Source organism: Sceloporus occidentalis, unplaced genomic scaffold (assembly GCF_023333645.1).
Source record: "Sceloporus occidentalis isolate IW3139 unplaced genomic scaffold, rSceOcc1.0.p SCAF_43, whole genome shotgun sequence".
NCBI classification, from domain to species: domain Eukaryota; kingdom Metazoa; phylum Chordata; class Lepidosauria; order Squamata; family Phrynosomatidae; genus Sceloporus; species Sceloporus occidentalis.
This window is the reverse complement of record NW_028317023.1, coordinates 4,601,315-4,745,493: the sequence shown is the minus strand read 5'-3', so window position 1 is coordinate 4,745,493 and position 144,179 is coordinate 4,601,315. Positions and strand designations below refer to the sequence as shown.

Genomic DNA, 144,179 nt, shown 5'->3' with positions numbered 1-144,179 from the left:
CAATATCCATACTAACCTAACCACATTCACATTTACATTCGCATACAGACATTCACATTAACACATAGACACTTACACTAACACAGAAACACTAAAATATCCAGACACACAGACACCCACACTAACACACACCTGGACATTCACACTAACACACCCACCCAGACACTCACACTTACACAACCAGACACTTAACAGTAACACACATAGTGACACAGACACTCACACTAACATGCACATGCAGACACACAAACAGGCTCAGATACTAGACATGTGCAAACGGGCCAAACATGATTTGGACACATTTTGTAGTTTGTTTTGGCCCATTCGTTTTCAGGCAACACATTTTGTTCCCTGCCCAATTGGTTCAACCAGAAATTAGCCTTTTAAATTCGGGAACAAAATTTGTTGCCCAGTGCCCGCATTCACTCTCATTCACTCTCTCACATTCTCACTCTCTCAGACGCTCATTCTCGTTCACTTCGCTCGATTGGAAGATCGGAGTGAGGATGTCACCGGATGCATCGCCATATTCACAGAAGTTGCTGCCAGGTTATGTCCAAATTTGGATGAAGGTTGACGATTGAGGATAGCAGATTGAAGATACAAGCGAGAAGAAAAAGGAGAAAATAAAAGATAGAAGATGCGGAAGCTGAAATGGTCAGACGAAGCGTAAGTGGTTGGCAGAGAAGGTAGGGAACGAGAGTGTGAGAGAGTGAGTGAGTGAGTGAGTGAGTGAGTGAATGAGTGAGTGAGAGAGAGAGAGAGAGAGAGAGAGAGAGAGAGAAAGTGTGTGTGAGAAAGAGGGCCCATCTTCAATCTGCTATCCTCAATCGTCAACCTTCATCCACATTTGGACATAACCTGGCAGCAACTTCTGTGAAAATGGCGATGCATCCGGTGACATCCTTACTCCGATCTTCCAACCGAGCGAAGTGAACGAGAATGAGTGTCTGCGAGAGTGAGAATGTGAGAGAGTGAATGAGAGTTTTCATACAATTTGTGTATGGGGGGGTTGGCCTCGTTTTTGTGGCTTCCTACGAATAACCTTATTTACCAAAATTCTGTTAATTTGCAATTTGTAAGAATCCGAATGCATGTTTGCTAGATGCACATATGGCCACACATATTAACATACACACTAACACACTCAAATACGCTGACATATTCACACACACTAACAAACCCAAACATACACAGACACACCAGACACACAATAACAAACACACAAACTAACGTACTTAGAGACACACTAGCATACCTAGAGAAACACACACATACCCAGACACACACACTAACAATACCCAGCTACACACATAGTCACCAAACTATAATACCCAGACACACCTCAGTTCTCATTGTGAAGCCTCAGCCTGTCCCTAATGCCACTCTACTACAACGAGATGTGACCCTGCACAACGCATCCTCCTCCTTGAGATCTGGATTTATCTCTTTATGCCTATGACCTCAGTGTGGGCAATTGCTCCATTTCCCCCCTGGATCCACCAATGATTTCCTTTAATGCATAAACCAGAAAAAAAACACAATATTAGAATATAGTGATTATAAACTTGTACCAATATATTACAAAGTGTTCAAATACCTCTTTAACAAGATAAATCCTTATAAGTTGTATTTTACAGCTGGAACGATATGATCAAAATGAAATAGCTTTTATGCTTTTTTTCCCATCTAATATTTAAATATATGCACTGCCACATGACTTCATCCCTATGAATGTAAAAGAACAAGACAGATTCCTGCGTTAAGTAGTGACAGATGTTCCACTGAACACCTAAGAGTTTGCTTGTGGCATAAATCCCACGCACTTGCTAATTGTTCCAAACAGTAAACAAGAAGTATGCACATATTCTCACTGGTACAGTTTCTTATTTAATAAGACCACAATGAAATAAAGCAATCAGTATACCTGCCTTATGTACATTGACTGTGCAGTAATTAAGTGTACAATAATCTGCAAAACTGCATTATATTTTAATGCACTAATATATAATACATGTGGTGTAGCATAGCATTAAGTTTGATTTATTAACATTGCTTTATGTAAAATATGTATTAAAGAGACTGTACGCTTTTAATCCTCAGAACACTACTAAGAAAACATTGAGATGCTTGACTTCTCTCTGTCCCAATAGACACAGCTGGTTGTTGACTGTAGAGGCACCAGCAGAGGACCCAACAGCGACCATTTGCTAATATTTCACACAGTTAGGAAAAACTGACTTTCGGAAACTGGACATATTGCTCATTTAGTAGATTCTCTCTGTGAAAAATAAAAAAATCATATAAGGCCTTACTTGCATATCTATCACTCTTCCAAAATCCTCTATACTAAATAAAACCTATATAACAGTGATGGCGAACGCGTGGCACGCGTGCCGCTGTTGGCATGCCGAGCCGTCTCTGTGGGCACGCCGTGACTACAGTCATACACTGTAGTCACGGCGTCGGCTCCCGCGGACTACATCTCCCACAGTTCTCTGGGGAGAACCCTCCCCGGAGAACACTGAAGCCACGCCCCCCGCTCTCAAACATCTGACGCACCTGCGTGGGATATCACCTGACACAAGGACATCACAGGAGCGACTGGGGACTGACCCCACACTGAATCCAGCAAATCAAGTAAGTTTTATAACCAATTTAAAAAAATACATGCACGTGTACAGTTGTTGTTTGTTTTTTTTGTTTTTTTCAATAAAAATAATGTTTAATGGAAAGCTCTGTTATTGTGTTTTTCTTTTTAAACAAAAGCTGTTAATTAGTTTGAAAAACTGTACGAATTGTTTTTTCTAAACTAAAACCTCGTTATTCAGGTTTAATTGCAGTGTTGGCATTTTGAAAAAAATAAGTCGTTTTGGTTTGCAGTTTGGGCACTTGGGCTCAAAAAGGTTTGCCATCACTGCTATATAATATTGTATCTAGTTTAAACTAAGCAATATAAACAAACCACCAGGGAGAAACAGCCATCTTAGCTTCATATTCTCACAAACCAAATTAATGTTTTTCCCCATAAAGGTATCTTCCTTCCATTGTCAAGTTGATTATCATTCTTGATTGGTTCAGACAGGCTTTGTTCAGGGTGAAAATAGCACCTTAGGAATAGCCTCTCCGGGGATAGCCTCATAACTGATTAAAAATCAACATAAATCCATAATTCTCCAAATGTCAGAGCTAACAATACCTCGTTATGTTGCAATAGTGATGACACAAAAAGCATCTGACTCAATCCACTCTTCTAAAGGTCTGTTCACTAATGTCATGTAGCTTGTGGTCTCCTCTTACCCTTGTCCACAGTAAAAGAAAAGGAGATAGTCACCTCAGTCTGGGCTGTCGGTGATTTAGTGTTATTAGTGTAATGGGTCCCTGTTACCGCATTTTGTATAAGTCATCAAGTTCCTTATAACAACACTGATGTCCCATGCCCCTTTAGGATGGACACAGATTTCTTGCAAACATAGTTATGTTTTTTCAGTTGTAAACCTTTTCCTGGAAAGATCTGGATCATCAACGCTGTTTATGAAATGGATGCCAAAAATATATCCACGTTAGATCATGTAGTTTGTTCGGAATGCCAAATGAAAATATTAGTCACATAAAACCTTTATATAATAGTACTTGCAATTACATGATATTTGGGGACTTTAAAGCTAAAACTTGTCACCCCATGTCTAGTGGTCATTATTTCCTAGAACATATATATATATATATATATATATATCTTTAATTGTATACAGTTTTAAATTGTGTAACAGACAATTTGCAAGTTTAACGATAATCTTTTTAAATGAAGAATAACTAAATATGTTTTCTCCATCAAGTTGTTTTTGCATTTGTTTTTTATAAGTCTTATTTTGTCTTTGGAATGACCCCTTTCCTTTTACAGGTTGTACCCTATATACTAGAAATTAATAAGTGCTGTATGTTGATTCATATATCCTTAAAATGCACTTTAAAGAGTGAATATGTAAGCTACAAATTACCAGTATACTGTATTTATTGTGCAAATAAATTATGCACAGTTATTATGAAAGGAACAATTAATAAGACAATTTATGTTTGAGGATTATGAATTTATAGAAACCCCACCTTTAGACACACGCACTGTAAGAAACCTTATGTTCTCCTAGTGATGGCTGACATCATGAAATATAAATATCACGCTTAGATTATTTTTTATTTTCCTATAATGAAATAGTTATAGGATAGAAAATGGACTCTATGAATTGCTCTTCAATATTTTGGTACCTTGTGATGGCGGTTCATTTACTTAAGATAATATAATAAATATACTGTATATATATACATTTTTTTGAAAAAAAAATAAATATTAAGGCTGTAGTTTTAAACTGGAGTGGAAGACTGAAATCATTTTACGGCAGTGTTCGGAAATTCTGTACTTGATTAAACTGCACATTAATTAGGCAATTTTTTTCTTGGCATTGTGATTAAGTTGCATCATGTCTTGATACAACTGGCTAATGTTGTTAATGTATCTGTGTCTTTCGGTGATTTATTAGGACACTTAAAACTCATTTGCAAAGCATTGATGAGCAAGATTCAAAATCCTGATATATAAATATTTTAGAAGTAACCTTTCCTCTCGTTTTCTTGGCATTAACTATTTGAAAATACATTGTCAACATACAGAAGATCAGAGTCTACTTTTTTAACAGAATATTCCCTGCATTGCAAAAAAGCAAACTTTTTAATAATAGACAAAATTTCAACAATTCAATATATTTTTTTATTAATCACTCAAGCACGTTTACAGCGAACATCAAAATAAGCCATTAGTAATGATATTACCTCAATCTATGTTTCTTATTCAACCACAGTCAAGGGTTCCTATAAGTCCCTTCCCCTATATAGAACATTTCTAGTACAATGACCCAAAACTGTTACTAGAATTGACTATTAATAACAAGGGTTCTGTCTAGGTTAAATAATTGTTCATCTGCCACCTACTAGGTTTTTTAAAAATTCCATGACTTGCTCCCTGCTGATCACCTGCTACTTTAGGTAACAGTTGCATAACCCCATGCTTTGTCTACAAAGAGCCGTAATCAACATGCTGAGTGAGTCCAAAATTGTGCTTTTAGTACAATGCTGTATAAAGTAGCTAAAATAAAAAAAGTTTATATATACTGTATTGGCTCGAATATAGGCCGCACGCCCCCCCCCCACTTTAAGTCTTTAAAGTGGGGGTGCAGCCTATATTCGGGGTCTAGCGCCCGACGCCCGGGACATGCAGTTACGGGCCCCGGGCAGGCAGCAGGGTTAGGATACAGATCCCCCGCAGCGGTGCAGGGGACCTGCATCCTACTCTCTGAAATGCTGAGACACCCTCCCCTGCCAGCACTTTCCACGGGGGGAGTGCCGGCACTGGAGGTTGTCTAAGCGCATCATGCAGACGTTCAGCAGCGATGCGCATAAACAGCCTCCGCTGCCGGCACGTCTGCACGATGTGCTTTAACAATCTCCCTTGCTTTAACAAACTCCCACGGGAATTAAAGGCCTCCGCAAGACACCTGGGAGCAGGCCCGGACTGGGACAAAAAATAGGCCCGGGCATTTAAGCCTGAGCAGCCCATATTTATTTATTTATTTATTGTTAAAGCCCACCCTTCATGTACCATCTTTGCATTTAATCATTCACACAAATCATTAACACATTCATTAATGCAGTCTCACAAATCATTCAAGCAATTCATCCACACATGAATTCATTAATTGTCATACGCATTCACACAATTCATCCACACATTTATTCATTCATTCTCATACGCATTCACACTACCCCCTCTCATCATCTTATCTGCCCCTTCTCACTATGTTCCCCCTTTTCACTATGTAACCCCCTTCCCCACTTCTCAATATGTACCGCCTCTATCTATCCCCTCTCCCCCTTTCTCACTACCTAACCCCCCTCTGCCCCTTCTCACTGCAGCCCCTTCCCTCACCCTATTTACCTTGTTGCCAGAGCAAGCAGCAACTGCGACTGCGCCTGTGGCAGGGCAGGATTGACTTAGGGGCTGATGGAGCTGCAGCTCCAGGCTCCTACCTTAAAATAGGCCCAGTCAGGACCGGATTAAGGCAAAGCCCCTTAAGCCCGCCGCAACTGCAACCGGGTCCGCCACTCTAAGGCAGAGCCGGCCTTAGGTGTTCTGGCGCCCTGTGCGGACTACTCCTCTGGTGCCCCCCCATCCCAAAAAAAGAAAGGAATAAAAACTTGTAACAAAACTCCCCTTTCTCACTATCTATCCCCCTGTATCACTATCTACCACCTCTGCCTCTTCTCACTGTTATCATTATATACTGAGGCAGACATTGACGGTGGTACAGCATAATACTTATCACTATATACTGAGGCAGAAATTGACGGTGGTACAGCATAACACCTACCACTATATACTGAGGCAGACAATGACGGTGGTACAGCATAACACCTATCACTATATACTGAGGCACACATTGACAGTGGTACAGCGTAATCCCTATCACTATACATTGAGCCAGACATTGACAATAGTGCAGCATAACCCCAATCACTATATACTACGCCAAACATTGTTGTGGTGTAGGCCTACCACTTCATTGTCTGGCTTAGTAGTAGGGATGCACCGAAACGAATTCTGGACTGAAACCGAAAATGCAGCATTTACCTGTCCGAAACCGAATATGACCTCCCCACACCATAAAAAAAAAAACCTTTTATTTAAAGTAAGTAACACACCAAAATAGGACAAAACAATTAAAAAACAATATTATATGTATATATATATGATTGTTAACAGCAATCACATTCCTATCATGCCCAGGCATACCCAGTTTCCAGGATGTACTCACAGACTTGGCATGATAGGAGTATGATTGCCCTATCTACCCCTTCTCACTCCCTTCTGCCCCATCTACCCCTTCTCACTCCCTTCTCCCCTATCTACCCCCTTTCCCCCTATCTACCCCCTTTCCCCCGTCTCACGCCCTTCTCCCTATCTACCCCCTCCTAACTATCTACCCTCTCCCTCTTTGAAGTTCACTTACCTTTCAGGAGTCCTGCGGTGAGGGTGCAAGGCCTCTGCCTCCCAGCTCTGCCACTGTATGGAACAGTATAGAGTGATGGGAGTTATGATGTACTTTTAGAGCATAATTAGATCATGAAAAAGACATTGGAAATGGTACAGCATAACACCCATCACTCTCACACACTTACCAATCCACACATATATACCAATCCACACATATATACCAATCCACACCTATACCAATCCACACCTATATACCAATCCACACGTATATACCAATCCACACGTATATACCAATCCACACGTATATACCAATGCACACGTATATACCAATCCACACGTATATACCAATCCACACGTATATACCAATCCACACATATATACCAATCCACACATATATATACACCAATCCACACATATATACCAATCCACACATATATACCAATCCACACATATATACCAATCCACACATATATACTAATCCACTCTCACTGAATATTTTCCTACCTTTCCTCTTTTCTCCTTACAGCTCCTTTTCCTCCTCTTCTTCAGTTCTTCTGTCTTCTCTGTCTTCTTCCGGTTCAGAGGGCACGGACAGCGGTGGGCGCGGCTTCAGTGTTGTGCGCCGGGATCTAACAACAAACCCCGGCGCACAGCAGCTGTTGCCGCGCGGATCACAAGGGAGCGGTATCGGAGGTCTTTAGCAGACCTCCGGCTCCCTTGAGTGATTTTAAGCCGGGTTGAACCCGGCTTAAAATCACTCAAGGGAACCGGAGGTCTGTTAAAGACCTCCGATACCGCTCCCTTGCGAGCCTGCTCCTCCAGCGGTGGACATTACTGTCCGTCTCTGGAGGGGTGCCGGGTGCCGCAAGTTGGCACCCCCTGATGAGCGGCACCCGGTGCGGATCGCCCCCTAGAGTGTGACGCCCTGTGCGGTCGCACACCCCAAAGGCCGGTCCTGCTCTAAGGGGCCGGGAAGCCCCCACCAGGGCCGGCCTTAGGGGTTTGCAGCCGCACAGGGTTTAAATTAAAACATCGGGGGTTTTTTTCAACTTTATTTAACATCCTCCATGTTAAATAAAGTTAAAAAAAACTTTATTTAACATGGAGGATGTTAAATAAAGTTAAAAAAACCCCCGATGTTTTAATTTAAACCCTGTGCGGCCGCAGACCCGTAAGGCCGGCCTTGGTGGGGACTTCCCGGCCCCTTAGAGTGGCGGACCCGGTCGCAGTTGCGGCGGGCTTAAGGGGCAGGTGCCCCTTATGCCCTGCGTTAATGCGGCCGTAGGTAGGGTAGGGGCCTGGAGCTGCAGCTCCATCAGCCCCTAAGTCAATGCGGCCCTGCCGTGGCCCGGCCCACCGGGCAAACGCCCGGTGTGCCCGATGGCCAGTCCGGGCCTGCCTGGGAGTCTGCTCTGGTAAGTGGGGGGGGGCAGAGTGGCAGCATATCTCGGCGGGGGAGGAGGAGGAGGAGGACAGTGGCAGCATATCTCGGGGGAGGGAGGACAGTGGCAGCATATCTCGGGGGGCAGAGTGGCAGCATATCTCGGGGGGGAGGACAGTGGCAGCATATCTCGGGGGAGGGAGGACAGTGGCAGCATATCTCGGGGGGGGCAGAGTGGCAGCATGTCTATTAAAAAAACTTTTTCTTTAAAAAAAGCACCAAACTTTTAGGGGGCGGCCTATATACGGGGGCGGCCTATATCCGAGCCAATACGGTATATCTTGATATACATATAAGGTCTGTTTTAATAAAACTGTAAAATGTAAGATTTGAGATCAGTTTAAACCCCCCCAGGACAATTTCATTATTTCCTCCAAAAGCGACATAGATATTTGTATTAATATTCCCAGTATGTTATGAGATTATGTATGTTATTTTTTTATTTTCTCTCTAAGTTTAATTGATGTACATAATGATTTTTCAATTACAAAAATGGCATATGCAATGCTCCAATGTCTAATGATGATATTGTATTTTGTTGTCGTTGAGATGCTTTTAACTGATTACTGTCTATGTCCTTGACTGCTTAGGTTGGTTGATTTTTTTCAAGGATCAGCCTTTTTTAGTAGCTGACATAAGGGTTATCATCTGTCCTTCCCCATCCGTCTTCCTTCGTTTCCAGCTATACTAAAAGTTGTACCACCTGGGAATATTGAATTATCTACAAAATTAAATAATTCTTCAGACACACCTGGAAGATTTAGGCCTGTTTGCTAAATTTATGTTTACATCTGAATGATAAGGGCCCTCTACAATTAATTAATATGGAGTATGCAAAAACAAACAACAAGCTACTCTAACTGAAGAGAAGTCCTTTTTAAAATATAATGTTAGATACAATATTATATGGTAGCTCTGAGGTTTTGTCTATTCTTTTTCAATAGACTTTATCTGTAGATTCGGAGGTTCTTACTGTGGGCCATCATATAATATTTAGTTACATGCCAAACTCACTAAGCTGATTGGTTACGGTAATACTAATTAAGTTTTGCTAATGCTATCTATGCGCCTTAGAAGACATTAATTATCAGAGGGTCCCTCTGGGTAAAGAAGACTGAACCATTCTATTGGCTTGAAGTGTGTATATTATGTTTTAATATTATGTTTATGTTTACTTTTTTAATTTACGTATATAAATATATCCACCTCCCTCCTGCAAACAGATGTGAGCCACCATAGATCCTTGGTTTAGGCAAAATATTGTCAATATGGATAGATATAATGATATAGACAGTAGACTTGCGCACGGCAAGCAAAACTGATTTGGACAAATGTTTTATTTCGTTTTGCTACATTAATTTTTGGGAAATGGATTTTGTTTCCCAGCTATTCAGCTCTTTTATATTTAGATACAATATTCGAGGGGTTCCAATACCTTCTGGACTCAGCTGCAGCAGCACCTTCCCAAGGTTAAGGAAGAGTTCCACACTGCGGGTCTACCACCAGCAACAGAAGCACTGCACCAGTTGATACACACATCCAGCAGGTGTGGGACTCAATTTCTCCTAAAATTGGACCAGTTTAATTAATCGATTCCTTTAGAGTAAGGAAGGCAATATGGCAGCAGCAGCGCTATTGGCAGGGCACTGGGAGTAGATATACACTGACACATATCCAGCTCCACTAGAAAGGACATTGAATTTCCCCCAAAATTGTAAAAATATTTTTCCCTCAGACTAAGAAAGGAAATTGAGCTGCAGCACCAAATGAAGAACAGGGCACAGGGCAGACACTGGCAGACAGACCGAACCCCATCCCTTTTAGAAAGAAGAACAAGACGACTAGCAGTCGCATCCAGCCCCAAGACCAACCCCCCCCCAAAAAAAATAAATTTCCGCAATATTATAGATTTTTATTTTTTTTTAAGAGTAAGGATGGTGAAAGAGAAACAGCAGTAGTAGAAGGGCACTGGGCCTGGGCAGATACAGCCCCTTGGAGCAGGACTACATTTATATATATTATAATGCCTGGTTTTGTCACCAATATTTATTTATCAATTATATATATATATATATATCTTATAGGAAAAAAAACTTGTCCATAAATTAGAGGATTGGTTGGTAGCGTAACTGAAAGACAGTCACACTGTGAGCAATGCCAATAGAATGCCTAGTTTTTTCACCAATAATTTTCAATAAAGATGAAGAATAAAAAAGTTAAAAAAGTAAGATAATACAAAATATTTTGTGTTGTCCACGAGTGGACTGGTAGCATAAATTGGCAATAAACAACTAAAACACACTGTTTGCAAGCACAGTCAAATGCATAATTTTTGTCACAAATATTTTGTGATATATTGTGAAAAAAAAGTCTGATGCAGTCCCTGTAAGTGGTATATACAGTATAAATGATATACATACACTACATAAATACACTATGTTTCTTCAATCCACCCCACACCCATACATTTTCTGCACTAAAATAAACTAGTATTACTTTATTAATTGCAGCAGGGACATCGCTGGGGGGGGGGTGCTACTGGGGCTGAAGCCCTGAATCTCAACTTCATAGCCCCAAATGGAAACTCTGGGGCTGAAATATGCTTTAGCCAGTGAGTGAGAGAAGGAAGGGAAGGGGAAGGAGAAAGGAAGAAGGGAAGTGGGGAAGGAGTGAAAATGTATTTGTGAGCATGGATATATACGTCTGTGTGAGCATGGATATGCATGTGTGTGTGTGAGCATGAATATAAATGTGTATGTGTAAGGATGTGTGGGAATCAATGTGTATGTGAAAGCCAGTGTTTTTGTGTGTTGGAGAGAGTGTGATGGGTATGTTTGTGTACGCATGGGTTTGTAAATGTTTGTGTGTGAGCATGGGTGTGTAAATGTTTGTGTGTGAGCATAGATGTGTATGTGTAAGGGTGTGTGAACATGTATGTGTAAGCGTGTGAGCATTAGTAAGTATGTGTGTTGGCCTGAGTTTGTAAGTCTGTGCAAATGTGAGAATGTATGTAAAAAATGTGTGCCAGTGCATTTGTGAGTTATGGGATGCCAAATATAATAATGGACATGAGGAGAGATAGGGAGAAAGGAGAGAGATTGAGATAAAGTGGAGGAGAGTGATAATGAGAGATGAGAAGAAATGAGGGAAATGAGGAGAAATGGGAGAGATAATGAGAAGTGGAGAGGATAAGGAGACAAGAGAGATAAAGTGAAATATGAGGAGAGATAAAGAGAAATGGAAGAGATAAATAAAAAAAGTGGAGATATAATGAGAAAGTGGGGCTCAAAGAAAAAAGGAGATATAAAAGAGAGATGGTGAGAAAAGGAAGAGAGAAAGAGGAGGGGATAAATTAAAAAAGTGAGGTAAAGAGAAAGAGGAGGAATGATAAAGAGAAAGGGGATAAAGAAAGAGGATGAGCGATAAAGATAAAGGTTGGAAAATAAAGAAAACAAAGAGACAAAAATAAAGGGAATAGATAAACAGAAACTGGAGAGATAGAAAGAAGAGATAAAAAGAAAGTGGAGGAGAGATAAGGGGTATCAAAGAGAAAGGGGGTAGATAAAGAGAAAGAAGAGAGATAAAATGGGAGGAATAAATAAAACATGGAGACAGAGAGAAAATGGAGATAAAAAGAGAGCAGGGGAGATAAAGGGCAAAGGGACAGCTGAAATACAGAGAATGTAAGAGATAATGAGAAGTGGTATCCAAGGGAAGGGGAAGAAATAAAGAGAAAGAAGAGAGATAAACAAAAGGGAGAGATACATAGAAAATAGAGAGATAGAGAAAAATGGAGGGATAAAAGAAAGATAAAGAGCTAAGGGAGAGCTGAAATTAAAAAGATAATGAGAAAAGGGGATCAAAGAGAAGAGAACAGATAACTAGAAAGGGGATAGATAAATGGGAGTAATGAGAGGGGAGAGATGGGTGGGAATGGGAGAGATAATGAGGGAGAGGAGAGATCATGAAGTAAGTGAGAAATTATGAGAAATGGGAGAGAAAATGCGTGTTTGTATATTGAATGTATTTGTATGTTAGAGCAAGCAAGTGTGTACATGCAAGAGCAGTATGTGTATATTGAGCAGTATTTGATGTTTCTGGCCTAAAGGGTACAGAATGAAAAAAGCCAGACTGAGAGGAGACCTAAGACTCTGAGAGGAGACCTCTGTGGGTGCAAACTGGGTGCAGGACAAGTCTTGTGGATGGAATCTGGACAAGTCCTGTGGATACCATCTGGGCAAGTCCTGTTGATACAATTTGGGCAAGTCCTGTGGGTGCAATCTGGGTGGTTGGACACTTCTTTATGTACATATAGAATTAAAATGGGATGTTCCGTAAAGCAGATAGACTTGGTTGCATATTTCACATGGATTGCTAGAAATAAGTAAATCAGAGTTTTATTAATTTATAAATGGTTTTGCAAATAGGTGTGTATTTGTATATATGCAGCCATCTTTAATTGATTGGACCCTGGGCAAGCATTTGTGTGGACACCATCTTCCCCTCACACCATCCTTATTAAGAAACCACCTTAAATACATGCCCTCTACTCCAACACACACACACACACACAAAAAAAATACTTCCCACAGTTACTATACAGATTAGGAGGGGGCTGTCAGAGTCAGTGCGGTCTTCCCTCCCCACCACACATGCATGGAAGAGGAGCACAATACTGTACAGGTCGCACAGCAAATGTGGGTCTAGGGAGTAACCTAAAACAAAGTGTGAGTTGTGATTAGGCCGGCATCAGGTGGTGCCCCCCCAGTCATCACCCCCAAAGTCTTTTTGTCCCCTCCTTCACTGTGTTGCACCTCTCTCTTTCTCCCTCGTGTAGTTCAGGTATAAATCAACTAAATACATGGAAACACACCATTGCAGTTGTAGATCAACTGAAAAAGACATATAAACCCTGTATTTGCAGTTATTAATAAATAACACATGCAACTTGGCAATGAAGGTATAGATCAAAAAAATTATGCATGGAAATCCTAAATTGCACAAATAGATCACAGTTTGCCCAGGCACCCAGATTGCACACATAGGACTCGTCCCAGCACTGGATTGCATCAACAGGACCTACCCAGCACCAGACATCTTTTCCCTGAACAGTCTGCCTGTGTCATCTTTACCCCAAACAGCCTGCCTCTGCCATATTTGTCCCAATCAGCCTCCCTGAGGAATCCAGGTGAATCAATCTTTTTCATTCAGACCGGTGCTATATAAGAAACCACCTTAAATACACAACTCGCAATCAGTTTCTTTAATAGCACAGATGGTGGTTTCATTGGAAGATGCACATAAAACCTGCACTGTTGGGGCATTTGAGGATCATAGTTGTGAATCCTTATATTTTGACTCTATGTTTTTTCTGTGCTATAGGTTTGTTTAATGTACGATGGTTCTAATTGCCAAGGGATGACAGAAACAGATTAACAATCAATTCATACAGGAGCTCAAAAAAACGATCTCAGTCTAGACTCTATTCTTGTTGAATACTGAAAAGGAAAGGTAATGAAAATACATTTTGCTGAATATATCTACTATAAGCTAATTAAATTAATAAACTGTTAAATAATCAAGGACGAGGGAGCTGACAAAACTAAGAGCAAACTGTTAATGCTCAATGCCTCATTACTTATGGTTGGTATGTGTTTATAAAGGTAGTAGTATACAAAGTTGATGTGTTAATTCATATTTGACCTTGGCAAAATATATAGGGCAAACATAAATCAGGAATACAATATAACGTCAAAAATCTATTTACTATAAGAAATTTGATTTTTGATGTATAATATTTTCTCATAAATCAATGTCACCTTGTATAATAATTATAGCTGTTCTTACAATAATGGCTATTTTCCAACATCAACATTTTAGTAAAAACCTTCTAGCAGTAACACAGTTAACGCGCTTGTTTTCCTGCAACTAATTCTATTATGTTGTATGATTTTGCGATTTGAGTTCCTGAGCCAAAGCAGTACACCTGCTGAGCTCAATTCGCCTTTTTGAACTTGAAATCAAGCAGAGAAAAAGATTAAGAAAATGCTAATGTCACTCTTCCTGACTTGGAGCATTGAACCTTTCAGAAAATAATCACAAGGACAGCACAGTGTATTCTGTCAGGATTCTAGCTGAAATGTCAATGTACTTTAACTCTGAAGTATATTTGTTGTTTTTATGTATTTGTCGGAATTGTAGAACCAATTAACCTCACTGTCTGAAATTGTCTTTACCTTTTGCAGTTCCTGAGCACAAAAAAATACAAGAAAAGGGGATTACAACTAAAGCATTTCATACATTATTACAAGATGAACCTTTAAAGTTACTGTTCCACTTAGACAAAACTTTAATTGCACGCTCTAGTATGTTAAAACAATAGACTTATTTACCATTGTATTCTTTCATTGAAGGTGTATATTTGCTTCACTTTCTTTACTCTCACCATAGCAGCACAGATAAAAATAGCATGAGGTGAGAACCAATCAACAAAGCCATAACTATATATAGCCCTTCTCTCCTCTTTCTGAGGCTGACAAACCAGTACTGGAACTAGATTGCGTGGAACGCAAACTCCAGGATTTCATCGAAACTATTTAACTAGAAGCAATGGAAACATGAACCGGGAGTACCTCTCCAAAAAGGAATCACCCTGCAAGAAAAAAATATACATTGTAAGGAAAAAACATAGGGGAAAGGGAAGAAGGGAAATATTCGCCCCCTGTCTTTATTAAAATTTCAGTTATTCGGTCACCCATGCTAGAAGCAGAGTGCAGGAGCTCAAGCAGAGTAAAGAATGAATGGCCTTCTTGATTCCTGAGATCTTTTGGGCTGAAAGGCAAAGAAGAGACAAAGCTATTTTGAATTCTAGGCATCATATCCTCTGCGTTGGAATCAACTCTGACTTGGGGAAATTGACTAAAAATCAAGCTGCTATGGTGAGAGTAAAGAAAGTGAAGCACATATGAGCCTCCTGTCTTGACTTAAAATTAGGAATAAGTCATGTCCATAGCATTGTCCCAAAAAGTCTTGGTATGCTGATAGGGACATACCAAGACAGTCACAGTTTGGGCAAGGTCCATAAAGACATGGTTGGATGACTTTGGCATAGAAGAACTTGAGTGACCCGCACAGAACCCTTACCTCAGCACCATTCAACACCTTTGGGATGAACTGGAATAGAGGCTATATGTCCTGGCAGAGTTGATCAAAAGCTTTCCAGCCCCCAAGAAAATTTGCATACTAACACAGGAAATAACTTTTTGGCAGTTCCCCTACCAACTTGGTGCTGTAGGAAGCCACCATGTATCTATACGCTTCTTCACACTTCAGGAGCTGGCCTGAGCCAGGCATTTGACTCACACCCAGCTCATATCCATGATGGCATGACCAGCTATAATACATTGATTGCAAAGTAACAGGGCAATCTATGAATGTGATTAATTTGCAGGTCTTCCAAATGATTTCCTGGGTTGCTATTTTCCTCTTTTGATCAGCTTATCCAGCTCTCAGTACTAGCGCAGTGGGCAATTTCAAGGAATGAATGAATTTCGTTACCTGGCCGTTCGGCTCGGACAACATTTGGGGACATTTTTTTAAGTTGGGAATTATATTCTGGGGTCATTCCCAAAAGGGGAGGTCCCTGACACCTTCTGGACTCACCTTTCACTTACTGCAGCACCATCCCAAGGTTTTGCTCTGAAGGACCACCTGCAAGAGCAGCACTGCACCAATGGATACACACATACAGCAGCATGCTACGGGACTCAAATTCTGTAAAATTGGACCAGTTTAATGAATTGATCCCTCAATGAAGGCAATATGGCAGCAGCAGTAGTAGTAGGGCACTGGGAGTAGGTTGACACTGGCACATATCCAGCCCCAGCGTACAGGACACTGAATTTCCCCCATAATTAGAAAATATTTATCCCTCAGAGTAGGGAAGGAAATTGAGCTGCAGCAGCAGAGGTAGGGCACAGGACAAACACTGGCAGACAGACTGAACCCCCCACCTCATATTAGAAACAAGAAAACAAGGAAGGGCACTGGAGCAAGACTGAATCTCCCAAATATTTTATATTATACATATTATAATGCCTGTTTTGTCAACAATATTTTTTAATCAATGAAAAATAATATATGATACAAAAGAAAGATAATAAAAAAATGAACTTGCTCACAAATTAGACGTTTGGCTGGTAGCGTAAATAGGGAACTGTGTTAAATTACACAGGAACAGATTTTACATTTTAAACAACTGAAAGACAGTCATACTGTGCGCAAGCCCAATATCATCACAATTTTTTATCAATGAGGATGAAGAAGAATGATAAGATAGAAAGATAATACAAAAAAAAAGTGTTTTGCCATAAATGAAATTACCAAAAAATGTGCCATACACTCCCTGTAATTGGGAACTTACATTAAAATAAACATTGGATAATTAGTCAGAGAGACAATTTACTAAACTGGGAGCCATGAACAAAGGCCTTTCATGAAGTTTATTTTTATTACCCTCTATTATATAGCTCCTCAGTCAGGGATATTCTTTTGGTTAGATAAAACAAGTTCTAAAGAATTATGTATTAATTGCATGGTTTAGCTACAAGTCCACTCCTACGCCTAGAGACCATACCACGTATATTTGGTGATATACTGTAAGACACCCCATTCTCTAATTACCGGTAATTCCTTTTGCAGTCCTATTTCACCCTTAAATTCATAAAATGAATTCATTCTTAAGGATAATATTGTAATCTGTTGTACTGCTGGGAACTAGGTTAAGGTTAAACTTTCAGATATCAAACCTTTTTTTATTGGAATTCACTGATACACACAGATCCTGTCATTAAATCTTCAGTCAGAATCCCTTATCTCCTTTAGGTAGCATTAAACTCTTGAAGAGCAATGGTATAAAATCCCTTCTCATCTGCTTGTCATTGTTATTAAGAGTTTTTACAACTTGGTTCAAGGGAGGTTTCCTACTATGAAAGTACAATGTAAATGTAGTAGCTTTTAGCCTTGCCATACCAGAAACACAATACACTTTAAAAAAATAAATAAGCACTTGAAGAAAAGTGGATTTTATTTCATTTTATCTTAGTAAATTTAACACCTGTAGGTCACCATTGCTGACGGTCATGATATTCTGATAAGGTTCCCTACACTGACTTGTTTATGCCGATGCTAACACAGTTGTATTGTATCTAATGAAGTTCCTTCATAGACAACAATGAGTCAGGTGGTCCCTCCGTGTGATTAAGACTGAGATATTCTATTTACTTACTGTATGGCCTTACAACAAAGATTTGTCTAGTAGATTGGGCTAAGATAACAGAGCTAGAACAAACACATGACAAACATGCAGTTGTCTAAAACGTATATTATGTGAAAACTAGAGTCTTTTTAAAACAGGCAACACCACTATCTTTTTAAGATGTATCTAAATTCTTTGGTTACTATAGTGACAAGTTCTATCTTTAAAACCGTACTTTATACGGTTATACGCTCTTTATACATACACCTTGTTTGTTAACTCTTGTTTCTTCAAACATTGGGGGTTTAATACAAGGAACAATTCTGCTGATAAATGTGGTGTAGTCGCCATAATAACTGGAAAAATATCTATAAATGAAATGTTAAATTAGGAAAGTTGGCACCTACACAATTACATATATTATAATTACAACATATTTACAATCAATTGGAATCAACATATGCCCTGCATGCATTTTTTATTATTGGTACAAGTTTATGTAATATTCTAGTACCATATATTTTTATGTGGTTATAGCAACCTCTATAATAGCTTTAACTTACTGTATCTCATTTCCAAGCAGTGCCGTAAAGCAATACTCTTTGTGTGTTGTGTGAAAAGGGGTGGACCCTAGTTAAGATAGTATACAATGTTATATTGTATAATTATATTATTCAATGGCTCCAGCAGATCATTTTAATTAATATAACAATATGAAGCAAAACACAAAGTTCATCAGTATTATTCTATATCACACAATAGCTAAAACTTAATGTTATTTGTAATGGGTAGTATGATTTATGAGAAATCTGAGACAACCCCATTTCTATACAATATATAATTTAAGATATCTATGATTTATAATCATACAAAATCATAGAACTAAAAATACTGTAACATAAGGTAATGTGTTTGAATTTATGTTTTATTGCAACACAATACTGTATGCACAACTATGGAGTATACACTTGAGAAAATCTATTTGTCCTTGAAAACAAGGTAGATGTCATAAACAGCTGGTATTTATAAACCTAGTAGCAGATTGTAATGGTCATAAAGAAGAATATGCTTGATATTTTATGGAAATTTCTTTTACAGTCAGAGCCGTCCTTGGAGACTGTTAATCTGCTCCTTTCAACATAGCCGGTTTGTTAACGTAAAATGCTTTCCAAAAGAGTGGCCCATTAAAGTCACTGTTAAAAGAGACAGCTATTCGTATAGTGTACAATTAAAAAGTAAAGCACTAATATTCATTGTATGTTTGATTTATACAAATGTCTTTTAGGTTCTACAAAGGTCAGTCTCAAGTCAAAGGCTAACATAAGGCAGATTTACATTTAGCAGGGCTACCCAAATTAAGTCTGATTGTTGACCAAGGAACTAAAACAGCCAACTATAGTAATCCCTCGAATTTGGTTGCGTTTCCATGTGGTGGGGATACAATAACATCTTCATACCTAAAGACTACATGTTTGATTGAGTAGCGCATTAAATAAATGGAAAAAAAACAGCAAACTTTGAGGTCACGTGTTTCCTTCAGACTCCCTCTATATATAACTACAACCAACAAAAAAATCTGACCAAAATCGGTGTGAGGAATATAGAGCAATGCAGAAAATCAGAAGGGAAAATGCTTTTTTTTTTACACTACTGTACATTTGGAATATATATAAAAAATTTAGCTTTGCTATGTTAAATTTAGTAACCTCCAATGCTTTGAGGGGTATTTCCATCCATAAACCTTCATATCTCCTCCAAAATATGCAAAAACACAGAGCAGCTCTCTTCAGAGTAAAAATTGTAAGTATTTATAAAACAATTGTTCCCTAATAGCTGCAGTATAATAAATAAAATATACCTTTTAATATAAATTTAGCCCATGTGAAAGCAATCACAAGTTGAGAATTAGTCAAGGTGAGCTTTTTCATGTATGTTCCTGGCAAATGTAGTTTGGGGTAGCCGTATTAGTCCAGTGTATAAGAATGCAAAAAACCAGAATGTTGCAGAATCTTGTAATACCTTTTTTATTGGACTAACAGTATTTAAAATAATAGACGAGCTTTCGGGAGTCCTCCCTTTATCAAGTCAAAAGCATTTCTGACCAAGCAAGTGAAAAACAGTTTAAAACTGACCAGTACATGTTCTGATACAGGGTTAAAACAGGGGTTAAAACAACATGGTAGAGAATTTGCAGACAAAAAACTAAGAGGGTCGTAAATAGTAAATAGTGGCATATACTGCACAGATAAGGCTAGAGGGGGAGCAGGGGTGAGCATGTAGGAGAGAGAGAAGAAGAGAGAAAAAAAAAAAAAAGCACAGGTTATAGGAAGTTTTGATAGTGTGCTAAGAAGCTCAAATCCACATTAAGTCCTCTGTTTTTACAATCATAAAAATGTATCATTTTGGCTTCAAATGTCTTTCTTTCTTGGGTGTTTTTGAAATGACCTCTCAGTGTTTTGATTTTAAGGTCATGTATGGAGTGACCGGTTTGGGTGAAGTGGTGCCCAACTGGAGTGCAAAGGTTTTCTTCATCATGATGATTGATGGAGTATCTGTGCAGATTCATCCTTTTATTGAGTTGCTGGCAGGTTTCACCGATGTAACACCCTATAGTACATTTGGTGCATTGAATCATGTATACAACATTTTGTGAAGTGCATGAGTATGATCCTGTAATCTTGTATGTCTTGTTGTTGTGGGTGGCTGTGTTGCTGGTACAGATGTGTTGGCAAAGTTTGCATCTGGCTTTGTTGCATGGTTTGCTTCCATTATCTGTGTGTGTAGTTTCAGTATGTAGTTTGCTACTCACCAGCTTTTGTTTGAGATTAGCTGGTTGTCTGAAGGCCAAGATGGGGGGTTCAGGGAAAATTTCTTTTAACACCACATCCTCCGCTAGCATTGGCTGCAGATCCTTGATGATTTTTCGGATTTCTTCTAGGGCAGGATTGTATGTGGCTACTAGAGGTATGCGTGAGGATGTTTGTTTGTCTGTGTATTGCAACAGGTGTTCACGTGGTGTTTGTAGAGCAGAGTTAATTTTCTTATTGATGATCCTAGGTTTGTATCCCTTTTGTTTGAGTATCTCAGACAGTGTTTTTAGATGCATGTCTCTGTCATCAGTGTTGGAGCAGATGCGGTGGTACCTGGTGGCTTGGCTATGGATGATGCCTTGCTTTGTGTGGGATGGATGGAAGCTGGATTTGTGCAGGTAGTTGGATCGGTCTGTGGGTTTTCTGTATAGGGATGTATGTAGTGTGTCCTTGTTTATTGTGACAGTTGTATCCAAGAAGTTTACACTTTCTGTGGAGAAGTCCATTTTGAGTTTGATAGATGGGTGAAATCTATTAAATGCGTTATGGAACTCTCTGAGGTTTTCTTTTCCGTCCGTCCAGACAATGAAAATATCATCAATGTAGCGATAATATTTGTAGGGTTTGTGAAGTTGTGTTTCCAAGAATCGTTGTTCCAGGTCAGCCATAAATAGATTGGCATATTGTGGTGCCATTCTCGTCCCCATGGCAGTGCCCATGGTTTGCAGATATATATTGTTGTTGAAACTGAAGTAGTTGTGTGTGAGGATGAATTCTATGAGTTTAGTAATGGTTTGAGGACTGTATTTCTGGTTATGAGTATGTTCTGAGAGGAACAGAGAGCAGGCCTCAATTCCATCTACGTGTGGGATGTTGGTGTATAGAGATTCCACATCCATGGTTACAAGTATAGAATTGGCAGGCAAGTTTGTAATTTGACTGAGTTTGTTAAGGAAGTCAGTGGTGTCTTGTATGAAGCTCCTAGTGTTTTTAACAAAGGGTTTTAAAATATTTTCCACTAAGCCTGAAATTGGTTCGGTTAGTGTGTCCATACCTGTTATTATAGGTCTGCCTGGGTTCCCTGGTTTGTGGATTTTCGGAAGCATGTAGAATGTCCCTATGTTGGGATTGGTGGGTATGAACGTTTCCAATCCTTTTTGCTGTTCCTCTGGGACAGATCTGATCAACTTCCTCAGTTTGGCAGTGTATTCCTTGGTGGGGTCTTTGATCAGTTTCTTATAGTATGTGCTGTCTGATAATTGTCTGTTTCCCTCTTCTATATAATTTTGGGTGTTCATAATAACGACTGCTCCTCCCTTGTCCGCTGGTTTGATTGTGATGGTTTGATTATTCCTTAAATCCTTGATTGCAGTCGTTATTATGAACACCCAAGATTATATAGAAGAGGGAAACAGACAATTATCAGACAGCACATACTATAAGAAACTGATCAAAGACCCCACCAAGGAATACACTGCCAAACTGAGGAAGTTGATCAGATCTGTCCCAGAGGAACAGCAAAAAGGATTGGAAACGTTCATACCCACCAATCCCAACATAGGGACATTCTACATGCTTCCGAAAATCCACAAACCAGGGAACCCAGGCAGACCTATAATAACAGGTATGGACACACTAACCGAACCAATTTCAGGCTTAGTGGAAAATATTTTAAAACCCTTTGTTAAAAACACTAGGAGCTTCATACAAGACACCACTGACTTCCTTAACAAACTCAGTCAAATTACAAACTTGCCTGCCAATTCTATACTTGTAACCATGGATGTGGAATCTCTATACACCAACATCCCACACGTAGATGGAATTGAGGCCTGCTCTCTGTTCCTCTCAGAACATACTCATAACCAGAAATACAGTCCTCAAACCATTACTAAACTCATAGAATTCATCCTCACACACAACTACTTCAGTTTCAACAACAATATATATCTGCAAACCATGGGCACTGCCATGGGGACGAGAATGGCACCACAATATGCCAATCTATTTATGGCTGACCTGGAACAACGATTCTTGGAAACACAACTTCACAAACCCTACAAATATTATCGCTACATTGATGATATTTTCATTGTCTGGACGGACGGAAAAGAAAACCTCAGAGAGTTCCATAACGCATTTAATAGATTTCACCCATCTATCAAACTCAAAATGGACTTCTCCACAGAAAGTGTAAACTTCTTGGATACAACTGTCACAATAAACAAGGACACACTACATACATCCCTATACAGAAAACCCACAGACCGATCCAACTACCTGCACAAATCCAGCTTCCATCCATCCCACACAAAGCAAGGCATCATCCATAGCCAAGCCACCAGGTACCACCGCATCTGCTCCAACACTGATGACAGAGACATGCATCTAAAAACACTGTCTGAGACACTCAAACAAAAGGGATACAAACCTAGGATCATCAATAAGAAAATTAACTCTGCTCTACAAACACCACGTGAACACCTGTTGCAATACACAGACAAACAAACATCCTCACGCATACCTCTAGTAGCCACATACAATCCTGCCCTAGAAGAAATCCGAAAAATCATCAAGGATCTGCAGCCAATGCTAGCGGAGGATGTGGTGTTAAAAGAAATTTTCCCTGAACCCCCCATCTTGGCCTTCAGACAACCAGCTAATCTCAAACAAAAGCTGGTGAGTAGCAAACTACATACTGAAACTACACACACAGATAATGGAAGCAAACCATGCAACAAAGCCAGATGCAAACTTTGCCAACACATCTGTACCAGCAACACAGCCACCCACAACAACAAGACATACAAGATTACAGGATCATACTCATGCACTTCACAAAATGTTGTATACATGATTCAATGCACCAAATGTACTATAGGGTGTTACATCGGTGAAACCTGCCAGCAACTCAATAAAAGGATGAATCTGCACAGATACTCCATCAATCATCATGATGAAGAAAACCTTTGCACTCCAGTTGGGCACCACTTCACCCAAACCGGTCACTCCATACATGACCTTAAAATCAAAACACTGAGAGGTCATTTCAAAAACACCCAAGAAAGAAAGACATTTGAAGCCAAAATGATACATTTTTATGATTGTAAAAACAGAGGACTTAATGTGGATTTGAGCTTCTTAGCACACTATCAAAACTTCCTATAACCTGTGCTTTTTTTTTTTTTTTCTCTCTTCTTCTCTCTCTCCTACATGCTCACCCCTGCTCCCCCTCTAGCCTTATCTGTGCAGTATATGCCACTATTTACTATTTACGACCCTCTTAGTTTTTTGTCTGCAAATTCTCTACCATGTTGTTTTAACCCCTGTTTTAACCCTGTATCAGAACATGTACTGGTCAGTTTTAAACTGTTTTTCACTTGCTTGGTCAGAAATGCTTTTGACTTGATAAAGGGAGGACTCCCGAAAGCTCGTCTATTATTTTAAATACTGTTAGTCCAATAAAAAAGGTATTACAAGATTCTGCAACATTCTGGTTTTTTGCATTCCTGGCAAATGTAAATTTTCGTAAAAAAGATTTGTATTGTAAGACCACTAAAATCAAAACTATCCACTTGAAGTGTTATAGTTGGTTGTTTTACTTAGATTTTGTCAACTACAAACTAATTTAACCTAAGGTATGCTTATCAGCCAAATTAGAAATGTCTATTGCCCTAGTCATTAACGCAGCATGTTGCCAAGTGGGAGAACTAATTTTGATACATTGCCTGTCTGACTCCTGTTTCTTTGGTTGATTGGGAACGATCGTGCTGTTCAGACAACACTTGCCGTGCTACTGTGAAACGATGGCAGGTACTGCTTTGTAATTCTGCCACTAAGCTTTCGGATAAAAAATATTTTACAATAAGCACACCTTGAGTTAATAGGTGGAATAAAAATGAAAAAAGAAAGACTTTTAAAGCTGCAGTTGTTGAGAACTACCTATTAACAAAATGTCACATAAAAAGCAATCTGATCTACATCACAGTCTTAAGTATAGACAAACACAATGTGCTTAATGCTAATAATACACAAACAATGATAATATTTCATGTCTTTATTAAACACACCCACTAAACATATTTGAACTGGTCTGATCTTCTTTGGCAGAAATAACCTTTACGCATGTACTTCCGGTAACCGCAGATCGGAATTACACAATGTTTAGACCATTCTTCCTTACAGAACTGTTTAATCTCAGCCATATTCTTGGGATGTTTGGTGTTAATGACTATCTTGAGGTCATTCAACAGCATTTCTAATGGGTTTAGGTATGGGCTCTGACTGGGCCACTCCAAAAGGCGGATTTTCTTTTTTTCTAAAACCATTCTGTAGTAGGTTTACTTTGATGTTTAAGGTCATTGTCCTGCTGCATTACAAAACCCTTCAGCTGGCAGACAGCAACCTTGACATTATCCTGTATGAAGTTCAGAATTCATTGTGATTAAATGATGGCATGCTGTCTGGACCCTAAATCATGATGTCCCCTCCACCATACTTCACCATTGGGATGATCTTTTTATGTGGGTATGCAGTGCCCTTTTTATGTCATACATAGTGCTGCATGTTCTTCTCAAACAATTCAATCTTAGGTTCATCAGTTTCATCAGTTATCAAAGGCTCTTTGATAAGCTTCAGCTGAACAGCGATGTTAAACTGGAGAGCATTGGCTTCCTCCATGATGTCCTGCAATGAACATCCTTGTGTAAATTATGAAGCACCTGGAGAAAGTCGATTGGCGCAACGCGTAATGTAAGCGTGCAAGCTGACGTCACTGGAGGAGGAGCTACTCACATGACCGGACGTCCTGGCACTTCTGCTGTGCCGGCAGTCACATCAAATTTTGGAGTTGGACAGGTCCTACGGCATCCTCCACAGATGAACTCAGCCCACTTTAGACAACGATTTCAATTGTAAGATTCTACTTTTTTGTTATAATTCTATAAAGTTTATTGTCTTAACTTTCATGTTCATCCCCTTCATTTCCTCCTGAGATCCAATTTATAACCCCTTCCTAGAGGGTTGATTTCCTGCTCCTGGATCCGTATGAAGGGGTGGTCTGTGCCTACAAATTTGAGCAGAAACTGCTCTATCGAATCTGAGTCTGAAATCCGAAAAAATACATATCGGGAAGTACCATGCTTTATTCCCTCACTTAAGATGTTTGCCACTCACATCCTTTAACAACTCACTTGTATTTGGACAACCTTGTGGAGTTTGAACCTCTGTCGGCAACGCTCACTTCAATTAAAACAAGTGATACAATAAAATTGACCTCACACAATTGTTATAAATATTTTTTTGCACTTATCAGCACCTGTTTTGTTTTTTATTTTGCTTTTGACAGGTACTGACCACTGCAGACTGGGAACACCCCACAAGAGCTGCAGTTTTAGAGATGCTCTGACCCAGTCGTCAAGCCATTACAAATTGCCCCTTGACAAAGTCGCTTAGATCCTTACACTTGTCCATTTTCCCTGCTTCTAACACATTGAGGATGAAATGTTCACTTGTTGCCTAATATATTCCACCCACTGACAAGTGCCATGATAACAAGGTTATCAGTGTTATTGACCCCACCTGTCAGTGGTCATAATGTTATGGATGGTTGATGTATATACACACTAAAACACACTGACAATATATACCGTATTGGCCCGAATATAGGCTGCACTTTTTCCCCCCACTTTAGGTCTTTAAAGTGGGGGTGCGCCCTATATTCGTGGTTTAGCGCAGGGATGCGCTGTTCATATCGCAGGGATGCCCAGGACATGCAGTTCCGGGCGATGTGCGGGTGTTTTCTTTTTTATTTGGTCCTGCTGCAGGTTAGTAGCAGGGTTAGCATCCTCCTCTCCGGCAGCCGTGGACGTCTGTGCGATGTCCGTAGACAACCTCTATAGAAGCCCCGGCGGAAGTGCCGGCAGCAGAGGTTGCCTACGCGTATAGCAAAGGCATAGTGTTGTGGCTTATTTTATGCTACAGTCCATGTGGTCACTGCTACATGTTTGCCTGACTGTGCATGTGCGTGTGACTCAAAAGCAGGCACTGATAGCTTGTTGTCATAGAAACAAAAAGGCTTCAAAAACATGTTGTGTTTTTTATGTGATTAAACCTCAAGGAAAATGTAAAATGACAGATCAAGGTTTAGTTGCTTAATGTGCTTGAGAATGTAATTAATATTTATAAGTAAAACAGTACCCTTAAGGTTTAGACAGGTTATTGAATCACCCTCTAATTACTCATCTTTCCCAGGAACATGTTAACCTATTAAAGGGAGACTCCAGCCATCATAGTTAGTTTAATGCATAGTTGAGTGCCACCATATATTATACATTTTTGCATTCTAAAGCATAGATGGATTTAACCCGCAGCTCTTTAGTTTGCTTTGACTAAACACATCTCATTCTTTCCAAGAGTGTGGTATACTCACTGCCAGCCAGCTCCGGCGCTGAGATCTCCAGGGAGTCTATCAAGATGTGCATAGACGCAAAAATTCTCACACTAATTTCAATTGATAAGCGGTTTGGGCGCAAAGATGGCGCAGACATGCAGTTAGGGCACAACAATGATGCAGACAAGCCGTTTGGGAGGACTAGGGTGCCCTCATTTTATTTCTGCCATTCAAGGACACAGTATGGAGCGGATGAGAATACACAAACAAGCTTATATTATATGTCTCACATACACACTGATTCACATATGCACACACACGCACACCGTATGATACACATAAGTTAACCATATCCATTACCAGACATGAGCAGTCTGAGACAATTAACCCCCTCCTTTTACCAGATGTGAGCAGTTTCAAACAATTAAACCCCTCTATTTTCAGATATTTTACACACAAAGTCATACAAACAGACACATACAGTTACATAAACACGTAGCACACAAAGTGGGTTTCTTACCTGGTTCTGGTTGCAGCTTTCTGTGGAGGGATTCAGCTAACCAGGAGAGTGGAGAAGTCTCTTCTGATTGGCTGAGACCTCCTTTACCCTAGTGAGGGCTCCTCCAGCCCCCCCTCTAATTAGTGGTCCAGTGCAGAGCTTTTTAAATTATTTTTCATACAGACTTTGTCTCCCTGAGTTGCCCCCCAAGACAGCAAGGCCCATTACAACTGTAATGGTTGTACCCCCTAATGGCAGCCCTTCCTGTGTCCAAGCTAAGGGCAGGGTAAAGATCCAACCTTTACAAAGACCTTGAAAACATTATTACAATTTGTAACCAAATTTTTGCACTCCCACCATTAAACTAACACCTAATACAAGTGGAATTGTAACATATATTAACCCTTAAATGGCAAGATGTCTTTGGTATTACTAGATAATTCTTATTATTCAAATTATTGTTTAATAGAAATTTATTGTTTCCATATTATGATCTGTATTGTTTGCATTATTATTATTTTTTTTTAATTTGTTGTCAAGTGATTGGTGTTTTTGTGTTTGGGATTTAATTTTGATGCTATCGCTTTTACGCAGTTTTATAGCACCGGCACACAGAGCATTCTTTTACATACCGTATTGGCTCGGATATAGGCCGCACTTTTTTCCCCCACTTTAAGTCTTTAAAGTGGGGGTGCGGCCTATATTCGTGGTCTAGCGCCCGACGCCCGGGACATGCAGTCCCGGGCGCCGGGCAGGCAGCGGGGTTAGGATACAGATCCCCCGCAGCGGTGCAGGGGACCTGCATCCTACTCCCCGATACGCTCAGACAGCCTCCCCTGACAGCACTTTCCACTGGGGGGGTGCCGGCACAGGAGGTTGTCTAAGCGCATCGTGCGGTTGTCTAACCGCACGATGCGTTTTACCTCTGGCCCCCCGCCTGACTTACCGGAGCAGACTCCCGGGTGTCTTGCGGGGCCGGCGGGGGACATCTACGCAATACGCGTATACAACTTCCGGTGCCGGCACATCCGGCACCGGAAGTTGTATACGCGTATTGCGTAGATGTCCCCCGCCGGCCTCGCAAGACACCCGGGAGTCAGCTCCGGTAAGTCGGGGGGCAGAGGAGGACAGTGGCAGCATATCTCGGGGGGCAGAGGAGGACAGTGGCAGCATATCTCGGGGAGGGAGGAGGACAGTGGCAGCATATCTCGGGGGGGGGACAGTGGTAGCATATCTCGGGGAGGGAGGACAGTGACAGCATATCTCGGGGGGGGGCAGAGTGGCAGCATGTTTTTTTTGGTGCTTTTTTAAAGAAAAAAACTTTTTCTTTAAAAAAGCACCAAACTTTTAGGGTGCGGCCTATATACGGGGGCGGCCTATATCCGAGCCAATACGGTATTTTCATTTTATTGTACATGGGTGTTTTGTAATGAAATGGTTATTTTTTCCTAATTTATAGCACATAAGCATATAAACTTCCGTTCTTTCATCATGTTCATTACTGCTTAAGTCTAATTATTTGAAATCTTAATCATCTATGCAAGGCATATAGCCCAGATATTGATCTGGTAAGGGAAGACAAATACAGCTTCTTGACTGATACTTTTCTTTTCAAATACTGTGTTGTCCAGAAAGTGTCTAGCATGAAAGATGAAACCACTTTTAGATAACTATAATTGTCTGAACAAAGATAAATGTTGCATTTACAAGAAGAAAATAATACAGTCATTCTTTTCAATGGAAGCAGACAAGAGACTGGCTGCAGTATTCAATCAACTTACATCACACTGAGATTAGTTTAGATCGCAATACAACATTTGCCGTTGCAACAACAAAAAAAAGATGCAATGGAATGGCTTAAATCACTCTAAATACTAACAAGATTTGTCTAGTCTGTTAGACAAACAGGTATGACTATATAATACAGAATTTAAGAAATTGCACCAGTAAACTACTTGAAATATATTGGAGATTAAGTTAGTAAACTATTAGTAGACCATGTCTAAAGCACTACACAGGGAAGATATATTGGCATGTAACATACTTTATTTTAAATAGGTTAAATCAGATACGAATACACTAAAACTGAAGCGCGCATGTCAAATTAACAGTGACAAAGTATGTAAGTGCCCTATGCAAATTCTGCATGTGCATCTGGACACTAACGGTCTAATGTCCAAAACTTGAATTGATGTGTTACGCACTTGCATCACATGGTAAAACAACATAAACAAATGACAATTTACACTTTTAGAAAAATTTTTGGATTAGGTAGCAAGGGATTTTACTAGCAAAACTATTTATCAATAGTTTCTCAAACTATCCAGCAAGACCAAGCTACAAGAACACACACACACATATATATATATATATATATATATATATATATATATATATATATATATGTGTGTATATATATATATATGTATATATCTTAATGTTAGATCTACCATTTATTTTTATGAAATTACAAACCTGACATACTAAAAACATAAATTGCCTCTTGCCATTTAGTTTTGCTCTTTCGAAGTGTATAATTCTTACAGAGGGTTCAGCTTGAAACATGCCACTGTGTCATTTTCTACTTCTTACCTTGTTATTTATCTGCTTGAGGTTACTTTGAAGACTGAAAGCTACAACTGTGTGCCCTTTAAAGACATTTAAATTGCATACCCCTAGATTTAGTGCTATTGCTGTAATCGTTAATGTGGCGAGAGTTTGAAATTGTTAAATATGTTTCACAGGTACTTGATAATGGCATATTATTTTATTATATATGCAGGGACATAACTAGAAACCAGTGGTGCGAAAAGTTGCCCTGGGCCCCCTAACTTCAACAGCTGGTCTGTGCCATCATTGCCCCACACAACTGGTCTGTGCCTTCTTTGGCCCTTGCTTCACCTTCCAACATACAACATCTGTAAACACACTTACACAAATTACACACACTTACTCATACTCTCTAACACACACTCCATCTCACCCCACTTACACAACTACACACCCATGCTCACACACACAATTACACATCCATGCTCACACACATGTACACATCCATACTCACACACTGTCACACACTGGGTAAGCAGGTTAGCGAGGGGCCTCGGTGCAGGGATAGCGTTGTCTGTTTGTACACTGCGATTCATGGTGCAAGGAAGACAGGCACACAGCAGACAGAAGTGCGGAACTGGAACTGGCAAGGCTGATGCTGAAATAGAAGCCCACCGGCAGGGCACACGACTGGAAGCTCACTGGCAGAGCAAAGGACTGGACATACTGCTGGAAGCCCTCAGGCTGGGCACACGACAGGAAGCCCACTCGCAGGGCACACGACAAGAAGCCCACTCGCAGGGCACACGACAAGAAGCCCACTCGCAGGGCTGAAGGCAGGAGCAATACAGATTCAGGTACAAAAGGAAGCCAGGAATAATTCAGGAACAGGACCAGGGCAAAATGGTCCTATTACTACAATGCCAAGGCCCAGTTTGCAGGAAGCTACAGCCCTTTATACTGCAGGGCAGCAGGTAACGAGGCCAGGTGACAACAAAAGGAGGAGAGCAGAAACATAGACAGAGTGGCCACTAGAGGCTGAACTAGGGACAGTCCAAAAACCTAAATTCACAATACAGGAGCCAGGAAACCAGGGCAGAATGTCACACACACGCGTACACATCCATGCTCACACACACACGTACACATCCATATACACACACACACGTACACATCCATATATATATATATATATATATATATATATACACACACACAAACACATATACATATATCCCACCTCCCGTCCCCGCTTACCTTTCACCGGTCCTGAGGCTTTCCCCCTGGCTGCTCGTGCCACTGCAGGTCACGTGACCCCGATACATTCCTGTCTCCCTGTGCCGGTTCAAATTAGTTTAGAAAGGGGCCTTCTGTCCTGGATCAGGGGGGTCCAGGTAGGAAGGGCCCTTTCTAAACAATTTTGAACCAGCACAGGGAGATAGGAAGAAGGGGTCACACCGGGCACCCTAGAGGCACAGGCCCTGTAGTTACGCTAGTGTATATATGTGTTTGTTATTATAGAAACAACAGGTTTCCACATAAGGTTTTTATAATGAGAGTTATGTATATGCCAGAAAACAGGACAGTGCACTCAATAATATGGAAGCTGCAGCTCACTGACCTTTCTATGTTTTATAAAGGGCATTTTGCATTTCCTGGTTGAAAATTTGAATTCTCCTGCAAATATTCCTCTTTTAGTGAATACACCAAGAAGTTAAGGAAGCCCCTGACCTGTGCATAGGGTCAGACTGGGGGTGACTAAGTGGTCGTGGCATTATAAGTCTAGCAGCCATGCGTATCCAGCAAGTTACATTTTTATACTCTTGCATGGTGAGGCAACACACTGCAGGACCCAGTATCGGTAAGAAAGTAGCCTAGAGCGCCAGATGGCCAATCCAGGCCAGATGGCCAATCCAGGCCCATCTTCATTTTATAACCTAAGCTAAGGCGAAATTGCACTGAACTGGGAACTGATACCAAAAGGGCAGTTTGAGTGTATAATTAACTTTTTTCCTGGCAGTATAGCTTAAATGAATTTGTCCCTAAAGGCTTTAAAAACTGATACATCAAGAACAGCAATCATTTTTGAAAGAATGTACATCTCAAGCAGTTTTTGTTCACTTTTAACATTTTATGTAGATGAGTTCTATTCCACCCATGTGCCTATTTCCACAAACAAACCCACTCATAACTTATCTCAAATATTTTATCATTCTTTTAACAATCTCAATTGTTTGAAACAGTCTTTCATAACAAATTATTCCACATCACATCATAACAGAGGAGAAATATTTTTATATATATATATATATATATATATATATTATTAACACTATGTTTTTAGAAGCAAAGAACTTGGTTAGTTAAAAAAGCTGGATACCTTCTATTCTGTTCTCATGGTAAGAATGGCCTTGGGACACTTTGTAAGCCACTTACGCTCTAGACTCTTGTCCTAAAAGTTCTGTTCCTTTCAGGGAAAGGTTATAGGTGTAGTAGCCAAAGAGAAAATGGAGTACGAGTTCATACATCTTATTGGGCCATTATATAAAAAGATGTCATTTCATCTTTTAGTATCTCAGAGGTCTCTTCATTGACTAAAGACTCCACCTGTTCCCCATATGTACCTTGCATTTTTTCAGCTCAGTAAAATAAAACCTTTATTAAATTTTATGCCAATATAACAAATAGATAATCATGTATTAATCGTGTATTAATTGCAATTTAATCAATTCTTGATACTATTGACACTTTTTCTTTTACTTCCCAATACAGAATGTGACTGTATCTGTGTACCCAGATCTAAACTACATATACTATGTACACTATACTATTTATGACACACAAATTATCCACCTCATATGGTTTTAAATGAACTCCATTAATTCAGTATTGCCATATACAAAAAAACAAAAGAAAGGCCTTTTAAAATGTCCTTCAACATAATTGTTTCATTCCTCCTCAGCGGGAGAGCATAATGCCTAATGCTGTTAATACTGCACTGGAATTCCCATAGAAGTGATACACTGCCAAATTTGTAGTAATTAAGATCAGTTATCTCTTCCTACTTAACTTCAATTCTGGTGGAAAATTATTTACGCATGAACAAAACTAGTAAGTTGGCTGATTAGGTAGTCAGTTTCTGAAAGGTAAGATTAATAAATGTTTTGAATTGTAATAACCTAGATATTAAATGATAATTTCAGATACAAAGAATTCCTATGTGATTATGTTCATGCTTGATATGCCAAGCACATTAAAAAAAGAAACTGGTGTTTATATTTAGGGCTATCTCTAAGATGAGGTAAATGAAACAGTTGCCTGAGGCCCAATTCTTCTACAAGGGCTTGGAATGGTCACAGATTTGGGTTAAACCTGATGAAGGTTCTTGAGGAGTTTGTTGGGGCCAAACATATGTCCTGCTGCCTGCACTCACGTATTGTATTTGCCACCTGTCAAATTTTGCCATTTGCGCCAGAGCACACTTTTCTGTGACTGATCGACTGCCTTAAGCAGTGGGGCACAAATAGGACCTCTGATGGAATGTTGTGCTGCAGCTCTGAAGCTGTAGCTTCTTCTGAAAAGAAATGATTTATTGTTCAATAATGTATTTGTTGAATAATGCATATTAAAGTACCTGCTTTGGTGAGGCTGCATGGCACTCTGGGGTGTCCAGACTGTTTAGTGGCCTTTAGTGGCACACTAAGTATACACAAGTATACTTGTCTACAAAGACCGCTAAGTCAAACTTGTGTTTTATCCGCATGGAACCTCTCTCCTACGTGATTAGAGAAATGGGGGGAGAGGCTGCACTCATTGTGTGTGTGGAGGCTCGGCCCTGTTGCAGAAGTACACTAAAGAGCACTGAAGAAGAGAGAAGAGAGAGTTATATATATAACAATTTCTTACACAGTGCAAAAAAACCCCAAAAGTATTAGGTTACTGCAATGGATGAGTAGTAATGTTGGGCAAAACCGAAACTAACACAAATTAAGTTGATACAAAGTATTTTCATATCTAGCATCTCAACTAATTCTTGAAAGTTGTTTTTTACTTCAGAAATTAGACATACCCTGTCACCTGTATTCATGTTACCTTAACAACAGGGTGTCTGATATATGCGTTTATACATGAGTTTATATAAATACAGCCATAAAAAGGGACATGTCTGGTTTGCCTTAGCTGTCACCGAATGTCACGATATAATAGCAATGACACCATGAATGTTTCTATTCTACTTAAGTAACTACCCAGTAAATATTTATTTTTGCAGCAGCAACTTCACAGATTGGCACAAAACCTATAAAAGTTAAGCTATGTATAGGGTAGTTGTATGTGAGAAAGCCCTGTGAAATTATCACAGGGCTGCATGTGGTTGTTGGGGAACATAATTAGTGTGTAAGGGTTAAATCACAGGGGTCAGGCAAAGGACACCAAGGATTTCTATGGAATGCGCTTGCGCCGCTTAGTTTTGCCCGCCTTTTTGTGTTGTTGCGCTCGTGAGCAGCTCGCACCGCTTAGTTTGCCCGCCATTTTGCATTCCAATTGCGCTCGCGGACAGCTCGCGCTATAGTTTGGGCAGGATTTTAGACTATAAAAGTGATGTCTCTGAGGTGCTTGTTTCACTACCCCAGGCTAGCATTAACCGACTGCACTGACCTTTGAGTCTGGTGAGCGGCGGTTTTCAGCAAAGCCTCGGGGAGCAGGATGGAAGAGCTGCTGAATTGTCGCCCGCCCTCCCTCCCTTTATTTTAATGTTGCATAAAAAAAAAAAAAAAAAAAAAAATATATATATATATATATATAATATTAATCTAAAAAATAAAAAAGTTAATATGTTTATATTTCATGTCGTGGCTTTTATTGGGGTTGAGTTGCTCTCTGAAAAGGGAGTGAACATTGGGGGGTTTGTTCAGTGTCAGGCTGACCGGCTGTTGGGGCAGTTGGCCTTGATTAAAATTATTTGGTTTGGACCAAGAGTTTTGGTTTATTCTAGTTTTGATACAAAGTTGTTTTGATTGTTTATGGTTGAAATTTGTTATAAGCTAAATAAAAGACCACGGCCTTTGTTCATCCAAAATTGTTTCCGTTGTATTTATTATTTATTATATATTTGGTTATAAACTTTACACCATACAACCACATGTTGCACTAGGTTGATCTTAGGAATGCATCATGCTTAAAAGTGTAATATATATGCAAAAAATATTGTCATATTCTAGTTTCAGTGTTAAATATGTTTTCTGTTACATTGCATGAAACTGGAATTGCAAATGGACAGTGTCACTGTATTTATGGTCAATGGTGATTTAGAAACTGTATGTGGTTACCTTAATTGTGGTCTTTAATGTTAATGTGGACCTGATTCGCTTTTCCCACCTCATCTGTTTAGCACTATCTCCCTCCATCTCAGCCCATACAGCGAAGCTTGATGTACTCTTCACTATCACAATCTAACACCCTTACATACAGACATACACACTCGCTGTGTCACACACACTATCACCAATGTGCAATGAATCACCCAAACATGCTAATGTCTGAACCCATGTAATTGTCTGACCATGTATAGTTGGGCATGGTGCATAGAAGATGAAAGTGAAATAAAGCCACTAAACTATGATTTGCAGATGGTAACGTATTTAGTGATGTCCTTTCTCAGCTGAGCTAATCGCCTTTTATGTCTCCAATGTCTCCAAAATCTCATCAGTTAAATCCTATCAGTTATTTGTTTTTCAATGGTAAAATCAATGAGTCTTCTTCTATCCACAGTAATTCATGAAGTGTTATAGCTTTTAGTCATGTTAGTATGTGCCGATGCTCAATAACAATATTTCCATTATAACTGTTTTGCTAAAGCTACTTTGAACAATCTCATTATTCCTCTTTATTTTCAAAGGCTTGTCAAGAGCTTGACAGGTTTCACATTACTTAGTCATTTGTGTGACACATAGACATGCTGTTATGCAATAGAACTAAACACCTTTTACAGATTCAAAATCAAATAATTGCCCCTAAATTTATGAAGACTCCCAATACATGAATTTAATTAAAAAAAAAATATTTCTAAAATTAGTATTTAGAACTGGTTTATTGAGCTACACTGATGTTTAAGTACTCAGATTTTTTTGGTAAGGAAATAAATGTTTCTTCTGACTTACCAGCTGTGATGAAGCCATTGCCTTTTCTGCTTTAGAGAGAATCCAAGGAGCAGAGAGTATTCTGGGGGAAATAAATGCATGGGGGGAAAAACATTTTCAGGACAGAAACCATAATGAATAAGATTCCAGAACAAGTCTCCTTCAACTAAAAATACATTATGCATTTCATATTGGTACAGTATCTCACAAAAGTGAGTACACTCCTCACATTTTTGTAAATATTTTATTATATCTTTTCATGTGACAACACTGAAGAAATGACATTCTGCTACAATGTAAAGTAGTGAGTGTACAGCCTGTATAACAGTGTAAATTAGCTGTCCCCTCAAATATAACTCAACACAGCCATAAATGTCTAAACCTTGGCAAAAAGGTACACCCCTGAATGGAAATTGTGCCCAATTAGCCATTTCCCCTCCCTGGTGTCATGTGACTCGTTAGTATTACAAGGTCTCTGGTGTGAATGGGGAGCCGGTGTGTTAAGTTTGGTGTTATCGCTTTACACTCTCTCATACTGGTCACTGGAAGTTCAACATGGCACCTCATGGCAAAGAACTCTCTGAGGATGGCCTAGCCTATAAGACGATTGCCAAGATCCTGAAACTGAGCTGCAGCACGGTGGGCAAGACCATACAGCAATTTCACAGGACAGGTTCCACTCAGAACAGGCCTCGCCATGGTCGACCAAAGAAGTTGAGTGCACATGCTCAGGAGAAGAGGGTAGTACACAGTGTAAAAGGAGAAAGTTTCAGTAGGATTAGCATAGAGTAGTGGACCTTGGATTTAAGTGTAAGGAGGTTATCAGTAAATAGACATTTGCAGTTATGAAAAAAACGATTCAGACGATTTTTTTTAGTTTGTTTTTGACCCATTCTTTTTTCAGGCAACAGCTTTCACTCCCTGCACAGTCAGTTTGGCAGAAAATTATGGGGCATTTTTAATTTGGTGCCCATATCCACTCTCACTCGCTCTTTAACATTCTTGTTCACGCTCTCTCTCACGCTCTCTAAATGTCTCCCTACTTTCTCTGCCGACCACTTCCGCTTCCACATCATTTGTCATCTTCATCTTTTATCTTCTCTCTTCTATCTTCAAGCTTCTATCTATCTGAACAGTAGTCACAGGGGGGTAGTGGTTGCGCTTCACACAAATAGTAGTTATAAAAAAAAGAAAGAAAAGCACAATGGTGTAGTATGTCTTATCAAGCAGATGAAATAAAAAGCCAAATCATGGTACTCACAATTTATGGGGGCTTAATGATTAGCCCCAAAGTATGCGCTTGGGCGATATGATCCTCGCCTAGGGATATAGGCATCGTACTCTTACGGTTCTTTTGATTTTTGGTAAGCGAAGTTGGGACAAACTTTGTTAACCCAGAGACAATACAAATTGCTTTTGACTTTTGGAACGGCATTTTAATTATTCTCACTGAAATGGAGATAAAAATAATCATATAAATTAAAAATTATATTATTAAGGTGCCAGATCCCTACATGACTCAAAACATTAGGCAAATTGGATAAGTTTCAGTAGTACACAAATGATCGAAAATCCACCATATCACAATTAGGTCATACACTATTGCTGTTGACTTGAAAGAATAACACTTGAGCGTCTTGAGTATAGCATTAAAACCATAGCCCGAAATAAAAGTGGTTCTGTTTTAGCATGCCTTTGTGCATTTTTTTTTTTACTTTTATTGGCGATTCAAATGCTCTATTAATGCAAGCTTCAAAAGTCTTAATAAATATTGTATTGATTTTGGGATCAATCTCTGTTTGCCTTCAAGCTATTACCTGTTTACTATTAGGCCAAAGGTTCTACATTCCAACAATTTACTTTTTATGTTTGCAGCAGTTTCACAGATGATGGTCTCTTGCTAATAAAAGGCTACTCTCATATTCTTCAGGATACAAATATGAGAGTAACTAAGATGAAATTGCTACAGGTTTAGTGTTCTTGGAATTTATGTGATGTTCTTACTTCTTATGACTTTGTGGAAGTGTACCTAAAAGAATTAATGGTGTTTTGGAGCAAAGGGTGGTCACACCAAATATTGATTTAGATTTTTCCTCTGTTCACTCACTTTCAAATGATAAAAATAAACTATTAATATGTCTATTTTACAAGCATTCTTACTTACCTTACAGCATTTTTTCATATCTACCTAAAACTTTTGCCCAGAAATATATATATATTTATATATATATATATGTATATGTAATATACTTATAACACAGTGTTACATAATAATAATTTTTGTCTACTAAGTATATCACTTAGTGGGTTACATAACGGTTTACTTAATTTTCACTATATACTAAAGATAAACTGAGATAAAAAGCAATGTCATTTTATAATCAAATCTAGAAGCAATTAAAAAAATCTATATTCTCTATAAATAAACAATAAAACATAATGAATTCTATTTATAGTGCGTGTGACTCGTAAATCTTCTGAAGTGTGGTGCGAAGTTTAGGGTAGAGTCTTAATCAAGACATTATATTTATTCTGGGCTTTGAATGCCTCCTTAACTCTTTTTTTCCTTTTAATGTATTTTATTGCTAAGTGCTAGTCATGGTTCAATATTTCATTTGAGTGACACAAAGCTGAAGTGGCTTAGTTTATGGCCCATGAAATTTTGATGAGGCTTAGTTAATTTTGCATGAAGATCAGAAAGCTGGGGCAGAAAAGTCCTTCATAGAAAATGCTTTTTTTCATTAACGGATTACACCCTACACTTGTTTCACAACTCCCAGAGACCTTCTTTAATTATTTTATGAACCTTTATAAATCTACAGTATGTTGGTAATTTCAAGACAATAATGTCAGTTGTTAGAGATCGTGACTCTATTTAGCCGAATAGGAAATAATGGGAAAATTGCGTAACATGTGAATCAGCATTAAGCTAATTGTTCTGATGAGCGTGTTGGGATACCATTTTGGCACCATAAAATAAAAATTAGAAGAATTGTTTACTATAATAGATCTCTCTCTCACTAACTTGTTAATAGTCCCTTAGTCTGAAGCATTAAACTTTTTTGTACCAGGATTTGTTACAGTAAAATTGTTTCTTCTAACTTCAAAAAAATCCACGTGTGCTATTTATCTTTGTAACAATGTGGAATTTGGCTAAATGATGCATTTAGGTCTGTGATATCTTTTTTTGACATTTCACGGAAACGTTCATTAATGTCCTCAAATAAGACTATGGTGGTTTTTACATCATATGACTATAAAAGTCTCTTTGATCAACCTGTAACGCCAGCTTTTAGCACTAATCCTGGACTTCTGTGCGGAAAAGCGGAAAAGTCCTTAATTGTTAGTGTTATTAAAGTTATCGGAATAATGCAGATTTACAGTATATAAATAAGTATTAAAATAATTGGGCTCCTAAAATTGTGTCTGGTATAAGAACACATATGATGGTTATGAGTATAGATGAGTATAATTACAGAATGCACCATACAAATATGGCATATATTCCAAATCACTAAAACATTATCTTCATATATACACAAATATAGGGATATTATTTCCAACTAACTTGCATGAATACAATATAATTCTCCCATTTTGTGGCATCACTGACAATTTGTATGAGTACCGAAAAGCAATTTGGTCCATAAGGTCACTTGGAATTTTCTTATAGTGTTACTCTTCCACATAGTAATTCACAGCTGTCTTCAGGGTTCTACTCTTACAAGATGCTGGCAGGAATCCAGTTTAATTTGGCGTGTGTTACTACAGATAGATTAAGTTGCTAACATTTTTATAAATCTTTCGCTAAAATGTCATCTAAAATTGTGAAGCTAGACTATATGTCGCAAAGTGTGCGCATTATATGCATTATGCTATATTTCACACAAGCTTTATTTGTCTGGGCGTACGAGACAATATATTTATTGAAATACTGTATATTTTCCTGACAGATTAAAAATTGTTTACAATCTTGTTTTTATGTATACAGCCAGTGATGTATGTACCTTTGGGGCTGCCCTAGACCAGACCTAAGGCGGTGCCACCCTCGGCCGTCATCATCCCAGATGCAATAAATTCCCATGCTTGCTTTTAAGAGAAAAATATTGTAAAATATCTAGATCATATGAACATTGAAGTTATGTGTAATTTTTTTTGATTCTAATAAATAATATGACTGTATTGAATAAATAAGATGATCCAAACTGGGCTGAATTTTCCTGCTAAGCATCAGTTAAGTAATATAGAGAAACAAAAACCCTTGTAATCATTTCATCCCCATGACCATTAAGGATGTGATGCAAGGTAGCATAAGTATATACAGGGCCGGCCCAAGGCAAAATGCCGCCCCCCTTATCTACCCTTCCTCTCCCTCCGTCCCTGCCGCCCCCCCCCTTATCTACCCTTCCTCTCCCTCCGTCCTTGCCGCCCCCCCCTTCTTGTACTTACCTTTCAGCAGTCCTGCGGCGAGTCTCCCTGTTCGGTCTCGGTGCCGGCTTGTAATGCTGAGCGCCGGAAATCTTCCGGCACTCAGCATTACAAGCCGGCACCGAGACCGAAAAGGAAGACTCGCCGCAGAGGAGAGAGAGAGGGGCGCCGAGCGGGTACTGACAGCTTGGTAAACGAAAACCGCTCTGCACCCCTTTCTCTTTCGCTTTAAAAAAAAAAAAAAAAGGGCTTGGGGCGGCGAAGTGCCGCCCCTTCAAAAGTGCCGCCTGGAGCGGTTACCCCACTCGGCTCCATTGTCGGGCCGGCCCTGAATATATATGTTTCAAAATTGTATAAGTATAAAATGGTAAGGAAAATTTGACATTTTAATTAACCCCTTCATGAGAAAATGCCCCTAGAGGACAAGTACCTCATGTGCAAAAATGCTCCCAGGTCAGGGCAGACCAGAACAGCAAGATAGAGCCCCCCTGAGCCTTTGATCACTTTTATGGGAGCCATCATACAGGCTTAACCCCATGGTTAGCTTCAGGGACCAGCCCTCCCTTCCTGCCTGATTGCTCCATGACAGTGATCATGCAACGTTAACCCCTTAGGCCAAGCTACACACAGTAGACATGATCACACCATTTCAAGGGTTCATTTTTGTGTTCTCAGATCACGGTCAATGAAAGCATTGAAAGAGTTAAAAATGCTGTCAGTGAAGGCTCTGTTGCAGCTCAAACTGTTGCAGATCCAATCACAAGTGGTCTGAAGATGATCACCTCACTCCTTATAGGAGTCATCTGATCATCATGAGAGCCACTTGATGACAATATACTACAAAATTACTTTGCAAGAAAAAAATTAAATCAAATCAGGATACAAATTTTCTTGTTCTCTTCAACGAAGAAAGTTTTATGAGTGTTCTTGTAATATATAAACTCCGTATATGCAATGAAAGGTTGTCCTAAAGTACTTTGAAGCAATAGGTTTATTCCAGCAGCATGAAAGACAAAGACTATGTTACATCACACTTTGCAGACAAAGCGAGATTTAAAGGATTACACAGCAATTGCTTTGACCCCATTATGAGAGAGAACCCACACAAATTATGAATAAAAATATAAGAATTTGATTTTTTGTAATGATCTGTCAAAATTCCAAGTTTGATAACTATAATGCGCATGTTCCAATTTTGTCACCGCAACGTCCACAAAGCATGCCCATGCATGTGGGGTACTGCTATATTTGAAGGTGTTGCTGAATACAAATCATGAGTGGTTTCTGTACTGGCACAGTTGAATAAAGACATAGCAAAAACATTGTAAAATAGCCCTAGGCATTAAGAGGTTAATAGACAGTACATATCTGTTAATTATTGTACTAGAGTAGCATATCCAGCAACAAGCTCTCCGATTGTTCTACTACTCTGGTATTGTTCAAGACATGCTTTTTTCAGAAGTTGGCTAAAATCCTGTCACTTCTACATAGCCAACGGGTACTTGTTGGCTTCCCCCGTCCAAGAGATATCATTCTTGACATGTATATGAATAATTACACCCTTAGTTCCTTTGATGTCACTGAAGAGTTTGATGAAGGCTGAAGATTAATGGGCTCTTCAAAGACGAGATGTGACATTAGCGTGATGAACAGGAAGTCTCTCGTATAGCATTTCACATGACACAGGAGCATTGGAACTATTGATAAAAAGTGTTTTGTATCTCTGAGAAGGCCTAGTCCTTCTCAGGACTGGAAGATGGTAATAGGAGATGACTGTATGGAATCTAGATTGTGATTTTCACACCAACAGCTGGATAAAGTCATAAACAAGTTCAACTAAACTCGCAAGATAAGTTGTAGATAAACAAATAGACCAATAAATAAGTAGTTTTGAGGGGATGTTTTTGAACCAAACTAGAAATTACCATAATATTATTGTAGAAAAGGTAGTGATATTCACCAAGAAAGACAACACCATTTCTAAGGACATAATGTCTAACCAAAGCATTGCAACTCTACCAAGAATCATGTTGCCAAAATCACTTAAGAACAAACCAGAAAAAATACAAAACAAATATGAGATATACAACATATGCCAGAAAAAAAAACATTACATAATCGCAAGTGGCTATTAACATAAAGTGTTTCAAAGTGAATTGGTTTCTATTTTGCTTGTCCTTAATTTACTATAAACTGACATACAATTATAAGATGCCCACAGACCTTCAAAATTACAAATTATCCAACGGGGGAAGACTATAACAGCACAAATGCAAAAAGTTTAGGTTTTTAAAATGCACTTATTTGTGAGACTGTATATAAGAAGATATTTTTTAGGATGAAGAGTTTAGGGCATCAGCTAAAGGAAGGGCCTGAAATAAACAATTGTATTGTATAGAAGATTGTATGAAAAGAAAGGAAAATGTAATTTAGAAAAATTAAGAAGTTCAGTAATAATCTTGGTGCCTTGCCACCGAGAGGCAAGAGTAATTCAGATAGACTGAGAAAGAAAGAGAGCAGGAGAAACGCTTCTCCTTATCCATAAATATATTCCTCGCCTGTCAAAGCGCTGCCGGTGTCTCATGGAGCCATGTAATGGCCAGCTCTGAGGCCAGATCAGAGTTTTTTTGTGCACTCCAGGTACAATAAAAGAATGCAAAGCATTGAAAAGCCACATATATCAAAAGAGATAATTACATGTGCTTTAACTTCTTTTCCATTTTCATAAGAGATCTTCAAGGTGATAAAGCCAAGAATCTAATGTCACTTAGACAGCTATTCCAGGGAAGATGAAAGGCTAGGCTGTTATGTTCACACAAATGCATTCAACTGGATAGATTGTTTAGACAGGAAGGTCACCTTATATATGCAAGAAAAAAGAGGCATTTTTTATATTTTATCTTTTTATGTTAAAATTTTGAGTTATGTGCTTTTATTATTACATACAGCTAACCAGTGGCTTAAAAACAGGATTACGGAGGAGCTTTGTGCTACAGCTGTGGATCTGCGTCTCCTAAAGTTAAGTGCCTTCATTTTTATTATTTAACTGGTTGAAAATGTCATATTAAAATGCTTAAAAAGTACTTTGCATTCTTCTTTGGTGAGGTCGCACTTTATAAGCATATACAAATTGAGTCTTTAAAATACATGTGCATAAGTAGGTGATCATTGTGTGTCAATGCTTAAAAGTAAAGAGTTTATGTTAAAAAAAAAAAACACTCATGAGTGTGAACCTATGCTATTCTAATCTGTTTTGGAGCAAACAGGTTGTAATGGAACAGCTATGCTTTCTAATCAAAAGTTCAGTGCTAGTTCACAAGCACTTTGACTCATGACTTAAAAAAATAGATAAGACGGAGGCAGCAGCTTTAGCACAGAAAAAAACATTCATTTTTTATTTTTTTATTTTTTTCAGATTGAAAATATATACTTTACTAATGATCTGGATTCAACATCAAATTGCTCAATTAGTTATGCTTGATTAAAATTCAAATGCTCATAAAAGTATTTCTAGTTGGAAATTTTGGAGATTAATTGGAAGCAATTTTCTGCTGAAGACTTGTTCAAGGTCAATAAAATCTCCAAACGTATTCTTCAAATTGCTGGACATATTACACATCTGTGTCATACCATAAGATACAATACATAAGTAAAACAAAATAGTGTACATTGATTACAATGTATACCAATTATATTGACTTAAAATTGTATCCCAATTGCTGCCAGAGAATATTTCCATTTAAAGGCAAATAAGAACCTGGCATGAATGCAAGTGGAAGATCATAGCTGTGCTTCATTATAGCTCAGTTTCTCCCTGTCTGTTGACTCTCTATTTTTGGGGAGGGAGGGCGTAATACCTGTGATCTGAAAGATTTAGGCAAAGGTGCTTGAAGGGATAACTGAATATATCACCTATTCCAGACTATTGCTTTACATGTTCTACATTCACTCTTTGTCTGAATGGTCTAGTAGGAGTGACTGAGTGGACTATGAGATTGAGGAGAGGTAATGCATGAACTTGGCTCTTCCTGGTAGCAGCACATCATGTGTCTATGCTGACATTACTATTGCTGGTCGCAAAGAAAAGCCCTGGCAAAATTATGGCTTCTCAGTAAAGGAAAGAGAATCATACTACATTTTACCATCAGTCAGTGGGCGTAGGGTTATATCATCCTGTTGGTTTGAGTTAAGAAAGGATTACTGAACATGTTGTAACAATAGACTATAACAAGTGAACACCCAGCAAGACCCTCAATAATTCCCCAACAAGACAGACAATGTATATATGTGGATATCTTGTCATCCAGGGGCGGCCTGGGGTACCGAATATTCCCTCCCCGTGCAGGGCCAAAATAGTATTCGATCTGGACTGGCTCTTTGTAAACACTTTTGGACCGTCCTGGAGAGAAAGGAACAAACGTAACCTCTTGTTGAAAACTGACAGTGAGGTAAGAGGATGATTGAGGTCCAGAGTATTTATGAATGCATGAATTTATGTATATATGTATGTTAGAATGAGAGTGTATGTATATGTGTGTTTGTGTGTTATGAATGTGTTTATTGTGAGCATGTATGGGTAAAGGTTTGTGTGTAAGCATGAATTTTTAAGCATGAATATGTAAGTGTGTGTGAGCATAAATGTGTGTGTGAGCATGAATGTGTAAATGTGTGTGAGGGAGTATTAGCATGAGTGTGTAAGTATGTTTGTTTAAGTTTGTGTTAGTGTGTATATATATATATATATATATATGTTTGACGGTGCATACTTGGGGGGGCTAGAGGCCCATTGGCTTTACGTTCCCCCCTGAGCCAGATGGTGCCAGCCCTCCGCTGCTGTCACCTATAGTAAACATCACATAATCTGCTAATATGTTTAAAAAGACTTGAGTAAAAATATTTTTTATTTAAAAAACAAACATGTTTTACCTTTGAGTTCTTGGAAGCTGAAATCTTGAGCCCCAAATTTAGTATCTGGGAATTTACACTTATGATTTCAAATAAGGTGCTTTTGTTAATAAACTCAAAGCCAAAATAGGGTAATTTAAGTGGAGAATTGTCGGTTCCAGATACACAATAAAATGAGTTATATATATATATATATATATATATATATATATATATATATGTTTTGTAGGTAATTGTCATAATATCAGTGTCTACATTACTAGGTTTCAGTCGCTATGTCTTGCGAATACCTGAGAACTTTTTGGGTTTGACCGAGAGTCTCTGAGTGAAGCTCTGCTTTCCTGAGTCACTGGGTCAGTTTTTTCTTCCTATTGGTAGGGGATCTGCATTTGTCCATGACCAATATTCTCCCCCCCCCCCTTTAAAGGCTGTATGGAGCTTCACAAAGTCACTCTCTTAGAACAGCTCTCTTAGAGAGCTCCTGAGAACTTTCCAGGTATGCCCACGGAGTAACAAAAATGAAGACACTTGGTTTGAACATAGGGGATTATTTGAATAGCTGAAATATGTAGCTATAAGGGCTGTTGGACCCAGTCACCTTGGAAAGGAGGAGAGGGGTAGCTTTACAAAACTAAATAAATACCATAATGAGGAGGAATAGTGATGCAGACTGTAAAACAGGTAGTTAAATGGTTGCTTCCACGCAGTATACACTGTTTGCATTGCACACCTTTTGCTTTTAAACACAAACACCATTACATATGATGATTTAGTGTAAAGAACTGCAAACCATAAAGCAACAAACGTGTTAAGACCAGGGGTTAGCACATCATAAAACTGTACCATAAGGGCCCAGCTATGTGCTTATTCCATACTTAGATTTGCCTTAAGTCAAGAGCAATAATCTTGCAGTTTCTTGAAATGGACCAGATGAGACAGCATATCCGCAGCTGTTAAGGGAAAAATAGCACTGGAGGCATTTGCAAAACAACAGTGCCTCGGCAAGGACAGAGACAAGCAAAATGATGCATTGTGAAAATAGAAATTTCAAGTGAAATGAAAAAGGTCTGTCCCCGAAAAATCTCTTGTGTACATACATTAGGAGCACATTTCCCTCTGGAGGATAAAACTCTGCTTATATCACTTGCAAATTGAATTATCTCCAAGAACAAAATAAAATCCCTGGGATCAATTTTGTGACTGTTCCCAAACTGTAAGGTTTTTTTTTTGTATTTGCTTATAAAACAAAATTAGACTCTCAAGAGACAGATACTTTCAAGATATGCTTTTGAATTTGTTTATTTGTATTGCTATAGGGTAAAATAAGACATTTTATAATGTGGTGTTTTGTTTGCATACAGAATATTACTCTTTGCTGCGATCTCAGATTACCAAATTGTCGTCATTATAAATACAGAAATTGCTTTGTAATTTATTACTATTAGTGAAGGTAGAAGGCAGAAAGTGGGCTGAGCATGGATGACAAGTAGTCAAGGCATTGTGGTAATGGGCAAGAAGGGAATTATCATTATGCCAATTTCAAAAACATACATGTAACCACCTCCAGATAGTACTTGACCCATGCAATATATGCAAAAGGCAAATCCTGTGCAGTGACATATTCTAGCCTAGACCAAACAAGGCATGGCAGCTCGATGGGTAATAAGTGTCAAGCTAAGGGCTGTGCCAAACCATAGCCCATGGTGTCACTTCTACCTTCGGTGAGACTCCCCTCTGCCCAGGGGGAAAATGTATCCTTGTGATGAAGAATACAGGGGTTCTGGCCCCTATTTTAAAATTAAAGTCATAAGATAACCGTGGCATTCTCTGTTGCTTTTGCTTTCTTTCTCAACTCTGCAAATCCTTCTCTAGGAGGGACATCAGTCAGGCTTTTCCCTGGAATTCACAGTATGGCTTCATCAAGCAGAATAGCATGAGTCTTCTAGCTAGTCCCTACCAGGTGGGCTAACAGGTGCTCTCCCTCCTCTGAGAAGTGGTTTTGTGATGTGAAGAGGAGGATGAGCCACACGTAGGGGCAGGGATAGTCTTTCGGGAGCAGGGTAAAGTAGGGGTTTTTAGGTGGAAAGTGTGTGGGTGGGTATGGGCAAACTCTGCTCCTCTGCACAGAGAAAGAAGAAACTGACTAAGATACCTGGGAAGCAGACTTGAGACTTGATGTGGTCATTAAGCACGCTGGATATTTTAGTGTCGGGGGGGGTAAATCTCTAGTAAAGTTTTAAATCAAGTTATTATTATGAGTCAAAAATAATTTTGATTGAAACATTTAGTATGCGTCTTGATTTGTCTTGGGAATCTTAATCAGTCCACTAAATTAAAATTAGTTTATTAATCCCACTAGATCAGGGAATTTCAGTAATTTTTTATTTCCTGATGTTATTTGCAAAGGGGCAGTTGAGAATTATATGAATTACAGTGAACCTATTGACAGAATATATAATATTTCCTGCACAAATCCCAAATAATCATTTGTATGGTGAAATAGGGAAAAATAAATCAGCAACAATGCTTTTTTGCAGAAAAAAAATTGGAAGCACCAATAATGAGAAGTGTGTTAATCCCAGCCATTATATTACAGTGATATTGTGCCCAAGGCCAGATTAAGGAGTTTTGGGCTCTGGGGCAATTATACAGGAAGGGCTCTTTTTTTTGTTTCAAAAGCAAACTTCGGAGGGGTATTTTCAAAGGGGGAGCTCCCTGTCGCGTTTTGGACTTACATTTCACTTACAACAGCCGCATCTCAAGGTTTGGGAAGAGATCTAAACTATATTTTGCATTGCAGGACCACTACCACCAGCAATAGCAGCACTACATCAATGGATACACACATCCAGCAGAATGCAATAGGACTGAATTTCACCAAAAATGTATCATTTTGATGAAAGTGATAAAGCAGCAGCAACAGTAGTAGAGCACTGGGTGAACACTGGCAGATAGACACATCCAGCCCCACGGAACAGGGCTGAATTTTGCAAAAAAATTACAAAAAAATTTAAAGAATTTATCCCTCAGGGTAAGGAAGCAGACCAGTATTAATGATTTATTGTTTTATGTAAGAGGTTTTGTTGGTAACGTAAATCCAATTTAGGAACAGCATTTCTAAAAAACCACTATGCACATGCTTTGCCCTGCCCAATTCGTAACCAATATTTTCTGATTTATTATTTACATTGTCTAAAATAAAGAGGTTTTGCTGGTAGTGTAGATGCGCCACTTAAACTCAGTTCAGAAACAGTATTTCAAGAACTAAAACACACTGCCTTCATGCACAGCCCAATGCCTAATTTTGTCCTAAATATTTAGTGATTTATTATTTTGTGTTGGCCAAGTTAAAGTTTTAGCTGGTAGGTTAAGTTTTCTAAATTCAATATTACATAGAAATGGGGGAAAACCTTCTGCTGCAGTCTTAGTACAGCAATAAAATAAACTATAGTTATGCAGCTTCTCCACTCCATCCTACCCCACTATATTTTCCACACTTCACTATTGACACTTGCAGCATGGTAGATATTAGACTTGTGCATTCGTATTCAGGCGAACATGAAAACAAACACGAAGGGTGAGTTTTCATTGTTCAGCCGGAATACCGGTGAAATGAACATGGCGACGGCAGAATGTACACAAAGACAATGGCACACCACACGAAGAATCTTCATGTTCGTCTTTGTTAATCTACTAATCTCCCTGGTCCCTTCCCCATCTATCCTACCTTATCTACGCCGCATCACAGGGGAGCAGAAATCCGTAGGTTAATGCTAGAGGAGGCCCCTTCCGGCGACCAATAGAGTCGCTCTTATGGACCTTTAACCAATGGTCTCCCCAGGCCAAATTCCGAGTCAGGAGTTATAGGGCTGTGCGAGCAACTCTAATGGTTGTTTGTACGAACCTTTAACTCCTGGAGCAGGGAGACCAGTGTTCTCCCCAGGCTGAGTTTCGGCACCAGTATTTTAAAAGTCTGTACGAGTGACTCTATTGGTCGCCAGCAGGGGGCTCGTCTGCCATCAACCAATGAAGTGCAGCTGCACAGCAAGTTTGGGGAAAGCCCAATTCTATTCCAACATGACTGTGCACAAAGCAAGGTCCTGTTACAGCTAGAAGACCAGCAGTGCAGGAACTTGGTAACATCCACTGGGGTTCTGGAGCGGATTAGAACACTAGCCGAGAATAAATAGACTGAAGACGTAGTCATTACACAAAGCTGAGGTCAGGGATATGTGAGAACAGGATAGTCGAATAGCAAGCCAAATCAAACGCAGGAGACAGACAGGAACGTCAATACAAGGCAAGGTCAGAGCCAAAATCACAGGAGCTTATTCATATACAGCCAAATTGCGATAGGCAATTCCCTCTCGTTTGTTCCTTGTGGCCTGCAGCTCCCTAACTGTGCAGCGCTCCCAGAAATTACATCACTTCTCGGTGTGTAGTGTTAGTGAGGGGGAGGTTGTCGCATGTTGTGGGACACAATCGGGTCATATATTAATGGCCCAGATGAGAGGTATGAACCCCTTGGGACACTTGAGCACTAGAGAATTTGCTGCAGGGTCCCTCAGAATGCTCTGGAGCAATTACTCTGAATGCTCTGACATTAATCTAACTCAGCACAGCCCTCTATAGTGTTAATGAGCCGGTTGAAGAGATCACTGAAGCCCTTTTTCTCCTTTGTGTAGTGGCATTATAGGAAGCCTGATCGCCCAAAAAGTTACAGCTGCCCCATTGAATCTGTCAGCCTAGGCCAGAATACGCCACTGCCTGGCAGTGTATATGTGAAAGCTGTCAAAAATACTTTTTGTGACAATTTTACATCCAGGAGGGTTTGTTTATGCTGGACATGAACCTTTAAATGACCCCTATTGTGTTTCGTCAAACTGATATATGGCTTATGCACAGAAGACATTTGATCAAATAATAAACGGGCATCCAGTGAGGCTGAAAACACATTTTACGTTTAATAAGCCAAATACACATTCGGTTTGCACTGCTTGTCCCCTGGAGCAAACAACTCATCTGAGATAATATATTAGTTGAAACTCTCAAGACATCCAACTCTTATACTAAAATATAGAATACAATTGTGTAATATAAACTCTGCAATATGTTAATGCTCTTAGCAATACATGCAAAAACTCAACTAACGTTTAAACCTTTTCTGATAATCACTCAATATACTCGGAGTGAAAAAAACCACATTGTTAACTGATTATAGGAAGGGTTACAAAGCATTACACCTGGGAAATTGTGTAAGCACCTTTATTAAGGCACAATGGAGCCACATATATTGAGTGTCAAGTCTGGTGTGAGTGTGAGTTTATGACGATTATTTTAAGCTGTGCTGAGACAAAATGAGTTTACTTATAATGTAAAAATAAACAAGGTCTCTGAATCCCTGTCACTTTAAACACATAACATCACTTCTACATGTAAATCCATTATACATCTCTTTCTTGCTGTCAAGTTATCTATAAAAAGAAATTGGAAAAACAAAACTGTTCCCTCGATAATTACATTGGTAGAATTTCTTAGGACTATGGAAGAAAAGTCTCATACTCTCAGCCATTTTGTCTTAAGTTCTGTAATGCAAGTGGAATTGGCAGTCACGTATATGGACGGAATACAATCCATGTTTGTCTAGAGATACAAAACCATATATAGTTCTAAAAATGGCATTTACATCTTATATCTATCTTATATGTCTTTAAGCCTTTTTAACTTAACCAAGTGGTCATCTAATGTTATGCACTAACCATATTATTATATAGTCACTTGTATATATTTGTTTTTATAATTGTTTGAAAAAACAAAAATACTTTGAAATTTTAAAAACATTTTTTAAAAAAAATAACAGTGATCTTCTGTACACTGACTTGTCTTAAGATCATGCCCATCAGAAAGTTCCATCAGTACAAACAGCAAGTCCATCTGGATTCACTGAGAATTGTGCAGATTAAGCTTCCTGGGTCACAGAATCAGCAAAAACTTGATGTGTCTATACCTGCACAGAATGCTTAGACAATAATGAGTCAGGGTGGGGAGGCAGTATGGCATCTACCTTGACAAATGTTATTGCCAGGAAAATGCTAGACATACTAGTTTGCTACTATTAGAATGTATAAATTACAAATAACACCAAAAAAACCCAACATGTTTCAGACACATTGTAAAAGAATAGCAGTGTTGCTGTGTGTGAAATGTTTTATCATCTGAAAAGAAAATAACATTTTTAGTTAATTAACCTGTGTAGAATAATAGTAGCCAAGTGCATGTGTACTAGGTGAACATTGATATTCAACTAGCATGTGATTGGTGTGATTGGCTGATGCTATCTCCTTACAATTCCTTAGAATTCTTATTTTCTGAGTCCAATAACTAAAGAATGAATGAACCAATGCTTTCAGGGATTTCTACTACAAATATCCTTACATCCAAAGTAGGTCTTGAACATGTATGTGCTTCTAGATCTTACTGGATGAGCATTGGTCTACCATATGACATCAAAACATATTTAGCTTAAACATTTTGGGGGATAGCTTATGTTTATCAGTGTCATGGTCACACCACCAGCCACACCAAATGTCTCTCACCGAATCTGTGACCTGGCCAGTGGAAAGTCAGCATTTCTATTTGCTGGTCTACCCACCTCATTGGTTACTGACTGACAGCTCTTGAGTGATCCACAATATTGTTTACAGGTTTGGGGCTTAAGACAGGAGCTAGAATCGAAAGAGAGCTGTTATTTGAAATCAATCTTGATATAGACCTGACTTACCTATAGATCAATGGAAATAAAACCATGAAATCTTCAGAGCAAAAGAAAATTTTATGACCCAGAGGACAGTATGTTAGTATGATGAAAAACTAGGTGAATCCTAACTGTACCACTATCTCGGTATATCCAACTGTTGAGTGCTGCTGTGGATTTTGTCATTCATTTGCAGACAATATCAGATCTGCTTTCAGTTCAGTGTTAACATTCTTCCCCTGTCTTGATCCGGATATGAATCATTTTGGATCACTGCCCCTCTGGGATCCTCTGTGAGGCAGGGCCCCAATAGTTAGGTAAGTCATATATTTGTGATGGGGGTCCCAGGGTCTCTACAATACAACTGAAAAAGCAGGTCTTGATATTAAACTTTTGATTCATACCATTCTATACATATCTACCCCTGTGCCTTTCAGGCTTCAATTGGTGAATAACATGGTCCCTTTTCTCTTGGATCTAAACTGGCTGCCAGTAAAATTCCCAGTATAGTCCATGTTTGGTACAATGACCTATAAAACTCTGCATGATTTGTCCCACAGTATTTGTGGATGGATATAATCTTGATCCATTGTTGGGAATCACCTGAAACAGTTGAGGGTATTTCATTGTACCCTGCGAGTAACAGTATTTGATTGTGTGGATCTGACTATGTGGAATTTCTTGCATGCCCAGATGTTTTTTTGGCCTAATGCAAGACTCATTCTTTTGTTGGCTTTTTATTTATGTGTTTGAATGAGTTAAATGTTTTATTATTGTCAGGTATGCTGATACCCCATTACATCGGGCCTATTTTAACTTAAAATAAATGATGGTGATTAACAGTTTTTAGCAAAGTTATTATTATTGAACTATTCATACAGACTTTGTTTTACACTTTGCAGATATTTTCACATATCACCACTGAATTTGGTTTACTTTAACATTTCATTTCCAGGCTTAATGGTTGGCCGGTTTTTCTAATCATCTCATGGCTCGAAAATGTTTTGATAATCTCTGTGATTTGATATTGCTCCTGTGTGTGTGCTTAGCATCACAGAATTAAACTACAGATTAAAGGGTTTTGGAAATGTATTGTTTTACAATGTTCTTGCTCCAACAGGTATTACATCTAGTAAAACTATACATTAACGTAAAGCACTAAGCAAATGGGTTTCACCAATTAAAATAAAAACATACCAACAGCAATAAATAAAATACATTTTCAACATCAGAAGAAAAGCCCAGTCCAACTGCTACCAAATGTTAGTTTAATTGCCATTAAACCCTATGTGGTGCCGAAAAATAGAACCCCTGAGTGGCATTTTTATACTACAGTAAACAACTTAAAACTGAACTAGTAAAAAGTCAATTTCAAATGTATATATATATATATGTACTATTTATTTAGCTCTTAGCAAAAAAAAAGCCATTAATGTGAAGGAAATTGAAATGCAGCACATTAATTACTTTAAACAAGAGAACAGTTGGCAAATTCTGGATGCATATTTCCTAATCTAGAAATGAGTGTCATATTGAAATGCATATAAATAAATCTATACGTTTAGCAATCTTCCACCTGCCACGTCCACATGGATGAAATTCTATCTAGCTATCATCTATTTATTTATATTTCTATATATCTAGTATGAAGGTAGAAAGGTCTTATTTTCAACTTCAAATATTTTTAGAATTTTTTAATCAATTTTACATAAAAAATGACCCAAAGTCCTTCAGAGCATGTTTTCCTTTTTTTCATATCAATCCCATTACCCCTAAATTTCAACAATGACATACCACGTTTTAAACACTCATTGTAAATGTTGTGTGGCACAAAAATTATTCTCCTATCCTGGGCTTACTGTGTTTTCATCACGCCTATTCTAACAGATCAGTACCAATAAGCGTCAAACAGGGAAGCAATAACAAAATAGGGTGAATTATCTATGTGAATCCTGTCCTACTGATAAGTAGGATTTATGATGCACAGGTATTGTCTAGTAGTAAGTAATATATATAAGTAATATATCCTGTATATTATTTGGGATAGGGATAGGCCAGCTTTAGAGATGAGGATATGTCAGTTGCCATCATTGTTATGAATTTGGCAACAGATTGTCCAACCTTGATGTTTATTCACATGTTATGGCTCCCCTGTTGTACAAAACTATAAATGATGATGTGGAATGAATCCATCTGTTTGTTCTTTTAAGTAGAAATATAAACACATATTAACTGTCCAAACTAAACTTTCAAACTTGGAATAAATCACAATGTTATTGAAATGAAAAACTAGAACTATTTTGAAAAGCATACCTAACGACTATCAGTACTCTTTGACTTGTACCTAACCTGAAATAGAAGAACTGATTTGGGAATTTTCGCTGGTAACCAATTTCATTGCACAAAGACCCTTGATCATAATGACCCTTGAGATACTGTAGACATTCAAATTTACTTTACTAAGTAATTATATGTTTACCTAACACTGCGCATATTTTAAGACTAACTCCACCATGACCATCTAATTTTAATTATGTCAATGTAAAGCATATAGTGCTATTAATGGACTTTATAAATGAGTATATGGTAATGTTAGAAATCCCAAAAATAACAGGTAACAAAGAGTAATCTGCTTCAGTATTATACTGCTTTAATAGAGATCTGTCACTTCTAAGATAAAAAGATAACTGAATCCAATACTGCAAATTGAATTAGTATTACTACTGCCAGTATTGTTGTTTACTGTTTCAATTTTACTTTACCTAGGTCTATAATTTTCAACTCCAACATCCACCAAAGGCACAGCCAGATCATTTCATGCAAATTTCTCTCCAATTTCCATGATTGTATCAGCTTAGTTTTAACAGCTCTGTGTATTCTACCTGGATTGTTTGACCAGTGTCCCCTACATCATAATGGAGAACCAACACTGCAAACTTATTACCAATAAAAGTAATTCATATTATGACTCTTTTTCCTTCAATGTTTATGCAGGAACCCCTTATGGTGCTAAAGCTGTATTTACTACAAAGTCTGAATTCCAATCAGCAATTGCTGTTGAAGAATGATATATAAACAATTTAACAGAAAATAGCATGTATCCACAAGCAGATGGCACTATTTCTTCTTCTGAATGCATGATGTATTTAAGCTCTTTCTCCAGATATAAGCTGTTGAAATGTATTGCATTTTAAATGATCTGATCCAAATGGCAACATGTAGCAATGCTGAACACTCCAGTCTAAATACAAAATATATGTTCCTTGCCATGTAGTACTTCTAGCATTCGCTTATGTATCTTTACTCTAGACGGTTCATTCATACCCAGCGTTCCAGAGAATGATAGATTTCAGTAGGAGATGGGCTTGAAGATGCATCAGCTGCTGGCTCACGACTGGTCACAGAATCCCTAACCTCAGTCCATGGTGCTGAAGGGTCAACGCGCAGGGAATCCCGAAAGGCTACGTTGAGTTGCATGAACATGTTCCTGAAAAATCCAGACACAACACCCGCTACACGTGGAAGACGTGGGTAATTTGCACCGCATAGGCAGAGGTAAGTAATGCATTTTGTACTGGTGGACCTGATTCCAATCCACATAAGAGGGAGAAAATAGCCACTAGCCACAAAAATGCCGGTGTCTCCTTACCTGTTGAGCCACAAGCCCCTTCTCATTGAATTTCCAGAATAACCAGTTTTGTGATGATGAACCCATCAATGAGACTGTGTCATGAACATAGCAGCCTGTTGACCTCAGATAAGTCGAGCAATTAACAATTAACTGACAAGGGTTCGTGTCCTAAAGTAATGCAATTATAAGAGTGATCCCAAAAAAGAAAACCAGTCACACCCACGTAGACCTTCTTCAATTTTATATATGTTCTTCATATACAGCATATTATATCTTCAGATAATGCAGCAGTAATTAGTTCTACCAGCTATTCACATAGGGCTATTGCTTCATACACAAAGAGTATTCAGATTGTGCTGCTAGATACTAGGTTGAAGCCTGTTGCTAATCTCACTGCTTGGCAGCAGATTGAGGACAGAGAATCGAGATCTTGTGCTCTGTTAATTATAATAAAATTATTATAACCCCTCTATAGAAGATACAATGTGAACATAATAAGCTGGTATTAACGTTACATTTTTTTTAATACAAGGAGACTTCAATTTCCCTTATCTTTTTTTCACTGTAATTGCTCAGAAATGAGGATGCTGTTTTTTCACTGCAGGTCTATGACACCAGAGCTATCAAGATGAGTCTAATGAAGCATTTCCAACCAGCCAGACCACTAACATGATTTAACCACTCCTGGCACGTCCCTTAGCGTTAGTTTGTTATTTCTTATATATTAAAGGCTGCAACACACAATTCATCTTGGCATTCTGCTTGAGAACATCGTGATTCAGCAAGAGCTATACAACACCAGCCATTTACAGAGGTGGGGTGGGGGTTGGGGGGGTTGTTGCAAACGGGAGACAGTTTTCAAAGTATTCCATGTTGATCTTTCCCTCTGCTTGTATTTATTTTTCTGTGTAAAAGAGGACCAGCCCCTGTGGCAGTTGATTCAGGGAGGAGCAGCTGGAGAGGGGGAGGAAAAAAAAGGATGTGCAGTATAGATCATGCTGCAATAGAAGACATCTTCCTGGTGTAAGAGGGGGTATATACCTATATTGTTTGTGTGTGTGTTGTTTTCTTCTGTTATTAGGGAGGCGCAGATAGATCTGAAGTTTAAGGCTTAAGTAGATACTTAGGGGATCTGGTTTTTTTTAATGTACCATTTTAACCACTTTGTTTGTGATTGTAGGTATGTATATGTGTCTGGCTGCAGCCTTTTCGTTGGGGCATTGCAGCTGCATGCATAGAGAATTGGACAAGGGTTGGAGACATGCCTGATCGTTTGTGTTCTTTAGAGATGAAAGGCTAAACAATCGCCTGACACCAATGAAATACACAAAACTGTATCTATGCGATGATCACCCTACAGCAACAATGGAACTTGTTTCTTCACGTCTGTGGCTCAGACCTCATCAAACACAGAAAGGGATTTAAAATAGCCCATTAAAGGAGAGGAACTTTGCAACTTTCAGAAACATATTATCAACATATCATCCAACTGACTTCATTTTCTCTGGAAACTTTTTTTTTCTTTATTCTACCCTTGCATTGGAATTCTACCTCCTGGCACTAAAGGTGCAGAATGGAACTCACTTAAATGGATTATTGGCACTTTTTTTTGTTACTGCTGAACAAAATGATCAAGTAACAGGCTGGATTTTCCTGGTTGGAACAATGTTTTTTATCAAGGACTGGATCCCCTACCAGTAAGCACTCAATGGCATCTATAAATCCACTAATATAAGTGACTCTTTAACCCTGATTTCAGACAATTTATTTTTCTTACATTTAATTAGTCTTTCCTAGAACGCCAGGTCCATCAGGACCTACAGTTAATTAAGTTATCTTAGGAAGCTCTACGGTATGGTGGTCCTGCCAAAGCACCAGAAAAGGGGTTGTAGTTCAGGAAGATAATCAACTTATTTCAAGCCACCCATTCTGCACTGCACAAGATCCAGAGTACTTTAGTGACACATGAGTCAGTCTTGTGTCAAGCTGTTCTTCTTGCCACTAGTAGAAATATCTGATGATCAGGTGGAAAAGGTTTTGCCTGGTTCATTTTTTTGGTCCTGGTACTTTACATTCTTAATAAAGGACATCTACACTTTTGATATCATGTTTTGTCAAGGGAGGATCTCCGCATGTTTCTGATCCCTGATGGTCCTTGGCAGGCTCTGGGAGAGCCTTGGATCTCACTCTGTGACTCCCCCCCTTCTAAGCTCCCTCTGCACTAGGATGTTGCGGAAGGTTCTGCATAGGGGGTTGAGATCGTGCTTTTCGAGATTAGGGTTTTTTATCGCCAGTCATCCAGTATTTTTTGTGTCAGCCCCAGTGCTGATCTCTATCTTGCTAGGGGCCAGTTTTAGCAGGTATAAGGTTGAGGACAACATCGAGTATTTGCTGGCCCCAAAACACAGCTTGGCTAAGATAGAAAGGAATCTGGTGGATAGTCTGTTTCCAGTAAATCGCTCCAAGCATCGCCTGTACTCAGATCTTCAAACACCTGGACGATACGGAAGAGTCATTGTCACATCGTCCAGGAGGGCAAACATGCTGGACCAACACCACACGGACCTTATTCTAAAGGTAATCAGGACCTTCAAGCACATGGTCATCATAAAAACCACCTGTTAGCAAAGCCATGTAAAAACAATGCCTTTTTGCTGATTAAGTGTGTTACATTTGTTACTTATAATTCTAGATCAATATATGTTTTCACTACCTTCAGGTACATTTTGATATAAACTGGGCACTGTGTACAAATCAGCATCAGTCTCCTGATGATTTCTGACTACTGGGTTATAAAACTTGTAGCTACAACCTGGACACTTTTTTATGTTGGTTGTTTTCTGTTGCATGTGTGTGATATTAATTATCTTGGTACCCAATAGGTAATATTCTCAGTATCAAGAATATTGTTAAATTTCTACAACATTAGGGGGTCCATGACCAAAGTCTTATATTTGACAGCTTGTTAATTCTATTGCAAAGTGATAAAAGTGTTGCAGTCATAAGTGAATGTTTTGGCTGATGGTGCCATTTATTTCACACCAGAATTGCTCCTTCTACATAAACATCACATGGTCTCTGTTATTCAATTCTGGACCTGTTGGAATAATTACATAGTTGAAAAACTTGTGGTCTTAAAGGTGATTAAAGAAAACAGCCACCATGATTCTCAAATCATGGGATTTGTGTTTAAACTTAGTTGGAAGGGATACAGGTTTTGGGGTATATGCGGAATGTGGTTTTATTTTAAGAGGAAAAAATTATGTGCATATTACAAAAGAGATGTTAGTAAATACTACAACTATTGTTTTAACAGTCTTGTAATGTAATACTCCAACGTATTGGCCTTTACACCTGTAATCTTAAATGCAGCTATGAATCTGACAGTAAACCTACTGTGATATAGTGTCTGAGCAGATGGACACCTCATCCACAAGATGCACAAGGACAAGGTCATTAAAAATATATTTTTTTTCTTGGTTCACAGAGAATTCAGGTTAGTTTGTATCTTACTAGATATATAGGTAAGACAAACTTGGGTAGTGCAGCCTGAAAATAACAATTATTCAATCAATGAATAAACCATTTTAGGCTTAGTTTTGTGACACTAGGAATATTTGTAATGCATTGCTTGGAATAAACGATAATGGAGAAATAACAGGCTAAATCAATGAAAAGAAAAGTGCAGTGCAGAAATCCAAATTGTATTTGCAGTTTTATTACATTACAAGAATTTCCACTGGTAGCTGCCCTGTGGGGAGAATAGTTCAAGGCAGTATAAAGTTTTTAACAGCTGATATAAAAACAAGGATAACTTCATCTCCTGGTGCTATGTCACCCACTACTTCCACTTGTGGGTGCTAACAGAGGACTGCATAGGTACATGTCCAGCAATGGATCACCAGGCATGAGTCCCCTATCCTCCTAGAAGGTATCCCAGAAACGGGGGTCCTGTAGTGATAACCTGCAGAAGAGGGTCCTGTGGTGTTAGGGATGCACTGCGTTGGGCAGTTTCTCTTTTTTTGAGGCGTCAGTGACATGATGGCCTACAAGTTTTTTTTGTTTGTTTTTTAAACAGAAAGACTCTTCGCTTTCAGCAATCCCCTAGCAGTAAGATTTTTACAGACAGACCATTGACAAATTTGAGATTTTGCGGTACTTCTTACATTTGAAGAACCTCTGAGTTCTTGAACGCTTGCGTGACCATACAATATACCATAGGTTGCCTCACTGAAATGTATCACATGCATAACAATATAGTAACACTTCTTATTAAAGGGACATTCTAATCTCCCTGACACCACTACTATAAAGCTTTTACCTGACACAGGAGTTGTAGCCATGTTGCAAAAGCTGCCTTATTCCTCCATAATCTAACATGTTTTACCACTGATTCGCTGCTGAAGCTGTTAATCAGTGGCAGGAATGTACTCCCAATGATATGAGTGGGAGCAAATTCCTGATACTGATTGGCAGCTTTAAGCAGCGAATCAGTGCCAGGAAAGTGCTCCTATTGAAATCAATGGAAAGGCTTTACACATGCACACTGTAGTCTGAACAGCTAACTGGAGGTAAGTAAATCACATGCATGCAGATATATTCAGCAGAATGTATCTCCTGAACACCAATTAGCTGGAGATGAGGAAAGGGGCAATGCATTTAGTGGGATTCTGCAGAATATATTTCCAAACAGACCAAACGAAAATTTTAAGGAACAATGTAGCTATCATATGCATTGACTAGAGTTTTCCTTTCTTTAATTCTATTCTAACAAATTGTTGTGTAGCCTTGTATAGCCATGAAAAAAGAAAGTAGTAGTGCACATCAATAAAGATAAAGAAAAAACACAATACATCCCCTTATTGTTGTATAATTCTAGCTTTCAATTATGGTCAATTCTAGAACTCAATAACCCAGCAGAAAAAAAAACTGAAAAAAACACAGGAAAAATATTATTGTGTAGTAATCAATCCAACAAATGTGGAAAAGGTATGAACAAATATAGAGACTCTTACACTTTATGGAGCATCAAATGCTCACGTATGATGGCTTCTAATGGAGGATGCAAGGTTTCCTGTATTTTCACCTGCTTTCAAGAATCCATTGGTGGTCAAGGTGGTCATATATCATCAAAGGGAGGGAAAATACGGGGCGGGCATCATATATTATCATAAGGGGTCCTGGAAACCTTGCATCCTCCATTTGAAGGCATCATATAGGAGCATTTGATGCTCCATAAAGGGTAAGATTCTCTATATTTGTTCACACTTTTTCCGCATTTGATTAATTACTACACTATAATATTTTTCCTGGTTTTTTTTCTGCTGTGTTATTACGTTCTGTAATGGACCATAAATGAAGAACTGGAATTATAACAACATTAAGGGGGAGTAATTGTGTTACCCTTCTAGCTTTACCTTCTTTTTCTTGATCTATCATAGTGAGACAACTGTGGAGCTCTGTCTAATGGTTGCTTGCATAAACTACTGCGCTTACCAGCACCCGTTTGTTAAAATGTTTTTCTTGTATAGTCATATTTATCTTTTAACATCCTCTCTGTACTATCTAAAAACTTTCTTTTTAACTTCTGAGTAACGTCTAAAAGGAGGATTGGCTCAATTTGTTCCAACTCAAAACTATCTATGATCTGAGTGGTTGGCACATTTATCAATATCTACCACAAAAATAGCATCCTGATTGATGTAAATGGTATCTGCTCAAGACTTGATCTCATGGTAGAACCCGCATAAACCAAACTTTTGTGGTGCTTGCCCTAACTAAAGTATGATATTTTGCGCTGACTCCAGAGGGTCCACACTTACTGACTTGAAGGGGCAGTGATCTATGGGATGTCATAAAACGTATCTGCCAATTTGGGCATATATGTATTTTAGTAAATACCAATACATTAATTTCTACGTTTTCCCATCCAAAATATTCTCTTCTTGCTCTTTTAACCCTTAGTGGTTACTTTTTTATGTTATGCTGTAGTATGCATTTTACATTTTCAGTGGTTTTGACTATATATTAAGATAAGCCCTTGTAAAATTATTATGTGTTGCCTAGCTCAAACTACCTAGATTGTAGCCTTTAATGTTCTTTCTTGGTTGACCATAAGATACAGTATTTTTCATCAACTAATAAAGGGCTAGTGCTTGTCACATTTAGCGTCAGCCTTATATAAGTACATGAATAAATACACATGGTAAAGACGTTGTATTAAGCTTGTGTGCCAATGAGTACATGATATAATATGTATGAATATCTGATCAAGTTTTTCAACTTCTCAATATGAAGGTAGCTGCTTTCATTAATATAGAAGCAGTTATTAAAAGTAACTATCTGTTTATGCAAGATCATTTTACAATAGCCACTTTGGTTAAGGTAAATGCATACCAGGAGTAAAATTGTCCCTTTTTGCTGGGGACACTTTTAGGTGGATATATTTGCACATATAGTATTTGTAAGAGGGTGGGTAATGTTCAAAAAGGAGTAAAATGCAATAATAATACATTTGTTTTTTTACACTCTAAATGTATGATGTTGTACCCAGTTCATATACTCTAGACTAAAATTGTCAAAATGATCTCAATTTTCTGCTTGCTTTGATTAGTAGATCTTTTTTATACCTGTTGTACATTTGCCAGTGAAAATAATTGCATATATTCCCTTTTAAGAACACTTAGAGAGTGGGTGTATTTTGTATGTAAATATACATTTTCATCAATGTATACCATTACATATGGTTTGGTGATGGAAAACCCTTCCACTTAAATTTAAGGGATAGTAGAAGTATTATTAAACACTCATATACAGACACCAGACAAGCCACAACCACAAGGGATTCTGGGTAGGCACATGCAAATAAGGTTAACAATTATCACCTTTGTTTTGATTATCAGACGACCCCCCCAAAATTTGAATATTAATTTAGGGAAAAAAGAAAAAGCTTGAATATAAGACTACCCTATAAGAAAAAAGTTTTACTAGTAAATTTTTATTCACATGTAAACTATTTTTTCATATTTAATAAAAACTATGATTGAGAAAAATGCATTTTTTGTTTTAATTTTCTTTTATTTGCCAACCTGCCCCCAGTTATGCCTTAACCCCCCCTTATATGCCACTCTGCCCCCCAGAAATGCCTTATACCCCATATATGGCACTCTGCCTCCCAGATATGCCTTTCAACCCTCCTATATGCCACTCTGCCCCCCTAGAAATGCCTTTACCCCTATATACCACTCTGCCTCCTTGATATTCCTTTTAACCCTCTATTTGCCACTCTGCCTCCCTGATATTCCTTTTAACCCCTATATGCCACTCTACCTCATTGACATTCCTTTTAACACCCTATATGCCACTCTGCCTCCCTGATAGTCCTCTTAACCCTCTATTTGCCACTCTGCCTCTCTGATATACCTTTTAACCCCCTATATGACACTCTGCCTCTCTGATATTCCTTTTAACCCCCTATATGACACGCTGCCTCCCTGATATTCTTTTTAACCCCTATATGCTATTCTGCCTCCAGAAAGCCCTTTAAAGCCCCTCATATGCAACTCCTACCCTCCCCCCGACTTACACACTGCTTCTTTAGACTTCTCTCCGTGCTCCAGATTCCTTGGTGTCTAGAGAGGCAGCCGGTGGAGGACCTGAGCTGCTGCTGGCACTTCCCCCGGAGCTTCTATGAATGAGCACCGAAAGGTCTGTGATTTCATAGAAGCTCGGCCAGAAGTGGAGGTTGCAGACGCCCACCAGCTGCCGGAGAGGAGGGATCCAGGTCCCCTGCAGCGCTGCGGGGGATCTGGGTCTTAGTGTTCTAGACAGACCTCTATTTGAGGTCTGATTAGAAGATGACCTAGAATATAAGACGGTGGTTATTTTTTTTTAAAAAACACCTCGTTTTATAATCGAGCAAATACGGTATATATTTGGAAGCATTGCCAAACACGAACTTACATCCACTCCACCAGGCAAGCCTAAAGACATTTTTTTTCCACAGAAATCCAATAATGCAAGGATTCTTGGAAGGTAAATGTAATTAGTTTAACAATCAACATCTCTCTTAAATGTCTGAGACAAAGGTGCAGAATGTATATATATATATATATATATATACACAGTATATACAGTATATATATATATATATGCACACATGCATTCACACATACACAAAAGGATATATCAAAGACTAAATACATTTCTTCCTCTGCCTCTTTCTTTACATATAATCAATATTCTAGATTGATAGCGTGTATCCTGTATCACACCTATGCCAACAGTTAAAAATATCACTCTTTCTGTGTGGGAGACTTGACGACTTGACAGGAATGTTGTGATAAAAAATGATGACAATGTCAGTGTACAGAAGTGCTGTTGTGAAAACATGTTCTAGTGATAAAATGCTTGTTCGTTACTTGATCAATGAATGTTACTTGATAGTGAGAAGTGGATAGAAAAGTAGAAGAATTGGGGGCACACTTTTCTGTTCTTTCCTCAGGATCAAAAAGAGCTGGCTATGGCTTTGCCCTTCTTTCTAAGAAGCTTCTTTAATGTCAGGGGCAGAAATGGGTGTGGTTAGATGGGTTATATTTGTTAAGGGGAGGATTTGGCAATATTGCCACACTAATCTGGAGGCGCCCACATTTTTTTGCACCCAGGCGTCAGTGACCCTAGGGGCGGCCCAGACTACAATACTCACCCAAACATAGGATTATTCACTTTGTTAGTTTATAAAATAATTGGATTTTATAGAGCTGATTATGTGAATAGGAAATTAGTGCAATCTCACAAAAGGACATTGAATGAATTGTTGTCTTAGTAATGAGAATGAGCTATGTTTTTTATGGTAATCAAGGACCAAGATTCTAACAATTAAATAAATTGACTAGAATTTCTCAGCATTGTAACTGTACAGAATAGGGTTGTGATTAAACTTGATGTCATATTTCTTGTGGAACCTATAGTCTTAAAGCAACAGCTGGAGAGTAATGTGAGCGTAGCCTGTCTACATCCACTTAAAACCAAGTCTTCAAGGATCCCTGCCTGATTCCTATGCATATCAGCTATAGGTTGGTGAAATCCTACCTTCATTGAGTCAAACACAAGGCCCTAATATGGTAATTATTTGTAATATATATTATACAATGTAATCTGGTGATTACTCTTTACTAAAACAATTTAGTTTTTTATCTCGATTTCAAGCAATAAATATGCCTAAAATGTTTTCTCTTTTTTTGTGGCTGGTCAGTGCTTATCTACATCCAAGTTAATTTTGTTATTTTTAATATTTATCATTACATAAAGAGAAACAGGACAAATTAACTACAACTACCCTTGTATACATGTACATTTGGAAGCATGTTGGAGTGCAATGGTTTGGTAGAGACCTGAAATCGCCTGCACACATTTGATGACATCATCATTTAAAGGTGATGAATCTCCTGGCATTTCCTAGATGGACACATATATCTGACAACGCTGGCGGAAGTGAATGCGGCTTAAAGTTTATGCGTTAGACATAAATAGACTGGAGTTAGAATGAGGCAGATCATGTGTACAATGTCAGAAGGCCAAACCTCATAGTCCAATCTACCCAGCTGCTTAGTCCTAAGCAACACAGATGGTCAATACACATTTGCAAGCAGTTATAGATAGGCATATATGAACATGGCAAAATCTAATTCTAAATTCTATTTGTATGAATGCTCCTTTGTAAACCCCCTTGATGCTATGGTTAGTTCGGCTCAATTAATTTCACATGCAAAATATTATATAGTGCTCAAAATGTTATAAGAGAAGGAAGCAACAATTAATTTTCTATCTTAAGCAGCTGTGAACTTGTAATTGTTGGCAATAAGTCACAAGCTGAATTGTGAAGCAAAAGCTCACACATCTCATATCCAGATTTTCACATCGTAAGATACAGATACATAATAATTAACTTTCATTTGTCAAGTATTGATGCTAAAAATCAGTGGTAAGCCTAAGTTACTGCTGCCTGGGTGTAGGATTCCTTTGGTGCCCCCCAAGGCTATAATAGTGAGCTTGCCCTCATAAAATTACCATATGCCTTTTCTGAATACCTATATAATAAAAGATATAAAAACCAAATGGCCCCTGCCCCCATGTAACTAGCACACACTTACAGGCACATGCAAGCACACAAACTTGCTCTAATATCTGCACATTATCACGCCATACACTAAAATCCACTCTCTAGCCCCATATGCTAACACACATAGAAACATACTACTACCATGAGATCACACAAGGTTATATTACTCTTGCTGAGAGCCTCAGTTACAGGTGGTGAAGTGCACCAATTATTGCTTTTAACGCTTTTCACTGGCAATTTCTGACAAAAAAGTCTAAATGAAAAAAGGAATTGCTAATCTAATATAAAGCTTCGCCAATGAAAATGAGCTACATTCCATCAAGCCCATTACATGTTCCAGACTCAAGCCTGGTTTTTAATTTACATTTGTTTGCATGGAGTTTGCCAGTCTAGTGGGTTACAAAAAAGATCTGTGGAAAGATGTCTACACAAATCTGGCTTCTCCTCCTTCTTGATAGCATGCACATTGCTCCTCAGGCTCATGGTTATGATGTCATAGCCCAGTGTCTTGGTGACTAATAAACGGTTTCTGTGGCCTGGCTCATACATTAGGTGAGAGTAGGTTCTATTCTTAAACATATCTATTTAAATACTTAACATTTCTATAACGCAATGCTATATTTAGTTTAAGATGTTTAAGCCATTTTAAATTTAACATAGTGTTGACATCTGTCTGTGTTAAGATTCAGTGTTTTTAAATATACAATGCAATATGCAAAGGAATTTTTGTTGCAATCCTCAAAATAACTTTTTCTGCAATGTATTTGCACAGACCTTTAATACTTTAAACCAATGTGACTACTGGAACTGTTTTTGACAAGAGACCTACTGCCGTTCCAACCTTGTAATGGTTATAATGTAGCATTTTCTGTGCCAGGTAAAACTTGTAATGCAATGCATTTTAACTCTGGAAACTATTAGGCCTCTATAACTGCATCTAACTTATTCCCAGAACACCTACTAATATTTCATTTCTGTAATCAGAAAAGACTTTGGCTGATATATAGGGAACATCATATATCTGAGCCTAAAACAAATTATATACATGAAAGTAGATAAATATACAATAAATATATTAAAGCTTCTAGTACAGTAATACATAATGTCAGAATTAGAACATTAAAAACCAGAATAGTGGTTAAGAAAGGAAACAAGAGTATATCTGGAATAATAGCAATCTGTGCATATAGCATCATGGGGATATGTCTTAGTTACAGTATTTTAATTAAAACTCATTGGTTATGATGTAGTGTAAAAGGTTCACATATTCCCCCAGATAATTAAACAGTAAAGGTTCCATAGAAGTGATCAGACCTACGAGCTAGCTTTGGTTACTTCTTAAATACTTGTTGCCATTTATAAACGTTATTAAAATGGTTATATAGTGCATAGTGCAAAACATTGATAGGACAAACAGGTTCATTACTTAATAAAAAACAATATATTATAATATATTATGTTGACCAGGTTAGGACATTAGTATAAATGTCATTCCCCTTCTAAACATCAGTTTCACTCCACCATATCCCCATTTTTTACCCCACACTATCATGTCCACTCATGTGTTCAATACCACTCCATTATGCACAATGTGTTCAGAATTGCCTGAGCATTCAAAGGAGCCATGTAAAACAAAGAAACAAAACTTTTTCTTGGGTAATAAAGAAGAAAACATAGTAGTAATGGAACTCTTTAGTAGCATAGCATCCATCATCATGGATAAAGTCAGAGTTATTAACCTCAGCAAGTTGGTTGAATGCTTTAAAAGATTTGACAAAAAGCTCAATCTGAAAGTCCCATTGTAGCATTCATCCTTAATTTGAAGGCCACTTCAAAATCGGTTCACACACTAGGCACAGTTGCAAGAAAAAATATTTCCCCTTACAGTGGGAAAAAGAGCAAGAAAAGCTAATTCATGACACTCTGCTGTCATCTGGAAAGATTGCACCTCGTTCATCAAGGTCTTGTCCTGTATTGCTTAGCCACATGATTCTTTTCTACTAAAACCCATCTTATTCCTCACTCAAAAAGTTTAATCACATAACAGATAAAAAAAATTTATGAATCTTTTTTCAGTTTCTATAGCAACATCCTAGCGTAATAATTTTTGTGTCACATGATAATTAAATGTTCCCGTCAAATCTTTACTTCTTGGAAGGGTCTGGCCATTCAACAGTACTAGAAACAATGTTTCTAATGTAGCATTTAGTAACAAGGGTAATACATTCAGAGGTAGAACCGCATTAATTATGATGTCATTTGTCAGTGCTGTACAACCAGTGTGATAGTATCTTGCATTTTACAGATTTTACTTTTACCACCCATGATCAATAAGAATCCTCCACTATCCTCTAAAAAAGAGTAGGGTTAGTTCAGCCAAAAATGGGGGCACCAGAAAGGGGAGATGTGTAAACTAGAGCCCAACCATAAGGCAGAAGCATATAAAGTGTTTTTTTTTTCTTATGTAGTTTGTATTTAATCAATAAAGTGGGAGCTGGGAGGACAGTTTGGTTTGGTTTGGAATATATGAAATTATATATATATATATATAAAATTTATTTTATGTGAATGTGACGGTGTGTATATGTGAACCAGTGTGAATGTGACATATATATATATATATATGGCTGTGTGTGTAAACTCTTCTGCTTCATAGTTTGTTCCTGAATAGCAGAAATAAAATGTGATGAGTGATATTCTTCAGTATTGCCTGAACCAAATTAATTTCATTCTAGTACTTAAAGTTATTGTTCTTTTAATTAGGAGATCTTATAACAAGAGAATAAAGATTTTAAACAATCCTTGCAATCAGGGCTGGCAAGGGTATGAGAAGTTCTTTCAGTAATGCTGTGGTCATGTCTTCTCTCTTACATATCTCACTCAATTCAACGTGTCTTCCCTGTATAAATTGTTGGCACTATATAAATAAAACATAATAATTAAAATAACTTAATATAAAACTCATAACTGGGTCAACGGGTAAGCATTATCATAGCATTTCTACACAGGTCCATTGGTGAATGTTTGCTGGACAGGACAGTATGGTTTTGTCAAATGCTTTTTAAAGAGCTATACTACGGAGCCAACAGATTTTACTTGCCCCAGGGTCCTCCAACCCACCTGCATTGTGAATTTTCCATAATCTAACATACGATCGCCCAATATACACCTCGTAGAAAACATTCTTTTCTATGAATGGCACAGATGAAGTAGCCTTGCATGGATTCTTTGCATATAATCACTTAGTTATGTACTTTGACAGGCATGCAAAATCGTAAACTCCGGTTATGCCAAGTGCAGGGTGCCATGCTAATTATGAGTGCTTCACTGTGCGATCATCCATGCACCACAGTTTTTTGTTAATCATTAGCATCAGCACTGTCAGCAGTTTCACATTCATGCTGTCATTTGGATTGATTTTGTTAGTATCTTTAAGTCATACTACCCACTTACTGTGTTCTTCACTTCACTGTCAGATCCCTTAGTAAAGATTGATTACACTGTGAGTTCCATAAGGAACAATGACATGCTCACTCTGGATCAACAACAAACCAGCGTAAACAGTATTCCTTATATATTCACTACGGCTTTGTGCTGAATATGTATCCTTAAGGCAATGAAAAGGGCACAGTAGGGAGTCTTTCAAACACTGCTTTTAAATCTATTAATATGTGCTCGATATTTTTAGAGTGTAATTTTGTTTTGTTATTGTAGTAAATACACCAGTATATCACGTATCGTAAATTAGACATTACTCATTAGTTAGTATCCCACAGGATATGTGGAACAGCCTCCCAGCAAAAGGTGCTTGAGGTCCACAGGACCCATGCGAGTTGCACTTTTATTTAATATAAAAATGTCTTACTTAATGTAAGGAATATTTACTTAATGTATAATCCACTACTGAGGGGGTGCTGGATATGGGGAGCAGCCTCCCAGTAGAAAAGACCCCAGAAAAAGTAACATTTTGTAATTACTGTCGACTGTCCCAGAAAATGTGTTAGAGGGAGAGATGACTCATCTATAGCAGGCAAACAAATGAACAAAACGGGTCTTGCAGATTTAAAACAAAATAGTTTTTGTTCAACTTGACAGATCCTCATCAATGTTTCAGTCCATATTTTTCTCGAGATGTCTATTTATGCTCTAGAAGGCACTTCAATACAACAACCGAATTACAAATAATTACACCTGTGCATCACAGCAATTAAGCATTGAAACGCTGGTCACACTAGAGCTGATTAAACAACGAGTATATCAATAGAAAGAAAGGAACCCCGAACGGTTACCATAGTAACTTGAGACGCCATGTCCACGTTAACCCATACCATTAAGCAAGTTTTACACATGTAATTAATAGATTATGGTATATAAAATATAATAGTATCTATAAAGCATCTATTCGAACATATCATCTAGATGGACTCTAGACTAATCCTGATCATTAGCTACTTAAGATTAATATGTAACACCTTCAAACAGCAAAAAAAAAACAAATACAAAAAATAGGAAAGTTAAAAATATTTCACAAATGTTCTTCAGTTACAGTATGTTCAACCACATCTGGTAAAGAAACAACTCAAATAAATAAAAAAAAATATCCAATTTCATAGGCAAGTGCTAGTGGAGCACAGTATTATGCCATACTTTGCTGAAACCATTACTGAAAATAAATCATTATGGGGTTAAAAAAGCAGAAAAATATATAGGTTCGTTAAGGCCAGGGACAGTGTCCGGAGTCTTTATCCAGTAGCACACACGTTGAAGAAGTAAGCGAGATCTATCACTTCTATGTCAATTCGGTCCACTGAAATGAACCGTAATTGTGATAAACGGTGGTCCTTTTGTAAAAAATGTCTGACTACCGGTTTGTCTGATTTACCATCACGGTATGCAGTCATAATAGATGATCCGTGACCACAGATGTGTTCTCGTAAAGCTAGGTCTGTTTTCGACATGTACAATAAACCACATGGGCATGTGATGATATAAAAATCTGTGCCGCGTGTAATTCTATGTTTAATCAGCTATTTCTTACCAGTATGTGGATGAACAAACTGGGTACTAGAAACCATACGAGAACATGTAAAGCAATGTGACCATCTGAAGCAACCATTCTTGCGAGAGCCCATATTTGTAAGAATCATAACAATGCAGGGGTCTGAGATGACAAGTCTGTCTCGCAGACTGGCACCATGCTTAAAGCACATCAGCGGGGGTTCTTTTGAGGTTGGTGCAATGAACGTGAAAATATGTCAGTTCTCCCGTATCATATCACCCACTTGTTTTGTACTTGCTGGTTAAAAACAGACGTTGGGAATTCTTAACGTTCTTCTATGGCTCCTGCATGTGTAATTTAGCACATCTTAACCACTTGTAACAATTTATTCTTAGAACCTCTAAGTGTAAACCGAACCATCATTTCTTTTAACTGTATCTCGCAACTTGCTGGGTTAGAGTTATTATGGATGACCCTAATAAATTGGGAATATGGAAGGGGGTTCTTCATGGAGCGTGAGTGAAATCTAGAGGCATGTGATAATTTATTACAGTCAGTTGGTTTACAAAATAAAGTGTTACCCATTGTATGTTCACAATGAAAAAGTTATATATCAAGAAACTGGATGAAGTCTCAAATTCATTGTAAACCGAACAGGGGAATGTAACGAATTGAGTGAGGATACCAGTTCTTGAAGGGATTACTCACTTGAACCCCAAATGTGTAACACGTCATCAACAAAAAGACATTAAAATAAAATTTGGATAATAAAAAATGGGCGTAGGTCATTGCTTTACTCATTGAGGTGCCCGAAATATGAAAAAAATAATCATGTTCAAATTTTGAAAAAAAAATAGTTGTAAGGGACAATTCAAGCATTTCTAACAAAAACTCCATCTGGTGTTTGTAGATGAGTGTTTAATAATGCTTCTACCAGCATCTCTACAACATACTGCACTGTTGCACTCCTAAGGTCATTCTGTTAATGACTGATACTGTGTGCGGTGTGGAAGGATCATTCTGTGTGTGATCATAAGCTTAGTGTTCTCAGTGTATGTGAGACTCAGGACCAGCTTTATGATTTATACATCTGGCTTAGTGATTAGATACAGATTTGAGACATACAGTATTTTTTTACTATGATTAAGAAGCTTGTATGTTACTAATGGGGATCCGGACGTTCTCTACTACAGTGTTCATACATTTTAATGTGTACTATGTGTCTTATAGCTTGTTTAATATTGTTACTATAGTTACAGTCTGGGAAGCATTGCCCCAGCCTCGTTCACTTCCAGGTGAGGACACTTACCAATGTAGTTGGGTGATAGAATCACTCCGTTCTTCACATAGTACGATTTTCTCTAATTATACTGTGTATGTTTACTAGAAAGTTCCCTTGATATATTTCTCCATCTTTTCCTCTATATATAGTGACATTGTACAGCCACAGGGAGATGTTTTGTGCATATTTTGTGCATGGACGACATGTAAATTATGTCTATGGTTCTTTGGGGCGGAGCATTTTGGAGAGCAGGATGGACTTATACTCCAAGTCCAATGTTGCAACAGACTGGGAGTCCATACCAGGTGAAGCCTGCATCATATGCAATAAGTGGACATTTAAACTCTCTGAAGGCTCACAATCTAAGAAATTGTGAACAGAGAAGAGGTTCCCCTGTGCTCCCAGGGCAAGGAGAGGCAATAAAAAAGATCCCAAAGTCAAGTGTGGCACTACCTGCCCGAACCCTTGTGCGCTGTCTGGGGGAGCTTTCCAGGGACTGGCTCAGCTGGGTCTAGCAGGGAAGTTAGTGAATAGTTGGGCTAATCAGTCTGAGCCAGAGAAGTGTAGCCAGAGAGGGCTCCAGTTGGGAGCTAATGTTTTATGATTTTCATTGTGAGGATATCTGTGGTATTCCTTTGTAAATAAAATCACACTTCATCAGAATACTGCTGAGCCTTATTTTCTTAGAGGTTCAGTAAAAGTGGTTGTATTGACCATCAGCTAAAGGGTTTTGTAAAAACTAATAAAAAAACCAAAATATATATATATATATATATACATATATATATACATATATACATATAAATATATATATACATATAACTACATACCCTTTTACATATATATATATATATATATATATATATATTATGTGGTAAAGTGTATGGGAGAGTGGTTGATGGGATATATGTCTCACCTGGTTACCTCAGCCAGGCCTGGTAGCAAACCCAGGTGCTCTCAGGTGAGGCTTCCTAAGCTCGTTACTGGGGAGGAGGCCTTAAAAGAAAGGGCTGTTAGGTTTTCAGAGAGAGGGAGACACTGAATGAAGGAGCAGCTACAGCCAGCGCTGCAGCCCATCAGGTATGAAGCTTTACCCCATACAAAACTGGTTACTTTGCTTTGCGTCAGACCTTAGGCTGCTAGAGAGGTATCCTGCTGTTTAGTTAGAGCCGGACAGGCTTATAGTTTGTTTTGTTTACAAGGTGCTCTGTGATTACAACATCTAAATAAACACGCTTTTACGTTGGAAACCTGTGTGAAACTGTCATTGCCGCCCCATGCGTGAGCTGTCCCCTACAATTGGTGGAGAATGCAGGCACAGTTGTGCTAGGAACAACGGCGGGACAAAACACAGCATCTGAATTTTGTGGACATGTAAAGGGCTGGAAGCATATGTCCTTAGTGAAGGCTGCAGCACTGTAAGGCCCATCCGGCACAATGGAGGAAGTGATAAAGCAGCTGATACAGGCCAACCTGAGACATGAGCAGGCCTTGGAACAGCAACGGAAGTTTCATGCAGAGGCTTTTCACGCCCAGCAACATGCGCAACAGCAGACTATGGCCCAACAACAGGAAACGAATCGCCTGTTAATGGAGCAGATTGCTGCGCTCAGAGAGACTGTTGTGGCTCAGCCCCAACAAGTGGAGGCAAGCCCCCTTGAGACTGTTAACGTGAGGAGGGCCGTTCAGCGGGGCTTACAAAAAATGACACCCGACGACGACGTTGAGGCCTACCTCACCGTATTTGAGAGAGTGGCGGAGAGAGAGAGACTGCCAGTTGCAGAGTGGGCAGAAGTGATTGCACCCTTCCTGACTGGTGAACCGCAAAAGGCCTACTATGACCTCGGGGAGCAGGATGTCCGGGACTTTACAAAACTAAAAATGGAGATCCTTGCTCGCCTGGGTGTTACGCCCGCTGTTCGGGCCAAGAGAGTCCACTGTTGGAAATACACCATGGACAAGCCTGCCAGGTCCCAGATGTATGATCTTATTCATCTTGTACGTAAGTGGCTGGAACCAGAATCCACCACACCAGCCCAGATTGTGGAAAAGGTGGTAGTGGACCACTACCTCCGCGCCCTCCCGGCGGAGCTACAACGGTGGGTTGGGCATGGAGACCCCAGAACTGCCGAGCAGCTGGTCAACGTGGTGGAAAGGTTCATAGCAACCGAGGACTTCCTCCGTGAGGTCCCTGCGGCACCAACGCCTTCCAAGACTGTCAGACCCGCAACAGCTTTGGGTAAGAGAGTTCCAGCTGGAGGTGTATGGAAAAATGTGAGAGAGAGCAGGGCTCTAGAGTTTGGGCAAGGGCAAAAGACTGATCCTGAACCCCTGGGACCCCACAATCCTAGAAAGGGCTCCCTACTAAGGAAGCCAGGGACCCCCCAGTGCTGGAGGTGCCATGAGTGGGGACACATAGCTGCCTATTGCCCTCTTAACTCAGAGCCCATGGTGTGTGACGCTAGTCAGCGTCAGTCCCTGTTTGCAGAACCTGTTTGTGCAGCCATTCCAGAATCAGAGACTGAGCCGCATTTTTGTATGGTGAAGATACGTGACTGCTCCGTGAAGGCACTTTTGGACTCGGGTAGCCTGGTGACTTTGGTTCGGGCCGGCCTTGTGACTATGGACTACGTGCCGAACAAGCACATAAGAGTGCTATGCATCCACGGGGATATTGTAGCTTACCCTGTGGCCCCCATTAAGTTGGTGACCCCATCTGGAACTGTGACCTACGAAGTCGGAGTTGTAAAAAGACTTATGCATGCGGTTATATTAGGCCGCGATTTCCCCTTGTTCTGGGAGTTGTGGAGAAGGGGGAACGTTTCTGCAGCTGGGGAACAAACTCCGGCAGAGTCTGTACCCCTCCCTGTAAGTAATGGGTCAGGTGAGACGGCCATTGGGAACAATGATACCAGTAAGGGGCATGATGAAAAGGATCTAGGCCCATCTGAAATGTATAGTGAAGATTCTTTCCCCTTGCAGGTGTTAGCTGGGGAGGAAGAAGAAGAAACTTCCCTACCCGGCCAACAGGTCTTAGATTTAGAAATGTCTCGGGGTAACTTCGGGACCGAGCAAGTGAGAGACCCCACTCTGGGAACTGCACGGGCAAATGTCACGGTAGTAAATGGGGTACCACAGGAACCCGAAGCTGACCAGAAATTTCCGCATCTTGCCATGAATGGGGATCTAGTGTACCGGATCACCAAAGTTAACAAGGAAATTGTGGAACAGCTTCTGGTGCCAAAACCATACCGACACCTGGTGCTGGACATAGCCCATAACCATGTGTTTGGGGGGCACTTGGGGACTAATAAAACACAAGAGAGGGTCCTCCAAAGGTTTTATTGGCCTGGGGTATATGAAGAAGTAAAAAGGTATTGTGAGTCATGCCCCACATGCCAGAAGAGTGCCCCAACACCACACTTCCGTAGCCCCTTGGTGCCACTTCCCATCATTGAAGTACCATTTGAGAGAGTTGCCATGGATTTGGTAGGGCCCATTGTCAAATCAGCTAGGGGACACCAATACATATTGGTTGTCTTGGATTATGCTACCCGGTACCCAGAGGCGGTACCCTTAAGAAACATGGCCTCCAAAAATATTGCTAGGGAGTTGTTTTACATGTTCTCTCGCACGGGGATCCCTAAAGAAATTCTTACTGACCAGGGTACGCCCTTTATGTCACGGGTCATGAAAGACCTGTGTAAGTTGTTTAAAATCACTCACCTCCGTACCTCAGTGTACCACCCTCAAACAGACGGGTTAGTGGAGAGGTTTAACAAAACCCTAAAGCATATGCTAAAAAAGGTGGTAGAAAGGGATGGTCGGGATTTGGACTGTCTATTACCCTACCTCATGTTCTCTATCCGGGAGGTGCCCCAAGCGTCTACAGGGTTTTCCCCCTTTGAGTTAGTCTATGGCCGACATCCACGGGGTTTGTTAGATATTGCCAAAGAAACTTGGGAGACCGAGGCCACCCCATATAAGAGTGTTATTGAACATGTGGCTCAGATGCAGGAGCGAATAGCGACGGTGATGCCTATAGTTAAAACGCATATGCAAAGAGCGCAGGAGGCCCAGAGCAGAATTTATAACAGATCTGCCAGGTTGAGGGCCTTTAATCCTGGGGACAGGGTCCTGGTTTTAGTGCCCACCGTCGAAAGTAAGTTTTTAGCCAAGTGGCAGGGTCCCTATGAGGTTGTAGAGAAGATGAGTGAGGTGAACTACAAGGTCCATCAACCGGGCAGGAGAAAACCCTTCCAGGTTTACCACGTAAACCTGATCAAGCCGTGGAAAGAGCGGGAGTCTTTGGGGGCGACCCAGGCAGGGGTCAAAGAAGTGGGGCAACCAGTTCCCCCAGTAACAATAGGAGAGGCACTGTCAGTGCCCCAGAAGCAGGAGGTGAGGGAGTTCCTGCAGGAAAACAGACGCATGTTTTCGGACCAACCTGGCTGTACCCACCTCATAAAACACCATATCAAAACTGAGCCTCACAGTAAAGTGAACCTGAAGCCATACAGGATACCAGAAGCCCGTAGAGAGGCGGTATCCACGGAGGTCAGGTGCATGCGTGAATTAGGTGTTATTGAGGAATCTACTAGTGAATGGTCAAGCCCCATAGTGCTAATCCCAAAGCCCAACGGGACGTGGAGGTTCTGTAATGACTTCAGGAGATTAAATGAGGTCTCAAAGTTTGATGCGTACCCCATGCCCCGAGTGGATGAACTGGTTGAGAGGCTTGGGAAGGCAAGGTACATTACAACACTTGACCTTACAAAGGGCTATTGGCAGATACCGTTAACTGAGGAGGCTAAAGAGAAGACTGCCTTTTCCACTCCAGAGGGCCTGTTCCAGTATGTTGTGATGCCATTTGGGTTACATGGGGCCCCTGCTACCTTTCAGAGGCTGATGGATCTGATTTTGAGACCACATCGTGATTATGCCGCTGCTTACCTGGACGATGTGGTAATTTTTTCGTCTGACCGGAAAAGTCACCTCGGGAAGGTACAGGGCGCAGTGGCGTCTCCAGGTTTCATATTTAGGGGGGGCACATGGGGGGCCAGGGACCAAAGTAGGGGGGCCAATTATAAAACGGTACATATACACTATATATATATATATATATATATATACATATACACACACACGTTAGACGTGCATTTTTAACTACATAATATGCACTTATCTCTTTGAAGTAAAGACTGTGATTAAAATATGATTTCAAAATAACAGCTAAAGTGACAGTTATTTTTCATTCTTTAATATTAGCCCCTGCTGACAATATATATAAATATTAGACCCTGCTTCCGATATATAGAAATATTAGACCCTGCTTCCGATATATATTAATATTAACCCCTGCTGCGGATATATATTAATATTAGCCCCTGCTGCGGATACATACTTATATTATACCCTGCTGCCGATATACATAGAAATTATACCCTGCTGCCAACATATATTAATATTAGCCCCTACTGCCAATATATAGTATTAGTCCCTGCAGCCAATATATATAAATATTAGCCCCTGCAGCCAATATTTATTGATAATAGGCCCTGCAGCCAATATATATTAATATTAGCCCCTGCTGCCGATATATATAAACATTAGTCCCAGCTTCCGATATATATTAATATTAGCCCCTGCAGCCAATATATATTAATATTAGACCCTGCTGCCAATATATTTGCCACACTGACTGCAGATCAGGGGAAGACAGTGAGAGTCAGTGCAGTGTTCCCTCCTTCTGACTGCACCGTGACATTGAGAAGTCCTCTCCCCTGTAATCATCCCCAGAGTCCCTTTGTCCCCTCATTCACTAAACCATAGCGCTCTTTTACTACACCCTGTAGTTCAGGTATAGATCAAATAAACAACACATGGAAACAGCACATGCAACTGAATGAGATTAAAAAAAAACTTGTATTTGCAGGTATACATAAATAATGTATGGAAACATAGCATTGCAGGTATAAACCAACAGAACACACAAACCCAGCATTGCAGGTATATATCAACTGGAAATCACATGTACACTCAGCACTGAAGGTTTAGATCAAATAATCAACAGCACTCCAGGTATTGATCAACTGAATAAGACATGCAAATCCTATATTTGCAGGTAAACATTAATAATGTATGGAAATATAGCCGATACAGATGAACAGAATGACACAAAACCCAGCTTTGCAGATATAAATCAATTGGAAATTACATATAAACTCTGCATTAAAGGTATAGATAAACCCCCTTAAATTACAGGCATAGATCACTGGTCACACACCCCAAAGCCAACCCTGGTGTCCACACTGCCCACATAGAACCTGACCAGCACCTAAGTTACACATTATCTCAACTTTGTCCCCAAACAGCTGAACGTACGCCGTTTTTGTCCCATAAAGACCTCTCCCTCCCAATCTATCCTATCTACCCCCTCTCCCTCCCAATCTATCCTATCTACCCCCTCTCCCTCCCTATCTACCACATCTGCCTCTCTATCTACCACATCTGCCTCCCAATCTATCCTATGTACCCCCCTCTCCCTCCCAATCTATCCTATGTACCCCCCTCTCCCTCCCAATCTATCCTATGTACCCCCCTCTCCCTCCCAATCTATCCTATCTACCCCCTCTCCCTCCCAATCAATCCTAACTATCCCCTCTCCCTCCCAATGTATCCCATCCACCCCCATCTCCCTCCCAATCTACCCCCTCCTCCCTCCCAATCTATCCTTATCTACCCCCTCCTCCCTCCCAATCTATCCTTATCTACCCCTTCTCACTTCCTATCTACCTCTTCTGACTCTCTAACCCCCTCCTAACTTTCTAACCCCCCCTTTGAAGTTCACTTACCTTGGGCTTGTCCAGCGGTGAGATCGCGAGGTCTCTGTATCCCTGGTTCTGCCGGCTTCACTGCTGGGCGCCGGATATGACGACATATACCGGCGCTCGGCTTGAAATGCCGGCACTGCGAACCAGGAAGAGGCCTCGCGGTCGCGGAGAAGAGTGAGAGGTGCCGAACGGTTGCTGAGAACTTATTCCTCAGCAACCGCTCGGCGCCTCTCACTCTCTCCACCGGGTCTATTAAAAAAAAAAAAAAAAAAGACGGCGTTTCAATTGGGGGGGCACACCGGGGGGCACAGCATGATGTAGGGGGGGCCATGGCCCCCTCTGGCCCCCCCCTGCCGACGCCACTGACAGGGCGTGTTAGACTCCACTAGTGATGCAGGCCTAACCATAAACCCTGAAAAATGTGCAGTGGGTCTGGAGGAAGCAAGATACCTGGGTTATATCATTGGTAGGGGGCTGGTTAAACCCCAGATCAATAAGATTGAGGCGATACAGAACTGGCCTAGGCCAGTAACAAAGAAACAAGTGAGGGCTTTCCTTGGCATAACCGGGTACTACCGTCGGTTCGTGCCCAATTTTGCCTCCATGGCCACACCATTGACAGACTTAACAAAGGGTGGTAAGTCAGTGATGGTAAAGTGGAACCCCGAGGCAGAAAGGGCTTTTCAGTGTCTGAAGTCTGCCCTGTGTGACCAGCCAGTGCTCGTTTCCCCTGATTTTAGGAAACCATTTCTGGTTCAGACGGACGCATCTGCTAGAGGTTTGGGGGCAGTTTTGTCACAAGTGGTTAATGGGGAAGAACACCCAGTGCTGTACTTGAGTAGGAAACTGACCCCAGCCGAGGAAAATTATGCCATAGTGGAAAGGGAGTGTCTCGCCATCAAGTGGGCGTTGGAGTCCCTGAGATATTATCTCCTGGGCAGGGAATTCGTGTTGGTGACTGACCATGCTCCTCTGGCATGGATGAAACAGAATAAGGAGAGGAATGCAAGAGTGACCAGATGGTTTCTCTCCTTGCAAAATTTTAGATTTACAGTGGAGCATAGACCAGGGAAGTTACATGGGAATGCGGATGCATTGTCCAGGGTGTACTGTATGGTTGCTGACGCTGTCCGGACCTCTGGTCTGGAGTCGACGGGGGGGATATGTGGTAAAGTGTATGGGAGAGTGGTTGATGGGATATATGTCTCACCTGGTTACCTCAGCCAGGCCTGGTAGCAAACCCAGGTGCTCTCAGGTGAGGCTTCCTAAGCTCGTTACTGGGGAGGAGGCCTTAAAAGAAAGGGCTGTTAGGTTTTCAGAGAGAGGGAGACACTGAATGAAGGAGCAGCTACAGCCAGCGCTGCAGCCCACCAGGTATGAAGCTTTACCCCATACAAAACTGGTTACTTTGCTTTGCGTCAGACCTTAGGCTGCTAGAGAGGTATCCTGCTGTTTAGTTAGAGCCGGACAGGCTTATAGTTTGTTTTGTTTACAAGGTGCTCTGTGATTACAACATCTAAATAAACACGCTTTTACGTTGGAAACCTGTGTGAAACTGTCATTGCCGCCCCATGCGTGAGCTGTCCCCTACAATATATATATATATAAAAAGACATAAAGACTAGTACCTGAAAGTAAAAAAGGCATCTGCTTGCAAACTTTCTAATAGAAATCCAAAATGTAACTTTATACTTTGTGTTGCATTTAAATTTTAGTAGTATACAAATTATAAACTGGAGCTGGACATCACTGATATATGTGACTCTGCTTGAAGGGTAACAGATAGCTCTGTTATTACTGCAGTTAAACTCTATGGCAGAGATTAGGTCGTCGTCATGGTAACTATGAGGGAAATAGGGACGTGATGGGGGTTGGCACTAATCAAATACAAGCAAGATGTCTGTTTATTTCTATTGTTACATACAATTTTTGTGGGGGAAAAACAACAACAAAAATATAAAAAATGTGCTTTCTATAGTACATTAAAAAAGATGTTAGGGATTTTACTGAAAGAGTAATTATATAGGTGCACAGAATACCCATATACAATCATTAAAAAGAGACTGTAGCCAAAGTCTTAAACAATATAAAAATACTATTTTGCTGTTTTATTTATAAATGTGACTAGAAAATCTTTATTAGACACATCTGTTGCTTAAGCATTCAGTATTTCCCAGGAAGAAAATAATCTATCCAGCTGGCAGGTTTTACTGGGATCACCATTGGCTCTGTGTATCCCCGCAAAGCTCTGTCCGCTTCATACCCCCTTTCTGAAATAACAGGCCCGGGTCATACCACACACTTTCTCATATACCCCATGAGCTAGAGTAGAGTTGTCATCCAAAGTTGACGTTGTGGGTCTGATCACACAGAAGGGGAGGAATGTAAGCCAGAGCTGGGAACGCTAAATGTTCCTTTCCTTTATTTAGAAGGGTAGTTGGGCATCTGGAAGGATGCTCTCTAAAGTCTGGGTGTCCAGAGAGCTAATTTACCTCAGCTTGTAGCTTGCTCCCGCACCTGTATTGCCATGTACAAATCCTAAATGCCTTACGCCAGTCCTTGGCAAACTGCCTAGCAGTATGTAAAATCCATGCACTGAGCTGCTTTAATTATTCCAGTGTATACATTATACACACACACTGCACAATGTAAAATTTAAAGATGTGAACTAATATGACAATCATATCAAAAGTCCTGATGTAAGCACTTATCATCTAGTCAGTTAATAATATTAATGGTTTAACTATGCAATACATAGATCTGCTATGGTAAATAGTATCCGCTCCAAATAACCACTATAGGGATCTTAGCTCTCGATATGTCTTGTGAATATACATATCAGATGTTTCACATAGGTTAACTGCATTCAACTTTTGGTTCTTATAGTGTTAATGTGCCAGCAGCATATAAATTTTACTTTGGATGACTCATGCGGTCTCTATCAGTGCTAAGGTGAGAGTTTCTTTCGTGCTGTATAATAAAGCAATCAGTGCATGAGCTGTTGTAAGAATTGTATCTATTTTCTTGTCTGGTACACTGCATTGAAGAACAGCGTTGTGCCTTGGTAGAAGCTCTCTCGTCTCTTTCCTCCTATTGATCCTCAAATATGATTCCTGTTTGACATCTGCTCCTCAGCATTCATACATTATACATCCTATGGATATTACAAGAAATTCTCCCATAACATGGTTATTCGAACATCCTTGCGGCAGCTGTCATACCTGCTCCATGATGTTCTTAATGGATTGTGGTCCATCTTATACAGTTGCTGCTTAATGTGGCCATATTTCCAATGCTTCTTATTTTGGCTTTAGAAGTCTAGAAGAAAGGAGGGTTTAATACGAGGGAATTTGACTGTGTGGGATCAGGAGATTTTAGGAAGGGAAGACAGACGTAACTTATTTATGAATTAGTTATTGGAATGTATGAAATCAGAAAGAAGAGGGGATATCATTGTGGTCAGAGTTTATATTATCAGTGGGAAGACTGGATCTCATGACCTCAGTATTGAGACCCATTGCTGGTTTTCCTTGAAAGCATTCTAGGCAGCTCCATATGGGAGCTAATTCATGTTTCACCCCTTTGTCACATCAAGCTCTTCATTTCCCCAACTACACCCATTTCCATCCATAACACATTTAACATAAATGTATTAAAAATGTAATTAAAGTTCTCCCCACAAAGAAATATCCTAAGTAAATAAGAAATGAAACTACAATCTAACCTTGCCAGTGGTATCTGCAGTGGCAAGACTGATAGCCCTCATTCCCCCCTTCAGCAAAAAACTTGTGGTGCAATTTCCAGATAACACAGTCCACCCAGTGACATTTTAAGAGCCCCCCTAATATGTGGCCTTAGGGGTGTGTGACCTGTGCGGCCGCACAGGGCGCCATGGCAACAGGGGCGCCTGCCCGGGACTTAAATTAAGACATTGGGGTTTTGTTTTGTTTTTTTACTTTATTATTTTTACCTCCATGTTAAATAAAGGTTTTTTTAACTTTATTTAACACGGAGGATGTTAAATAAAGTTTAAACAAAAAAAAACGGTGTTTTAATTTAAGTCCCAGGCAGGGGTGCCGAGCAGTCGCTTGTGAAGATTTCAGCAACCGCTCGGCGCCCCTCACTCTCCGTGACTCCGTCGCGGTGCCAGCGTTTCATGCTGAGCGCCGGAATTATTCTGGCGCTCAGCTGTGAAGCGCGCACCGCGCCAGAGCGGGAAAACGCACGCCTCCCGCTCCCACCGCAGGACTCCTGCAACAAGGTAAGTAAGGATAGGGAGAGGGGTTAGATAATGAGAAGGGGCAGGGGGGTAGATAGCGAGAAGGGGCAGGGGGGGGAGGCAGTGAGAAGGGGCAGGGGGGGAGGCAGTGAGAAGGGGAAGAGGGGGGAGATTTTTTTTTCCTTTCTTTTTTTTGGGATGGGGGGCGCCAGAGGAGTAGTCCGCACAGGGCGCCAGAACACTTAAGGCCGGCTCTGGTGGTTGCAATTACCCAATCTGCATGACACACCAGCATACGTCGTCGTCCTCATCCCAGGAAGCACACCCTCTCCCACATGGAGTGATCTGCTGCAAAATAGCTGAAAATCAGCACACCTGAGCTAATCCTATGGCAGTAATGTGGGACTCCACTGGGAAAGTCAGTACTGTCTGTAACCCAATTCACAGCCCATTTTTACAGAATGGCTCTTGTGTTTCTCCTGCTTTCAGGCTGTGCATGCATAAGGCTTCAGAAAATCTGGAGAGCTTTTGTGTTTCCTAGAAAGTAGATAAGTACTAGAAAATATTCTTCCACTGAATCAATGCCAAATCCATTAAGTGACAATTAATTGAAAGTATACATTTCTGGCAAACACGGTATCTTAATCCTGCAAATGTTAAGCGTTGCTCTGTTCAAATGCCCAGGGGAAAACGTGACAGTAGCTTTCACAACTTACTCCATCAGAATGCAGTAAACTACATTTAAAAAAAATACACATTAAAATGCATTGCTCTTATATACAAAAGAAATGCATTATATTCAAAGAATCAAAATCATGTATTTAAACGGTCATAGAAGAAAAAATATGAATGGATACCATGTATTGCATTTCCTAGCTACCTTCAAGGGTCGGGAGTGTAAGCCTATCATGTTCAGCGAAGATCACTCCCTTTAAAGTAAATACTTGAGATATTTTTCCAGCCATTATCAGTTAGACAGAACCAAGGTTTTAGAAAATACATATTATTTACCTTGCCTCCACTAAATCTATAGAGGTATTTACTCTTTTGATTCCTTACCCACAGTTGCATGGGCTCCCTCGTTAGCATATGCATTTTGCTTTAGAACACAGCATAAGACTAGAATACATGATCCAGATTTTCCGCCTAAATATAGTTGTTTCGATCTCATTGGATCTCATCAGTGCAGCAATGGAACCATTCAGGCTCATGCAAGTAAATCTGAATAGCCATTGTAGTGTTTATGGAGAGTTACGCATTTGTTACAAATTGCATAGAAGCAGATAGCGTGGAAACATCGTATTTCTAAAAATACAGTATTTCCTATTTCATTAATACTGACACTTTGTCCCATTAATGCTATATACAGACTTTTTGAAAATAAGGTAGAAATGGGTGCATCCCTTGCGATGATGGCAGGTCCACTCTGTAATCATGTTGCCTCTAGCTTATAAACTCTAGTAAGCAGACAGGCATTCCAGTTTTTGGTAATAATATTTTATCTGTAAGAGGTTTTCTTCTTTGTTTACATCTCATGTTGACAAAGCAACACATTCTAATAATAATAATCATTTCAAAGGTGCTCTATAGAACCCTCATATTACTAAATTCCATGTGACAAATTTCCATCCCCCTGACACCCAAAGGGTTAGATTTAATGCTATCTGATTGTGCTTTCCTAGATACTACATCTCTGCCAGGATTGAAAGACATTGATGTCATTAAATGAGATGATGATAAACACGAGATGCCACAGCGAAATCAAATTAACTTGATTAAGCTTCGCTAACAATTTGCAAGGAAATGTCTATTACATTGAGACACCCACCCCTATTATAGTTCTTGTAGATGAATTATTTTTTTTAAAGTAAAGTTGTCTCATTATTTAACTATGACCATTGTTTTAGAAATCTGTAGCAAGAATTCAAAATACTTTTAGATTTCCTAGAAATAAAGGCACACAACTGCAGAAATTAGTTGGTATATACGATTCCTACTTCAAATATCAGTGATGAAGATATGGTAATTAATCAGAAAATGTAGCTTTGGTAGGATGCAATTATTAGTAGAAAAGCACTGCGGGAGGAGGGTTAATTGGCACTTGTGTTGTATAAGGTATAGATAATGCCAGGCTGTTAAAGCCCTTATTATAATGCTCCAGGGATATTTCTATCATAAGGAAATGAATGAATAAAAACCATACTCAAGGCCCACTTATTGCGTGTGTGTCAATGTATTTTATACAGATAGCACTGTAAGCTGTGCACATTCCCTTGTAAGAAATGGATTCGGCTTGGCCTTAAATGAAAGCAGTGGACATCCTTTGCACAGTATAGGGACATTAATCCATTCCACTGACTGATGATTATTCTGGAATCTATACACCATTTTACCCATCCCTTTCTTAATGTTTGTACCTTCTACCAAACCAGCCTCCACCTCTCTCCTTTTCATCTCTCATCCATTTATCTCCATTTCTTCTACCATGCCTCCCTCCACCTATCTCAATTTCATTGCTAATCCCTCTCTTTTAATTTTTTGTACCCTGGATCCCTCCACCTATGTCCATTTCATTGTTATCCATCTCTTTTTATTTCTCCTGCCCTACCTCTCTCCACATTTGTTATTTGTGGCATTTTTCTTCTTACTAGACTAGGCTCTTCTTGTTCGTCCTCATGTTCGCCTTTTTAAAGGTCTGTACGAGCAACTCTATTGGTCACCGGCAGGGGCCTCCTCTGCCATCAACCAATCAAGGGCAGCTGCTCTTCATTGGTTGATATCAGACGAGCCCCCTGCCGGCGATCAATAGAGTCGCTCGTGCAGACTTTTAAAATCCTGGCGCCGAAACTCGTCCTGGGGAGACCACTGGTCTCCCCGCTCCAGGAGTTAAAGGTCCGTATGAGCAACCAATAGTCTCTCTTACAGACCTTTAACTTTCAGCATCAGGAGTTAAACTTTAACTCCTGGAACTTGGAAGGTTCCAGGAGTTAAAGTTTAACTCCTGATGCTGAAACTTGGCCTTGGGAGGGAACAGGGGTAAATGGTCCATGTGAGCGACTCTATTGGTCTCCGGCAGGAGCCTCCTCTATCATCAAACAATCGGTTGATTCCAGAGGAGGCCACTGCAGGCGACCAATAGAGTCGCTCGCATGGACCTTTAACTACTTGCACAATCCTATGGATTCTCGCTCCTGTTAACCCCTGCGATGCTGCATAGACAAGGTAGGCGAGAGGGGGAAGGGACCAGGGAGATCAATTAGAAGATTATTTGTCTTTGTGTACGTTTTGCAGCTGCCATGTTCGTTTGTTCAGTATTCGGGCTGAACAACGAAAAACGCACCCTTCGTGTTCGTTTTCATGTCCGTCCGAATACGAATGCACAAGTCTACTTCTTACATTTCTGTCAAATACTTGACATTACCCCTTCTAAAATATATCAGTCTTCTATTCTTTTCCCTTTCCTGCATCTCGATTCCATCTTGCTACATTCAGAAAGTGTGAATGTTTGAGGTGCCTTAAGGTTCCTGCAAGGTTACTTTGTTTACAGTAAATTGTGATAAGATTATCATATAAATAATGTTCTTTAATCCAATGACAAGTAATATAGTAATGTGTGTTACCTATTTATAGAGTGCCAGCAGATTCCATGTGGCTATTACGATAATAATTATTTAATGGTAATTTGTAAACATTGGGTAATATTTAAGAAAGGTTTTGGTGCTAAATGTAGAGTAATCACAAGGATTATTCCATTAATATAGGACTTTACCCCAGAATTTTTATCTATAATCATAGCCCAGTGCTAAAAAAAATCAATAAAATAACATTTTTTGTTTTTGTTTCTTATAGCTGCATGCTGCAGTGAAAAGGATTCAAGTTCACAGACCTGGTTTTAATTATACATTTGCCCACATTTGTATGTTGAGCAACGAGAAGACGTGTATAGTGGATGATATTGTCCATATTTTGGAAGAACTGAAGGCAGCTCGCTCACTTAATCGAACAAATTTTATCATCACCTATCCAATCACCCAACTAAAGGATGGCAGGGAAGTGTACAACGGCCACCAGCTGGGAGGTGTCACAGTCCACAGCAAAGATCGAGTGAAGTCTGCTGAGGCCATTCAACTTACATACTATCTTCAGGCTATCAACTCACTCAACGAAGTTGTGGCAGCAAAATGGGAATCCATTTTCTGTGAGACTGTGGAAAGCTTTCAGAAATCAAACAGGGAAGTTAAAATGTATCCTTTCACATCTTCATCACTAGGAGAGGATTTTCAAAAGACCAGCAGGGTTTCAGAACGTTACTTGATTACAAGTCTTGCGTTAGTTGTCACGTTGGCCATCCTCTGTAGCTCTATGCAGGACTGCGTTCGAAGTAAGCCATGGCTTGGCCTCCTTGGATTGGTGACTGTTGGCCTTTCAACACTAACTGCCGCTGGGATCATCAATTTGACAGGCGGAAAATACAACTCTACCTTCTTGGGAATTCCATTTATCATGTTAGGTAATATGTTGCACTGGTTTTATTTTTTATCACATCTTTCACATGTTCCAGTGTGTTTTGTGTATGCTTTTTTCAAGCACAACCAACTCTTATGCCTGCAAAATTAAAGAAAAGGCTGAACAGCTTACAATTAAATATTTTAACTTCAGAACACAACCAATATGCTGGCAGTAATGGTTTGGCAAGGCATTATAGTTAAAAAACAATGCCTGTAGCTCATTGTATTTACGATTTGGAATGAAACGCGTTTACCATTTAAGTGCCACAGGGTTATACTCATTCATAATTTGCTATTGTTTATGCAATGAACATCTGCACAGCTGCTAATTTTCCAAATTACAATTTATGCCAAGCAGAGTTTACTTCTATTTAGACAAATTGGATATTTGAATAGGAATTTGCTAGATTTATAATTATATTGTCAGCAGAAAAAAAAGATGGATTATCATAATTAACAAATGTGACCTGAAATCCAGCAATCTTGGGAAGAGGGAAACAGAATGTTAGTTTGCTGCCAAGTTTGAATAATGGAATGTTTAGAGCTATGTTCTAAAATTATCATTCTTAAGTAAATTGCATTTAATTTATTTATTTCAAAGAAAATGTTGCTTACTTGGAAATGTAACAAAAATGAGGGCGTTTATGTCATAGGTGGAATTTGCCTATACTTTATCGCTCCTATCTGTTGCTTTCACACTATCAGTGCGGATCATAAATAGTTTTCAATAGAAAAACACCAAAGAGATTAGACTTATGACACGCCAGTTTATTGTGTATGCTCATGTTTACATGTACAGCAGCACATGTGCATTAATCAACTATACTTCCAGACCTGAACCACTCAGACGCAATTTAAATCACTTGTTGAGCCAGATGATGGCTTTTAATGGGTGGTGAACCTGCCCATGTAATGATACCCACCTATAAAAATCCATTCTTGTTGCATGCATTTCCATTATTATTGGCTGTAACTTTATGGCTGTTGTGCCTTCCGATTAATTTGAGGTCAATGTGGAATGATTGGAGTATAAAAGATTCTAACCCAAAGATGGATATCTATTAGGCTTTTGTTACAAACAGAATAGACAGGTTTTATCTAACTTTTTGAACCGCGGTTCGTTAAATATTTAGATTTTATTGAATACTGTATGTTTTTGCTTTGTTTGGAGTAGCAAGACTTTTTTTGTCATTTTAGTGTGGTCGAATGTTTTCTGTTGTTATATTAAGTCTATTAAGTTATTAGTACTTTTTTGCATTTGTTGTGTCACTGCTTCACAGGTATCACATTTGGTAAAAATCCACTTAGGCTTCCCATTCGTAGCCCCAAAGTTCAGTGGTCCAATGCCCAGACTAATTTTGTCCCTGGTCTCCAGCCAAATGAAGAATCCTCCTTATGAGACTAATTCAAATTTTCATAGCTGCTTTACATATACCGCAAAGTTTAGGAAATATTTATATTTTATGGATTTGTTTTTGTTTAATAAAAAAAACCCTTTGCCTAAAGCAGTTAAATCAAAGTACTCTAGTAGTAATGGTAAAAAAATATATTTTAATGCTGCATTGACTTAATTAAATAAAATTAAAAACTGGAAATTAGGGATAAATTTCACGTCTATTCTTGTGGAACTGCAGTTGCAAATGATGATAATAATTATTATAATAATATTACCAATAGTCTGTTCTTTTTTATTTGTATTGACTATAGTTAAGTATAAAGTAAAACTTACAGTTGAAAAGTAACTATATTCCCTCAGGGGAGTTAAGAGAACTTCAGGTGAGGCCTATATGTGTGACTATACAACAAGCAGCAACATTTCAGTAGAAGAGAGATAACTTAATGGTGAGGAATAATTAAGATAAAAGGGAGTTAAGATGCTCCCATGATATACATTAAGTGTTTTTCTATACTATACATCACTTATGTTGAGCCTTAAACACCATTAGAGAGGTTTATAATAACATATATTTACCAGTATATAATATGCGCTAAATATGACAGATCCACTTTAAAATTTAAAAAAATAGTAGTACCGATTTTAGCCGTTTCATTGTCATTATTATTTAATGAACACATGACATTTATAACAATTAAATAAAAGTGTAGTGACTAATTTACATAAATTCTTTACTATCTATGTAGGAGCAATACTCCCATAGTGGATTTCGTGTACTTCATTAATAACAGTGTGACTTTCAATATACAATAATGAAGTAGTCTCTTGGGCGACTTTAGCAATTACGATGCATTCACAATTAGATTTACAGCTGAGTAACAGTTTATTATTCAGTTTGAAATCTGAATAATGCTACTAAAATAGGATAGCGCTACACATTCAGATTTTTTTTCCGGTAATTTGGTAATATATGCGTGGGAAAATGTTTCTTTTGGTCACATTGAATTACTCAAAAGATGCCAAAAAGAATTTTCATTGTGCTTCTTAAATGATTTTCTGATATTTTTTTATTTATTTCATGAAATTAACTTTATCATTTTTGATGTCATAGATTTTTTTTTTATAAAAAGTAATGTGCATAAATGAGATATCTATCCATCCAGTTATTCTTTCTTATATATATATATATATATATATATATATATATATATATATATATATATATATATATATATATGAATCATAAATGTTTTTACAATAATTTGAATGCATGTTTTAATCTTTATTAAAGATTCGTTAACATACTGAAAGTTAAAGGATTTAATTCCACTGCTAAATTACCAACAATACTCAGATGCATCAGATGAATTAAATAATTTCTTTTTACATTCCTGTTCCTTAAAATAATATTCAATAAATCTAAAAACATTTTAGTAATATCTACTTCAATTTAAGAGACGTCTTGTGTAGCTGCTTCAGTGAAGCAAACATTGTTTGCTTCACTCATCCCCTAGGTACAAAAATGAATGCTCCTTTAAAATGGCTTTTTCTTTTCTATTCAACTGAATTGTCGAAAACATATATCGTAACAGTCTAATACATTTGGGTGTTTTGATTCTAAGTGGATGATAAACATTGTATAGAGGGAAAATTGCCATTACGTTTTATTTTGGGGCATTACTGCAATCTCAGCAGACAGAAATCATATTGTAAAGCAATGACGGATAACTTTTCTCAGAGAAATATCATGAATCCCCGTCAGGCACTGATATGCTACAGCGCTAAACAGCATCCCGAGAGAGTAACCTGCTGACTCCCATCATCTTGTCAACCCTTAATCTGAAGAATCCTATATGTCAGTCACCATCAAAGTCAGCTGTTTATTACACACATGGGCTAGTTTTATGATAACTGGCTGTAGTATAGCAGTGGCCTAAAACAAAGTCATTAGCGCTTTATAGACAGGGAAGACATTTCAAATAATTCTCTTGGGCACGAAAAATCTATTAATTTTATATTGTTTTATAGCCCAATGTGAATATTCCACTGATGACAACGTATGTATATGAAATATGTGTGTAGAGAGAGGGAGAAAGGATGGGTGGTAAGAGGAAAGACAGCAAGAATTAGAGGAGGGAGTTATATCAAATCACAACATTAATAAGATAAATGTGTACAGTTTGAGTTTTATTTTCATTAAGTGGTGGTAATATTAGTCTGTGTTTTTAACTGTATAGTTGTAAGGGAGGACCGTTCACTAGATGTTGAGTGCAAGTGAACTGGCTGAAAATGTGTAACTTACTTAATGTTCCCTAATACTAACTGAACTGCATATGGTGTAAATACCGTATCTATTTTGTGCTAGTTTTATTTTATGAGATGTCAATGTACTCTGCTTTGTACATTGGACAAGACTAGGTAGCCTGCGTTTTGATGTTTGTCAGGATGTGACAGATAGAATATGAAATGGGATATGGGAAGCTAAGCAATATCAGGGTCAGAAAATGCATTTCAGAAAAAATATTAGGAGCACAGCTTCCATCGACTTCATTGAGCATGTGCAGGAAGCATACTTAAGTGTGCTTCCTGCTTTCAGCAGAAGCAGCCAGTGGAAGTGGAAAACAAGTATAATTTTGTAACTACAATGGAATCTATTCACCAAAAAAATTGAGTGGTCAGTTTAGTTAAGGGATAACTTGACTGACCAGACCTGACTGAGGTTGCATGCCCTCACAGATTTATTAAATACCATTTTGTGGGCCTGTAACTTTCTAAGTATTAAATGAGGGGGTGCTGGTGCATTGGAGTATATATCCATGCTTCTGTGCAAACAGCAGCTATTTTTCAATTGGCTGCCATTGAAGGAGAATTAATCACCTTTAATTTTTTTCATTTGACTGAAAATGATGACCAATAGCTGGATGGGCACTATAAAGTGATATACTTTCCCACTGGTTTCACCCCTTTTATGTCACTGATTTTCACTGCTGATGGCACCCAAAGGGTACATAGATAGACCTTAAGACTACCATTGCGGGATGGGAGAGGCAATTGGAGCTTTTTAACTTCTCTAACCCTGATGGGCAGGAAGTGGGGTTGGGAGGGACAAGGATGGCCCAAAGGTTATTATTTAGTTGTAAACCCCATCTCACCGGGAACAGCATGGAGACCTCCATGTCTCCCATTGGATATTGTAATTTTGAATAGACTGGTAATGTCTCTTAATTTTTGGTATTTTTGATTAATTTTTTCTTTTAAATCGCAATGTGGTTCTCCACCTTTCAGAATTACATAATTGTATACTTTTGCTCTCTTCAGTTGATTACTTTGATGTTTTAATTTACCAACTGATGTAAATACTGCTAAGTGCTATCATCACTTATGGGTCTAGATCATTACAAGTGTTTATTGTCATCAGGGGAGTCATAAATTACTATTTAAAAGGGCAGTATGCAGTGAAATTGGTACACTTTATGGGCAAAATAAACACAAAGACATACCTCTTAATTATTGAATTCAGGTTTCAATCAGACCCATTGCCACGGGTGTATAAAATGAAGCACCTAGCCATGTCTGCATTTACAAACACTTGTGAAGAAAGTGAGGAAAGAAAGAGAACAATAAGATAAAAAAGTTGAGCAATGAAGAGAATGGGGAGGAGAGATAATGAGAAGGGGGATCAAAGAAAAGCAGAGCAATAAAGAGAAAAAGGGGAGATAAGAGGGGTGAACAAAGAGGGGGGAGATGGACAGAAAGGGGAGAGATAAAGAACTAGGGGAGAAATTATGAGAAAGGGTGAGATAGTGTCATCTGTTTTGAAAGTGTTTTTATATGTATGTGTGTTTACGAGCAGTCATTTGTAAAGTGTGTATTTTGACAGTTTATTCATTACTGTTACTGTTTTGGGCCTAAAGGGTGTAGAATGAATAAATGGTGTGCCAGACCTAGACTGAGAGGAGACCTGAGATCCTGAGAGGAGACAACTTTCGATGCAATCTGGGTGCTGGGTAAATCGTGTAAATGCAATCTGGTCCTGTGGCTGTAATCTAGGTGCTGGACCAAGTCTTGCAGGTACAATCTGGGTGCTGGGGCAAAGCCTATGGGTGTAATCTGGGTGCTGGGGCAAATCATGTGGGTGCGATATGGGTGCTGGGGCAAATCATGTGGGTGCAATCTGGGTGCTGGGTAAATCCTGTGTATTGGAAGTTTGAGGCTATCATTTTTTCTAAGGCTTATGGAATGATAGCATTGAGGATTTTCAATTTGTTATAAAAAAAATTGGACAATTCACTATATTTAGTGAACTCTTGCATTACATTAGGAAAGATGATAACTGGTTGTGGAACTGCCACCAGTAAGTTGTCTGCATATGCACTAGTTTCTGTGATTCTGCACCTATGGTGATTCCATTGTTATTAGGATTTGTTCTTATGGCATGCGTTAGTGGTTCCAAGGTCAGGATGAATAAAAGGGTTGACAGGGGGTAGCCCTGTCTGGTACGTTCTACAGCGTGAATGGTTTGGACCTCACTTTATTAACCTGCACTTTTGCTGAAGGGCCAGAGTACATTGAAGATATCCATTCTATTATGTGGGGATCCAGCCCACCTGATCCATGCCTGATCCATGCCTGTAATGTAGCAAATAAAAAGTCCCAGTTCATCCCGTCAAAGGCTTTTTTCTGTATTTATGGAGAGAAGCATGGTCTTTATTTTGTTAACTTGGGCAAACTGCATTATATTCAGGATTTTTGAAGTATTGTCTATAGCCTTTCGACCTCTCATAAAGCCTACCTGGTCATTGTGTACAATGTCAGGTATAAGCAGATGTAGTCAGAGGGCTAGGGCTTTAACAGTTTGAGATCCACTAAGAAAATGGGTCTGTAGCTTCTACAGGGCTTAGGGTCTTTGGTTCAGGGATGAGTGTCATCATTGCTTCTAAGGTCTGTGGTGGAAAGCTTTCCCTTTCCACATAAGGGTTTTTCAGAAGTGTGTGCTCAGTATATTTTTATATAGTTTATAATATGCTTTAGAAAATCCATCTGGACCCAAACTCTTCACGCTAGCCGTTAGTTTAATTGCCAAATTGATTTCTTCCTTACAAAATGACCTCTTTAAGTAAGACATCCATTTTATTTGCAAGCTATTTAGTTTTATATCGGGACAAATGGCAACTCTATTTATTAATGAGATGCTTTTATGAATTCAACTATTATAGCAGACTATAGGCAATATACCAGTACGGATTAAACAGATCAAAATTAAGTTATAACAACAAAGTTAGATAATTTACAGTATTGTTGGTTGGCGATATGATTCTATTCAGCTGTCAGACTCTTCAAATAGACCACCAACAGTCAAATCAATACCAATGAATCCTCTGCAGATGATTCAATTAAAAACAAATTAAAGACTGAGTTTACTCCAACACACATTAAAGTAATCCCACAATAATAAAGCCTTTACACAAACTCCACAATCGATAAGCATACTAAATAGATGAGAATACACTCCTCACAGAACTCACTGGGGTCTATTCACTAAACTATGAGTGCTTGTAATAAAAAGACATGTTTGCAGCAGGAATAGTCCATTTCGCAAACTCACTAAAGCCAACTCATATTTGCACTCACAAACATATATAACACGTATCCGTAAACAAAGTAACAAAATAGGATAAAGTCATGCTATTAATATGGGAAGAAAATAGTAAGAAAAAGTTTGTGCCATTGCTTAATTAAAAAATGGATGCAAATGTATTCAGATTAAAATATACTTAGTGCGAGTACACAGGTCCAGTTATGAGGTTCTGACTATTTTGTTTATATTTTCTGGCCACATATACAGCCTTTGAACCTACTAATAAAAAATACATATTCCTAAAGGCCAAAGCTATCACTTGGCTTACAGCATATAATCAATGTTATTAATTATACATCTATAAAATATGTTTGGAAAGATTTTGCTCTTTTTAGAACATAGATGTCTAATACTTTAAAGATTATATATATATATATATATATATATATATATATATATATACGGTATTTGCTCGATTATAAGACGAGGTTTTTTTCAGAGCAAATGCTCTGAAAAATACCCCTCGTCTTCTAATCGGGGTCGTCTTCTAATCAGACCTCAAATAGAGGTCTGATTATGAGACTAAGATCCAGATCCCCCGCACCGCTGCAGGGGACCTGGATCCTCCTGTCTCCCCCAGACACACACACACACTTACCGGTGCTTCCTGCTGTATTGCCGGGGCAGCGGGTTGACGTCTACGCGATCCGCGTAGACAACGGCCGCTGCAGCCGGAAGGAGGTTTGGCTAGCAGCGGGGGTTGTCTGCGTCCGTCGCGCATACCTTCCCCGACTGTCAGAGATCAGAGTTCCCCGCACCGGTGCGGGGAACTCTGATCTCTGACAGCCGGGGAAGGTATGCGCGACGGACGCAGACAAACCCCCGCTGCCAACTCCACCTCCTTCCGGCTGCAGCGGAAGGAGACGTCAACCCGCTGCCCCGACAATACAGCAGGAAATTGGAAGCACCGGTAAGTGTGTGTGTGTGTGTGCGTGTGTGTGCGTGTGTGTGTTAAATGGGGGCATAGGGCATTTCTGGAATGCCTTATACCCCTATATGCCACTCTGGCACTTAGGGGGTTAAAAGGCATATTATGGGGCAGAGTGGCATATAGGGAGGTATAAGGCATTTCAGGGGCAGAGTGGTGTTAAGGGGGCATTTAATAGAGCACTCTGCCTCCTGAAATACCTTATACCTCCCTATATGCCACTCTGCCCCATAATATGCCTTTTAACCCCCTAAATGCCAGAATGGGATATAGGGGTATAAGGCATTTCTGGAGGCAGAGTGGCACATAGGGGGTCAAAAGGCATACCATGGGGCACAGTGGCATATAGAGGGTTAAAAGGCATATCATGGGCCACAGTGCCATATTGGTATGGCAAGCCTGGGGGCAGATTTTTAATTGATGCAGCCAATCGGTTGCAGGAAAGTGCTCCCATTGAAATCAATGGAAGTGTTTTCCATGCATGTGCACAGGGCTCTGAACAGACTCCCATCCACATGCATATCACGTGCATGGAGATGTATTCAGCTTAACATAGCTCGTGCATGGAAAATAGCTGAAGGACAGGGGAAGGTACAACTGCATATGGGGGAAATTCTGCATAAGTCCTCCATTTTATTCGCAGCTATCGTTTGCATTAAAGGAGTGTCCCTTTAATGTTACATTCTACAAGCAAAAAGCATTTAAAATAGTCATTAATACACGCACTCCATGAAATTGATAAGTGCTTATATGGGACCTTTAGATGGTGTATTATTTTACTTAAATATGTTGACACATTTCTTCTTTGAGCTTATATATATGTGGCTTTGTGTTTCCATATCCTTTCCCAGGTTTTCTATTAAATGCTCCTTAATAAAATGGTTCTTCCCAAGGGCTATTATTTATCATAGTATTCTTCAAATACATACAGTTATAAGGCCGGAAAAAGAATGGCCTTTGGGATTGAAAGGGGTATTTTTCCTTATTACTTCCCAATATAGGATTACATTTTTCATTTAGACCTCTAGGTAAAAAGTATTTAACTGATAAGCCATTGATGGTTTTCTTTGCAATACCAACCAAACTCACACATTTTCTGTGTGAATCATTGTCGCTTGTTCAATTCCCCAACATTAAAATCTTAAGATTAGGTGATTTCGTTTCAAAGAGTATATTGCAAAGGGCTTTGAAAAGCCTTTAGAGCAAATAGTGTACTTGTGTCCATCCATCCTTATCTTTTATTTTATTTCAGCTTCCCTAAAGTAATTTATAACTCTTATGATTTGCTGGGATTTATTGTGCAGATTGTTCCATGTTATGATATATATATATATATATATATATATATATATATATATATATAATATATATACACACATTTATATATATATTGGTTTGGTTGTTTAACTGTTTAACGAATGAAGTCAACCCTTTCTTTTCAACTATTTATCTCATATGCAGCCAGACTTTCTCATCCTACATCAGTGCCTGACCTCACAAATGCTCTACTAGATGAATGTGGAAAGAGTGTAGACTGTAAAGGGAGGACCAACTACATATTGATGTCTATGTTTTTAGAATGTAATGTCATCAAAGTCCCTGTTGGTGTAATGGTCGGGCATCCCAATACTTTTGTCCATATAAAGAAGAATTATCTGTGTAGCTGGCAGTGGTGTGTGGTAAGTTGTGCTTTGTGTGGAAGTGTGGGTGTAAGTGATGGGGATACAAGAGTGTGATTTGTGTGTATGGTAGAGTATAATTTGTGTGGTAACACATGTGTGGTAGTTCACATACAGACACAGGGTATACTGTATACACACAAATACATATGCATACAGTACAAATACACACAGTACACATACTCACACATGGTAGACATATACAAACAGGACACATACACAGGAAACAGTACAGACATATCACCTGTAAAGTTATTAGAGAAGCCTGGCTTCTTCACACTTCAAAGGTGTCATCAGCGTCTCTTGTCTGGCTGCCTGCAGGTGTCAGGACAGATAATCCTAGGAGGCGAGGCAGACTCTGTAAGGCAGAGGCTTTCCCGCGCAAATCAGGAAATTAGTAATCCTATTTCTATGACATTAAATGTTGTTAGATCTATAAGACAATGTTCCCATCTTATGTGACAGTGAGGGCCAAAAGTATTACTGTCATGTATTGTTTTCTTAGACTGATGAGGATGACAGTTGTGTCCTCAAAGAAAACTGAGATGGAAAATAAGATGCAGAATGTTTGCCGATGGCAGGTTATTATATCTTTGACTTCTCATAGCTAAACTGGTGTAATTACATTTTGGGGGTAAAGTAATTCTCATTTGTATATGAAATAATGAGAAAAAAATGTTATATATATATATACATATCATACATTTTTTTCAGGTGACAATAGGTATGCTTTCTTATGATGGGCTACTACGATGATAATTAATTATATTTTTGTAGTATTTAATTAATTAGAGATTTTTTTTTTAATTGGATTTCATTATTTTTATAATTTCACTTTTTTAATCCTGCTTCTATATCCTGTTACTCAGAATACTCAAAACTGCAACTGTAGATAATATCCTTCAATATAAATTGTTTTTTATGACGTTTTTCATAAAACCTATGAAAGTGTTTTATGAAATGTTTTTCATGAAATGCACCTAAACGTAGGTACAGTAGCTGCAACATCTAAAACAAGTTACAAGGTAGGTAGGTAGGTAGATAGATATTTCTATGTGTATAAATTATACATATTGATGGTGTCAAGTTGCTTAAAAAACACCCACAAAAATAAAGCTCTATTTTTGTAAGACATGCTTATCATTGACTTTAAGATCAAATAATGCATAAATGAGTGTAAAGCAGTTCTGCTGCTCAACAGCATAGTAAAATGTCATTCTATATAACATGTAATAAAATGCCAAAGCGTTTTTGATAAAATAATGACATTTGGCCATTTTGCATAGACTGCTGGAGGCACTTGCTGGTTACTGAGGGAGTATGTTGTAAACACTATGCAAGTTTGTATTATTTATGAGAGAATTCTAAAATAATAGCATAAGAAAGCTAGAGGAACAACTTTATTAAATAGGTTTTCTTTCTAGAATGGCATTTTTTCTTATTTTGTCACATATCTTTCCATTAAAATAGACAAAACATTTATAGAAAACAAAAACCATAGCTAGTGGGGAAAGTGTTTGCTTCTTTTTAAAATTCTTCCTTAAAATGTATAGTAAAGGGCAGAAATGTAATTGAAAGAATAGACAGGGAAACAAGTTAGACACTAATCAAAAAGGAAGAGTGGATGGGATTGTATTGAAATGTTAAAGAAAACTGAAACTGGTAAAATTTGAGAGGAAAAAACTATATATTGGATTCTGATAGATATAGATACGGATAGCTATCACTCCTAATCTGCTGTCCCACTGACAATCGATACCCTCCCAGAGAGCAAAAGAGAAAGAGGTGCACTGAGTTTTCAGTGACTGCTCAATGCCTCTCTCTTCTTCTCTTCCTGCCGCTTCCACAAGGCCTCTGTCTCACTACTATGATGACTATGATGTCATATTTTGACGCTCAGCAGTGAAGCCACACACACTGCAACGGAGCAGTGAGACAGAGGTGTCACACTACCACCACAAGACTTAAGCAAGGTAAGTGATTAAGAAAAGAGGCGGGGATAGATAGTGAGAAGGTTGAGAAATAATGAGAAAGGGGAGCGATGGTAAGAAAATGGAGAGATAAAAAAAGATATAGGGAAGAGATAAGAATAGAGAGGTGATAATGAGAAAAAGAGAGATGGGGAGAAAGGGGAGAGATAATAAGAAAGATGGGATATGGGGAAAAATTAAAGGGATACCAAGAAATCTGAGAAATAGGGAGAAAGGGAAGAGATAATGAAGTGGAGCGATGGGGACAAAGGGGAGAGATAAACAGAAAGGGGAGAAATAGTAACAGTTATTTAGTAATTGAGTGATAGAGAAAGATATAGGGGAGATAGAAGTGGAGATAATGAGAAAAGTGAGATGTGAGGAGAGATGGGAAGAAAGATGAGAGATAATGAGAAGGAGCAGAGATAGGGACACATTTGAAAGATAAAATAGGAGAGAAACAGGGATTAGGACCAGGACAGTGTGAAAGAGAAAGAGCAGGAGAGATAAACAGAAAGAGGAGACTGTCACAAACTGGGTCCAAACAGATGACTGAAAGGACCCAGCGCGCCTGATGATTGTATGCAGGAGTCACAGTGCAGTAGTGGAGTTTGGACAGGGCCTGGTTGCAGGGCGACCACACTCACCCAGGTGTTGAGTATCTAGGGATGTGCAGCCAAACACCAGTGCCCTGATATAGCAGCGGATGTAGTCCAGAACAAAGTCAAATCCTGCAGGCACCCTGGAACAGGCATGAGACATCATGCAAGACTCATATGCAGGATGCTACAGGCTGGGAGTATGGAAGCTAAGCAGAGAAATATAGCAAACACATAACAAGCAAGGGACAGGGAGACCAAGCACGAAACATAACCAGACAAGATATACATGTTACTGAGCACAACAGTGAACAAGACAAGGAATAAACATAACCAGACAAGATATACATAACACAGGGCACAACAGGGAACAAGACAGGACACCCCGCTGCCGGGGATACAGGACAGACTGACACACAAAAATAAGGAAACTAGCCTAGGACTGTATGATAACTATTGGAGATTCCGTCAGATCTTATGGCCATAGTATGCTTAGCCCACCACTACGCCAAAGTACTCCAATGACGGTGGGTCCTAACGCTAATCCCTGCTGACAGAGGTACAAAACAAACTAAACATGTAAACCAAACACATAGCACTGAGACATACCTTTAGACTGCAGACTGAGACAAACAGAACACACGGGTGGAGCACACCTTATAAAGGAGACAGAGCTGAAGCAAAGAGCTGAAGCAGAAGCAAGGAATGGAAGATCAGAACAGAGCAAAAGAAAATCCAGGAATGGATTGAAGCAAAACAGGGAAATAGAAACAAGAGCGAGATATGCAGCTCCGCAGCCTGGGAAGGACGTGACAGAGACATAGTAAAAAATGGAGAAATAAAGAGAAAGATATATTATATGAGGAGGTATAAAGAAAGTAAAGAGAGAGAGAGAGAGAGAGAGAGAGAAAGGGGAGATAGTGAGAAAAAAAATCGAGATGAGGAGAAAGGGGCAATAAAGTGAGAAGGGAATAATGAGAAAAGAGAGATGAGAAAAAAGATAGATAATGAGAAAGAGGAGAGATGGGGACAAAGCAAGAGATTAACAGAAAGAGAGGTAGAGGTAAAATGCAGAACAGTGTAAGAGAAAGAGCAGGAAAGATGAACATAATAGGGGGAAAATGGTGAGCCAAAGAGAAAGAAAAGGAGAAATTAAGAGAAAGTTGAGAAATGGAAAGAAAAAGGGGAGAGATAAAAAGAAAGAGGAGAGCTAGAGATAAACAGAAAGGGCAGGAGAGATAATGAGAATGGGAAATATAAATAGAAAGAGAGATAAGGAGAAAAGGGAGATATGAAATAAAGATAAATGGGAGAGATAATAAGAAAGAGTAGGATCAAAGAGAAGGGCAGAGCTAAAGAGGAAGGGAAGAGATAAAGGTGGGTAATGAGAAGCGGGAAGGATAATGAGAAAGAGGGGAGATAACGAGAAATTATGAGAAAAGGTAGAGTATGTTTGTGTTTTGAAAGTGTTTATATTTTAAGGCAAGAATGTCTAAGAGAAAGCAAGTGTGTGGATGCCAGGGCAAATGTAAGCCAGGATGTTTGTGTGTGGGTGCAAGTGTGTGTATAAGGGTAGTGTATATATGTGTATTCTGACAGTCTACTCTACTGTTTTGGGCCTAAAGGTTCTACAATAATGAGAGGAAACCCGAGACTCTGAGCGGAGGCCACTGTGGGTGCAATATGGGTCCTGTGGATAAAATCTTGGCAAGTCCTGTGTTTGTATGCAGTCTGGTTGCTGGAGCAAGACTTATGTGTGTAATCTGTTTGCGGGGCAATCATTTTCTGGTAATTTTCCAGGTTTTTCTATTCTGTGTTTACACCATGAAAATTTAATTTGTTGCTGAATCAATGTACACATTCTTAATTGTGCATTCTGATGGGCCAACCAATGCAACTAGTTGGTGTAAAAACTTGCAGTGAAAGTGATATTAATACACTATTGACGGTGGTACAGCATAACTCCCATTATAACAATAGTGTATTAATATCACTTTCACAATAGTGAAAGTGATATTAATACACTATTGTGATAATGGGAGTTATGCTGTACCACCGTCAATGCCTGACTCAGCATATAGTGATGGGAGTTATGCTGTACCACAGTCAATGTCTGGCTCAGTATATAGTTCCAAAAAAAGGGCAGAGATTCCCTGTGACTCTACTATTGCCCAAATATTGCAGACAGATTTGCAGAGATTTTTTTTTCTTCTTCAGGACCATTTTCTTTGAGATTTACCAATTTACTTTCAATTAGTAAATTTCTATGAATCCTTTTTGATTGTTGAGCTTGGAGAGATATTTTGAAACCACAGTTATAAATCATCTTTAAGTATTGTACCGGCATCATTTGATGAATCCATTAAGTTATGTGCTTTTATAGCTACTCTATTCACTTGCAGGCCTCTAATAGGTCTCTTGTGCATTTCCTCATAAGCTGATTATAACCATAAAGTGTTTCTAAAAACATGTAAAATTAAAGCAGCACATTCTGCTTCATCATAGGATGTTGGAGTTTGTATGCAATCCAAAAAAACAAAAACAATTAGTACCAATGTTTCTTTTTTGGTCCATTTGTTTTAGGACAACAAATTTTGTTTTCTGCCCTTTCAGAAACTAAATTCGTTGTCAGACGCTCTCATTCACTCTCTCACAGACTCTCTCAATGTCTTCCCCTACTTTCTCTGACAACTGCTTCTGTGTCTCTTCTTTTCCATTTTGTTCTCTGCAGCTTCTCTTCTTGTTCTTATCTGCTTTTTGTTCTTCGCCTTCTTCTTCACCTGGCACTCTGCTGCTTTTGGCTCTCCTCTGCATTATCCTAGCCTCTTCTGTGTACTTCCGCAATAGGGCAGAGCCGCGGTGCACACCCTCTCCCTTGATTGGAGGAATGGGGAAAGGCTGTCCACCTTGATGCAGAAGTTCTACACTGGACCAGAATATTGCAGATGGATCTGCATAGAAAGAGAACTGTAGAAAGATTTCTTACTTTGCAGATCTGTCTACATTATTCTGGCCTGATGTAGTATTTCTGCAACAGTGTGGTGCAAAACATGGGGACAGCCTTTTTCCATTCCTCCAAGGAGTGTGCAGAGGTTCTTCCCTGTTGCAGAACAACAGCAGAAGGTAGGGACAGATTGCCAGACGGTGTGTAAGAGATAGCATGGGAGAGTGAGAGTGTGTAAGAGAGTAAGTGAGAGAAAAAAAACCCCAACATAATTCAGAGTTGGGATCCCTCCACGTTTTCGGACATTTGCACTAATTGCTGAATTTAATAAAATCAATGTAAACTTGTATGAATCTGAATGCAAAAGTCTACTTGGTTCTCATAGTTTTACTCTGTGGGAGACACAAAAGCTATGTGTGTAGCAGCAGGGCTATGTAGAGGAGGGAGTCTTGAGTTGGGTTCCGAAAAAATGTCAACATCAATAAAATGTATAGAGATTTGGAAACATTTTTAATGTTCATATTCATTCAATGTTAAAATGATGGTGTACATATTGGTAATATGAAATGTTATGAGATATAACACTATGTTGTGAGCTCAGAATTTAAATTAAATATTTATGCTTATTATAAAGTATAGGGATGGACTGGCAATAACCATGGTTGGAGGTGGTATAGTAAAGCAAACAGCAGAGTATCAGAATGTTTCTCTCTTGCTCTCACCCCCCACACACACACTCTCTCCTTCTTTCCCTCTCTCTCTCCCTCCTTCTCTTTCACTCTCTCTCCCTCCCTCTCTCTTCCTCTCCCCCTTTCCCTCCCTCTCCCTCTCTCTTCCTCTCCCTCTTTCCCTCCCCCTCTTCCTTTCTCCTTCTCTCTCCCTCCCCTCTCTCTCTCTCTCTCTCTCTCTTTCTCTCTCTCGCTCTCTATCTCTCTAAAAAAATATATAGTCATTTATGGTTGTTTTTGTTTTAGTGTGAAAATAAAGGAAACAATGAACTTGACTAATTTACAATTAAGCTTAATTTATTATTATGAGATTGATTTACTGAAGATCTAGTTTTGTCATTTGGCAAAACTAAGACTACTTGCTAAGACTACTTGCAAATTTAACTATTATGAGTTGTTTTTAAGAGTTAAACTCTGTTTTAGACTCACATACCTGTTCTGGGGAACCATCTATTAACCAAGGGAGGCTGGCTAGCGCTGCTTTATTCCATGCTTCTTGTGTGCTGGGTTAGGTGGATGAAAAGTTAATATTGTATGCTGTAAAATGGGGGGTTCAGTCAGTAAATTACATATATAAAACAATTTAAACTTCCTTCACTTCTTAGTATCCCATGTAGGGCAGTTGAGGTCTATATAAAACACACTTTATGTGCCAGGAAGTAGATGAAAAAACTAGTAGTGAAAATAAGTCTTACTTTTGCCACAACAATGGGTGCAAAACCAGTACATGGCTTTTGTTTTTACTGTTTTGTTTTTGCACCACTTTTAATTTTTTGTAATGTAGATTTGTATTGCTTTTATTTTGCAGGAAGTGCACCATGGGGGTACAGAAAGCAAACTGGGAAAAGGGGTACATTCAACACATTTGTCCATATGGTCTTACATACAATGCCCATACACTATATGGACAAAAGTATTGGGACACCAATACCAGTACACCAACTGGGTTTTTTAACACATAGACATGAGTATGTAGTTGGTCTCCTCTTTGCAGTTATAACAGCGTCCACTCTTCTGGGAAAGCTTTCCACATTCATCCAGTAGAACATTTTTGAGGTTAGGCACTGATGTTGGACAAGAAAGCCTAGCTCACAATCTCCGTTCCAGCTCATTGTAAAGGTGTTTGATGGGGTTGAGGTCAGGGCTATGTGCAGCTAGTTAAATTCTTCCACACCGAACTCATCAAACAATGTCTTTTTGGACCTTGCTTTGTAGGCTGGGGCACAGTCATTCTGGAATAGAAAAGGGTCTTCCCTAGACTGTTCCCTCAAAGTTGAATAGCGTAGCATTGTCCAAATTGTCTTGGTATGCTGAATATGGTATGTATCATTGTACATTTTGTGTTTTCTTGCACACAGTTCACTCTTGCATTTGAAACAAATTTGTTATATTGACGCAGACAGAGACAATATAACATTGACATTAATAGTGTTAACTTAATGTTCATTTGTGACCTTTTACAGCAAAATATATCAGTGCTTTATATCTTTTGGACAAATCTTGTCAGAGCTCCTTTCTCTGCCATCACTCAAACATCAAGGTGAAAAATGGTGCAGTGTCTACCTATGGCAGTGGATACTTCAAAGAAGATAATGCAATAGAAATACTGTTTTTTTTATATATATATATATATAGAAATGTCATGTTTTGCATTGTTCTCTAGCAGAAATTTTCACAATTCTTCATTCTCTTAACCAGAGAGATAAGTAATTTATTTCAGATTTCCCAATGTTCGGGAAAACCAGTGAAACAAAATTAACATATGAGTAATTGGTCCAATATTGCTCATCAATAAGTTAGTTATACTACTCATAAAGACCTCATGGTAACTGGGCCAGTTTTGCAATGAGCTGCTGCGAGTTCTGTCCCCATTTCAATCACAAGGATTACCATCTCATTGCCACTTGAGCACCCGCCACTTCACAATTTTTTGTAACTTTCTGAGCTTAGCCCAAGCCAAGCTTTGTGAATAGATCTCAGTGTGCCATACGGTCAGTATAAGACATACATTTACAGTATTGCTAAAAACAGTGTTAGCCATCAGGGCACCAATAGTTCCTATAAAAATCATAGCTTAAAAATCTGAAGTTTCCCATACAGATAACATTTTTACATAATTTCTTTCTAAAACATTTAACAGGACACCTTTAGTTGTTTAAAAATATGATCACAAATAAATGGGGCATAGTGTAGGATGGACTTTTATTGTGGGTTACATTTATATGAATGTCACTCTGCTGGACACAATAAAAAAAGTATTAAGTAAATAGTTCAGTCCTCACCCTCCCAAAATGCATTCTTTTTATGATTTAATTACTTTTAAGGTTTAGCAAAAATACAGAAAGTATGTCCTATCCAGTTCTGTGCAAAAACGCATTTTATAACAAGAGATTGAATAGAGTGCCCATATGTGGAGCAAACTAAGGATTCAGTCATAAATATCACCTAAACCCCTTATTGCACCATACATCCTAGCACATTTTTGTTGCAGGTAAAACAATTACTTACTTTTAATCTGAATATTATGTTGATGATAGTTCCACTTTAATTAACATTTGATGTGGCACTATATAAGAAATGAATAAATGAATAAATAGGTGATGAAGGGGAACAGAATACTTCCATACCCAAATTGTTAGAAAAACAGGCTCTGTCAATGTTAAAATTCTTCCTCTGAAGGTTTTTGATATATCTTCTAAGTCATAAAGAGTTTATGGCATTATTTTATTAAAGTATGCTCAAACATTTACATATCCATAACATAACATTTTAATTGACAACAAAAACATTGTATTCAATATTTTATGTAAAGCAACCTCAAAAAAATTATATATTTTCTAAAACTAGATGGTCTGTAAAATTAATATAAGGAAAGAAGGCTCAGTCCTCATAAAAATGTCTGGCTTGAAATGATAGCTGAAATAAAAGTAAATTTCTGACATAAATATCAAAGATTACTGTATTCAGAATGCGCCATATTATTCTTTCATGCTGGAATGGTAAAATATATAGCTCAGAGATACAAATTACACAGACATATAAAGGCCATCGTGATAAAAGTCGCTGTGTACACAGCATATACAGCGAAATAAAAAAATATTTGATCCCGTGCTGATTTTGTATGTTTGCCCACTCACAAAGACATGATCAGTCTATAATTTTAATGGTAGGTTTATTTGAACAGTAAGAGACAGAATAACTGAGTGTACCTGGGAACTTCTGTGTTCCTGCTACCCGGAGCCTGCCCTTGCGGGGCGCAGACTACCATCAGTGGGCGGACCTGCTGACATAGGGGACATTCCAGCTGACATCAGGGGGTATTCCCACTGATGTTAGGAGGGGTTCCCACTGACATTGTGGAAAACACCCCCTTTAAAGAGGAAATGGGTGGGGAGTGGGGCCGGTCAAGACCCCATTTCCGCGACCTGGAGGATTGTGGTGTTTACCCGGAGAGTTCCCAGATATGTTTATATATAGTATAGCCATTAAGGGTTCACTAAAAATGTTGGACAGGTCTACTTCCGTAGATGCTATAGAATACAGTGAACACGCTGTATGTTTTTCCATTTACACTAATCAGCCATAACATTATGACCACCAGCCTAATATTGTGTGGGTCTCTTTTTTACTGCCAGAACAGCCCTGACCCATCGAGGCATGGGCTCCACTAGACGTCTGAAGGTGTGCTGTGGTATCTGGCACCAGGACGTTAGCAGCAGATCCTTTAAGTCCTATAAGTTGTGAGGTGGGGCCTCTATGGATGCATCCTGGTGCCATGTGTTCTCCAGGTAAGCAACACACACGCACCCAGCCATCCAGGTGATGTAAAAGAAAACGTGATTCATCAGACCAGGCCAACTTCTTTCATTGCTCCGTTGTCCTGTTCTTATTCTCACGTGCCCCTTGTTGGGGCTTTCGGCAGTGGACAGGAGTCAGCATGGGCACCATGACTGGTCTGCGGCCCCATATGCAACAAACTGCTATGCACTGTGTGTTTTGGCACCTTTCTATCAGAACCAACATTAACTTTTTCAGCAATTTGAGTTACAGTAGCTCGTCTGTTGGATTTCACCACATGGGCAAGCCTTCATGTCCCACGTGCGTTAACGATCCATGGCTGCCCATGACCTTGTCATTAGTGTATTTGGAAGGTAATAAAAACTATAACAATAATAATAATAATATGCAATAAAACAATACATGGAAATATTTGTCAACCCCAACTCCCATGATAACCCTCATTGCAAGTCTTCTAGTTGAGGGGACAGTTTAGTGTCTTGTAGGAGTCCTGCCCCTGCATACTACTTTGAGAAAAACCAAGAGGAGAGAAGGCTGTGGAACCTACAAGAATGATTAGACATTAAGGTCTACTTGCTAAAGGTTGAGTTGAGATGAGTTTGCAATAGCGAACCTACAAGTTAGACAAAATGTTGTCAGTGGCACAGAAGCCTCAGAAATGCTTAATTTGGATTTGGATATTAATGGAGATATTTGGAAATTAATGTTTCGTATAAGTGGAAAAGTATATATAATGACCAATATATCTAAACATCCAGGAAGTGCTCTGTTTAGCCAACTCATTTTAATAAATCAGAAAAGACATTAAAAGCACAACTTAAAAGATCATAATGCTTACAGTGTTTATGAAAGGTGCTACATGTTCCTATATTTGGCATGTCAATGTTTTACTTTAATGATGTGCTAATTGGATGGTATATTCACACAATGACTACATCTGTAACTATACTGAAGCCAAAGTGATACCCACTTGCCTAAGTACTGGCAGCCCCATGCAGACTCTCATAATTTTATGTAGGTATTAAGATAAAAAAAGAATCCTAGTTCCTGAACTTTTTTATATTACAAAATGTATATTACAATCTTGCGAAGGGTTGTAGAGGGCTAATAATTTGAGCACAGGACGGAGGGTAAGGCATGATTAAGTTTCATGCTTTCACCAGAAATGATTATTAAGTGCCCACACTACACAAACTAGGCTGAGGGAGGATAAGGGCACTTGCCCACCTCTTCCTTAGTTACATAGAAACATAGAATTTTTAGGGCAGGTAAGAACCATTCAGCCCATCTAGCCTGCCTGTTAAATCCTTGTTTCAATGTTTCTATTGTATCCCCCTTCTCTCTTCTTTCCTCCATGGTGTACATATTAAGATCCTGATAATTTTCCTGATAATTTCTGTCCAAACCATGTACCATTTTTTTTCTACTCTGAACTCTTTTCTATGTGTCAATATCTTTCTGGAGATGGGGGTCTCCAAAACTGTACATAATACTCTAGGTGAGACCTGACCAGAGATCTGTAAAGCGGCAGAAGCAACACCCCATTTCTGCTATGAATGCCTTTCACTAGGAATGGTGCCACCAATTCTATGTTCTTCCTTGGGTTTATTACAAACCCAAGTGCATTATTTTACATTCATCAATATTAAACTGCAGCTGGCACACTCTTGACCATTTTTCTAGTTTACGTAAGTTTTGCACCATTTGAGTTGTTCTACCCAGCATGTCTACCCTGCTGCAGACCCTTGTATCATCTGCAATAAGACCTTCTGTAATATTACTAAAAAAAAGTACAGGTCCCAATACTGATCTCTGGGGTACGCCACTAGTGACAAGTCCTTTCAATGAATATATACCATTCAACTATTCTGATGTCCGTATCCAAATGTATGCAATTTATTATATGTCCTCTATGAGGGACAGTGTTGAATGCCTTACTAAAATCTATATAGGCTAGTTCAACAGCTCCTCCTTGGTCTATTATCTTAGTTATCCAGTCAAAAAAAAAGATCCTCCTGTAGTAAACCAATGCTGTTTCTGATAATGCAAACCATTTACTTCCAGGGATCCTTTGTGTGTGTTTTGTTTTTAAATGTACTTATTTTATGCTTATATTATTTTTTTAGGTGAGAGGGAGGACATTTGTAAGTTGCTGTTATGGGCATTGTAAGCTGTAACTCAACTTGCATAACTTCCATAAGTTCCATTAGATAAGTCCCACACAGTCATTTCAGCACGCAAGCAACACGTAGCTGAATCCTGGCCGTCATAGTACCTGGAGGCTCAACTTCCAGTGATTAGTCTATCCCTAGTTGCCTCTAACCAATGGTCAAACCTCTGACAAAGCCTACGTTACATTAGGAATGGCAGTTTCAGACAAGTGAGAATTATCTGTGAAACAAAGTTGATTCCATTATGAATTTCAGCAAGGGCTGATAATTGGCTTTTCTCTAGTTTTGATTCTTCCTGTCTCTTGACTAAAATAAGTCTATGTGTTTTCACATTTTAACTTAAAGGGACAGTTTAATGTACCTGACACCCCAATTAAAGACTGATGCATATTAAGTACTCTGTAGACAAATGGATGAAGACATACAGCAGCATTGGAGGAGACACAAATGGTCCAAAAACAATGACACGCAAAGTAACTATTTTTATTGTGAGAAGCCACACTAACGCAGGGTGACAGCAGAGACAGGAAACCAATGATGCACGCCATATGGGTTTCAAGCTACACAGAGCTCTTAATCATAGTGGGTCTATTTGCAATGCTTTTGGACCCTTCTTGGTCTCCTGCAATGCTGCTGCATGCCTTCATCTGATTGTTTCTTTATGACGTTCTGCAGAATCGTCTCATGCATTTGCAAAAGGAACACCATAAAAATTCAAACAAACCATGCAGCTATGATATGCATTGTTGTACATACGATAGCTGGAGTGTCCCTTTTAAATTTTTGGTTATTCCTTAGTATAAATTGCTTTTTATCTGTTAGCTTAAACCAAATGTTTATTATAGAAGCTATTTGGTGTTTAGCCTTTTGTTCTCATTATTGTAGAGTTATATATTGCTGAATGCAAAATTAACTGCATTCAATTTTGTAATACTGTACATAAAAGCCATACAATCTGGGATTTTTTGTGCCAATATTTCAATATTTGTGCAAAATTAAGATGGACACTCTTCTTGGGTGGCCAGTACCGTGTCAAGTGGACGTCGCTTTGTCTTTAATTTAGAGCTACCGATGTGAAGTCATTATGTGAGTATACTATTCAATTAGCAAATCGTTAAAATAAAACATTAGAAATGCCAAGTATAAGAATAAGTAGCACTTTTTCACAAGGGTTGGATGCATTATGATCAATCCGGCTTTTAATGTCTTTACAGATTTATTGAAATGATTTGGAGAAGTCCATATCATGAATTTTTCGAAGTTAGTTGTAATTTAAAGGTGCTGCTCTACTTAGGCAAGATATTAATTTATCTCACTAGTATGTCAAGCAAATAAACCTTAGCAGATCTGAAATTGTATTCTCTCTTCTGCAAAGGTTTAACATAGAAGAGCATATAAACCTTTAAGAAGAATTTTCATTTTCTATGGCAAGAAAAGTGTTTTCTAAGTTATGAATGCACTTAAGTTAGTTTGACAAGATTTTCCTATGGTGCTAGGAATGTTATTTTTAACATTAAATTTCACATTAAATTACCGTATTGGCTCGGATATAGGCCGCCCCCGTATATAGGCCGCACCCTAAAAGTTTGGTGCTTTTTTAAAGAAAAAGTTTTTTTCTTTAAAAAAGCACCAAAAAAACATGCTGCCACTCTGTCCCCCTCCCCCGAGATATGCTGCCACTGTCCTCCTCCCTCCCCGAGATATGCTACCACTGTCCCCCCCCCCGAGATATGCTGCCACTGTGTCCCCCCCCCGAGATATGCTGCCACTGTCCTCCTCTGCCCCCCGAGATATGCTGCCACTGTCCTCCTCTGCCCCCTGACTTACCGGAGCTGACTCCCGGGTGTCTTGCGAGGCCGGCGGGGGACATCTACGCAATACGCGTATACAACTTCCGGCACCGGGGAGTCTGCTCCGGTAAGTCAGGGGGGGGGCAGAGGTTAAACGCATCGTGCGGACAGTCCGCACGATGCGCTTAGACAACCTCCCGTGCCGGCACCCCCCCCGTGGGAAGTGCTGGCAGGGGAGGCTGTCTGAGCGTATCGGGGAGTAGGATGCGGGTCCCCTGCACCGCTGCGGGGGATCTGTATCCTAACCCCGCTGCCTGCCCGGCGCCCGGGACTGCATGTCCCGGGCGTCGGGCGCTAGACCCCGAATATAGGCCGCACACCCACTTTAAAGACTTAAAGTGGGGGGAAAAAGTGCGGCCTATATCCGAGCCAATACGGTAATTATTAAACTGTGAAATTCACCAGAGTAGGTGAAACAGCATCTTTAACGGTAAGTATAAACAAAAAATGCTGTAGATACAAATATCTAAGCAATTAATTGTAAGTTGTCATATTGCATAGCACAATGCATAAGATAAAATAGATATGTAAACATTCTGAAACATATATGTTTTTTCTGTTATTGTTACAAAAATTCTCAAATTGAAAAGAAGTTGTAAGAGGCTAAGGAAATCAGAAGCAAAAACATATTGAAATAAATAAAGGTAAACTTTTCTAAATGTGATCTTTTCTACAAGCTATGCTGAACTAAAATAAAGTATTACCACCATTTTAAATTGCACAAATGTCAGTTGACCATTTATATAAAGTGGAAAAAAGTCTATAGGTAACAAATATATTGTAAATAATAATAAGTATTTACATATGGGGCGAAATTCAATACTCATAGGTCTCTCAACCTTATGAGATCCAATAAGTGCCACAGATGTTAGTAAACCATGACTTACGGCAATATTGACTGTTAAGGAACTCTAACTCTCATCATGTATAAATTACAATGTGGGTAAGCAGTCAGGCTACTTTAACATTGTGAATAATATCAGACACCATAAAATTTCGAATCACATAAAAATAAATAAAAGAAAAGGATATATAGACCAATTTCCTTTACAACCAAAAAATGGTGAGTACTGCATGTCTCAACCCAAGTATTTTTTTCCTTTGCCACTGCCGGATGAAGTTTGATAGGTAAACCAAGAAAGGGGTCTCATCCAGTTGTTACTGTTGTTGGCAAGGAAGGACCCTCACATAGGTGTTTCTTAATATTATATGTACAATCTTGTTTTCTGAAATCTCTCTCCCTCCACTTTATTCTCCTGTCTTTCTCTCACTCGTTGTCCTCCGCTCTTGGGATGTGTGGCATCACAGGTTTTAAACTTTGAGCAGTCTAAAAACATACCATACGTACCAATAATTTTTTATTGAATCAAGCTCATGTTGTGTATAAAAAGTGGTCTTGTGAGTCACTTACTAGTTGTGAGACGTTACCCGGGGGGGGACTCTACCGCTTGCTGATGGCAGCCAAATCTTTGGTGCCCCGTCGTTTATGGGTGCTTGGGAGGAGGCTCAAAAGACAAAGTATGCATTTTGGCGCATGTGTTCTATCACCTCAAAGGTTCAGGAAATAGCTTTTAAATTAACTATGTGGTATAGGACACTGGTTTCTGTTGGAAGGCTTTTCACTGGAAGTGATTTGAATTGTTGTAGGTGTGGTACTGCACCTGGTACATACCTATACATCTGGGGGAGCTGCAGTCGGCTCCAGCCTTTCTGGCTAAGGGTCTTTCGGTGTGTGGGGGAAGTGTCTGGACAAAGAGTCCTGCCAAGTCTCGGTCTCCTTCTTCACTCAAGGAATTCCCTGTTATCTATGAAACACTTAGTTGCTTTGGGGTGGCCCGTGTGGAGGAGACAAGAGTGATGGAAGAGCTGATTCACATGTCCTCCGATAGGATGGAATCATATACAGGGGTTTGGGCTTGTTGGTTTGCCTTTGTATCCTCACCGGTGTTGAAAGAGCTTCTCAGACAATAATTGGCGAATCCCTTGTGCACTCAGAGGCGTATCTACTGAAAATAGCGCCTATGGCAAGCACTGAAATTGCGCCCCTGTCCAAATATCTAAAACCCATTTACTAGCCCCTGCTGCCCATATACATATATATATATATATATATATATATATAAATATATATATATATATATATATATAAATATTAGTCCCTGCTGCCGATAGCGGGTATAGATCAACACACAAACCCAGCTCAATTGAAATTCACTTGTGATCTCAGCACTGAAGGTATATATCAAATAAACAGAATCAGACATACAAATCCTGTATTTGCAGGTATACAATAACAATATATGAAACGTAGCATCGCAGGTATAGATCAAATACATGGAAACAGCTTTGCAGGTATTAATCAACTGAATAAGACATATTAACCCTGTATTTGCAGGTATACATAAATAATGTATGGAAACATAGCATAGCAGATATGGATCTACATAATAACACAAAAACCCAGCTTTGCAGGTTAAAACCCCCTAAATTACAGACATAGATCACAGGTTGCACACCCCAAAGTCAGCCCTGGCATCCACACTGCCCACATAGAACCTGACCAGCACCCAGATAACACACATTAGATTTGCAATCTTTGTCCCCAAATAGCCCAGCACAAGTCAACTTTGTCCCCAAACAGTCCGGCCTGTGCCATCTTTGTCCCATATACACCCTGCCTGTGCCATCTTGGTCCCCAAGGCTCAAACCTCCTGCTAGTGCCATCTTTGCCCTTCCACAATTATACATCTATGATACACAAACACTTTTACAGTCACTCACTAATTCACACTTTAATTCAGACAACTCATCCACACATTAACTCATGCTCTCCCTCATTCAGACAACTAATCCACACATTATCCACACCCCCTCCCTCCCCTACCCACTATATACCCTCCCCCCACCCACTATATACCCTCCCACACCCACTATATACCCTCTCCACCCCTAGCCACTATATACGCTCTCCCCCCCCTAGCCACTATATACCCCCTTCCCCCCCGTAGTTCTCTCACCTTGAAGTCCAGCGATGGGAGCACGATGCTGCTGTCATCCTGCACCGCTCGCTGGTGCCCGCTGCTTCACTGCTGAGCGCCGTAATATGACGTCATATTTCAGCGCCCAGCAGTGAAGCAGCGGGCACCAGCGAGCGGCTTTTAAACGCTGTTTTCTTTTTTTATCCTCCGCATCAAAAAAAAAAGACAGCGTTTAAAAGCCGCTCGCTGGTGCCCCCTGCTTCACTGCTGTGCGCCGAAATATGATGTCATATTACAGCGCTCAGCATGAAATGCTGGGACTGGGACGGAGGTAGAGGCCTCGTGGAGGAGAATGAGGGGCGCCGAGCGGTTGCTAGGCGCCCCTCTCTCTCCTCCGCATCAAAAAAAAAAGACGGCGTTTGAAAGCCGCTCACTGGCGCCCCCTTCAAACGGCGCCTATGGCACGAGCCATAGGTGCCGTACCCTAGATACGCCTCTGTGTGCACTTGATCTCTTTCCAACTCTACCTAAAACCTTCTGCTTCTTTCCCATTACTCTTCTCCCTTAGCTCCCTCAGTTCCCCCCTCTCCCCTTTTCTTACCCTCTCGTGTGGTGGTGATGGAGTACGCGGTCAGCTTTCTCTACCTAAGTCTGGTTCATATTGCTCCATGGCACTGTATTTTCTCACTTTGTCTCCACTTAGTGGTTCTGTATTTTATTGCCATGCATCTCAATATCACTATTTGTAATGAAATTTTGATCCTACTTGATTGTCTTTTTCCCTTTTTTCCTCTTTTGTCCTTATTACTTTGAAAAGCAATAACATTTTATTTACCCAAAAAGTGGCCCAGTTGCAAAGTATCAAAAGTGGTATGATCACTTAGAAGCTTACAGTGACCGATTACCAACCAGAATTCTCTTAAAACATTCAATGTCAGAGAGAGCTTGGTGTAAGTAACACAAAGAGATAAAATATGATTACAGTAAAACAAAACATCTTCATTGCTATCAAACACGTTTTACATAAAGCTGTTTAAATGAGTACTCGGTCTACATGGAATTTTCTGCTCAGCAGTTTTCACTTATAAGTCTCCACCTTGTTGGCCTTTTCCAATCAATCCAAGACAACAGTTTTATATCAATGGCATAAAATCAATTAAAGCATATGACAAATGGAATGCAGTTGATAGCTCCACCATATAAATTTATACAAAAAACAAGCAACCTCCCTATTACAGCAGCAACAAAGTAGATTTGTCACAAAATACTTAATGACAAGCAGGTGTTGGGGAAAAAAATACAAGTCAAAATAAGAAAGTATTAAAAGTATTATAGTGTGGCAAGAACAATGGTCACAAAAATATGTGACAATTAGAATCCCTTTTGAAACATCTTGCCAAGTCTGGTCCAAAGGTCTGTATTTTTTTTGAGCATATGTGCATGTTTAGGGGTTTACAGATATTTATATATCAAAGATGATCTGGATCATTTGTCCCTCATTATCAATTTACTGTGCATTAAACTAATAAACCAACTATTAATATATTGTTAACAAATTGGCTTCTAAAAAGGAATTAACACCTAGAGACAGGTTAAATGGATTATTTAGCGAGCGGTGGAATGATCAGTAGTCTAATTAAGCTCCTTGGCTATATTCTTGGGCAAAACAAATGAGAAGGGAGTTTGTATTTATTTATCTATCGATCTATCTTTTCATATTTTAGAATGTGTTCTTTTAATATTTACAAATTTATACCATTTTTTACAATTATAATGAAAATTATGAGAACAAAAATGTAAGATGGTTGCACCCGTGTTATACACATAAGGTGGAGTTTTGAATGCATAACATATTTATTTTTTGCTAAACATCATTAAATTATTAAGTTTATGAGGCTGTAAAATGTTGAGTTAAGGAAAGTGATAGATAAATATCTCAGTTTTAAGTTCTCTGGTTAGGTAAAAATAATCCATGTTGTTTTAAACTACTGTATATAATTCTGGTGCATTTTTAAAAGTTAATGCCATATGACATTGCTTCTTAAAGGAACAATTTAGTACCCCACCAGCAATTAATGTATACTAAATTACCTTGTAGGTACCTTGATATGCATTATTTTGCATTCTTCTTCTCTCTCCACTATCTTTGTTTCTTCTTTTCTTGATACAGCTACTCACCTTAATATCCATTCTTACATCTAAAAGAAGAAAAAATATTTTGTTAAAATGTCCCCTCCATTGTCTGTGTTTCACTCCAGTTTTCTGTGCTTGAAGCAACTATTTGCTTGCAGATATTTAAAAAATCTTGAGAACCATGCAATACGCAGGCAACCTCAGCCTTTGTAGGAGAACTTAAATTAGGTTGGCCCCTCATCCAGGAGCATTAGCAATTCTGCAGATGTCCATGGCAGGACAAACCTACCTTGAACCAGCATTGCTAGAGCAGAATCCTGGAAATAATTCTATCAATATTTCATAACGAGTAGAGTATAGAAGAGTCTAGAAAATAAGGTTGACTTTGAAAGAAAACAAAACAAAACATGAACTATGAGAATAGAACAAGCAGGTCCCAATGGAAAAGACCTGGATAATAATCATTTAAGAATACTGAATGTGCATTTGTGAAAACCTATGATATGATATTGCAAACAAAAATCTGATTAATGAAATATGCTTGTGTTTGGCTAGACCCATTAAAATAGGGAAATACCCTCTAGAAACATCCTTCAAGGAATGAAATGTTTAACCAGTGAAGATAGGCTGTCTTTGTTCTCTGTAGTGTGTGCAACACAGCAATGAAACAGTTAGACCATCTACTTGAAAATTGAATTTGCAGGGTTACATTAGGCATCTTGTTTCCAAAGCAACCCAGAAGAACATATTCTTTTGCACATTGCTCTTGCTAATGGTCACTGCATTGTCATAGACATGATAGGACATTATCCCATTTTAATCTCCTACCCCACTAGATGTTAAAGTTGTTGGTTGGGTGACTACAAGTGTTATATTCTTCCTACACAATTGGGGTAATTGTGTGTAAATAATTGCCTTATTCTTAATGAAGATTCGCCATAGACGAAAGTTGGTTTTATATGTATTGCTTCTATACAGGCTGGTAGAAGTTTCTCATAGGAAATACAAACGAGAGAGAAACAGAAAGGGATCAGAGGAAGAGAGGAATAATATATATGTGTGCAGGTTCTGACCTTCCAAGGGAAATGTTTGTACTCCATATTTGGAAAAATAGATCAGAGATTCTCCGCATGAGTCCTTAAGTAGCTCCAAAGGAGCAGGTTTTTGCTTTGTGTTTTTTTCTCAGCACAAGTAGCTGTTTAATTAGCCTAGACCTGGAAAACAGATGCTGATTGATCTGCCTGTACTCATCCAAATGGACCCTGAAAATATGCACTTAGGGACAGATATTGAGAAACTCTGGAATAGGCAGTACTCAGAGAAAGAAAGTAGCTTTCTGTGAACAATCCATAAAAAATATAATATTTTTAGCTAATGAGTCTAATCTGAATTCCTGAATCATATCATAACATGCGCTAATGTCTTTTCAAAAGTAGAATGAACTCAGTTGAAACAAATCACTGAAATACTAATAAATCTTAATATTGGTAAGTCATAGTTGCTGTTTTATGCTAAGAACCATGTAACATGTTATGTAACATGTAACATGTAATGTGATTCTGAGGTTTATTTTCTATAACTCATAGGAACTCGGGGTAAAATGTCATCCCAAGGTGAGCAAACAAGTTGGTCCATGCAAAAGACAAAATTCTTAGTGGTGATTTATCCTTTTTTATTATCAAATCTTAAGCTAACGTGACTCTAGAATAAGAGAGCAAACTTTTGGACTGATACTGCACAATTGTGACTTGAGTTTAGCATTTGCTTATTATTTCTGTTGAAATTATGATGTTACAAGAGAGACATTTGGTTTATTTCTCGCGATATATACCAGCCATTCCAAAAAATGCTTCTTTATTTACTGATCACAAGCAGACAAGATGTTATTCTATTTAAAATATGCTCATCTATCATTCAGACATTAAGGACAGAAGTAGCCAAAGTATTATCGCAAATTCAGAAGCATCTTGCTATTTTTGACACCATTCTCAGTTATTTTTTGCATTCTATCAATTATGTAATTACATTGCCTGCTTATATATATATATATATATATATATATATATATATATATATATATATATATATATATATATATTCCAAAAATAGTTACCGGCACTCCTGGGACTTGGTTTCAGTCTTTTATTTTCAGACTTTCATCAGGACATAACAGAGACATAGCCTGTCTAACATTTATACTATGTGTAATTACTATCATTAGGAACAGAACTTACTGCACCTGAAGTGTTCACAATCACCAAGCTCGGCGTGTATCTCAACAATGTGCACATGCGCGTGACGTCATGGCAACGTTTACTAGGATTAACTAAATAATTAGTCTAATATAAATCTGTGCCGATAAGGAGATCTAAGTGAGATGCCCGTGTATTATTAGTGTCTAGTGATATGATGCCTTATTAAAAAACTAGGCTCATATATATATTAGGTACTGTGAAGTTTTAACCTCGGGACAAAACATAAAATTAATTGACAATATTGAATATAAAAAAATACGTAGCTACTTCTCATAGGTGTAGATATACCCTGTATAATATCCAATCATGGTAGTAACAGGTAGGTATAGATAGTGTAAGAACAAATAATAATAACATAAATTGTGGCTCTATGAATTGTAAGTCTATAATTTATAATACTGTGAAAAAAATGTGCAAACATAAATTTATACCTGATAAAGTCTACTAGCTTATGTCTATAGACATTCACGTTTTAATTATAATATACCCAATAACCATCCCCAATTAAAATTATGCACTCACTGGCATAGTGTATAGTTGGAGTGATTATATCCACCAAGCATATGCTCTTTGTGGATCAAAAAGGGATATAAACAGTAAATCACTAACCCCTTTAAAGGGGCAGTAGTCTTATCTGGGACCCTCATATTTACCATAGCCTTAAGCCAATCTGATATCTTAGCATATCTCGAATGCCACTTCCCAAAGTATTCGGGTAGTTATTCACTTCACACACTTGACTGAACCGTAGTTTCACTTTACATGTATTTAAAAATCACATATCAAATAAATGAGGAAAATGTCAATTTGTCATTCAGCCCTGCTGGGGCCATAGTTTTCGATTGTACAATCCAAAATGTCTCTCGCTGTAATAAGGTTATACCTCTGTCACCCCCTGTTTGGGACTCGGGGACATGGTCAATCACTATGAAGCGAAGAGAAGACAACGGATGTTTCCAGGGAACATTTGTTAAGTACTGCAGTCCAATCTTTACATACTTGGGCTTGTCCAAGTCTATTTCTTTGTTCTTTAGCCATAATAATCGTGTTCCCACATCTTTACTACTGGTGTCAATCGGTAGTTCCAAACTCGTAGTATCCCATAATATTTCTTGTGCTTCATCTTCTGTGAAATACAGTGTATCAGCTTGTGTGGCAAGCGCACCAGCCCGCTGCATAAAGTCTTCCATCTGTCTCAATTAGTTACACAGAGTCCACAGGAATGTTCATGCAGCAAATAGTTTCAAAGTAGATATTTCTCAATGCAAATATACAATATGTGTGCAGTTCAGTCCTGAATTTGAATTAATATATCAATACGGGGGTGCTAATTGTATAAGGAGCTGCTACTCTAAATCAATACAAAGTCCAAAGTGCACAATTGCACACCAACCTTAATTACTCTGCCCGGTGCCTGGTAACTGAAGCAGTAATGCATATAGATTCCAAAAATAGTTACCGCCACTCCTGGCAGAGTAATTAAGGTTGGTGTGCAATTGTGCACTTTGGACTTATATATATATATATATATATATATATACACATACATAATATTTGCAAAAGTAAATGACTTGGCATTATTTTAAAAATATATTTAAAAAGAAATTTGTCCCAAATACGTCAGAGAAACAAAACAGAAGCTAGAAAGACAGTCCCTTCCAATAATATGCGTAAAATTCAGAGCTCTCACACTAGGGAAATACAATGTTTCCAACTAAAAAATGAAGTATTTACCTATAGAGTGAAAAAAAAAATAATATAACATTGTAAACCACTATGAATGTAACTTATCGTATTAACATAACAAACAGAGCCATAAAATGAGACTCAGGGGAATGAAATCTAATAATAATATAAATCAAAGTTTCATACATTGAGGTTTCAGCTGTGAGTTAACTAGAGCAAACTATTGTACTTCATGTCACAAATAACTCGTGTGCCAAACCCCCTAGTCTTGCAACCAAATGCCACTGTTATTTTTACTTAAGCAGATCCACAAAGAAATGGCACCATAGGCAAGAACCCAATTTCTCGTGACACACTCATGCATAGCATGTCTTTTTGTTATAGATTTAAAATGCCAGTGAAGGCATAGATTCGTTGTACACGTCCTCCATGCTTTGTAAAGGCTTTTGTTGCACGCATATCAGGTTAATAGCTATCATCAGGTTACAAAGTAACATAAGTCTCTAAAACCATGTAACTTGGCCATATCTAGACACTCTGAGAAAAGTGTCCATCTTTGGTCACTTATAATATTGGAAAGTAAAAACCCACCTATATATACGGTATATAGCATAACAATAAAAATCACAGTATTAAATCATTTATATATTTTCATTTATTTTCTCAATAATTAATTGTATAATTTTACCTTTACATTAATGCCCTATTGTTCAGTTGCTGATTGTTGTTGATTGGTTGAGGCATACTTTTGAAACTGTGGGTGATGAGAAGGAACAGAGCATCACAACGGTAAATTTATTACATGCTGTGTGGCATGTTGGACTAAGACACAGCTTTCAGCTTCCGTGAGGGGAACTTTACATTAATTGACAAACAAATAGTACAAGCTATTGGTTGTTTCATTAAATTTCTTAAGCAATGATAAAACATGTGATGGCAACAGTTCCATATATATATATATATTTCCGCGATTATAAGACGAGGTTTTTTTCAGAGCAAATGCTCTGAAAAATACCCCTCGTCTTATAATCGGGGTCGTCTTATAATCAGACCTCAAATAGGTCTGACTATGAGACGACTAAGATCCAGATCCCCCGCAGCTGCAGGGGACCTGGATCCTCCTGTCCCCCCGCCCCACTTACCGGTGCTTCTGAGTCCCCGGTGTGTAGCTGGGGCAGCGTGTAGATGTCTACGCGATTCGCGTAGACAACTTCCGCTGCAGCAGGAAGGAGGTGTGGCTAGCAGCGGGGGTTGTTTGCGTCCATCGTGCAGACCTTCCCTGGCTGTCAGAGATCAGAGTTCCCCGCACCGGTGCCGAGGGAGTGTTAAATGGGGGGCATAAGGCATTTCTGGAGGCAGAGTGCTCTGTGAAATGCCTTTTAACCCCCTTAATGCCACTCTGCCTCCAGAAATGCCTTTTTAACCCTCTATACGCCACTCTGCCTCCTGAATGCCTTAAACCTCCCTATATGCCACTCTTCCCCATAATATGCCTTTTAACCCTCTAAATGCCAGAGTGGCATATAGGGGTTTAAGGCATTTCTGGAGGCAGAATGGCACATAGGGGGTCAAAAGGCATATCATGGGGCACAGTGGCATATAGGGTTAAAAGGCATATCATGGGGCACAGTGGCATTTAGAGGGTTAAAAGGCATATCATGGGGCACAGTGGCATATAGGGGTATAAGGCATTTCTGGGGCAGATGTGCATAACTGGGGGGCAGGTTGGAAAATAGAAGGAAATAAAACCAAAATATTTTTCTCAATCAGCTTTTATTTAAAAAAAATAGTTTACATGAATTAACATTTACTGGTAAAACTTTTTTCCTATAGGGTCGTCTTATATTCAGGCTTTTTCTTTTTTTTCCTAAATTAATATTCATATTTGGGGGGTCGTCTTATAATCGAGCAAATACGGTATATACATAAAAAAAATAATTGCTACAGTAGGTGTGATTGGATGTGGCAAACTATGAGGCACATTTAGCATGGAAGCAACACTTTGATTGGACACACTATTAAGGATGAGGAAGCAATGGTTTACTTATCCACCACAGAAGGGAAATTGTGTAGGATTTATACCTATTCTATTAACGCAGATAATACCTTTTACACATCAAGATTCTAAGCAACATATTAATTTCTTTCCCACAGAGAAATTTCTGGCTTCCACATTATGTACCTAACTAAAAAAAATTTACGGGATTAAACTTCTTTTCCTGAACTTGGCAGGTGATGGACTTCTCACAAAAAAGATCAATTTGATTTTATTAAGGGAGCAAAATTTAATAGTTGCTCCTGCTGAGATTTGAACATAAGCATTTAAAGTGTAATAAATGAGTTGTCAGTCATTAGGTCCCATTATTTTATTATATAATGTTTATAGGAATGTAATGTAATGTATCGTATGTAATCAATGTTATCAAAACATAAAAAACTGTAAACATACAAATTTTTTGATATAACTGTCTTCATTTATAGCATATGATATACACTAGGTGATGCTGCATCATCTGTGCCCCCTCGCTAACATACACACTGGCACACACTCACACATAAATACACATTCATTCTACAAACATAGGTTAACTAACACAAACTCAAAAACACATTTACACACTCATGTTAACATACAGATTTACGCATCTAGGCACATGCTAATACATACACACATGCTATCATGCACACTTACACAAAACCCTCATGCCCTTACAAATTTATGCTTAAACATACTTACACATATACACTCATGCTAACATATACACAATCATGATAATATACACACTTACACATACACACTCATGCTAACACAAATATTTATACACACATACTCATGCTATCACACACAGACTTACGCATACATACTCATGCTAATACACTGAAATGTACACATACAGACTTATACAGACTTATGCTAACACACACAGACACTCATAATGACACACAGTACACATACAGTCATGTATCACACTTCTTCTTCACACACATACGCAGTCACGCTAATACATGCACATTCACTAACTTCTATCAACTCTCCCATTGTCTCTCTCCCTCCCTCATTCACTCCCTTACCCTCTCTCTACCCCTCATCATCTAACCCTTCCACCACTCAAATAAATAAAACTTTTATTTTTTATATTTTATAACATTACTAAATAAGGAACTGAATTTTGGTAAATTCGGCGATTCATACAAAGCCCTGAGAATGAGGGCAGACTTCCCAAGAATCGGAAGAAAACGAAGCAAAGAGCTCAGAATTTTCCACATGGGTCCACATTCTCTCAAACTCTCATACTCTCATTCTAGTTAGCTCTCATTCACCTGAGGGCAGAATAGCGGCGCTTGCAGTGACGTTCTCTCTCCCAATTGGAGGATCTGGGAGGACGGCACCGCAGGACTGCCATTTTGGCGGAAGTTGCCGGGCTATGTCCGTGGATATGTGAAGAAAGAATTTTAAGGATTGGCAATTGAAGATAGAAGAGCATTAAAGATAGAGTGAGAGAATGAGTGAGAGTGAATAAGAATGAATGTGGACACCAAATTGAAAATGCCCCCGAATTTTCGGCGGAACAGAATGGGCAGGGAATCAAAATCGTTCCCCGGAAACGAATGGGCCAAAAGCGATTCGGACAAATTTTTTGGTTCGTTTTTGGCCCATTTGTTTTCCAATGATTGCACATGTCTACTAAATAACATGTGACTAATCAATGTCACTGACCTAAACTTGTCAAGTCAAGTCACCTGATATTGATTACATTTTCGTTCACAACATTCATTTTAGTTTTCCCATTTTTAAACATTATTAGTTGCTATCGGATCACTGATTGGAGACCTTGATCAGTCTCCCCGATCAGCATACCGGACACACCCCGCTCCCCGCCCATTTTTCCTTTAAATAGGGGTGTTTCCCACTGCCAATGTCAGTGGGACCCTGTGCAGTCCTGGCCGCGTCCTGCAAGGGAAGGCTCTGGGTAGCCGGAGCCGAGAAGTTCCCAGGTATGCCGAGTAAGTGACCTTATCTGATCATAATACAAATCAATAACACTTTCACTATCCACTAACAGTACCCCAACACTACTCCTTATACTATCCCCTACCCCGAACTGCTAGATATAATAACTAACATGTTTTGTTAATTATTTGCCATTCTAGTTGGTTTTGAGACACCATAAATATTTTAAAAACTGTCCTCAAACCCAGAGAAATAGAGACACAAAAAAAACCTAAAAAAAACTAAATAAAAAAATTGCTCAAAACCAAGGGAAGGAACTGCGGCAATCCTGATAAGTGCAAAACATATGAAAAGGTAGAAGAAAAAAAACAATATCCTTTGTTCCTAAATGGTTGTGGCACTCCATTTAGAAAGGTAAGCGATGGTATATTTTAGGACTTTGAGCCATGTGCTTTTAGAGAATATATAGTTTATGAGGGTTATTTCAATGTTTATAGGTAGTTTCACCTCCAAAATCATTAAATGCATTTTCTTGGTTAAAAAAAGTGAAATCGCTTTACACTCTCACAATGTAGGGGTCTCATGTGACATAATACACGTATATCGAATGTACAGTATGCTCTCATGTTTGAGTTTTCTTTCTTATTCCATCTAGTCCAGCATGCAACTGACGTGAAACAGTAGAGAAAAAAAAACTAAAATTCTGGTCCTGTTAGACTTGTGTTTGTGGTGGACCACATAGAAAGGTAAGTAGGGTGTCTGAAATCCCCAGGTGATGTGTTTTTAGGAAATTTATAGTTATTGGAGGTTATTTTGATGAGGTGTACCTTAATGGTTCATCAGTAAAAAAGTTAAAACCACTTTGCACTTTCATGATTTCAGAGTCTCTTGTGGCTGTGTAGCTCTGATATACCACGTGCATGTGGTATCTATGTGGTCAGGACTATTGGAAGATTTTTTTGTGTGTGTTTTCTTTTTTGTTTCAGGTATTGCAACATTCAGCATCCATCCCAAATGCCTGATGTGAAAAGATAGAGAGAAAAACTAAAAATGATGTCTTCTTGTTAGATTTGTGGTTGATGTTGGCCACTTAAAAAGGTAAGTGGGGTGTCTTTGAAATCTTCAAGGGATGTGCTTTTTGGAAATATATAGTTTATGGGGCTTATTTGGGGCTTAGTAGACATGTGCAAGTGGGCCAAAAAAATTTTGAACACATTTTTCGGTTTGTTTTTGGCCTGTTTGTTTTCGGATAACGAATTCAGCTTTCAGCGCATTGGTTTCAGACAGAAATCAAGTGATTTTTTTAATTAAAAGCCAATATGGGGAAATGGGGAAAGCATGTCACTGGAAGCTCTGCCACTTTTGTGGAAGTTCACCGGGAGGTCATGTCCACAGAGATGCGAACAACAAAGACAGAAGACACAAGAGAGAAGAACAAGAAGACAAAGAAGTGCTAGAGAAGAAGCGGAGCTGTGAGACACAGAAGCAGTGATCTGGGAAGGTAGGTAGACATTCAGAGAGCGTGAATTAGTGTGAGAGAACATGAATGAGAGTGTCAGAAAATGGGAGTGAATGAGCCCACGAAATGTAAACAAAAATTCTGAGCGTTTTGCTTCGTTTTTTCAGAGATTTGAATCCAAATGTTTGGTGTTTAGAGGTAGTTATCCCCCCAAAATCAGAAGGTGCACATGTTTGGTTCACTTCTGCAAATTTCATAGCTTGAAGCCACTAAATGCACTCATGGTTTGGGGGTCTCTTATGAAGATGTAATACTAATTTACCACACATATGTGGTATCTATGTGTTCGGGAGACATGGGAGATTATTTTTTTGTGCTTTCTTTCTTATTCCAGGTAAGCCAAGGTACAGCATCCATATTCAAATATGCATGAAACATCCTCTGTTGCAGTGGGTGCAGTGGCGTCGGCAGGGGGGGGCCAGAGGGGGCCATGGCCCCCCCTACATCATGCTGTGCCCCCCGGTGTGCCCCCCCAATTGAAACGCCGGCTTTTTTTTTTTTTTTAATAGACCCGGAGGAGAGAGTGAGAGGCGCCGAGCGGTTGCTGAGGAATAAGTTCTGAGCAACCGTTCGGCGCCTCTCACTCTTCTCCGCGACCGCGAGGCCTCTTCCTGGTTCGCAGTGCCGGCATTTCAAGCCGAGCGCCGGTATATGTCGTCATATCCGGCGCCCAGCAGTGAAGCCGGCAGAACCAGGGATACAGAGACCTCGCGATCTCACCGCTGGACAAGCCCAAGGTAAGTGAACTTCAAAGGGGGGGTTAGAAAGTTAGGAGGGGGTTAGAGAGAAGAGGTAGATAGGAAGTGAGAAGGGGTAGATAAGGATAGATTGGGAGGGAGAGGGGGTAGATTGGGAGGGAGATGGGGGTGGATGGGATACATTGGGAGGGAGAGGGGATAGTTAGGATTGATTGGGAGGGAGAGGGGGTAGATAGGATTGATTGGGAGGGAGAGGGGGTAGATAGGATAGATTGGGAGGGAGAGGGGGGTACATAGGATAGATTGGGAGGGAGAGGGGGGTATATAGGATAGATTGGGAGGCAGATGTGGTAGATAGAGAGGCAGATGTGGTAGATAGGGAGGGGGATGTGGTAGATAGGATAGATTGGGAGGGAGAGGGGGTAGATAGGATAGATTGGGAGGGAGAGGGGGTAGATAGGATAGATTGGGAGGGAGAGGTCTTTATGGGACAAAAACGGCGTACGTTCAGCTGTTTGGGGACAAAGTTGACATAATGTGTAATTTAGGTGCTGGTCAGGTTCTATATGGGCAGTGTGGACACCAGGGCTGGCTTTGGGGTGTGTGACCAGTGATCTATGCCTGTAATTTAGGGGGGTTTATCTATACCTTTAATGCAGAGTTTATATGTAATTTCCAATTGATTTATATCTGCAAAGCTGGGTTTTGTGTCATTCTGTTCATCTGTATCGGCTATATTTCCATACATTATTAATGTTTACCTGCAAATATAGGATTTGCATGTCTTATTCAGTTGATCAATACCTGGAGTGCTGTTTCCATGTGTTGATTATTTGATCTAAACCTTCAGTGCTGAGTGTACATGTGATTTCCAGTTGATATATACCTGCAATGCTGGGTTTGTGTGTTCTGTTGGTTTATACCTGCAATGCTATGTTTCCATACATTATTTATGTATACCTGCAAATACAAGGTTTTTTTTAATCTCATTCAGTTGCATGTGCTGTTTCCATGTGTTGTTTATTTGATCTATACCTGAACTACAGGGTGTAAGTAAAAGAGCGCTATGGTTTAGTGAATGAGGGGACAAAGGGACTCTGGGGATGATTACAGGGGAGAGGACCTCTCAATGTCACGGTGCAGTCAGAAGGAGGGAACACTGCACTGACTCTCACTGTCTTCCCCTGATCTGCAGTCAGTGTGGCAAATATATTGGCAGCAGGGTCTAATATTAATATATATTGGCTGCAGGGGCTAATATTAATATATATCAGAAGCTGGGACTAATGTTTATATATATCGGCTGCAGGGCCTATTATCAATAAATATTGGCTGCAGGGGCTAATATTTATATATATTGGCTGCAGGGACTAATAATATATATCGGCAGTAGGGGCTAATATTAATATATGTTGGCAGCAGGGTATAATTTCTATGTATATCGGCAGCAGGGTATAATATAAGTATGTATCCACAGCAGGGGCTAATATTAATATATATCCGCAGCAGGGGTTAATATTAATATATATCTGCAGCAGGGTCTAATATTTCTATATATCTGCAGCAGGGTCTAATATTTATATATATTGTCAGCAGGGGCTAATATTAAATAATGAAAAATAACTGTCACTTTAGCTGTTATTTTGAAATCATATTTTAATCACAGTCTTTACTTCAAAGAGATAAGTGCATATTATGTAGTTAAAAATGCACGTCTAACGTGTGTGTGTGTGTGTGTATATATATATATATATATATATATATATATATATATATAGTGTATATGTACCGTTTTATAATTGGCCCCCCTACTTTGGTCCCTGGCCCCCCATGTGCCCCCCCTAAATATGAAACCTGGAGACGCCACTGAGTGGGTGACCTAGAAAGGTAAGAGGGATGTCTTTGAAAGCGCAGTAGTTTCAAGCAATATACAGTTTGTGGGGGTTATTGTGATACTTAGGGATAGTTATTCACTCCAAATCACAAGGAGGGAGTTTTTGGTTCAACTATGAAAATTGCTTGAAACTGCTTTGCGCACCGATGATTTGGGGGCACATTGTGACCATGTGATTATGTCATATAACACATATGGGGTATTGTGTAATTCAAGAGACTTTGGAGATTCATATGGATTTCATTAAGGTAACATTTGAGAAATACATGTGCGCATTAAGGAAATATATACTTTTGTTTATTTATTGTGACACTTTCTAACAGGAAGGTAACATTTGTTTTCCAAAACTCTGTTTTCTTAATTGTAGCATTTGTATCTTTAATATTTTTATTCTGGCATGTTGTGATGAATGGGCAAAGATAAATCTTGTCTAGTGCTAATTCTTAATATTTTGCCAGAATTACACAATGGCGGTTAGGTCAAGGATAAGTAACTTATACTGCCCCAAACTGTTTTGGAGAGCCACTGTCCATTACACCATTTACCCTTGAACAAGGTATTCTACGTAATTGGCCATATTTCATAACTGCTGACAATTCACAAATGTCTGTACAGAACAATAAAGGGACTGAATACTAAATATGTCTTCTTTCTACAAGGTCAGATGATTGAGCTATGTACAGCAGATCATTGCAGTTCATTTTTAATGTAGTTTTTTTTCAACACAGGCTCATTATTAATCACTTCTTTATATAATAATGTATATATTTGTGAAAAAAAATAAACAACTTATTGATTGTAAGATTGTTCTGTCAATAATTGGAGGATCGGGGAGGACTTGACCCCAGTGCCGCCATTTTGGCGGAAGTTTCCGGGTATGTAGGAAGATTTAACTAGAGATATAATTGTAATATTACATTATGTAGAATACATGGAATTGTCTTACATAGAATGGAAATCTTGTTTATTGACAACAACATCATAAAGGTGCTGTTACACCTACTGAATCTAACACTTTAGTAACGAAATACATCAGTACTAGCATTATTTCAAGTACCGTTGATCACATTAAGTACTGTTGAACACATTAAGGAAGGGCTTGTTGCCCAATCATGTGAAATTCTGTCTTGTTCATAAATGTTTGCTGTTGTGTGCATAAATAACCCAAAGTCTCCAGGTGAAACCCTGCTTCCCTGTGTCTGTAGTTCACTTTCCTCTTACACTAGGAAGGGGAATGGTGTATAGCCTTCTACCTTTATCTTTACCTTTATCTGCGGATAGCACCGTCCTAACCTTGGCTAGCACCCCGATTCCCCCACATGCTCCTCAGAATAGGGAATCCTACCCTCGGGACATTCTTGGTAAGGACATATGCAATCTTTCCTCTAATTGTTAGGAGTTGGTGTGCACAGAAAACATATGCTTTACAAAGTGAACTGAATTCACAGGCATAGATTAAAGAAATAATTCAATAAAGATAGCATTGCATAGAGTATAGAGCAACTAAACAACACATAACCCCAGCCTTGCAGGTATAGATCAACTAAATCACATGCAAACTCAGCATTGAAGGTATAAATAATGCATGGAACCCAGCACCCAGATTGCACCCACATGACTTGCCTCATCACCTAGACTGCACCCAAAGGACTTCCCCCAGAACCCAGTTTGTACCTACTGGACTTGCCCTGGCACCCAGATTGCATCAACAGGACTTGCCCCAGCACCCAGATTGCACCCCATAGGACTTGCCCCAGAACCCGGATTGCATCCACAGGATTTGCCCAGCACCTAGATTGCACCCATAGGACTTGCCCCAGCACCCAGATTGCATCCACAGGATTTGCCTCAGCACCCAGATTATCCACAGACACAGAATTTGCCCAGATTGCATTCACAGATTTTACCAAGCACCCAGATTGCACCCAGATTGCACCCACAGTGGCCTCCTCTCAGAGTCTCAGGTCTTCTCAGGCTTTTCCTTTATTCGTTCTATACCCTTTCGGTCCAAAACAGTAATGGATTGACCCTCAGAATACACACATATATCCTCCCCTTACAAATACCTACCCATAAACACACATACATACATACATACAAGTACACGCTATTGTTCCCCTTTCTCATTTCACCTCTCATAAATTGCCCCTTTTTATCTCACCATTTTCTCTTTATCTCTTCTTCTTCTTTTTATCACTCCCTTTTAGCTCTTTTCTTTGATCCCCCTTCTTATTATAGCTCTTCCTCTCTATCTTTCTTTCTCTTTATTGCTTCTCTTTCTTTGTATCACTTTTTGTTCTCTTTATCTCCCCACCCTTTCTTACTCTCATCCTCATTCTCTTTACCTCACCCTTTTTTCCCTATACTTACCCTTTCTCATAATCTCCCATTTCTTTCTGTCATACGTTCTTGCTTTCTCTTTATTTCTCCTCTTTCTCCCTATTTCTCTTTATCCCCGATCTCTTTATATCTCCTCTTTTTTATCTCTCCTTCTCTCCCTACCACTCACTTTTCTCATTATCTCTCCACTTTGTATCTCTCCACGTTCATATGATTTATTCTCTCCGCTTTCTCATAATCTCTCCCCTTTTCCTCATCTCTTTTTTTCTTCATTATCTCCCCTCCTTTCTATTGCTCTCATTTCTTTCTCCTCCTCATAATCTCTGCGCTATATCTTTCTCTTTATAGCTTAATTTTCTTTCTTATCTATTCTATCTACTGCTCACAATCTCTAACTTTGGTCATGTAATGGGAGCCTTATGTCTGTTCTCCTCTTGCCCGCTTCATACAAACCTTGCATTTCACTGCCCCCCTCCTAATGCTTTAAATGACCCAACAGCAAATGAAATTAGAACGTAACTTTTAATATGAATCCCTATTATTGTTATGATTTTAATTTAATTTGATGTTGGGTCATTTGAACTTACATTTAGTCTGCATTTAGTTCCAATTCATTTTGGTGGGTGCATTGTTCCTTCTGATGATGCTAGGAACTGAGGATAAACACAAATAATGTGATTTCATATCCAGCACTCCGGCAATTGATGCTGAGCGCCAGATATAGTCATATCCTACCACGGTTGCTGTCAGCATCGGAAGGGAGCACATGTTGATAGGTTGTTACCACAGGAAATAAAAACATATCTTAACAGTCTGTGTTTTTTATTGATGAAACCATTTAAAGAAGAATAAATGGCAGACCTGCTAAAGATTATTTCTTCAACATTCATATTTTGTCTATGGGGAAGAACACACTTAAGACAACTATTGACTGTTGTGTAGAGAAAATTAGGTAACAACTAATCATAAAAGTTTACATACTCTAAATAATCACATTTTCAAAGGATGTGTTGTAACTAGATAATTGTTTTCTTCTTTTTTGAAGGCCATGGCTTATATGGGACATTTGAAATGCTGTCATCTTGGAGGAAAACCAGAGAGGATCAACATGTGAAAGAGAGGACAGCTGTTGTATATGCAGATACCATGATTTCCTTTTCCCTTACCACTGCTATGTATTTAGTCACATTTGGTATTGGCGCCAGTCCCTTCACAAACATTGAAGCAGCAAGAATATTTTGCCGTAACTCATGTATTGCAATCTTTTTCAACTACCTCTATGTACTATCATTCTATGGCTCAAGCCTTGTGTTTACTGGGTACATTGAAAACAATTACCAGCATAGTATATTTTGCAGAAAGGTGCCAAAGCCTGAAGTGTTACAGGTCAAGTCATTGTGGTATAGATTTCTTATGACGGCAAAGTTTAGTGAAGACACAGACTCTGAGGAAACAAATTCTTACGAAAGTCATTTATTAGTTTGCTTTCTCAAGCGTTATTACTGTGACTGGATAACAAACACATATGTTAAGCCTTTTGTAGTTCTCTTTTACCTTGTTTATATATCTTTTGCTTTAATGGGCTACCTGCAGGTGAATGAAGGGTCTGACCTAAGTAACATTGTAGCAACTGAGACACGAACCATTACATATACCACTGTCCAGCAGAAGTATTTCAGTAACTACAGCCCTGTCATTGGCTTTTACATCTATGAATCTATAGAATACTGGAATACAAGCGTCCAGGAGGATGTCCTAGAGTATACTAAAGGATTTGTGAGAATATCGTGGTTTGAGAGTTACTTAAACTATCTAAGGAAACTTAACATGTCGACTGGATTACCCAAAAAGAACTTTACAGACATACTTAGACACTCTTTTCTGAAAAACCCACAATATGCACATTTTTCCGAGGACATCATTATACCCAAAAAGTACAACAATGAAGTAGACGTGGTGGCCTCACGAATGTTCCTGGTGGCAAAGACCATGGAAACGAATCGGGAAGAACTTTATGATCTCCTAGAGACTTTAAGGAAGCTTTCTCTGACATCCAAAGTAAAATTCATTGTCTTTAACCCATCTTTTGTTTACATGGATAGATATGCTTCTTCAGTGGGTGCCCCATTGCAGAACTCCTGCATAAGTGCTTTGTTTCTCTTGTTTTTCTCTTCATTTCTTGTTGCAAGTTCAATCATTAATATCTGGATAACTCTAACCGTTGCCTCAGTAGAATTTGGAGTAATCGGGTTTATGACATTATGGAAAGTTGAGTTGGACTGTATTTCTGTACTTTGCCTAATCTACGGGATTAATTACACTATAGACAACTGTGCGCCTCTGATATCAACTTTTATCCTTGGAAAAGAATTTACAAGGACCAAGTGGGTGAAAAATTCACTGGAAGTGCACGGGGTGGCTATCCTTCAGAGCTACCTCTGTTACACTGTTGGTCTGATCCCCCTTGCAGCTGTGCCTTCAAATTTGACCCGTACACTGTTCAGGTGCTTATTTCTAATAGCATTTGTGACATTCTTTCACTGCTTTGCCATTCTGCCAGTGTTACTGACATTTGTTCCACCATCAAAGAAAAAGAGGAAAGAGAAAAAAGTCCCAGAGAACTGTGAAGAAATAGAGTGTGTTGAAATGGTGGACTTAGACAGCACCAGGGTAGTTGACCAAATTACAACTGTATGATATTTTTTTTCTTTGCATTTGCTATGTTATGTTTCACCTTAGGTCTTACTAAGAAAATGTTTTGATGGAACTTCTGATCTGTGTGGGTAAGAAATATAAAAAAATATCCAATACAGCCCATTAGATGGATGTTCCAAAAATGTACAATTAGCCTCAACAGAGAAATAAAAGTGTTTTTACATTGAGTTAAAATTGAGTGGTAGTATGAAGTTAGTTAACAGAATCAATCTTTATAAGTGGAAATATACTAAAAAACGAATTCACAAATTTACTTGCATTATTAGAACAGGAACTCATCAGGTCCCAATGTATTGCGAATTATTTTACAATCATTAAGTGAATCTTATAATAACAATGTTATTCTTGGCAAGTGTAAACATTAGAAGATCAGCCGGCAAAAAAATAATCAGTTATAATTAATCATACCAACCAAACAATTTCAATTTTTACATATATAAATTAATTTACTTAATACCCATGTTCTCGAGTCATAAAAATAAAAAATGCATTGATCAAGGCAAGTTTCTACCACGTGTATTTGTTGATGGCGCAAGACTAAAATTTTTGTTCCTAACTTTCCCTTTCTCCTCTATCATAGCACGTGTTCTGTACAGGCCCCAATTCTATTTCTCTTTCGTGTTCTGTTCTTTAAGCTTAAACAGCTCCCTCTTGCTGCCTCCTTCATGCTGGCTAACTTGTCAGGTCCTCGGTCATCACCATAACTTTAGCTTCATAAATATACATTGAGCGGAAGGTCAAGTGTTGTAGTTACCTATCCCTATTCCATCCAAATTTAAGAAGACCTCAATCAGGAGCAGATAAATTTAGCACACTCAATCGCCCGATAAAGAAAAGTAGTCACAGAAGTAAGGTAATAAAATTCAAGCTGTATTCAATTTCCGTAAGCATTCATGAAGTTTATCATTAGACCAAACAGAAAGTAATACTCTTACTCGTTTCGCCAAAAAAAGCATCTATAAGTAAGCCTTTTCCGGCGAAACGCGTAAGATGATTACCTTCCGTTTGTTCTTATGATATACTTCATGAATTTTTACGGAGATTCAATAAAGCTTGAATTTTATAACGCCCTTCTGTGACTACTTTTCTTCATCGGACATGCGAGCGCGCTAAATTTATATGTCCACGTTTGAGGACTTTTTAACTTGGTCCCTCCCATGAATTCTTTATCACGTTAGCTTATTTCTCTATTCATATTGCTGTTCTCTTTTGTTTTTTGCCTCATTAAGTGTTGCTTATTTAAATATTACCAGCTTTATGATCTTTCTTGGTCCTTCTCTAGCCTTTTTTAACCCTCCCATCTATTTTTCCAGCTGTCTTCTTTCCCCTTCCATAGCTATTTTTTAAATTTCACTGTATTCTTAGATCTAGCTAAAGTGCTTCGGTTATTGTCCAGTTTTATTCTTTTATAACCCAATTCCCTTTTTTTCTTTCAATGTCTGTTTCAACTCTAGAGAAATCCATATAATGAATTTACAAGGCAATGTAACTTATATAAGAGCAAACAAAGGATAAAATGGAGGAATAACTTAACAAATGGAGAGTAATTGTGCAAATACCAAGAGTATATACACATTTATTACTTTATTAATCTGAATAAGCAAAACAGACGTTGCCTAATTGTCCAATAGAAGGTGGAGTCGAAGGTGTTTTATTGGAACAACATAGCAAAATATTTAAAGTTACATAGGGTTTCCAAACATCAGAGGTGACCCTGAAATCTTGAAATTAATCTAATTTTCTTTTCTATGTTGGCCCAATAAAAGTATCACCTTTAATTACATTTCTCCATCTTTATTGAGGACTAAACCTTAGCTTTATCTATCTAATGGCTGGCTCAGTTTTGCCTTGATTGTATGTGTTTTTCTTGCTTGTGCTTAAAACCTTACATCGCCTTTTGCAATTTACAAAAAAAATTATTCTTGCTTATTTAAAGCTGCATGGTTTATGTTCCAATAGTAATAGTTCTGCATCCAGTGTTTTTTTAAACAATTTACCACCAAATGATCAGTTAGAACTTTCCAGGCACCTCTGGGAGTAAAGGAGTTACAGTGTTCTTTTATCCTGCTTTGTATTCCATTTGTAGATGTGCATTTAATTACACACATTTTGTATGCTATAAACCTGAATGCTGATTTCCTATCCATACACTTTGTCATTCTCTTTGCATCTAAGTGTTAAATAGTATAGGGTAACGCACAATTAAGCAATGCTGTGGTTTCCTTTCTCAATTATGGGTTCTTTAATGGCCATTCCCCCCATTTCTCACCATATTAAATGAGGGTCTTAGTATGCAAGCCTGAAAAAACGTGGACCAAGAGTCATTTAATCCTTATTTCTTTTACAATGAAAGCTTGATGTTAGGTTTCAAACAGAATAATATCTCCATTGTATCACAGTACTGGTCGGCCCACTCTGCACGAGGAAGAGATCAGTTCGTTAGAGGTCCAGGCAAGTCACTGGGGCAGCAGGTAGTTCCCACCAGCATGCTGCTGTTATGGTCTGAGGGGAAGGAGGGCAGTGAGGGCTCGATTAGGGCCCCTTTTTCATCCTCACATCAACTGCATGCCAGGACTTGGGTTCTCAGAGGCCATCCCTATTCCCTAAAATGGGTTAGAGGGGCTACCAGGAAAAGCAGCAGGGATTCTCCACAACCATCTAGGTTACCACCTAGGTTCCGTGTGGCTTCTAGCAGGGCCACCAGGGATTTTACTGCACCCTTTCTGGATTGCAGATAGGAGAGGTTAGTCAGGGCACCTTTTTCATACATCCCCAACAGGTCACCAGGATCTCAGGAGAATACAGCAGTACAGGGGGGCCTCACAGGGTTGCACTTCATCTAGATCCACAGGGACCCTGAACCTATCTGTTTTTCTTGCACATTCTCCTCACAGGGGCAGGGCTCCGACGCAAGGTATTTCCTGGGACGTTCACATCTTAGTTGCGCCTTTCCTTTTCTCTGGTGTTACGGTTCCTATGCTAGCCACCCAGACATTTCAGAAACGAGGATAGCTCTTCAGTTTCTTTCCAGTCCTTTAGGTCACGTTCCAGGACCCCTAGTTCCAACAGCCATCAGCGTAGTATGTCAGGTGGTGGGCACGGAGATGGGTACAGATGCCAGAGGGGTAAGCATAGTGCCTGCCAAAGAACCCAGGAATAGACCCAGTCAGGAAGGGTTTATTCTCAATCCCTCGTGGCACTTTCTAGGTGTCTCTCTGCCCCAGATTTTATCCAGAAGCTAGAGTCATACAGCATCATCTGAGCAGCCCAGGAAGATGGTTTCAGGACATAATGTGGCAACCAGTGGGGTTTCCTAGGCAGTGGAACAGTATCACACGGCACACCTGTCTGGCACAGCCGGGAGTCCTATTGGTGAGTGCACTTTGCAAACTACTCACACTATTTCTGACACTTGGGGGGCTCAATGTCAGGGGTTTTTAGAGGGGTTGCACGCATTCGTGGACGAGCGGAAGATTGAGTGTTTTCTCCCATGGGGGAGTGTGGCTCATGTGCTTCTGGGAGTTTTTGGAGCACCAGTGAGTGGAATGGTACACATTCTCTTCTTATTAAGATTAAGATTCTGTGTTCATCCGATAGGGAGTGAATTGGAAGGGGATGGTGATAGAGAGACATTATTAGGTAGGGTTCCAGAACGCAGTGTGGCAAATGAATGTTTCCTTTGGAGGACCATTAGGGATTCAGTTAACATCGAAATTGAAGGAAAAAATCTGGAAAGGGGAATTTGTTGATGGACCTTCTGCTTTGGTTGAAGTTGATGATGGCCCAGAAAGAATCTCCCTTTCTTGTGCGATGGGACAGGGGAGGGTTCCAAGAAATGTTGTCGGCCTCTGGTAAAAAAGCAACTCCTGCTGGCTGTTCAATTATAGCCAGTGCAAGTTTCCCAACTTATACAAGATCAAGCACGAGTGTTCTGGTTGTGGCAGGCCTCATGTGCTGTCCAGATGCTTCAAGCATGCAAAGGCAGGCATTGCTCCTGGAGAATCTGTGTCTAAAGTGGATAACCCAAGTGAGGCACAACGTGATGCAGCCATGGCTAAACCACTATAGTAAGCATTCAGACACCGCTTTTCTGGATGCCGGGTTCATGCACGGGTTTCCAATACCTTTTCTTCCCCAGGTGATTCGGGGTAACTTGAAGTCAGTGGCAGCTTTCCCTAAAGTACTTGGTGAGAAATTGGCTGAAGAGATTTAGCTGGCTGTTTGGTTCACTGACGTTCCACTTGAAGGCTTCCAAGTTTGCCCTCTCTTGGTGGTCCCCAAGCGTTATGTGGGCAAGTTTCAGCTCATCCACCAATTGTTCTATTCAAAAGGGAGGTCAGTCAGTGATGACATTGACAAGTATCTCTGCTCAGCTTCTTATACCTCTTTCTAGGGTGGCTGATTTTGTCTGGAACCCAGGTCCTGGGGCATTCATGGCCAAGGCAGATATTGAATTTGCTTTCTACTTGCATCCGATATACACGATATACCCATACCTTGCAGATGGTGGCGTAGCCTTTTTGGAGTTCCTTTAACCCCTGAGAAAATTCAGGTCCCCACTGCCTGCTTTAGTTTCTTGGGCTTGGAAATTAATTCTGTTCGAGGAGTTTGCTGCCTTCCCGCATATCGGGTAAGTCGGTTTTGCTTGCTCTCTATCTCAGGCCATGGCAGGGGTTCAAGAGGCTCATCACTGTATTAAATGCGGACGGACCATGTTGTCTGGGCTGTCTTCCAGTATTAATGGGAAGGTGTTTTTTTCAATCTGCGAAATTTTCATTGTACACGGATGTCTTCAGTAGCATCTGTTTCATGGGTTATTTCAGCCAGTGGTGCACTCTACTTCCCTCCTCATGAAATTAGCATTCCTTGAGCAATGGCGTGGTCGTTTTCTTTACGGGTAACTTGGCCATTGTGCATTATGTAGACCTATTGTCTGATCCTCTGCTCCTGTAGTGCGCTTGCTCCAGTTGTTTATCCTCTTGTGCACGGAGTTGAATCTGTCTTTCAAAGCTAAGCATGTCTCTGGTTATTTAAATGCGATTGTTGATTTTCAGCGGGAGCGATTTCGTCAGTCAGCGCCAGTGGCGGCGTTGGGGGCTTGCTTTGTCCAGAGGTGATATGGAGTTTCAGGACATCATGCTTGTATTATGGGTGAGATCTTGGTCCAGCAACATGGGCTGTGTATGGCAATTATGGCAACGTGTGGCTGGAGTGGGATCCTCTAGTTGACTCTGCTGGGACCGTGGAGGAGACAGTGATCGGTTCAATGTTCTATTGTGGTTCCTGATGAATTTGACCTTGAGTGGTATGTCCCCCTCTTGGGTGGACAAGTATTTGTATACACTAGCTTTCCTTTTTAAGTTGGAGGGTTGGAGGGATCTGACTAAGCACTTTTTGATTTGTCAAGCACTGCGTGATATCAAGAAGGGTTGCCATTTCCCTGATTCCAGGCGCCTTTGGACCCCAGGGCTCCTTCAGAGATTGAGCATTTTGGAAGTGGATATGTTGCTGTTTCGAGTGACTTTTGTGTTGGCCTTATTGGGTGTCTGAGCTGGTCAGTCGGTACAAGGGGTTTAGCAGTGCAGGATGTGGAGTGTGACAGTACCTTGTAGCAGTGTGGTTAAGGTCATCAAAAAACAGATATCTTGAGTCTGCTGCTTTACGCTCTTCTGGATGACTTCATCTGCCCAGTGGATGATTTAAGAATTCTTCGGATGTTAGACCTGCGGGTAGTCTGTCCTTCTTAGTTCACAGGGATTTGTCGCCGATATCTTGCTTTCGATTGTTGTGTGTGATGCATTGTGGGCATCTGAGGTTTGGGGCCGCCACAGAGGCAGGAAGGCTGGGCTTGGGTGACAATGTCCGGTAGATTATCGTTGGGAATCGGCTTGCTTTTTTGAGGTATGTTAGGCCCCATAGGTGGTTGCATTGTTGCACCAAGTTGGAGGTTTAGTTCTGGTCATAGGTAATTTCTGGTGTTACTTTTCTCCCTCTTTTTTTCTTTAATCTGTTTCAGGGCCTCCCTTTGTTGCTTAGATTATTGTCCAATTTCATGAAAACTGAGCCCAATGGAGGGCCGCAATTCACTTAAAATGGTTTGGGGTACGAGGCATGATGTGGGTGAGGGTGTTTACAGTTACTAAGTATCTTCATTTTGGTTATTTATACTGTGGGCAACAGCATGGGGGCTGAACATCAGTGTGAGCTAGTCTGGAGGATGAGGCAAGATGTGAATTGTTTATTTGAGTTGGCCCCCAGGGTGAAATTAATTTGGTCCAAAATAATTCCAAGGCTCAACTGGCACCACGGAGGGCAGCCAGGGAATTTATACCAAGTTTTATACCGAAACAGCATGGGTTGGTGGTCAGGCATGTTGTGCTTGGGGGACTTCGCCCGAGTTGATACATTTATACCTCGCCTAGCTTGGGGGGTTTTGGGGACATATGTTTAGGTTTTTGGTTGTCATTATCAATGTTAATGCACCTACGTTTACAATTTACATGTTTTGCGTGACAATGACTTTTGGAGAATAAATCGGCTGTGGCCTTTTCAACCCATTTAGTTGTTTGTGTCTTTATTCATTTTATTTAGGCAGACATAGCCCTTAAAACGAGGTTACATCATAGAACTTGGCCACACTAGACTTGTGCAATATCCTAAACCAAAAAATCAAATAACTGCCTTTTATTGTACATTAGCAGATTACATTACATTTATTTATAAAGAACAATTTAGAAACACGTACAATGACACATACAATAACAAACTGGTGCAAAGGAGAAGAGGGCCCTGCTCTTATGAGGTTACAATCTAGTCGATGGTTGAGGGGGAAGTGAAACAGTAGGAGAGGAATGCTTGGATGGGGATGAGTTGATCTGGTTCCAATAATGTGTTGAAACTGTTGATGTCTTGATTATGACGATAGTTGGGAGTACTGGGAAGGAATGTTGTACGCTTCCCTGAACAGGTGGGTTTTCAGAGAGGTTTTGAAAGTTGCGTATGAGGCAGAAAGTCTGGGGGAATGGGGAAGGGAATTCCACAGCAGGGGTGCGACGCGGGTGAAATCCTGAATACAGGAGTGGGAAGAGGTAACAACAGTAGAAGAAAACTGCAGGTCGTGAGAGAAGCAAAGGGGGCGGGTAGGGGTGTATTTGGATAGGAGGATAGAGATGTAAGGTGGTGCAGAGTTGTTGAGGGCTCTATAGGTCAGGGTCAGAAGTTTAAATTTGATTCTGAAGGGTATGGGGAGCCAATGAAGTGAATGGCATAGTGGAGCAGCGGATGAGGAACGGCGGCAGAGAAAAACTAATCTGGCTGCAGTGTTGAGGATGGATTGAAGCGATGAAAGGCTGGAAAGGGGGAGACCAGTTAGTAGGGAATTGCAATAATCCAGGTAGGATATCACATATATTATCATAAAATATTATGACCTCTATTTTCTATGGTTGTTTTGTTATTTGTTTCTTTAGCCATGGGTAAAAATAATTTATAATGTGTAGTTATGCCCTTGAACAAAGTTTCTAATTGTGTTAAGACCCAAAGTGAGACAAAGCTAATAATAGCCTTATCTTTTATTGTCTGCCCATACCTTTTGGCACAAATGTGCGACATCTAATTGTGAGGCACACAAACTGCTCTGCCTTATCCAAGCATCCAACTGAAACAAAGGTTTCAATGCATACATTGGCACAGGCTCTCTATTTAATAACATCAAATGCTCTAAAACCATTTCCAGCATGCTTTAAACTCTTACATTAGCAGATAGAAGTCCCAGTGACATAAATACAGGTTGCCAGTATATTATGTTCTCAGATCAGTAGTTACTGCTAATGATAGCAACACTCATATTAAACTAATGTTTTGATTCTCGGTGTAGATTGTAATTTGGGTTATATATTCCAAAAACAAATAGGCTGTAACTAGAGCAATAACCTTGTGCTTGTTAATGAGAACTGCTACAGCATATTTTAAAACACATTTAAAATCTCTGCTATACTTACTGCATCTTTAAAGGGTCACCATTTTTGTAGTGGCATTTAACACCAATCTAAATTATAAAGTGCATTACCTGATATTATAATATTTTTAAAGGGTTTGCCTTCCAGTTTGCTTGCATTCTATTTACCCCCAGATTAAAAGCCATTCAAGATTTACATTGCTGTAAACAGGCTACCTGGCTCTAGTTAAAACATAAAGTGTCTTTGATGAGACCTTTTGTCTCATTGACCTCTAGTTACAATCTCTGTGGGAGCAAACCATAAAGGGAAACTGGAAATTATTTGGTAGGCAGAAATAATGGGTGTATATTTTAAATCCAGGGCCAATCTTAGCACCGGGCATGCCAAGCAGTTGCCTGAGGTGCCTGAATATGGATGGCTTCATTTAGTGGAATGATTTTCCTAAAGACGTAGGTCCAAACGGGTGGCTGCCCGTGGGCTGCATTACTAGGGACAGATTGCCTTATTGAGGTCCAGCTCTCTGTTTCCCTGATGTCCCAAAAGCTCAAAATGTTTGGTGCAAATGAGTGTATTACAGTTTTTTTAGAGGCTTATCTAAACATTATCTATATTTTAATGTTTAGATAAGACGAGGCAAAATTGGGTGCTCTATTCACTAAGAAGTCAAGTGGTCAGTCTGCTCTTTGCAGGCAAGTGTATGTTAGTTAAGAAGTCATGAGTGCTAATGCAAACTGGCTTAAGTAAGTTTGCATCTGACCAACTGTTGTGCAAGGTTGCAGCTACATTGTCTGCCAGTGTCCATTCAGTTGCAGTTTAATGAATAGACCAACAATGTGGTGTCAATTAAATGACACATTAATTGGGTAAAAAAAAAAACATACTAACGTATATAAATGTATAAATATTGAGGGTGCTCCAAAGGGTATTCATTCCTAGAGTCTTGGAAATGTCTAAATCACACACAATACAGTATTTAGGCACTCTAGGCAGAGGCTGTCAGTATGTGTCTATGAGAGAGTATACTGAAGCCAAAATCAAAGCACTGACACAGTTTGTGGCTCTTTTTCATCAGATAATAATGAATTGTTAATGACAATTTCTCTAACTGGTCTGCGGAACTGACATAAATCAGCCAAACTCTGACATTAGGAACAAATACACTTAGAAAAAATAGCATTTTACAAAGTGGATCTAGATTAAATCTAAATTACCTTAAACTGTACTGTGATTATGTGGGAAATTAACACACAATAGACTTAAATCGATGAGCGATCTAAAATCCACACTAACCTACGGGGAAAACAATGAATGTTAAAACCATACTCACTTATAAAGGATTCATCTTCCAGGGCAAATAACAAGCACTAACCACCTCCTGTATACACTCAGAAATCTTAACTCTGAACTTACTCATAGCCAAGATTATCTTTGATTTAACACTTACTGCTTTTCTAGGCAGATCAAAGCAAACCACTGGACGGCCAATTAATCAATTAGGTTCAAGTAAGCTAAATAACTGTATGTGTAAAATGTGTCTAGATCTCCTTGATACAAATTATTGGATTAACGGATACAAGACATACAAATATATATATATATATATATATATATATATATATATATATATATATAACCATTTAATTATGAAAACTGTTTCATGCATATGAGTGCATGTCATTTAAAATGTGTATCTGTATAATTTATGTTAATAAATGTTAGTAATCAATACATTCATAACTAAAGTACATCTGAATAAAAAAAGGGGCAAAAACATTAAACAGGTGTCAGTACTGCAGTGGGTTTTTTCTTTAACTCTCCTGAAAAAATTTAATTTTCTATTTCTTGCAAATCCATAGAGGGGTTCTGCAAAATCCGCTAATGGATTCGCCTCTTTCCCCACCACCAGCTTCAAGGCTGGCAAGAGATGTGTTTGTCCGTTCCTGTTTGCTAAAGGACATGTGCGTTTTACTCACCACCAGCCAGCTCCAGCGCTGGATCAAATGAGAGTTCCATGGAGTGTAACGAGGTGCCCTGCATACACTGATTTCAATGGAAGTTCTTTTCTGCCATTGGTTGCCTGCTAAAATTGACATGAAAACAGAGCAGGCTATTTGCAGTAGCTCTGGAACGTAAGCCACCTTTTGCAGGAATAACTGCAATTTTTGATTCTCTGACCATAAAATTTGGATTTTGGATATTGCATGCAGATCATTTAAAAGACATCATGGAACATATGTATAAAAATAATAAAAACTATGAATGCCATTATCCTTTAAATCCTTTGACCCCGCCAGGCATCCATGTCTACTAACAACTGATATTTACATTTTGACATACTTATTATCACGACAAGAAAATGTAAATGATTGATAGTTCATTAACAATCATGACAAACTAAAACATTTAGATTTCAAACAAGAGCAGAAATAGAGGGGAGAATTGACAGAAATAAAAAGTTAATAGCCTAATGTAGACCTGCTTACCAATGCAAAATAATAACTATGGGCAATTTCGATCATGAACAGTTCTTGGGTAAATTGCTATT

The 144,179-nt window shown here is 39.1% G+C and overlaps 1 protein-coding gene across 1 annotated transcript; it reads left to right on the top strand.

Moving 5' to 3' along the window:
- Positions 1-57,992: 57,992 nt before the first annotated feature.
- On the top strand, positions 57,993-133,658 carry LOC149289746 (patched domain-containing protein 1-like). Its single transcript, XM_089490316.1, has 3 exons — positions 57,993-58,421; positions 87,147-87,807; positions 132,007-133,658. Exons 1-3 carry the CDS (start codon positions 57,993-57,995, stop codon positions 133,656-133,658), a joined length of 2,742 nt encoding a protein of 913 aa, XP_089346442.1.
- Positions 133,659-144,179: the final 10,521 nt, after the last annotated feature.

Bases quoted from the DNA above. Each gene is read 5' to 3' on its own strand.
- LOC149289746 (XM_089490316.1), top strand. From the start codon at position 57,993: ATGGTCCTTGGCAGGCTCTGGGAGAGCCTTGGATCTCACTCTGTGACT. The intron at 58,422-87,146 runs GTAATCAGGACC...TGTTTCTTATAG, and splicing joins ACACGGACCTTATTCTAAAG to CTGCATGCTGCAGTGAAAAG. The intron at 87,808-132,006 runs GTAATATGTTGC...TCTTTTTTGAAG, and splicing joins AATTCCATTTATCATGTTAG to GCCATGGCTTATATGGGACA.